Source organism: Alnus glutinosa, chromosome 11 (genome assembly GCF_958979055.1).
Source record: "Alnus glutinosa chromosome 11, dhAlnGlut1.1, whole genome shotgun sequence".
Lineage (NCBI taxonomy): Eukaryota > Viridiplantae > Streptophyta > Magnoliopsida > Fagales > Betulaceae > Alnus > Alnus glutinosa.
The window spans coordinates 24,301,189-24,411,789 of NC_084896.1; the positions used below are offsets into that span (position 1 = coordinate 24,301,189).

Below are 110,601 nucleotides of genomic sequence, written 5' to 3' on the forward strand. Positions count from 1 at the left end.
GCCAACTTTGAAAGTCTGTCTTAAATTTGATGATTGACCTCTAATTAAAACATAAACCTATTAATAAAGCAGAATGATTTAACATAATTGGGCCACCCCTAATAAAAATGAGTTCGAGTTGAGATTCCAAATGAAAATTTTCAAGAAATAAAAAAAATCAATAAGTTGTTTTAAAGCATATGATTCCCATGTGCATTTTATTATGATCAATAGAGCATGTGTTTTCACTTGCATTATTAATTATTAAAATTGTTCTAAGAACAGATGTCAAGTTAATAGATTGAGTTGAATGAATTTCTTCAAACTCAATTTAGGAAAAAACTTTACCTTAATTTGATTTTTTTTTCCCCCTTTTTAATTCCTTTTAAGGAACCATGGGGAGGTAGGTACGGAAAGAGTTTTCCTTCAAACTAGGTTGGAGAAACTACTTCCAACCTGATCTAAAATAATTTTCGTGTATTCCTTAAGCATATATATGAGAAGCACATGTTATTTTAATAGCATTAAAAAGAGTTTGAGAAAAATCTATTAAAAAAGTATGTGCTTCTTAGTGAGGATGCTCTCTTTTCCACTTAAATTTGAGAGTTTCATGGTCAGGATCTATTATTGTTACATCTAATGGTGTAAATGATGTCAAATAATTAAAATTTATTGAATAGCGTGCTAACATATTTATCATGTGGCATCATCAACATAGTCAAATACAACAACATTAAATCATGACCATAAAATGGCTAATCTATCTTATTTCTTGCTTCTCTCGTGCTATTAAAAAAATATGTGTTTCTCACATACTAAAAGATACATGACAACTTTATAGATTGACTTGGAATAACTTTATCTAACCAACTTTAAAGAACAATTGCCATGTCCCTCGGACATGTACCTACACGTACCATTGTGGCACATGTGGATTATACGCATCACCGCTCATTTGATTTCCTATAGCAGATTTCCTCCATCAAAGCACCTCTAACTCTCTTTTGTAAAAACTTTTTAGTCCATCAGAAATTCTAGATCTGGATCTAGACCTCAAAAATATCTAATATTAGTGGCTCTCTACCCATCGCCTTAGATGATGTTACTTTCACCATTATACAACTACCTCTTAGTCTCCCCAGCTCTCTCGTAAGCTGGCTAGGAGTTAACTTAAAATGGGTTTCTTTTCTTGATACTCACAACGTTCATCATGGACCAGTACAACCAACTTCACTAACAACATTTCCGATTGCCTTCTTCGCCTTCGAAAATGCCCTCTAGAGCTACGGCTACATTGATGTCAATATTGGATTTTCTTTTTGGTCTTTGTATTTTGAATTTTGAATTCAGTAATTTTCTGATATGGTAACTGTGTTGTTTGTTTGTATTTCTTCTTACTCATCTATAAAAATAAATAAATAAAAGAATGGTATCTAACTATTGTATTGACCTTGACCCGTCTTAACTGTACTACACTTACCACAGCCCAAATTGGTCAATGGCATGAAGAAAAGAAAATAGGCAGCTAAAATTGGGGTGTGAAAACGACTACCCTTGGGTTTTTGTTCAGTAGGTTGGTTTCCACATTTACTCAGCAATTTGAGACTTCCCATATCACATCTACCTTCAAAATGAATAATCAAATAGTTATATATCTTATTGTTAGATGTTACTATATATGCACGTGGCTCTGAATTTCCAGCAATTTGTACATAAATATGAGAGTTCAAACGGGTGGATAAACTGTCCGAAACTTGTTTAGATAAATGAATCTCATAAGAGATCTATTACATTTACTGTACAACAAAATTGTTAAAAAATCTCTATTTCATGCATGTATCTCTCACTTGCAGAGCCTTTCGGGTCCAGGAGCCTGGACAGGTGGAACCCAACCCCTTTGGCCCCCCAAAAAAATAAATAAATAAATAAATAAAGAAGCCCTACTTTGACCACTCGGGAACATCATCATGGGGTAGAAACTTCCCACATAGATAAAACTTTAATTAAAAAACAAATGAAATGAAAAGGTCCAAAGTGGGGTAAAGAGGAGAGACACAGTGCCTGCAGCAAAAGCAAATAAATATAAGAGGAAACAGAGCTGCTGAGCAAGAGAGGGGAGGAAAAAGAAAGCTGAGGGAATCACGTGGGGGGTGGTTTGGGAGAGTTTTACCCCCCGTGCCTAGCTGTAATCATCTAGATAACACATAAACCAGCATTAGTTTATCTGTGTGATGGCATTGGGTTCAATTGGGTCAGAGAAGGGTTCAAAAGGCAACGATTCTCAAAAGTTGCAGAGGCCCCACCAGGCACCAAGATGCCTTCTCTCTGCCCTCATCCCAACCTTGGGAAGAAAGAGATGAAGGAAAAGGTCCCAAAGAGTCAAAGACAGCAACTGAGATTGATCTTCAAGCAATGAGATGAAGGAAATATGGCGCACCACCTGAAAAACCTCAGCTTTTTCCACATATCACAATTCAGGGAGACCCCAGAAAAAGATACTTCCACAAAAAAGAACAAGATTCAATAATATCACTGGCATTCTTTTTTCAATTTTGGGGCCAGTCAATATTAAAAGCATTCACAATGGGATAAAACAGAATGATGTTCAAGCATTAAAGAAAGGGATGAAGGAAAGATGCTGATCTATATATATTCAAGAGCATTCAATATCTGATGGACACAATGTTTCTGTTTACAATTTTTCTCTAAGAAGCACTGACAAAATGCCATGATACATACAACCAGAAACCCATATCAGAAATATGTGGGGTTACAGCAGTTAAAGAAAAGAAATTACAGTTCATCTCTTTTACCAAGCCCTCCTTCCCAAACCAAGAAACAACTTCTAAATCAATCAAACAACCACACAAAGATTAGCACACCGACAAAAAGTAAAATTAACAGACTAGTCATTAAGCATCAAACTCAAGTTGGTTGGGGGCAGCTTCCTTACTACCGCCACCATGGAATTCATTGAAGTAAGAGAATTAGTAGAATTATAAAAGGTTGGCGGCTCTAATACACCAGAGCTTCACCACCTCCATGCATTGAAGGTAAATTAAAAACTTAACCTCCACTTGCTCTATCCCTAAATGGAAAGCTGAGCTCCAACTCCATAGTTGGATTCTGCATTGAGAGTATAAAGATTCAACCAGGCCTCAGAAACCTGTGAATGATTATGCTCTCTATTTACAGATTAATAGAGGCATAAACCAACTTCACCAAAAACACTGACTGAACTCCTACTCTGTGACTTCTAAAATTGTTAGTCAATTAAAACTAGCTACCCATATAAACAATTTGCCTAGTTGGATCCTACCCTTGTTAGACTTCCATCTTCCAAATCATGTTATCCGCGGAGCTTTCATGTTCTTTCTCCAGTGCTGCAACTTTGGCTCGATATGCTGCTAGTGCAATCGCCCCCTTTCCCCTTTCATCCCGAGGAAGCTCACAGGTCTCACTGATGGACCCTGATCTCAAGTCTGCTGGGGGTATGAAGCAGTCCACCGACAGACCCGCAACGTTAAACGCAACCTCCTCAATTGTCCAAGCTTCTTCCATCTTTGTTTTGGTATGGCTCATTGCCATCTCACCAAACCTGAAAAGGGTTACTACAGAACGCCCAGAGTGGGCAATCATGATCCCCTCAACAGACCTGTAATCATCCAGGAACGAATTGATTGTAGTTTCCCAGTAAACTGCATCACCACAATTGGATTGGATGCGGGTGAGATGCGAATCCTCCATGTGAACAAGAAGCCCGGTCTTTGTGCTGAAGTAGCCAAACAAGACATGCCTAATTATCTCTGCCGGGCCTTCACTCCTGGCCTTCAATGTCTCAGGGTCAGCACAAAGCTTAAGGATGAAGCAATCCTCGCCATTGATCCTCTTCTCCCCTATGCATCTAGCATCCGCAAACATACTGGCAGTGGTTCTAGGATCAAGCCCCTGAAACAAAAATAAACAGATGCCAAATATGAAAATGACCATAACACAAAAACAAACTTGTACAGAAAACCACAACTTTACCTGAAGTGCGCGACGGAGAGGCCTCACAGGCCCTTTTGCAGTGTGGGCACCGAGCCAGGGTGTGTGCCTCCAAACAAGCTTGCCATTGCAGCCAGCATGAACCTTGCTGCCCCCGGCTGCAAGCTCCACGTACCACATATCTGGATTCATCTGCCAGAGCACAAACCCGCCAGACTCAGCACACCTAGCAGCATTCCGGTTCTTCATCACCTTAGTGGCGGTTTCGAACTCGGAAGCCACCATCCGAACCTTTCCCATCGCATATGCATTTTTTATTGAGTTCTGCAGCTTCTGCCCACCAGAAGCCGCAGTGTACTGCTGCAATATATACTGAGCAGACGAAGTCTCCTGCAATAATACCGGTGGTAGATCACAAAAAATTTAGAGTGGTTTTTTTATTACTAAATTCATAGTAATTTTGATTAAATTTACAAAGAAGAGATAAACATAAAAGGTAATCAAATTAATCATATCAACCACTCCATACTTAGTGAAACGTACAGTGAATATCAATTCCAAGTCTAAAATGCAAAACTATTGTATGCTTTTTTTTCGTCACTAATGAAGTAACAGAAACAGTTAGGCCCACACGCTCCAGTTGACTAGTTTTTACTCCTTGTGTTTTCCTCTATTTTCTCATCAACCAAACGGGAGCTTAAACTGGGGAAAAAAAAAAAGGAAAGAAAAGAAAAGCAAAAATCTAAACCCCTAAAAAAAAAATCCAAAATATAGTCAACTAAATCATAGAGCAAATCTAAATCCAAACTCCCAAATACCTTAACGAACACTCCACACCCCATTTCCACAAAGAAAAAATATACAATTAAAAAACAAAAAAAAAAAAGTTATCTTTGAAAATCACTTTAGTTTTCATATTTTCGTCACGAGGACCACTACTTTTGAAAACCATTTGTTTTCTCTTTTATTCCTAAAGCCCCATCAAATAGGTTTGCGAGAGAGAGCGAGACTGACAATGGGGGTGTCCTTGATGCTAAGGTGAGGAAAAGGGTCGGTGGTGTTAACGTGCACTGGGGCGAGAGGTGCGCCCATCACCCCAAGCAACAGCCTCAGATCGGACCTCCGGCACGCCGCCGCTGCCGACGTCACCGACGGCGTCCTCGCCAGTTGTCCCTTCATCCAATGCCCCAGCCCCGACCCGGCCCGCTTCGACTCCCCGACTCCCTCCCCGTCAGGGTCCGGCCCCTCCATCAACGGCGCCAGCGCCTCCCCCACCGGCCTGAGACTCCCGGATCTCCCGATCAACGGCTCCGGATGCGCCACGTAGTTCTGGCTCCGGTCTTTCTTTCTCCGGAACAGACCCGACATGGGAGACCCGGCCCGGCCCGGACTGTTCGCCCGAGACCGCGACGGCGAGAGCCCCCGGACCACTTCCTCTTTTAGCGCCGAGAAGAACCCTTGCTTTTTCTCCATTTTGCACTTCGCCCCCAACCAGAAAAAAAGGACTAAAAACTAAAAAACCAAAAACCCTAAACTCCGAGCGATTGGTAGTGTTTGGGTTGGTTAGAGAGTGGAGAGACTGAAATGGGTTTGTGAGTGAAACTGACACCCCTTCATAGAGAGAGGGTGTTTGTTGGAGAGAGAGTGGGAAACTGGTTTTGGGGAAAAAACGGCTCGGAGAATGTGAGCACAGCTGCACAGGGTGCTAGTGTGTGAGCGCGACTTTTAGAGAGTGAGCGAGCGTGTGTACGTTTGGAGGGGTCTGAGTCTAGAGAGAGAAAAAGTTGGTATATTTACAGAGAGTGAGAGAGAGTGGGGGTTTGCTATAGCCTATATAAGGGGAAAGTAAAGAGACGGGGAGAGAGAAAGAGAAAGAAGAGAAGTGTGTTTGTATTTATTAAATGAAACTCTTTACATATATGATATATTTTTTATACTTTCATTGTATTAATTAATGTAGGGTCTTTTAAGCTTTTTTTTTTTATTATTTATTTATTATTATTTAGTGGTAGATATAAAAAAACAAGTTATTTAAAACACTGACAAATAATGTGGCACATTATCTTCCTTAGATAAGACAAATTATAGATAGAGTATTAATTGAAGAAATTGAATTTAGGATATTTTAATTTTCGAGCAATTTACTCGAGTTTTATAGCGTTAGGCTCTTGTTCATTTTTAGAGTTTTTGCTTTACCTTTTTTGATTTAGTTGAATAAAGTTCAAAGATTTATATTAAAAAAATTAAAAAAAAATTAGCATTACTCTTATTAATGGGTGTATAGTAACATTACTCTTATCATATTTTTATAATTAAAATTCAACTGTTAAATTTAAAAACTAATGATGAGGATAAATAAATTTTATTTTGAATTTTAAAATATCTTAATTTATAGTTTTAAAAAAAAAAAGACATGAATGTGTCTCTTTTAAAAAAAAAAATAATAATGCATTGTTAAAAATTTTGCTTTGGACATATATCACTCTATGGGAGGTGGATCTAGGTACACAAAACTATCATGAATATTCTATTGATAGGTGGAAATCAAACTAAAATTGTACGTTAATTTTGTCACATATCTATTAATATATACAAAGAGTAACGTTAATAATCATATTTTAATCACACTTCGTTGATTTTACATTGTCAAATAGTTTTTGGATCACCTACTATTAATTTAAAAAAAAAATCAAAAGTAAATTAACAATAACACATCAGCAAAATGAGATTAGAGAAAAAAAAAAAAAAAAAAAAAAAGGTTGTCTATAGCATTACTCATATATACACACACACGTGATGGTTGATTTACGCTATTATACAAATACATTCTTCATAGCTTGAAATTAGATTTTTGTGATATGCTTTCTTAGAGATTCTTGAGACTACATCATTGTGTATTATCTCAATAAATCAATTAGGGTATATTTGATAATATATTTTTTTGGGGTGTTTTTTGTAACACTCTAAATAAATAAAAGATAAGAGAAATTAGAAAATTTGGCAATAACGAACAAATATATTAAATTACATATCACATGTATCCCTCGGTGAAATTAGATTAAGCATGGCGAGACTCATATGTATTAGATAAAAAAGGACTAAAAATATAATTTAAAACTCAAAAAGAATTTAAAACTGTGCAATCTCGTTCGATCGATAATACATCTCGATTGACAAAGTTGGTACTACCACGAGTCAGTTGGAATTTCACACGGGAAAATGAATGTTTGAGACATGGGTAATCTCGATCAACCGAGTTCGTTCGACCGATAAGGCAGTTAGTAGGTAAAAATGGACGGCCGAGATGGTTCACACGTGTGGGGTAAGTGAGGCTTAGCATACATTTATTGCTGGTAAAGCATATCTTGGTTGATTGAGCATAAAACTTGTTCGACCAAGCTCACATTTTCACAATGTGCATGGGTCTTTATAAACGCAAAAGCTTTTCCTTCCTTTGCTTGTCCAATAAAGAAGAGAGAGCGAGAAACCGAGAGAGGTTGAGAAAATAGAGGGATAAAGAAAAAGAAAGAATAAGGGAGCTTAGAGGACACTAAATCAAGAGGTATGATCCCTACTCCCTTATAGTGTAGTTTAATTATTTTGAGGCTTTAACTTGATGGGTGGATTTGATCAAATGTTATGTAAGGTTGTTTTGAGAATATTTTGTTCGGTTGTGGATTTTTTTGGAGTTTCTTATTGAAGGATTGTTGTTGGTGTTTAGAGTTTGATAAGTTGAAGTTAGGATTGTATTTGTGTTGTGATCATTGTTGTGTGGTAGTTCGAAGTTTTTGGAATTGAAAAATGAGAGGTTTTATAGCTGTAATGTAATGGTAAGACGTTGGGTTGATGGAGTTGATGCAAGATATATGGTGTTGAAAACTAAGGTTTGGGGTGTTTTCGAACATGATAAGACGTTGTTAGGGTGCTTCGGTCAATCGAGATTGAGTCTCGATCAACCGAGCATAGCAGGTCGAACAGTGTTCGACCGAGCTTCGCACATTTTTATTTTTATTTTTTTCGGTCGAACGAAATCACCCACAGTTAAAAAATCCTGGTATTTTTCAAGGGAATTGGCTATTTAGGGTTTGAGTAGGAAGTTAGGGTTTTCAAAAGAGAGTAATTCCTAATTAATAAGTGCAATGTAATGCAAACATACACGTGATATGAATTGAACGCGTAAACAAGGCTTTAAGCAAAAGTAGTACGTAAATCTTCCCAACATCAATTATAAATGATTTCTCATGAAACGTTTTATAATGCATACGCAAGTAAATAAAAAAGACATGCATGATTTTATTTGTGATATGAGCCCTGGATTTTGATTAATTTTATATATGCCAATGTATGTTGCAACATGGTTTACATAACTGTTGAGAAAAAAAATTATTAAAAAATGAAGGAAAAAAAAAGTATAAATAGTAAAAGGTGAAATGTAAAGATCAGAATCTCAAATAACAAGTTTATGTTAGGAAAAAGAAAAAATTATGATAACAAAAGGTAGTCAAGTTCAAAAAAACAAAGGGAGAATTGAATGGTAAAGTAAAGAGAAAAGTTCAGAAACTGAGAAATTAGATAAAATGATAGTTTTTAGTATTTCATAAATATGTATATGTACAGTGATTATGGGCATGTTTTGATTTTTAATATATATTTCTCATTATTTTTTGTTGGGAAACGAGTTGAACAAGATTAGTATGTATGTTTCGATGCATTAAGCATGATTTTAAGCCTCTCTCATGTTTTGATTTTAAGTTTTTTAGAGTAGTTTAAAGTTTTTAGTATAGAGTTTAGTACTTCGGTATTATCTTTAAAGTTTTTAGTGTAGTTTAAGTATATATACTCACATCATTATTCTTTGTATTGTTTATGAGGCAACAATAGTAGTACCACACGGATTGTACCGATTCAAGAAAAAACGTTATTCACATCTGCGTTATTACTATAAAATGACTAGTTAATTTGAAGTTTCCTTAAAATTCTTTATAAAGTTCAGTTTCACCTACTAACTAGGCAATGTAGGACTTAACACCTATGAGTATCTCTATTAACCACTCATTCTACGTGAGTTGTTCATCTCTTCCTAATATGAGCCCGGAGTGCTACACGGATAATGTGGATTATTGCACTTATCCTACGGGCATTGCATCTTTTATTTATGGTTTGAAAAAGTATTTTGATGTGATATTAAGGTGCAAATATTTGTTAATGTTGTGTGTTTTGTGTTGCTTGTTAATTTTTTATTTTGATCACATTAAAAAAAAAAATTAAAAAAAATAAATCCTAATTACTTTTTTAACCAGTTTTGTTGATTCATATAGCAATGTTAACATTGTTCATGTAAAAGAAAGCGTCTCTTTATAATTAGCTTTTGGGATAAATGAAAAATTATTCTATGTGATTTGGAGTTTTAACAAATAACTCACTTGGTATTAAAAGTTGATTAAATACTCTCCAGGGTAAGCCAAAAAAAAAAAATAAATAAATAAACAAAACAAATGGGTCCCCACCATTAGAAAAGTTGGAAAAATCTGTTAATATATCATATCAACACAAATCATAATGTGACATGTGCCACTTATAATAAAAAAATATATTAATATATATATATACACACACATTTTAATATTTTATTTTTATTATAAGTAACACATGTCACATTGTTATTGGTATGTGGACATGTCATATTAACAGATTCTGTCAATTTAATTATTTAACCGAAGAGACCTATTTTTGTTCCCCCCTTATTTCAAAGAGTATTTAATCACTTTTTAAATTTCAGCGAGTCATTTATCAAAACTCTAAACTATAGGACCAGTTTTTCATCTATCCCTTTTTTTTTCTAACCCAAATATTCCATATTATGGCCTTTATATATATTAGTAATTATGTCATCCATATATAAGTCTTAATAATTAGATCATTGTGTCACGTCAGTTCATTTTTAATGATTTTTTATGAGTAATAGCAGTGTTAAAGGAAGAGAATAAATGTGCTCTTTCTCACTTTTGATTTTTTTTTTTTTTTTTTTTTTTTTAAAAGGTGATAAGAAACGGCCCATTTGGTAACGTTTGTTTTATAACTTAATGTTGCATAAAATTCGTTATTGTTTAGTTTAGATAGCTCAAATAACATATGTTTAAAACTAAATACATATAATTATAAAATTTATATAAATTAAAAAAAAAAAAAAAAAACCAAAGAGAGTAATGCGACAACACTTCGCACTCGTTTAGTCATTTTATCAAACTACTCAACACTGGTTGATGTGATCATTAAGGAATCAGTAAAAAGTTTTGTGTTTTTTAAGTTGGCTATTCAACCCATGACACGTCGGTCAGTGTAAAAGATGGGTGATAAAATAGGAGTACAGACTAGATTTATTTAATTTTAAAAAAAAAAATTGTTAAATTTACAATACTAATATAACAACCGCTCATATTAGGGTATACCCCACACACTGAGACCATTCTTATGTGAGGAGTTATTGTGCACTTGTTGTGATGGTGTAGTGCAGGAATCAAATCTAAAAAAAGAATAAATTTATTTATTTATTTTTAAAAAAGTGATCATTTTGATACGCTAGAAACAAGGTTAAAATTGGTAATCTCCTTCTGACATTAGAGTTTTTTTTTTTTTTTTTTTTTTAATACAAATCATTAAGGTAGAGAAAGTGATACATATCACATCATCATTAGAAAACATAGCTCAATAGGAAAAATCAAACCTCGAGTAAAGTTTGGGCAAAAATAAAGTTAGTCAACGCCATAAAGTAAACTTTAGAAATTGACTATTGTACGGTTAAATTTCAATGAAGTCCATGGCAAAGTCAGATTAAGATTTAGTTTAAAATTGTAATTTTGTAGATAAAAAGTGCGATTTTAAATTAAATTACAAAAAATAAATTGTTTAAGAATTACGTTTTTAAAAAATTACGATTTAAAAACGTAAAAAACTATTTTTTCAAATTACAAGGAATGTGCACTTTTTTGAAAATACAGAATTTTAAAGGATAAATTGCGATTTTGCTAAACGCTTAACTGTTTTTTTAAAAATTACATTTTCAAATCACACATTTTGAAATTGCTATTTTAAAATCGTACTTTTTGAAGAGAAATGCTAAATGTACCAAATTTTTTACCAAGAGATGAATACCAAGATGATGTGGAGCTTATTCATTGGTACCTGTAGCATTTCTTTTTATTAATGATTTTGATTATCTCCAATGAATAAGTTCCACATCATCTTGGTACCTATCTCTTGGTAAAAAAATTTGTACTCCTAGCATTTCTCATTTTTGAAATCACAAACTTAAACGGACCCTTAAAGTAGTTTATGTCTAATTATTTACCATCGATGATATTTTGGTAATACTACTATGTATATAGTATTTACTAGTGTGTGTGTGTGTATATATATATATATATATATATATATATATATATATATATATATATATATATATTGAGTACTTTTTTCTAAAGCAATATATGTATATATTAAATAACGTGATATCATGTATCTTGTTAAATGCAACAAATTATTATACAGACCGTAAAATAATTTATCTTCATTTTACTTGAAGTGAAAAAGATCTTATTTTATGTGTATAGAGTATTAAATAGTAATGTATTATTAAATAGATTACGTTATAAGAAAAAATATATGGAAGGATGATTATTTGAAAGACCATCAATGTTAGGAGAAATAGTGTTACTAGGAATACTACAAGTCTCTTACAAAATTGATGTGACAATTCATAATTAATGAAATGATTAAACAAAAAATATGATTTGTTAATTTAATTAGTTAATCGCTCACCTGTCAACCATATCGTCGTAGTTATTTTACCAATTATAAATTATCATGTCAGTTTCTAAGAAAATTTCAACATTTTCCTTAGAGAAATATTCTATAAATCTAAAACTCATCTTTTCTTGCCACTTAAACAATTCAAAGGGGAAAAAAAAAAAAAGAATAAGAGGAGGAAGAAGAGGTGATCATCCATATTAGATTCTTTTGAATTCTCATATGTTCTATCAAGTAGATTTTTTTTATTTTTTTAAAAAAAAAATTAATCATTGTGTTCAAACTAAATGATTAATATTTATGATCTCAACATTTATCATATAAGTATTTTTTTTTTTTTTTTTTTTTTTTTGTATTTTAAAAGTGGTAAATATTGATAGAATAAAATGTTATCCATTTGCTTTGAAATTTGATATTTGTTAAAGTATACAGATGGTATACCTAAGAATTTTTAAACCGTTGATCCAAGGAGTAGAGAATAAAAGTCACGCGGACATAAAGAGCGTGACAGCGATTGTGCTCCAACAGGATATGAATCATATGATGCTCTTTAGTCTTTGCAAAGGCAGTGGCCCATGGGCTACAGATACTCAGATACACAAACGTTGTCGTGGGGGGCGCACTGTGCGCTCTCTTCTACCATGTGATCTGTGTGATTGGAGGAATTTATTTCACCATGCCTTCCGCAGGTGGCAGCGCGTGGTTGTACTTTCCGGAAAGAAGATCGAATCCTATTCTAAAAGAGAAAAACAGACTGCAAAGTCGTTTATTAGCCAACAGATGCCTGTCTTATCAACAATTATAACAAGTTAAAATTAAAGAAATTCTTTCGTTTAAAATTCTCTTAAAAAAATGGCACTTTTTTTTTTTAAAAAAAAATTACTATTTTAAAAGTTGAACATCAATTCATTTTTAAGTTTTTTTATTAACTGGGTTTTTAAATCACTATTTTTAAAAAAAAAAAAATCACACATTTTAAAATCATTAAATTAAACAGACCCTTAGTCAAAGTACACTTTTTGTAAACTAATATAATACATAAAATATTTAATTGAAATGAAAGATAATTTATGAAGAAAAAATTAACACTTAAATTATTATTTATCTCAAAAAATTTAATTAATATTTTAGCACTGAACAGTATAAAAACATAACTTGACCTCGATCTACGAAAAAGAAAAAAAAATAATAATTGGTTTTTTATTTTTTTAACAAATTGATGCTTCTTTCTTTTTAGCATATACATAATTTTGAGTCTAATTACTTAGAAGAAAAAAAAAAGAAAAAAAAAAAGACGTATTTCTTATTTAATCTATGAAAAAGCTTGCACGTGCGCCACGTTGGGGCCACGGTGCCACCCTCGAATTTTCTGCACATGCACTTAACAAAAAGAAAGAGAGCGGCAACCCCCAAAGAAAAAGACACTACATAAATAGAAATGGACCTTGAATGGAAAAAGACCCTACATATTGGATACGTGGATTCTTATGGAGCACTTGCCAATTTTATGTATCATATTTTTATCACATTTTTAAAGATGATGTATTACAGATCGATCGAGAGAATAACTCGATTACCCTACTTATGAAAAGAACTGGCCACTTTGTAGAGGAAATCAAAGAAGGGTCGGATTTCTTTAGATTTTCATGTGTTGTCCATATCAGTAGGAAAGTTAATTCAGCGGCTCACATCTTAGCAAGGGAGACAACCACTCATGTAATAGATTTGTAAGATATTCTAAGTAGCATCTGCAGGGTATTGTAAGTAGGGAACGAGTTTGTCCTTAGATCGTGATATTGGATCAATTTGATCTATTCTATAAGAATGGTTTTTTGTTAAAAAAAAAATAATAATAATTTCAATCAATTATTTATTTATTTATTTATTTTTGGGTTGGTTAGGATTGTCACATGAGCACTGTAAGATAATTACGGGAGTAAAAATGTAGTTTTTAGCATTACTCAATAAATACATAATTGGAGAAACTGCACTTACCTCCCTCAAATTACCACAATATTTGTATTGTCCCTCTCAAACTATCAATTTTTTCAATTTACCTCGTTGAACTTTCAAAGCCCAAAGGAGTTGCAATATTACCATTATGCGCAAAAAAAGGACAAAACTACCCTACACATAAGATAAAATAATAATAACAAAATGAAAAATGAAAAAAAAAAAAAGGGTCAAAAAAATCAGAAAACAAAAAGGAAAAAATAGAAAGAAAAAAACGACAAAAAGGGGGGGGGAAAGAAGAAGTAAAAATCAAAAAAAAAAAAAAAAAAAAGAGTAAAAAATCAGAACAAATCGAAAAAGACAAAAAAAATAAAAAAGAGTAAAAAATCAGAACAAATCGAAAAAGACAAAAAAAAATAAAAAAGAAAAAAGTGAAAAATTCTGAAATGATCCATGGCTAGCCATGGGTCACGACGTTTTATTTTATTTTTTTCTAAATTTTTGTTTTTTTAAATTGTTTTGATTTTTTTTTTTTTTTATAAATTTTGCTTATTATTTTTTATTATTTTTAAATACTATTAAAGTTTGATCTAATGATAATTTTAACCGTCACATTAACTTTAAAGTTTATGTCCCTTGTTAATTCTAAATTTTCATTGAATCAAACCACTTGTGATGACTTATACATTTGAAAAATATGATTTGATGCCCATAATAAAAAATAAAATTACAATTGGAAGCCGATAACCATTAAGGACAAATTGCATGTTGTGACTTCTTAGCGACAAAAAGTGTCACTAAAAATAGGACACAAAGATGGTCCTTTAAGATTCATGCATGTATGTATATATATATATATATTTGAATTCTCTTTCGTTTGTTATATCTCCCATGAAAGCGATTAGACATATTAGTTAGTTTATTTATTTATTTTTTGGATGATTTCTTAAATATCAATCATGCATGCCCTTTCTGTAGCCTCGACCATGCTTCATGGGGCCATTGTTGTGGTCGATTTTCCAGCATACTACATGTTCTATCCATTTCATTATAAGCAATGTTCTTTGTTTTGTAGTCCATACGGGCTAGGTTTCTTTGCTAGGTTAGTGCTATTTTGTTCAATGTAAGGAATCTCAAAATAAATTGTTTGAATAAAAAAGGAAAAGCCCAATCATATGAACAAAGAATGACCTAATTTAGTTCATTTTCTTCTTAGTTTTTTATTTTTTGTTCTTTTGTATGGTAAGAAGGTCTCGAGAAGCTTATTAGTATGTTAATCTAATTTTTAATAATTAAAAATAAAGGTGGAGACATCACGTTTTTTTTAAGAAAATAAAGAGACAGAGGTTTGTGGTAGGTCACTAACGGTTAGAATAAAAATTAAATGATTAAATTTATCTATTTTTAATAGTTTATAATTATTATTTTTGGATAAATAATTATTTAATATGGTATTAAAGCCGAATGCCTTGAGTTTGAATTTTGACTTCACTATTTACCCAATTTCAATTAAATATTTCACGTGTTAAACATTACTTATTAAATAAGCGTTTGAGCCCACACATGAAAAGGAGTGCTAGACTATAAATTAAATTATTAAATTTAATCTCTCTTATTAACTAGAGTATAAGAGTAGTGCTATAAACTATTTTTTTTTTTTTTTTCATAATGTTGACATGGTAGTTATTGGGAAAATTATCATTCTCAAATCCAAGTGAGCCCACGACCAAGCATTGGGCCCAGTCTGTCCAATCGACCCGGCAAGATCTGCTCGGTCATCTGGGTCTCTGATATTCATTACAGAGTCTTATGAATGTCCTCGGTCAGTCGAACCAGGGATGATCTCAGAACAATAGTCTTGGGAATACAAGATGAAGACACAAAATGCCCATATCTAGTTGGTCCCGGGAATGACTTTCCAGGGATCACCACAAGGCGATAAGGATGAAACATGCTTCAATGTTTATCCTAAAATTACAGCCGGAATTCATGGGATAAGGTTTGGTCTCATAAATCCCTAGCAAGTTGCAGAAGGGCTCTATCCCGAGTTTCTCGGGATAAAGTCTTATCCCACAAAATATGGGATAAAGATACCTGATACCTAGGGCTGATCAAATACCTGCATCCCCCGCCCCAACTTGCATCCCCGCCCCACCCCGCCCCTAAAATCTTGGGTTTTAAGTATTTTTTGCGGGTGCGGGTAAAAAATTGATATACCCGTGCGGGGTGGGGCAAGTTGCGGGTTAGGGTTTTAAAAAACCCCGGGGACCTGCCCCGCCTCGCACAATTAAAAAATAAAAATAAATACCCTACTAACCTAGCAGTGCCCCCCCCCCCCCCCCCTTCCCATTTTTTCCTTTCTTTTCTTCCTAATCCTAGCGCCACCCCTTCTCCTCTTCTTCTTCTTCTTCTTCATGATTTACGTCGTGTTGCGTCTGCTTCAATGGAATTATGGAAGTCGATAGGCCTCGCCAAGTCACCGATTTTGTGGGAACGTCATGAACAGTGGGAACGTCAGGGTTGGCAAGGAGACCAGGAACGGTGGGAAGATCGTCGACGCTCGCTTCAAGAGGCCTCGCTGAGTCGCCGATCTTGAGGTCAGTGGCCTCTCATCCATTTTTTGTGATTTGTTTGAGTCTAGTTGTTGTGATTTGTTTGTGATTTTCTTGTTTGAATTTGATTTTGTTTAAATCTTATTTTCTTGTTTGGTTCCTGAGAAAATCTAGCTTTGGTTTAGTTTCTCATTTTTCTAGATCTAGGTATTAAACCCGCATATCCCCGCATAACCCGCACCCCCTGCCCCACATCACCCCGCACCGCACGGGTTCTCCCCATTTTGTGCGGTTTGCGGGTGCGATTTTCGCAACCCGCAGGGGTGCGGGGCGGTGCCAAAAAAGGGGCATCCCCCCCCGCCCAATGCTCAGCCCTATTGATACCTATATAAAATCAGCTAACAAGAAGTCCTATAGGAACTGGACTCTTAGAAAAATAAGTTTGATCCCATACGATTTAGGGATTAGACTCCTAATGGAATTGTACCACAATATTTCCATTATCTCATAACTGTGTGTCTATAAATAGGTTGTGACCCAGATTTCCAACAAATGGCCAAAACAATGTGGGCAACTTTGGCCTCTTTTATGGGCTTTTTCTTTCTTTTCTTTCTTTTTTTTGCCTCTTTTGATTTTTTTTTTCTTCACTTCTCTTTCAATTTTTTTTTTTTTTTTTTGGTCTCCCTTATGATCTTTAGGGTTTAACCACACTTTGAAACCAAGAAAAAAACAAAGAAGTGACGCGCCTCCAGAGGAGGCACTTGAAGCCAATTGGCATTTTTTTTTTCTCGTCTTTTGTCTTTTTTTTTTTTTTTTTTTTTTTGTCATCAGATTACAGCAAAATAAAATCAAATACAAAGGGAAACGATCCCCTCCACCGAAAAAACTTGATAGAAACAATCACCTGATCAATGTGGTTGAAAAAGTCGTAGAGTTGCGAATCGGCCACGTTCTATGTAAGATCTCTGAAGTACAAAGGCGTGGACACAAACTGGCCCACTCTGCAGGAAACGATGCTAGGCAGAACGACTAGACACCTTTTCTTTTCTTTTTTGACCAAAAAAAAAAAAAGAAAAAAGAAAAATCTTACTGTCTCATATGGTTTTGCCGTATGATATAATGGAATGATTAGAGACAGAGCCATGAGAAAAATAAGGAAAGAGAGGAAGAAGTGCAAGCCTTTCCTAAGAACATAAGCATAAACACATGGAGAGAGGAAAAAGAAATGCTATTCTCTGTGACTCAGAGAGACGTGGCCACGTGGGCAAGAAACTAGGAAACAGTACTAAAATGATTTCGTGATTGTGAAAACAATCCCAAAAAAGGAAATTATAGAAAAATAAAAGAAAATAAGGGTTTCGTGATTGTGAAAACAATCTGAATAAAAAAGAAATAACAGGGAAATAAAAGAACTAAAAAAATAGAAATAAATAAATTACAAAATATATATATATATATATATATATATATAAAAAAAAAGATTTGGCCCAGAATCTGACAATTGGCGTTAACCTATTAGCTCTGATACCATAGAAAAAAACATAAAGCTGAAAGAAAATAAAGCGGAATAATAAGAAATAGAGACAAGAATTTTACGTGGTTCGATCTATGACCTACATCCACAGGATAAAGCCCAAAGGGCTACATTATGCTTTTATTGAATGATTGAATACAATGAGTGCTCTCTTATTTATAGAGAGGAAAATATGAATGAACCTTCTATCTTAGCAATGCGGGACTACCAACATATTATCTTTAACAAGAAGTAACAACCAAATATACAAATGAACAAAGAACCACTGAACTTCTGCATTCAAATACTTGCACAACAAAAAGGTTTCAAAATTTCCAGTGAAACAAACAGTTTACGAAAGCAACAGAATAATATTTTTCAAGACAAACACGAGCAAGTGAAGCTGAAGCTCATAGACTGACCTGGAAACCTCTTTCCAGAGACATCGTGGCAAACTACTCCCAGTCCTGGCCGCAACCGGGACCCGGTACTATCAGGGATCATGGGCTTCCCATGAAGACCACCAGACCCTGCCAACGCCCAAATGAAGTTGTCCCGGCTCGTCGACGACCTAGACCCCAACAAGCATGCCATAGCCATCGCGGCGGAGGCCGCATTCGCGGCTATTCATGCGGCGGCCGAGGTCTGGTTAGTTGTATTCGTTATTTGTTTGTTTGTGTTTCTTTAATTCCTAGTTCCAAAATTTATTTCTGAAGATAACAAAAGCAGTCTAAGCTTCAGCTTCATTTTGAACCCTTTTGTTGTACAAGTATTTGAACGCAGAAGTTCAATGGTTCTTAGTAGAAGGAAGGGCATAACTGTCATTTGATTATCAGTGAAAGTGTGTCTATAACAAAACGGTGTTGTTTTATACTACAGCATCTATGCGGTACTTTTTAGTACCGCACAGAAGCCGAATCCCTTTCTATCAGCTTAAGCTTTTAGAAAAAAATAGTAATTTAATATGGTATCAGAGTAAAGATCTTAAGTTTGAATAGTCTCCTTCATTTCGGTTAAATATTTCACGTGTTGGGCCTTTTCTATTAAAAAGAAGTTTGAGCCAACACATGAAAGGGAGTGCTAAAGACTTACAATATTGAAATTATTTCTTTTTTATCGATTTAAACTTCTAAAAAAAAGTGATAGTTTAACATTAATTACATCACCAAGGGTGAATTGAATGGCAAGAGACAAGCTCTATGCTTTTGTACGGGTGGGCATATTATGTGTTGGCATCTTTATGTGTGATACCTCTCATATAATATAAGTTTCCGATTTGAAGGATAAAGTTTTTTTCTCAAAATTCTTTTAATACATTCTCATGAATCGATATATGTTTTCAGAACATATAATTTAGACATACATGTCAGAGTCACATGTTTTAAGGATAGATGTTAGTTTAATATACTAGATTAGAAAAAATTTCTCAAATCCAATTTAAATGAAAACTTTTTCCAGATTTTAATTGCCCTACAATTTATTTATTAATGAACAAATATTTTCTTCAAATTAGGTTGGAGGTTCCTCAAATCTAGTCTATAAAATTATCATGTGTTCTTTAAACATATAAGAATTATATACTTTTTTAAGAGCAATAAAAGAGTTAGCAAAAATTTATTAAAAAAGTATATGTTTCTCACGTGCTATTAAAAAAAAAATGTATTTTTCACATGCTAACAGACACATGACAATATTATAGTTTAAATTGAAAGAATTCCCTCAAACTTGATTTCATAATAATAATAAAGAACAATATAATGTTGTACCAAAGGGGACGGATCCTCTCCGTTGAAACCAACTGGAGAGCCAATCCTTTATAAGTGGAGGGTAAAATTGTCCAATAAAATGTGAAAAGACAATTTTGCCCTCCACATATAATCGACCGGGAGAGTCTCCAAATCCGTCCCAAAGAGTCCCATCATCCATTTAAATAATAATAATAATAATAATAATAATAAAAAAAAAGAAAAAGAAAAAGAAAAAAAGGTCTTAATAGCTAATGGTTAACATCCACCAAGGACCATTACTTTTGAGTGTTGCTATATGATCAAACCCATCTAAGGGGTGGGCCACTGGATCATAATATATTGATTTAGTGGGCCATGTTTATTGTTTACACAGAAGACAGGCGCTGTAGACAAAATTGTTGTTCCTTTCACAGAAAGGCATACTCAATTCAATTCCCTGTCAATCTTAGTCTAATTAACGTTAGTTAATTTTGAAAAGGCCAGGCTAGAAACATATATATATATATATATATATATATAATTAATTTGTTTATTTAAAGTACAATTAATCCTAATATCAGATTGGATGCTCTTACCTTTAAATCCTCCATTCACATCCAAGCAAAGTTAATTCAAGTCTCTGTTAAACCCAGTAGGCCAGCCCAAATTGCAAAATTCCAACAGTTAACTTATTTTATTTTTTCGCTTCGAATTTTAACATTACTAACCATTTTTTCAACAATCATTTTTAACAACCAAAAATTGTTGATTAAACAGTCAGAAACTGATGTTTCAACAGTAAAAAAACTGTTATTGTAATTCTATAAAAGAATGATTTCAGAAATTTGAACCTCGTAATACTTCTTTTCATCTTTTGTTGATAAACATTTTTTTATTCATAATTTACAACATGTATGCTATATTCGGGCAGTGTTGTGCCTTGAAGACAAAATTATCGTGTTCTCTTTGCAAAACTTATTATGTAAGTGAAAGACAATATTTGTCTAAGAGATGTATTAAAACTTGTCGTAGTGTCTAGATTTCAGCCATTAATTCCTATATAGTAGTGTTATGTATTAGTTTATTATAATTCTAAATATCCCACATTATATTTCCAATAGGTGCCATCCTTAAAACCTAGTATCGACATTATCAAATGTTTTATGGTGTTTGTTGTCATCATATTCTTAAATATTCAAGCAATTTTCTCACTGCCAAATTGATGACAGGATACTTGAAAAATAGAGAAAATGATCATCGAAAATCCATCGGTGTTCGAAGGATCGCAAACACTCCATTATATTACTTAAGTTAGTACATTGTTTTACAAAATAATTGAATAGAAAAAGATATTGCTCATATATATTTTAATTTGAAAGACTCTTGAATATGACATCTAGATGCTTGCAACGTGGCACGTGCATGTGCATCTGTTCGCTATGTAACATAAAACTTTGCAAAGAAATAAACGCCAAGAAAACTTTCCTAGCATTTATTGGCTGATTTACGACGTTTAAAATAGTAAACAAAGAAAAGAAAAAGAAATGCGCCTTTTTAATGCACGCGGTGGTTGATGTTGTCTAATTACTATTTAGTGGGAGCTGTTCTCCATGTAGTCGTGGGCTTATACAGTTACTTTTCACGTAGTAGGGTGCTTGAATAGGTTTGTCCACCTATAATTTATATCCCCGGCCAACACTATATATCTCTATTAAACACGTACTCAAATTGACAAAAACGGATACGTATATATTTGTTGTTGCTATGTTTTTTTAATTGCTAATTTAAAATAAATAAATAAAATTCTTACTGCTGATCACACTTTCACACTTCATGTGATTTGTAATTGCCACCATGTTCTTCAACTCCAACTTAACAAAAAAAAGAAAAAAGAAGAAGAAGGGTTTAATTTGAATTTGTTGATACGTATACTATATATGTTTCTTTTTGTGACCACAACAGGAAAATAACCAAGTTCTATAATGTGCTTCTTATTACGCTAGCATAATTATTTATAAATCAGAAGAGAGAAATAAAGCTAGCATGCACGGCCTTCCCTTTGGGTCCCAAGCCATGATGCCTTCTTTTGTCTCTCCAACACCCTTCCTCTTTACGCCCCCATCCACGTGCACCACTAATCTAAGCACAAGAGAGAGAGAGAGAGAGAGAGAGAGATGGGCAGCTTGATAGAAAAGCTTGGTCATGATCTTTGATGGTGAGCCCAGCAATTGGCCACTTTTTCTCATGCAGAAGAGAGGATCGAGTCCATTTGAAAAAGAGATCGAGTGGGAGAGAGGGAGGGTGACGACCTTTTTCTCAAGTTGGGGCTGTCAAATCGGGGGTGACAAGAGACTAAAGAAGCATGACCATGCCATTATTATTTGGTTGTTATAAAGTCATTAGACATATTAGATTGGTAGCCTTTTGATCCCTTTTCCCTACTTCAGATTACGACTCTACATGTTCATGCTTCTTTGACGTTTACTGTCTATGATTCTCCAACTTATAAGCATTCACACCCATCTAGCTTCAAGATATTTTGGCTTGTCGGGACCTAAATTTGGGTGAAAATATAGCTGTAATACTCACCAAAAGTTCAATAAAAATAAATAAAAATAAAAATAAGAACACTTTTGACTCATGTTTCTTCATAACATGACATGCACAATAACGTACATGACTTTAAAATGTAGGTGTTTTAAAAAAAATGATAATTAAATAACATGGTAAAAATAAATAGCTAAAATATATATTGAGACGTAGGTGCGCGCATGTTAGAATAGATAGTGAGACGTAGCTAAAATAGAAAGTTTTAATCTCACTCATCCGTGAGAATTTTCTGTTAAATTCTGTTAAAATTTTCAAATTACCCTTCTTGTTAGGATTTAGGTGTTGGTTATAATTTAATGAAATTTACAAAAATACTCATGCCTGAATCTTTGAAAAAATTTATAATTTTTTTTTTTTAAAAAGAAACACAGAGGTATTTTGACAATTTTGATAGAATTTAACAGAAAATTTTAACGGATGACTGAGATTGAAACTTTCTGAAAAATGAATACCTTAAAGTGAGACGTTTTAAAGTTTAGATACCTTCTTTTAAAATAAGTGAAAATTCAAGAGTTAGAAGTAAAATTTTCTCTTATTAGTACCACCGAAATTTCTCTAACAATTGTTTTGGTGAACACAAAAAAAAATATGATTTCGAGAGATAATTTTTTTTTTGACATGTTTCCCACAAAAAAGAGAAGGGGAATTCGAACTAGTGACCTTTGCCTCATGAGGCGTAGTCTTCAACCAATTAAGTTACCCTTTAGGCACAATTTCGAGAGATAATTGTTTAGAGCACTCACATTGGATCATGTAAAAGCCCCTCTAAATCTATAATAGATAACAAACTTACAAAAACACCGCTCCATTGGATTATCTATCCTAAATCTAAAATAGAGTTTTGGTAGATTTGTGAATAATAGAACTCTACATGTGGAGTTGCACTATTCACCAATCTATCCATTATTTTATTGTTTTGTACATACAAAAAGTGAAAAAATTAAAATGACAAAAAGTAGAAAATAGATAAAAAGAATAAAATAAGAGTAAAAAATGAGTATAAAGTTAAGAATAGATAATCGGATGGAGTGTGCCTTTTAAAACCCATTAGCTAAATTAGATAAAGTGAGTTTTGATTAACTATTTTAAATTGAAATATACACAATTCAATGTGAGTGCTCTAACAATAGAAAACAAAAAGATTTGAATGGTCGTGAAATCTTGAAGTAATTAATAAAAATTGGCTGGCTCGATGGAAACAAATTTGGTTATGAAAACTGCCTTCTTTTTGTTGCAAGGAAAAAGGAGGAGACAATTTTGGTGATTTAAGATTCAGAGGCGTCAGAAAAGCCCATGGGACATGAGTCATGACTTTGAACTGCAGCCAGTAGCTGCAACAATAGGCCAGTAATCTGGCCAATTATTCCTCGCCACCTGTCTCAAATTATAATAATGGGAAGCAGCCCTCCTTTTTTTTTTTTTATTTTTTTTTTTATCATTATTAGTTATTGAAAAGAAAAATATGTAGGAAGTCAAGTCTTCACTCTTCAGGTTACATCTTCAAAAAAAATATGTTATAACACTATTTAATCTAAAAATTTAAATATTTAAATTTAGACCTAACATAATCAACATTATTATCATTAATAATAAGATGACCCATTCGAATATTAGGATATTTTCCAGTTCATTTGAAAAGACAAAAATACCTCTATACTATAAGGAGCCGGATACTTTCTAGCTCAAGTAAAATGGAGATAATCCGTTTTGTGCACTTAACTTTTTTTTTTTTAAAGAAATTCACACCCTTAATTATGCCAAACTACTCACCCTTTTTTTTTTTCTTCTTCTTCTTCTTGATTCACGTTACTATGATAAAATTGGATTCAAATCCATTAACTTAAATTTTCGTCTAAAAAATTATAAAAAGACAAAAATACCCCTATACTATAAGGAACTGAATACTCTCACGTTCAAGTAACCTGGAGAGGATCCGTTTCCTACGCTTAACTTTTTTTTTTTTGAAAGAAATTCACACCCTTAATTATATGAAACTACTCACTTTTGTTTTTTGTTTTTTGTTTTTGTTTTTCTTCTTCTTTCTTAAATGATTCACGTTACTATGGTAAAACTGGATTCAAATCCATTAACTTAAATTTTTGGGTTGAATATAGTTCCAACATATTATATTCTCATTTCACTAAAAACATAGTCAAAAAATGACTTTATTTTTTTAATCATAAATTAATGGATTTTACGCGATTTCAATTTTCTCATTTGAGTTTTTAAAATTACATTTTAAGTCATTTGATTTTCATTTCACTCATTTCGTCCGAAACCACTTACATATTAACCCGTTAATACTTAATACTATATATCTGTTTGAGATTGCGATTTCAAAACGTGTATTTTAAAAATAACAATCGTAAAATATGTGATTTGAAAATTCAATTAAGCATTTAATAAAATTACAATTTAATTTTTAAAATAATACGTTTAAAAAAATATAATATTTGCCTGCGATTTGAAAACCCACATCCTCGACAAAGTCAAGCTTTAATCCGAGATGTAAATGTATTCACTCGAAATGGGCTCAGAGGTTTGAATATAGTTGATCAGTTGGGCTGAGTTTATGGGCTCAAGGTATCTAATCTCTCTAGCCCATAAGAGATAAAGAAATCCAAACCAAAAAGAAAAAGAAAAAGAAAAAAAAAAAAAAAAATTGAAACTGCCACACATTTTTTCACTTTTCTAATCCGTATAAATATGTAAATGTATGACTTTCTTTTGTTAGGTAGTAATTCAGAAGCTCCAATCGTTGAGCTCAATCACCATGGCCATCGATATCGCAACCTTGGAAGAAAGGTTCGCTCCTCTTTAATCTCGGTGTATTGTTATTATCAGTATTTTTGAATATTTCTTGAAAATTTCGATGATATTATTGCAGTACAGCAATTTCTATGATATTTTGTCTTTGTGGATTATTGACTTCGTTTCTGGAAATATGAATTTCTGGTTGTAGATAAGATTGTAAGCAGTGAATTTCACTCTTTAAGTTTTAATTCATGGGAAGGAGTTTTGTACTTCACTGTTGCCTTTTAATTTAATTTTATCTATTATGATCATTTAGGGTATAGATATGATTGTCATTAGGTGTTTGAGGGGTCCACCCAATGTGCCCGTTGTGATGGTATTGGGGTTTATTTGGCAATTGGGTTATTGCAAGTTAGTCTCAATTATAATTTCCAATTATCTGCTGATCTTTGGGTGAACAATTAAACCGTATACCTCCAAATTAGATCCACTGTTTAGCTCCTTAGGAATTATATTCAGTATTTGATTCTGAAGTTTCCAATGTCACATCAGTGCCACCATGAGCCACTGTGCCACCCTCAATCTAGAGAGTTGAGTTGTACTTGATCTTTTAACAGCAGCCATTTAGTTAAAGGCTTTTCATTTTTCTTCCCTCCCTTAAACAGGTTGCCACAGATTTTTGCCTCCGAATGATCTCTTTCATGTCCAGTCTCATGCGATACTTGAGTCTTCAGTTGTCTTCTTGCCCTCCATTATTTTGCATCAAGAGGTTTATAAAGTCCGTATCTAATTTGATTGAGGGTGAAAAAAAAAAAACAAAGAAAGAGAAAGGCAACACAATCCATTTACTATTTAAATATTATAAGCCCAAGGGTAGCTCAATCGGTTAGAAACCACATTCATGAAACGGAGGTCACTACTTCAAATCTCTTATTTCCCCTTCCCTTGAGGGCCAATTACTTATTAAAAAAAAAAAAACTACATAAATATTATGTGGAGATGACAGAGTAAAGTCACTTATGATAATTTCTTGACTTGCTAATTGAAGTTATTTTTCTTTTCATGTCACCACTTTTAATATGTACTTGATTTAATTTATTATTTAATTTTCATATTTGTTCTAGGTATATTAATTCTTGCCGGAAGCATGGTGTCCTACCTAATACTGCGATTTTGTCTGGTCTATTCAAGGTTTGGATTGATTGTATGATCTAAGTAGTTGGAATTTAGGATTTGTTAAAACAATTATATTGTTGTTGGCTCATTGCTTTTTGTTTTTGTTTGTAAATAATTGTCAGCCTCATCATCATCATAATCCTAAATTATGTATGTGGATGTTACATGGATAACATTTGGGTATGAGCACATATGAGTACTTTGAATTAAGTTGCTTTAGAGCTGGAGTGGATGCTCTGCCTGAACTTTCTGATCTAATTAAAAACAATACTTCTCAAGTTCATCATCTGAGAAGGATATATTTAACTCTGTATTCTTCTAATATCTAAAGTTGTCTTGGACTTGTACAGGGGACCTTATTAAAATTTTTAACACATTGTCTTCTTGTTATGCTTAGATTTAAACTTCTCTGCCTCTTGTTGAATGCAGCAAAGGAAGAATAGACATATCTTACATTTTTCTGGGCAAGTTCCATGCATAGAACTTTGTATCCTGGATACGAGTTTTTTATTTAGTATTTTTGTATGTTGGATACGGTTTCTACAGGAATATAGACGTCTCTTTGTATCAGGGTCTAAATATGCATTGGCTTTTATTCAAAGGAATGTGAAGTTAAACTTATTTTTTTCAATTTTTAATTATTCAGGCTGAAGTTAAAAAATCCCGCCATGAGCCATGTAGCCTGGAAATTTTCTTGGACCATCTTAAGGATATTGATTTTCATCCACTTCTCGATACATTTATGGAACTTGATGCTTCAGAGATTCAAGCGGTTGATGTACGTAATGAATCTTCATGTGTGTTTAATGGAGAATGTGCTTTGTCCTTGATGCGTGCCATCAATCAAAAGCTTCGACGAGTTGATCTCCAGGATCTGTCATTTGGAAAGGAGTTCTTGCGGTATATATTGGTGCTTAGTTATTGTTTTAGTTCCACATTTTTTTCATCATAAATATCTTTATTATTATTTCTGCCACCTATGATAGCGATAATAAGCTAGTGAAGCTCTATGATTTAGCCTAGGGAAATTTCATCCCATTGGAGTCTTGATAATTGAGAACAAGTGACCTTTTATTGTCTGAGTAGGCCAGTTTGAATGTGACGGGGAGAACCGGTGTGGGCATTTCAACAACATATGAAATGGATTATAAATCTGACTTTCACATGGTATTTGAAGTGAGTTCATCTTGTGGATCATGATGCTCGTATTGAGTCTATTTGTAATATGTCTGGCATCAATGTAGATTATTACTATTATTATTATTATTATTATTATTATTATTATTATTATTATTATTATTATTTACCAATATACCTCTGAAGATGAACTTCTGGAACTTTAAATGGGATCTTAATAATGGGAGGTAAGTGTTCGATGTGAAAAGATCTTAAGACACTGTTCTTCTCATTGGAAACACAGAATTAGTAAAGGTACATTGAATGAGAGAGGCGGAGAAGAAGAAACTTTCCCTTTAAATATCTTATGTACTACTTCTTCCCTCTATAATATTCTTGACTATTATTTAGAGCAAACTACTCCCTAAACCTATTTTAGCCAATTAGCAAGTGACTTGCCAGGCTATCGAATATCTATACCATCTTGCAGTCGTTGCTTTGGATCACTTCTGCCAATGATTACTTTTTGGTGAAATTTGAACTGGTAAGAAGGGAACTTTTTTCTTTAATTTCTTTTTTGGTTTTCAGAAAGAAGCATTTCAAATGTCTATGTATCTCTCTACTGCCTTGAATTTAAGGAATGTTCATGATAGTGGTGTTTAAAATCATGTTATTGAAATCCATGCCATAGCATCTGCCATTTTGGATATTTTTATATTTTTCTTAGGTGGCCCTTACCCTTAGTTTCTCATCTTTCCTTCATTGCTCAAGTTTCCATCTAATGAGTATATATATCCTTTTGAAGTTTCCAATTGTAGCGCCTTGTGCTTTGTATGTCCTCTTGAAGTTGCCATTCAGAGTGCCTTCTGCTTACTTAATGATGCAAGAAGAGTTGGTTCTGTTTTTCATTGCTTATAGAAACGTTGTATTGATGGACTAAGTTTTTGAAGCTATAGGTCTTGCAAAGATAAATGGCATTCCAACATCAGTTTAATTTTACTCTCAGGGATCTCTCTAAGAAAGGCTTGTCATGCCAAGTCTTAACCTTGACGTCTTCACACTTCCGGAAGCTCAACATGATGGGGAAGTTCATGCAGATACACACCCTTAACCTTGACTTCAGTACCTCACTTACTAGTTTCAGGGAGGATTGTTTCTCTTGCATGCCCAATTTAACATGCCTCTCAATGTGTGAGACAAGAATTACAAATCTTTGGACAACCATTGCGGCACTTTCTAAACTCCCTTCTTTGGTTGAACTTCGGTTTCAGAATTGGCTGTGTTGCAATGATGCAGGGCCTTCTGCTGCATCATCTGATGGGAGATCAGATAAAAAAACTGATGTCAGTCAGCAAAAGAGTGCTCCTTACATTGGAACGTCATCTATCGAAATTGACATACTCGCAGATTATAACTCAAGCATGGATGAGGCTCTCGGGAATTTGTTTTTGCTTAATGATGTGGTTATAAATGATGAAGTTCAAAGCATGATTGAGGATTCATCAGACGATGATAGTGATGTGGATTTTTCGAGTCACCAGAAAGAATATCGTTATAGTGAGCTATTATCTAATGTTTTCCCTAGGTTGAATGGACAAGTTGATCAGCAGAATGAGGTAAACCACCTGGTCCTTCTCTATTTGATAATTCTCTTGAGTGATTATAATGCAATTAAAATGAATTAATTTAGTTGCATTAGACGATCTATTTTAGGATTTCAGTAAATTGTAATTTTCCATATTTCACATTATATCTTACGTTCAAACCTAAAAGAAAAAAAGAACATTAATCTTAAGTGATTATTGCATATTTGTTTCTGTTTTTGTTTTTTCTTCAGGTCAAATCTCATGGTCTATGTTAGATTCATGCCTCTAAAATGCTCTATATTTTAAGACTTTTTTAAGGGGAAAATGCTTTAGAGGTGCATTAGGTATGACTTTTTATCAATTCACTTTCTAAGGTTTAAATTTTATCATTTTACTCCTTAAGGTTTCAATTTTTATCAAATAGATCATTTAGTCTACCTTTCGTTAAACTTTTAACGATGCTGCCATGTCACCTTTAATAAAAAATAAAAATAGAGAAAATAGAGAACACAAATTAAAATTAAAACTATATATATATATAGAGCCCCCCCCCCCCCCCCCCCCAAAAAAAAAAAAATGGGGGTAGCTGCACCGGCCACCCCCAGAGGACCACTCCACCTCTGGTGTTTTTATTTTATTTTAATAATATATGTTTTTAAATTTTTTCTTTTTAATTTTTTTTTTTTTTTATATTTATATTTATAATTATAATTTTTTTCCCTTTCTTTTCTTTTTATATTTTTTTATGAAATAGGAAACGTGTCGTATCTGATTGGGTACGACTTGGCAGCACTGTTAGAAATTTAATAGAAGGTAGACAAAAGGATTTATTTGATAACAATGGAAACCTTTGATTTGATAAAAAGTCATACCTCAGGGACCTCTGGAGCATTTTCCCCTTTTTTTAATGCCTTGGTAATGCATAAATGTCCATGAATGTTATTGTTTCCTTACAATCCAACCCTTGTCTTGATAAAGAAATTTCTATTGTAAATTGATGTTAATTTTACAAATGTAGATATAGGGGATGTACACATGTGTTTCTGTATTCTACATGCATCATATCATTATTCTCCTCTGACTTCCCATCTTTTAAGCCATTACATTGAATTCCGAACTTGTTTCGCAGGTTTCTTTTGATACATTATACAATCAAAATGGAGAAGAGTCTTTGGCAGGCGCCTTTACTAGGCAAATTGCAGATGTTGCTTTGAAGTTTATTTCTTGTCATGCTTCACCGATATGCTTTGAGAAACACTACAGAGAGTACATGATAGCTTCATTACCCCATTTGAAAGTTTTAGATAACTTGCCTATAAGAAAGATTGATAGGGAAAGGGCTACAGTTACCTTTTCACAATACTTTGAGTATCTACCCTACAAAAGGAAGCATAAAGAGAGTGTTGTTAGTATCTTACAAAAGCGTGAAATAAGAGCGAGCCACAATCATGTGCGGACTCCGAAGCAAAAGTCGTTTTGTACCTCTGGAAAGTCAAAATATTTTTACACTAGGTCTCTTTGTGCTGCCAAAGTTGGGTCTTCTGCTTGGCCTTTCTTGCATCCGCTTTCAATTTCAAGCAGTGGTTTGGGAGATGAAGGAATGAGCTTTCGTCCAAGGCAGTTTGAGTATCACCCATCTGATTCTAGCCTAATGGTCTTTGGAACTTTGGATGGTGAAGTAGTTGTAATCAACCATGAGAAAGAACAAATTGTTAATTATATCCCATCACTTGGTGCAATGAACAGTGTGTTGGGACTCTGTTGGCTCAAGAAGTATCCCTCCAAGGTATATGATACCTGCATGGAATGTGTTAGATATAGATAAATTTGTAATGCTGTATTATTCTATAAGCATATATCCTCTACAATTACAATGTCTTTCCTGGGAAAATATTGTTGCGTTGATATTTGCAGAGTGCTACACCATCTGTCTTCAGATTGTTTTTTGGTTTCCTTTAATCCTTATATGAAGCCATGCAGGTGATAATTTGGTTCTACATAAATAAATGTTGTGTTCTATGGCTAGTAACTGCAAGAATTGCTAACTGCAGGATGCATTATTTGACTCTCATGATCAGTAAGCATACTTCCAAAAGGATCGTTTAAATTAAAGAGGAAATCCAAAATTTGTGCTGGTCATGATGTTACTGCTTAAAATGGAATAGTTGACTTTCAAAGTTGATGCATTTTTAGAGTGTTCTTTTTAGTTGATTTTATTCATGATTTTAGTTCTTTCTAATTAGTTTTTTTTTTCCTCTTGGTGAATGTCAGCTCATAGCAGGTTCAGATAATGGTTCATTGAAATTGTATGATATCCAACATATGACACCAAGAACTATGGGCATATATAATAGTGCTGGTTGTGTCACCTTTGATGAGTTCGACCAATTGACGTCTGTTCATGTTAACTCTACGGATGAACTTTTTCTTGCAAGTGGATACTCAAGGAATGTTGCATTATATGACATTAGTTGTGGAAGACGCTTACAGGTGTTCTCTGATATGCATCGGGAGCATATTAATGTAGTGAAGTTTGCTAACTATTCCCCATCAGTTTTTGCTACTTCTTCCTTTGATCAAGATGTCAAGATGTGGGACTTAAGACAGAAACCAATATGGCCTTGCTATACTGCTTCAAGCTCTAGGGGCAATGTGATGGTTTGCTTTTCTCCAGATGATCACTATCTTCTAGTGTCAGCTGTTGACAATGAGGTAATGTTTGGATTAATTTACAGTATGAGTTGGGGGTGTCAATTTGCTTCTACGTTCTTGAATATTCAACTTATGCTCAGGTCTCATCCTAGGAGTTTGGTTCCTAAGTCTCAAACTTTAAATGATGATTGGTCCAGGCACAATATTGTTTGTCTTATTTAACAAGAAATATGGTTAGAGCCTATCTTGAAGCCCAACTTTTGAAATGGAAAGCTTCAGTAAACAGGATTACATCACTTTTTTTTTTCCTGTAAAATTCTTCTATGTGATTTCTTTTGCGTCCATAATTTTCAATTACTATTTTTGGTTTTTCGCTTTTATCCTTCTTTTGTTTGAAGCCCATTGATGATTGGTAGTTTTCGGTGATAAAAAATCTAGACCCTATGTCACAGGGTCATGATATGCATAGGGGTAGGATTTGGTCCTGAACCAATGCCATGAAAGCTTCTTGTGTGAATATGGCTTCCATAAAGTTTCAATTTGCTCCAATAGGCAAGTGGTAGATAAATGGGCCATAGTGCCTAGTCATCTATGTATCGTTTTCTGTTGAAAATTATTTGTGGCATGGTGGCCTGTTTGGAAGGAAAGAAATGGAGTATATTTTCTGGTGGTGGTACTAGGTATAACTGGGTTCTTATTAGGATAATACCAACTTAGTTACTTTTTGGTGTAAATCCATACCTCAGTCTATGCTTCAGAGGGATGCCATTATTGATTGATGTATTTAATGTGCATATAGGCCTTGTTGAGACATTTTCATCTTAGTTATTGGTATATATTTTGCTTGGATACTTTGTTTATGTACTTAATGAAATCTCAATAATATTATCATTATAATCTTTTAAGATTTGAAGTGCACTTGACACTAACACGTGAACATTCTCAGGTTAGACAACTTCTGGCTGTTGATGGGAGGCTCCACTTGAAGTTTGAGATAGCTTCTACAGAAAGCTCTCAGAACTACACCCGTTCCTATTACATGAATGGAAGGGACTATATTATCAGTGGTAGTTCTGATGAACATGTAGTCCGCATTTGCTGTGCTCAAACTGGAAGGCGTCTCAAGGATCTTGCTTTGGAGGTACCTCTGTCTTTATATTCACATGTTTTGGTTTATACTTAGGTATCATACTGTGTGAACCACTTATGGATATGGCTGCATATATTTAAAAGGCCTCAATGCTGAAATATGAGAAATACCTCTTGTGTGTGACTTACATTTGGCCTCCCAAACTTTATCAAGGTTGTGGAGCTTCTTTATATCCCGAGAACCACACAGGAAAGGAAAATGGCTATTCTCTTGTGTTTTTTTGTTTATCAGTGTGGCTTGCACCATTCACGTGGATAAAATGAGTGCATCAACAAAATTGTGGATATGATGAAATGCAATTATATTCAAAGGTTTGGCTTGATAAATGACTAGTGAGCTTGTTATGCTGTTTTCATCTTAAATAACAAAGATGAATGCCTTCTTAACTATGATCTGTTACTTCTTTTGATATACTTTATAATCAATCTTCTATTGTTGACACAACTTTGTAATATATATATACTATAGATGAGGCGTTCCAGGTAAACAATGCTATTTAAGTGCATTGGTAGAAAGTTAAATAAAATTAGAAACTCTAGGAAAAGGAAGAAGTTAAGAATTGTGACAAAGAAAATCCTTTAGATTTCCTGTCTTTCAAAGGAAAAAGAAATTAAGAAATGAGGGAACTGATAGGTTGTAGATGGTGCTTGAAATGATGCCGATGTTGTTTCATCCTGTTTGAAGTGAGATATGTATGACATAGTTGATGCTATTCTGTGATGCAACAGGGTTTAATGGTGGCATGATTTTTTTGGGCCTTTTTCTTCAATCTCTTTTAAATTCCAATGATGATGCATATAGGAGGTTAAAACAAATTTACTTATCAAAAAATAAAAAATAAAAACGATAATAATAAAGAAAGAACATAACTTTCAGAAACTGGTGAGCTATACTTACTATACCACAGTTGATATCAATCAAATCAATTTATGTTGTTCCATAATTGTAGTCAGCTCCAGTCAGTTCTTCTTCCTATTTTTGGTTAGAAACTCCCTCAATAAACAAGCCTTTAATACTATCTTTCTTGCTTGTTGTATCAAGAGTATTTCTTTTATTAAAATACAAGGTTTTTGACATCAGTGCAGTCTTTTATTAGAAATTTGTAAATCATTATTGCAAGACTAAATAGTAAAATTAAAATAAATATTTTTTCATCAAATGTCAAAGATAAATTTCAATATCAAGACAATTTTTTCCATAAAGAATGTATTTTAAGACCAAAGTAAGAATCTGTTAGGATGAATTTAAAAAATATTCATTTTATATTCCATTAGGACTTTTTATGCTTTCGTCCAGATGCAAATCTTTATCTCTTTTCACTTATATATGTGGAAATGTGTAATGTATAACAATTTTGGTTGCATTGCCAAATCCACTATCATCTTAGATGGCTTTCCAAAAAGAAGTTATTGTGCGAAAGGGCTCGTGTGATTCTCCAATTTCATAATAAGAATTAGACTAGAAATGAGGAAGAGAAAGAGGGTGATTCTAGTTTTTAGAAAATTTAAGGGAAAATTATGCTTTGTACCTCCAAACTACCTCTTCTTTTTCAAACACCCCAAAACTACCAATTTTGACACTTTGAATCCCAAATCAAGGTTTTAATGTTACTCTGCATCCGTGTTAATGTCAAGTGTTATTGGATGGAAACATGCAATTGACCCATTTGAAATATCAAAACTACCCCTAAAATTTAAAAAAGAAAAAGAAATAACAAACAATTTGATGTAAGTTCACATACAAGGTCAATCTGGTCATTTCAATTGGGTTGAATGCATGCACATGTCACGTTAAGAATTTTCTGTCCGAAATAATGCCTGGATCTAATGAAGGATGCGAAGTGTCATTAAAACTTTAGGTTGGGATGCAAAGTGTCCAAATTGGTAATTTTGGGGATGTTTAGAAAAGTGGTGGTGCTCTGGGGGTACAAAGCGTAGTTTTCCAAAATTTTAATAAGGTAGATCATAGAGGTATTGCTAATGCGCTCTAACTCCAATAGCACTTTCTCTCCCCAAAAAATTGGGTGGAAGGTGAGGTAGTAGGTTCAAGGCCAACTAAGTGTGTGTAACTTACCATAAAGAAAACAAATCTGATCATAAACAAAGTTAGACGAGGACAAAATTAAAATCTAAATCCAACAGTAGAAGGGTTTTACTGAAAAATTAACTGTAAGAAAATGAGCCTGCATTATTAATTGGATATAAGCTTCTCTTTCATTCATTTTCATGATTCATGACCGTGATAAAGGAATTTAGATTGCTAGATTGTTGATCACAAAAGGAAACTAATCTGAAACACCATTGAATACAAGCAAAAACAAACGGAAAAAATTGGAGATAAAATTTATATACAAGTACGAAAAGACAGCACGCCTTAAGAGCTAGTAGTCCTTTTCGAACTCTGTACCCAGAAATTCTTCTCCTTCCTATTGAACTCTAATCCCTTTGAAAAATTATTGAGAAAGATTATGTTCATTTGCTACATTTCGCTGTTCTATTACTATTCTTGGGACAACTATGAGATTTGTGCTTTTGTTTTGCAGGGAAGTGGCTCAGGGTCTATGTTTGTGCAATCTTTGAGGGGTGATCCTTTCAGAGTGAGTTCTGCATTTTACTACTCATACTCATATACTTGACCATCTATGGTAAACGTAGTGGTGTACTTATGAAATGATTTAACATTATGCTGGTGCAAAAAGTAGAGCATTGACGTTTTGGACATGTTGATGGATGATTTTTCCTTTGCTTTCTAAGATATTGATTTGCTATCTCTATAGCTTCCCTTGTTAATTTTATTTAGTGCTACATCTGAAAACATTAGAGTGATGCTTATTTTTTCTTTCTCCCAAAAACCATTCACCTCAAAAGCCACTTGTACTAGTCATCATGCTTGATAGTTGATACAACATTGACATGCCAATGCAGTTGTCATTGAGACACATTGCACTCCCTTCCAGATGATAATTTCATGATCAAATAATTTATATGCTTGATGCATCAAACGTTTGTTATATATTCATACCTCTTCCTGTTAAGCTCTTGAAAAGTGTCTTGGTTTTCTTTTAATGCACATTGCGTAAATGTTCTTATTAATAATATTTTCTTTACTTAAAATAAAAATCTCTATATTTTGTTAAAAGTAATTTGGTTCTATAACTTCTTGTTAGATTTGTTGTATTTAATAACTAACCCCCAATTAGTATATTATTATATTCATATATAATAAAAGGTCATACATGATGTCCTTTACATATTTTTATGTATCTATCATGTAAATAATGTGGATTCATTGTTGGAGTCGGGCACTATCAGGTTACAGGTGAACTTGTCCAATTTCTCTGTCATTATGACCTCTTTAATCTTTTCAAAATCTTCTAGGGTGTCAGTTGTTTCCCCTAAAATTTAAATGGCTCAATTCCTATTTGTTTGTCATCTTAAGGATAAATCTATAGCCATTAACGGGAGAATCAAGGATGGCAGTCATCTCATAAGAAATAAGATTTCATAAACTACAAGAATTGATTTTATGTCATGCATCATGGTGAGGACTGACTCTCTATATTCCAAATGCTCCTGTAGAAGATGATGAATTTGTCATTAAATTCTTTATAAGATATTGAATATAATCATCAAATTACTCTGAACGACCATAAGCCATTAAATGATTTGTTGACCTAGACATAATAAGAAGGCAATTATTGGGTCAGGTTTTTCCCATCAGGTGACTGAACCCTCCAACATTATGCAGGAATAATCAAGTAGCTATGAAAGTTCAACCCCTTTTACTAGCTGCTTCTGAATTTTTCTTTTTTAATAATTTAAGTTGCCAAATTGTTGTTCTGCTACTTATGCAACTACGGTGCTTCCACCATTGAAAAGAAGTTTTATTTTTTGGTTTTTCCCTTTCTGTTTCTCAATGTCCTTGCTCCCAGGATTTCAACATGAGTATCTTAGCAGCCTATATGCGTCCAAGCTCAAAGTCTGAGATTGTCAAGGTATAATTCCCGCCTTGTATCCTTTATGCTGTTGGATGTCTGTCTTTCTGTATTACTGTGAAAAATATCTAAAGTACAAACACGCAGGTCAATTTGCTAGCATCAAATGACTATGCCAAGGAGCATTCGTACCGCCGGCATTCCTGCCCATCCAACAGTATGGGAGGTTGATGTATATACATTCTTTTGTACGGATTTTCTTCGTTTACATTGATACGGTAATCAAGACCGTTCATCAATGATTGTTGGGCACTCGTCATTCATTGGCCACCACCTTAATGGATGGGACCAACCGCTTTGTACTCCTGAAATGTGTGCTTGGGTTGTGCCTTCCGTGTATTGTCTGGCACCTGTAATTATTGACTATACACTCTCACTAGCCTTCTCATTTTTATTTTTATTTTACTGTAGATATGTATTCAGCAGTTTGTAGCTAGAGTAAATGGTATAATCTTAAAGAAAGACAAAGACTATGGAAAAGGACGGATAGCTGTATTCTTATCCGGTTGTTGATGGATGCGTGCAATGGTCTGCACAAGGTATGTTGTAGAGTTGTTGTAATTTAAGGTGGATGAGATGTGCACGGGATAGAGATTGGGATTTCTGGCAATTTGGGCAATACATTGGGAGAGAGCTTATATGGGTTTGATTGTCCAAATAAATTTTGGACTGTTCGGCTAGTTGTATGAGCAGATGAGTTTTATATCGACGGTCTAAATTGCGGAAGATCCCAATGATACAGCATCAAGGCTTTCTTTTCTTTTGTTTTTTATCTTCCCGGACAATTTACTGACCTGTGCAGGAAACATTCTAGTCTTGACTTTTTGGAACCATTACATAGTTATAGTTTTGGAGATATTCATGGCACTGTTTGGCAAGTGACTTGTTAATGCAGTGGGTTGTTATTTTTTAGAGTTAGTGAAGTGGTAGATGTGATATAAAATAAAAAAATTTGTATAGAAAAATGAAAAAAATAAAATAAAATTATATTTTAGGGAAGTTTTTATTTGGTAGTAATAAAAAAATTACGGTCGTATGGTTTGTTTTATTTATAAATAAATAATCCTTATACGAAGATCAATAAAAAAAAAAAATGTATTTTTATCGCATGCAAAGAGACAAAAGAAGCTACCAGCAACCTTCAATGCTGCAGTCTGCAGAAAACGCGTGGGCAGAGGGCCTGAACCACAGCTCATACACTCTGCTACCGAGGTACTTTTTACCATTTTCAAAGACCATCCAAAACCTCCAGCTGTTCTCTTGTCCCATTGATTTTACTCACCCTCGTACAGTACACTCAACTTCCAGCTAGCTAGCTATAAATGTTACCTCTTACTCACACACTTGCTTCAATATACTCAAGTACAGTAAAACCTTTGCAGCTCTGATCGCACAAGCTAGCCTGCCAAAGCAAAGATGAAGCTCTTCTTTGCCACCCTTCTGCTTTGTTCTCTTCTCCTATGCTCCTCTTTCTTGGAGCCTGTCATGGCTTATTCAGGTAGCTGTTTTCTTATTATGTTCTTGCCATTGATTATCCCAAAAGTTTAAAGTAACAGGCAGAAGCTCTCTTTTCTTTTGGCTTTCATTTGTTTTTACCATAAATTCTTCGAAACCTTGAAAACAGAAGCTAATTGAAACATGTATTGAAATGAATATATTACGTTATCTTTTCTTGGGTACTAATTAATTAATGGGGTTTTCTGGATTTGGGTGTGAAGAATTTTGCACGAAGAAGTGCTCAGACAGGTGCTCAAAAGCAGGGGTGCAGGATCGGTGCATGAAGTACTGCGGGATATGCTGTGAGGAGTGCAAGTGTGTTCCCTCTGGGACTTATGGGAACAAGCATGAGTGCCCTTGCTACAGAGACAAGAAGAATGCCAAGGGCAAGCCCAAGTGCCCTTGAATGAAATTAATGGATCTCTTGGAGTAATTAAAAGATACTTAGCGTTAAATTAGTCTCTGTTCAGTACTGGGATTAGCTACTTCTGCTTAAATAAATAAATTGTAGCATGGCTGCCTTTTTCTCTAGTTCGTGAGAAGCTGGAACCATGTGTTTATTAATTCTCGATTAACGTGGAGATGTGTATGGAATGTATCATTTCTCAAATAAATGTCTTTTTCATTAGTACTTGCCCAAGACAATTTTTTTGCTGTGTCTATTAAAACTTTTAATTTTATCCCACAATATTTTGTTTTAAGCCAATCTTCATTTTAGTCATTTAAAAAATAAAGAAATAAAAGTTATTCAAAATAAATTGCATGCAGTATTTTGTGATGAAGAGTAACATTATTACTCCAATATTCACAAATAGTTTAAAATTAAAATTAAAATTTGTCACGTTATCTAAGAAATCAAGAGTACTTATATTTTGAAGACCGGTCGACCATACCGAAATAGTTAGTGTCTGACATATTTTCTCGTACTAAATGATTGGGTCGCCTCCGAAGCAATTAATGGGATGATCGAGTTACTCTCAAATTTGTTTGAAATGGTTGGATTGTTCACATAGCTAATGGGGGTGCAATTAAAGGGGTGGTTGAGCTATTCTCAAATTTGTTTGGGACGGTTGGATCATTCACATAGCTAATGGATGTAGTTAGATTATCTCTAAATAGTTGATGAGGGTGATTCAATGGCCACAAATTCGAATATGAAAATTCTTGTGCACCAAAAAAACTACGTAAGAGTCATAGGAGCTGTGATGAAAGATATTTTCTATAGGAGACCAAATGGGGTGGCGGCACGTGAAGCCAACTCACGCCACAACGATGTGTAAGGTACGCGGGTTGCGGCAAGGACCGGTGAATGGAGGAGTGGAGGCTGGTGAGGGATGAGGAAGAGCGCGTGGGTGGCGGAGGTGAAGGAATTTCCGTGGATGTAACTTTCATTCCTTGAATAACACAAACAAAAGACCTAAAAATTTAAAAAAGAACCAAAAAATTAGATAAAGGACATGATATGAGGAGGGGAGGAGCGGAGGCCGGTGAGGGATGAGGAGGAGCGCGTGGGTGGTGGAGGTGAAGGAATTACAATAGATATAACCTCGAATAACACAAACAAAAGATCTAAAAATCTATAAAAGAACAAAAAAAAATTAAAAAACAGATATGATATGAGGAGGAATACGTAAGGATTGGGGATGAAGACACAATGCTTCTTTTCTTTCTGTTTACTTCCGTTATGTTATTTGTGAACTGCCACATCAATTAATTAATCAATGTAATAAGTGTCGCACCTTAACAGCAATTTTTAGGAAAAAATGAAAAAAAAAAAAAATGAAGAATAATTTAGGTGGGCTTGCCTCAGGCCCATTAACCCGGCAAGGTGTCCAACCCCAGCTTCCAGACAAAAACAACATTCAAAATTTTTGTACACAGGAAAAGAAAAAGGCGTTTCAAAATGATTTGAAATATGAAACGACGCCGTAGTATATCTTTGCCTCAATCAGTGTCTCCTCGATCTCCCTCTTCCTCTCCCTGCCTGCGATTTTCAATTTCTCATTTCGACTGAGATCTGTCTGAATTCAACAATGGAGAACTCCAAGGTTCAAGAGGTATCTCTCTCTCTCTCTCTCTCTCTCTCTCTCTCTCTCTCTGTCAAAATATATATATGTATAAAGTCATTGAATGTCTGGTGCGCAGATTCTGGAGAAGCAGGTGCTGACAGTGGCTAAGGCGGTGGAGGAGAAGCTGGACGATGAGATATTTGCGCTAGATCGGATGGACATGGACGATATAGAGGCACTGAGGGAGAGGAGGCTGCAGCAGATGAAGAAGATGGCGGAGAAGCGGAGCCGTTGGATCTCCCTCGGACACGCAGAATACACCGAGATCCCCTCCGAGAAGGACTTCTTTGCCGCCGTCAAGGCCAGCGACCGCGTCGTCTGTCACTTCTACCGCGACAACTGGCCCTGCAAGGTCCCTCTCGTAGTTTCGCATTTGGCTTAATTTTTATTCATGTTTTATGTGCTTTTGTGTGTCTGTGTGAAAGATATTTTAGATCGAATTTATCCTAAATCATTATTTTTAAATTATATGGTTCAGATTTTATCATTTATCAATAGATTGACAAAGCTCAAAAACTTAATCCTGGATTGAACCTTATATAGAACGATGTTTACCCTTTTTGGCAAATAGTGCTTTTTACCAGGCCTCTTAACTCTTAGATACTCTGGTTCTGTGATTCATCTAATACTGCAATCACATATGAGTTGTTGTAAGGCTGTTCAAACATTTTGCTATTTGTTGTCATTTTGTATTAGAAAATAAAAATAAAAATTGGTATCTATTAGTTGGAGAACAGTCTCCATATCTCTTATCCTTAACTAAACTTCCTTCGGAATAAGGGAGTTATACAGGACCTCAAGGCTTGGCTGCTAAAGGATTGGGATCGGATTGTGAGTAGGCCTTTGATTCAAATCTTACTAATAAAAAATATTATCAAATAAATAAATATGAGAATGTGATGTAGTACATGTAATCTTGCTTTTAGATTCTGATGATGGTACCCTTTTGTTGGTGACAAATATAATTAAGATAGAAGTCTCACTAAGTTTGATCGATATCACGTGCATGCCTAGGGTATTGCATGGTACAATAGCTCTAATTTAGGCCGTTCATTTTAAATGAACAGCTCAACATGTGAGAGCGCTTAGAAAAGAGAGATGGGGTGGCCGAACCCCCCGACCTCTAGCTAAGGGGATGGTTCGATAAACCCCAAAGGTCAGCATGGGGGCGGCCACTAGGGTGGTTCGGCCCAGATTAGAGTCATTGCACCCCATCTATACTCTAGGTATTGCGCGGGATCTTAATCCCAGTAAGCTGATGCATTATATTTCCATGGTGTAGCTACCACTTTTCTGTTTCTTCATCTCAGGTCTGGACAACCTGCAACATCTAGATGTCCTTTTTGGTATCCCTCAAATACTTGACAATTTAAGTGAAGAGTTCTGTTATTCTCTCCAAGTGCGAGTCTACTGTTTTTTTTTTTTTAGTGGCATGGCACCATGAAGAGATAACTGTACTATGTGACCCCTTTCAAGCTATTAGACGTAATTAATAAATTCCCCCACCGGGTGCGTGTGACTTACCAATAAAAAAAATGGCAACGATATTCCGATATAGAATCGAGATTTAGGGGAAACAATTTATGTTTATTGTTCATTTGCAGGTGATGGACAAGCACATGAGTATATTGGCAAAGCAGCATATAGAGACACGTTTTGTGAAAATCAATGCTGAGAAAAGTCCATTCTTGGCGGAGAAGCTCAAGATCATTGTTTTGCCAACCCTTGCCCTCATAAAGAAGGCCAAAGTAGATGACTATGTGGTACGTAGAAGAAAAATATGCATACAATCGATGGAACCCACATCTATATTATCATATGATTATTCTGGTTCTGGGGTCTTTCACTCTGTTTAACATTACAATCTCCAACATAATGTGTATCAGGTAGGATTCGATCAGCTTGGTGGGACAGATGAGTTTAGCACAGAGGAACTGGAGGAAAGGTTGGCTAAAGCTCAAGTTATCTTTTTTGAGGGTGAATCATCACTGAATCCGTCAAGATCTGGTTCACAGGCCAGAAGGAGCGTCAGGCAAAGCGCAAAGTCAGATTCATCAGACTCAGAGTAAGCCAGTATTGATTAATATTGTCTTCCAATTTTAGTCAGTCTGAAGGATTAAAAGAGCTTAACCTTGGACGGCTACCATTGGGAGCAGCCTAGTCTTTGTTGTGATCAAAATTTAAGATGCAACATTACTGCATCTGATATCCATGCTATCAAATTTGAAATCATTGCAGTGGTATCGGTTCTTGTATTAATGTAATTTCTCAAGGTTTTCAGGAAGATGAATCACTACTAGTAAAGTTTTTTAGCTTCTTGTCATACAGCAAGTTTTGTGTTGCTCTCTTCACTCTTTATGTGACGTTGGGATCTCTGATATCATTTTACTTTTTATCTCCAAAGAGCTTCACCTCTCTCTCTCTCTCTCTCTCTCTCTCTCTCTCTGTGTGTGTGACCTCATTTGTTAATTAAACTAATCAAGCTCAAGCTCAAGCTCAAGCTTGAAGTTGGATCACCTATCCTATTTTTATTTTATTTTTCTCGTGAAGGTTGGGTCGACAACCAGGCCAAGGTTGATTTTTATAAACTCAAGTTAAGTTCGATATGTTCGTAAATTATGAAGATAATATTCTTCATGATCAACATATTGCAATGAAAAATTCATCCCAAAAAAAAAAAAAAAATTCATCCAAAAATGCATTTTTGTTTCAGGTTTTATTACAAATTTAGTACTGTTAAAAAACAAATGAATTAATTAGTAAATTTTCAGAATATAGTGTGATGGCTAATGTGCAGTAATAAAGATAAAAATATAGGTTTCTAACTAAAAATGATTTTAAGTAAATTCAGCTAACCAAATCAACAAATGGCTATTGTGCATCAATAAGACGAACTTGCTTAATCATTATGCTAAGGTGCCATTTACTACATTAGATAAGGTGAAAAGAGACTTCCTAGAACTAGAATTTTTGCTTGAAGAACTAACCCATTTTCCATATTTAAAATTACTTGTTCTAAGCATTTACATGAACTATTTTCAAATTCAGCTTTCAACTAATTGGGCATAAGAGCTTATACATTAGATATATGAAAGCTCACAGAAATTGGTCTGAGGCATGTAGCCCTAGTCATTGGCTCTGTAAAGGGTCAATTGGTTATTGAAAAAAAAGATCAGAAATCCTCATATGCGAAAACCTTCTTTTATCCAGTTAAAAAAACTGTTAAATGAAGCATAATATTGCAGTTAAAGATTGAATTTATAAGCCTACTAGATATGGTGAAAAAACACGTATCGCCGGAGGCCGGAGAACATAAATATATGCAAGTGTGCAACTAAGGGTTACTTCATTTGACAATGGCAAACGGATCCGGATTTTCAGCAATTTGTTGTCTGGATTACTAACAGATGTGAAAGAGTCTTTATGATATTCATCTGTCTAAACAAGTGGGTGTGTTGCCCGAGCTTTGTTTGGATAGGTGAGCCTCACAAAAGTTTTCTCACATTTACTATTCAGATTGCAAATGAGTAATGTCCCAAGCACATGGAAGAAGATAAGTGAGAGACTACTCCCCTCTCCTCCTTTATATCTTCACTATCACTATGACAAAGCAAAAAACCATGGACGCATAATATGCCTAAAATGAGTAATGCTAGAAACCACAATCTTATCCCACCACCATCCTATTCTACTAACGTAGCATTGCTAATCAGTCATTGAATCGGCTCTTGATAAAAACAAAATCTAAGAGCTGACTGGCACTGCCACGTCAGCAAGACGTGATAGTGATGGGATAAAAGTATAGTTTCTAGCCTTACTCGCCTAAAATATAGCAAAATGTCCAACAATGTCATATGCATCAAAATATACCATCATCTCTACCAAACTAAAACCTCTTAATAAAACAAATTATATGATTTACTGTATAACAACAACAGGGGAAACACCAAATATACAGTCGAAGGGGAAAATTATTTTCTTCACACCCACTCAGTGGCTTGTACAGAGCCTGGAACACTTCCAAAGAATGCCATAAGAGCAGATTGTTCTCCAGCAGGGTGACCTTCCGACAAAACCAAAAACAAAATGACAACAACAATCGAACAGAGTCATCTATTCATACCTAATAACAGCAAACAGTTCAGTTCTAATATAGAGGGAATACAACATATAGCAATGCCCAGATCGAAGATGTAAGCATTTGCTTATTAACGGCGCTTGTTGCCCCTGGCTCGAGCCAGCACCATTTTCCCACAAGGATGGCTCTCCAGAAATTTGCTGTGATGCTCAATGAGTCTAACAAGAGCTTGGTGGGTGGCCCCCTGCATTTGTGAAGAGGAAAAAGAAAGGGAAAAAGAAGAAAAAATGGTCAAAGATTCATTAAAGAACAATAGAAATAGTTCATAGTTCCATATTTAACATTAATTAATAATAAGGTCCAAGAATCAATTTCACTATTTATGATTTTTTTTTGGCTCAACTCATAGGGAGAAGATTTTCATGTAGGCTGATCAGGTGTTGGACGGATTCATCACAACACAACAATGTCGTTTTCTGGAAGAGTAATGCTATTTAGTAGACGTACTGTTCATACAATTGGAATGACATGGCAGTAAAACTCAACCTTTAGATCAACAATAGCTTGTAAAAAAGAAAAATCAATGGTTGATATTTACTGTCACGTCATTCTAGTTGTATGGCAGTCTACTAAACAGTAGTAGTCTTATCGAAATAAGCTAATTAGACAAGAAAATGGGTAATATCTGGATTATCTAACCTTAGAAATTGTCAATGCAGACTGAGCAACATAATTCCCAAATTTATCCTGAAGAAAATTCAGAAAAAGCATGGGACAAGAAATAAATTCCTTAATAATCCTAGAGGAGTGCTCTCCTCCAGACTCTCTCATACACTTCTCCACCACATGGCTTCCAAATTTGTCCATGGCCAGAGTAAGAAAGCTCCCTTCAAGCCGCGCCACTACATCTGCTAAAACATGTGGTATCCTCAGCTCTAATATGTGCTGCACAACAAAGTTCCTGAAAATAAAATAACTAATGTTAATTAGTACTCAAATTTAGAGAAAAATTTACTTACCACACCTAATCTTTCATAACTTTTGTAATTATACCTTTAAACTTCAAGAAATATCAATTTAATATATCCATCTTTTTTCTTTTCTTTTTTTCAATTTGGTCCATATGTTAGAATTGTCCGTTAAATTATGTCAAAATTCTAAAAAAAAAAAAAACCATTTTTTTTAAAAATAAAAAATAAAAAATCAAAGATTCAGGTATGTGTATTTTTGCAAATTCCGTTAAACCTTGACCAACACCTAAATCCTTGCAATTTTTTTTATCCTTGAAAAAGAGGATGTGTATTTTAAGAATTTTGATACCCCTCAAATAGGATTTAATGAAAAATTCTAACAAAAGTGTGAAATTAAAAAAAAAAAAAAAAAAAAAAAAAAAAGAAATTGAAATATTGATACGCTAAATTGATATTTTTTAAAGTTTATGAATATAATTGTAAAAATAATGAAAGACAAGGAGTATGGTGAGTGAAACTTACCCAAAATTTAATGATTGAATTGCAAATTTGAGGCACCAGGATCAAACACAGCATTTGAGATGAAAAAGGCAGTAAGAAACAACAAAAACGAAAGAATATATAATAGATGTTTTACTGACTTTCTCCAGAGAAATTATTTTCCAAAACATAGTCAAATTATCTAATTGTCAGATTATCTTGCCCAGAAGTTATCAAGATGAGACAAGTTTCATCTGGTTCCCGTCGGATTTGGCTTAGGTGCCGTTAAAAAAAATGTGTAATATTTTTTACGGTCAATATTTAAATTTACTGTTTCTCTTTGACCGTGTAGTTTTTTTTACAGCAACTAATCCAAATCCGGGTCCTTAATTACATTTGCATTGCCAGCCAATTGACTAAAAGACAGTACTTAAGGGTTAATTCTTAATATTCAAGATCCAAACTTAAAAAGAAATATATATATATATATATGAGAGGATCAAGTTGGACAAACCCATAAGGATGTTTGGAAAGGTATGGCGCATGTGCTGTTATTTCAGCCACAAGACGCTCCCTAGCTTCTCCAACAGCATAATCAACACATCTATACATCGTACAACACCCAGCTTTGTCTGTCGAAATTTCAACACAGTTCTCTACTACCTCATTCAGAATATGCTGCAAAGAAAGGAAGAGGATATTCACAATGATCATCGGATACAATGATATATAAATTACCCACTGCTAACACAAAAAGAGCATGCCCATACATAGAGCAACTAAGAGTAACACTATTTAGCAAACTGCTATATATACGACTGGCATTCAATTGAGATAACAAATTAACCAGCATTTAGAACAACAAGAGTTTACAAATCAATGGTTAATCTTCATTAATTATCACGTCATCGCAATTATATGACAGTCGTATAGTAGTCTACTAAATATTTCTACAACTGATGAAACATAATTAAGTTGCCCCAATGGACAAGCTGCTTCTTGTGTGGGAAGTGCCATTAGAGATTCTATGTTCTACCACATGCATTAAATATTAGTTTTCAGTCCAAATCAAGCATAATTAGCTCTAATTCACGATGCCAAGGAGTTGGCGTTATAGTGATTTCTTGTTGCAGTCTCTAAAGCATTAATATTCACAATGTACTCTTTAAAATTTTTTCTCCAAATTTAATTAATTAACTTTAAAAATTTACTTTTATTGATTTAGTTAGTCACTTTTTAAAACGGTAAAACAACAAACTCTCTAAATGTTTCTCTATTTTAAATAAATAATATTTTTTATTGATAAAGTTAATTGTCAAAATCATTCAATACATTAAATTCAATTCAAGCCAAACGTTTTGAAGCATTCAATGCAAAAATTAATATTAAAAAATTATAACATTCTCTTTTTTGGCTCTTTGAATGTAAAGAGGATCGTTGACAACTGTTAAACTTAACATTTGATAAAATAAAAAAAAAAAAAAAAAAAAAAAAAAGCTTGTTAAATGGTAGTGTTTTTGTGGATTTTGTTAAAATTTTAGAAAAACACAAATATAAAGAGCCATTGTGAGTGCTCTTACTTTGGGAGAGAGAGAAAAAAAAATTATTGAAATAAATCTACACTTATTGTGAAGGTGATTACGTACCCTAGAAGACCATATATACAATCAAAAGGATGGGAGTAATAACATCAAGCAAATATTGCAGCAAAACAATTTTATTGACTGCCTGAAATAGAAATATTGATTTATTTTTTGGACTTTGTTTTCCTTTGGCTGGTCTGAATTATGCATTTCCTTAGGGCACAATATGGATTAACTTATTATCTGAAAGATAAAAGATTCTATACAGTCTACATACCCTTTTTTTTTTTTGCTGGGGATATAATTAATAGCTAGAACTTTCTTATATAGGTAAAACTCCAAACACTAAGAGCTCGTTTGGTTTGCGAAATAGACCCCAGTAATGGAATGACTATTGCTATTATGTTTGGTATGAGTCTATTCCTTAGAATACATATTCCCATTGGAATACCCATTCCCTTACGAAGAGGAATACATATTCCTCTAAAAAAATGAGAGGAATAGCTATTCCAATGGGAATAGACTAGATTTTCCAAAAAAACACAATTATTTTTTATTATCTTTCAGTTTCTTTTTTTTTTTTTTTTAAAAAGGTGAAAAATCGAAACTCAACCCCCCCCCTTAACAATGGCTCCGGGGGTGGTGCGACTACCCCGGGGCGATTTGGGGGTGGCCGCGTCACTTGGGGGTGGCCGACCACCAATTGTGGTGGTCGGCCACTAGGGTTGGCAATTCGGGTTGGCGGGTCGGGTTCGTGTCGACCCGGTTGACCCGATTACATATTCGGGTTCAACACGAACCCGACCCCGATTATTAATCGGGTTGAATATCCAAACCCGAACACGACCCTATTGTTAAACGAGTTACCCGAACACGACCCGGGTAACCCGTTGTGCCTTGTGACTTCGTCTTCTTCCTCGTCTCAACGCTGCTGCTCCTCCTCCTCTGTCTCTGTCCTGTACACGTGCCTCTCTCACACCCCATCTCAAAGATCCACAAAGAAGATCATCAAAGAAGATCCACAACAACAAAACAAATCAGAGGAAGGAGATGCAGAAGGCGACCGTTCGGATTGGACTTGGATTTCGAGCAACTTCTAACATCTTCAACCATCTCAGTGAGGCCATCAGGAGGGCGTTCCGGTTCAACCAGCGCTCGATCGACGACGACGACGAGTGGGTCGACGATAGCTTAGGGAGTCAGGGTCTGGGGATCGGAGCTTCGGAGGAGGAGGAGGCATGATTTCGGAGGAGTCAGTGAAAGTTGAAACGACTGATTCAGACCGTAGGAGAGGAGAGGAGGCGTGAAACTAATTAGGGAAAGAAAGTGAAAAGGAAAACCGAAAAGAAAAGATGCGGCCTACGGCTGCTAGGTTTGTTCTTTGTTTCAGTTTTTTTTTTTTTTTTTTACAAACGGGTTGTAGTCGTGTCTGGCGGGTTGACCCGCCAGACACGAATATAATCGTGTCATAATCGGGTTGACCCGATTATGACCCGAACCCGATTACTATAAACCCAAACCCGAAATTTTCGTGTCGTGTTCGTGTCGGATTCGCAGGTCGTGTCAAAAATTGCCAACCCTATCGGCCACCCTATAGTTTTCAATTTTTTTATTTTTTTATTTTTTTATTTTTTTATTTAAGTTTTTAATTTTTTAATTTATTATTTTTAAAATTTATATAATATGGGGATTTTTTAGTAATTTTGATTGTACTCCAATTAATGTATATTAGTTGTTACCAAACTAAAGATTAAGAATAACCATTCCATTCCATCAGCTTCTATTCCTAGGAATAACTATTCCTTTTCCTAATGGAATAGTCATTCCGCAAGCCAAACGAGGCCTAAGAATGTATTTGGTATTGCGATTTCGTAGATAAAAAATACAATTTTAAATCAAAACGTAGAAAATTAATCGTTTGGGATGGCATTTTCAAAAAATTGCGATCAAATCACATGTGCCTTTTTTGAAAATATACAATTCTAAAAGCTAATTTGCAATCTTAAAACTTATAAACTGCGTTTTTTAAAAATCTCTCATATTTTAAAATTGTTATTTTCAAAACACAGTACTTTTTGAAATCGATCGATCACAAATCCAAACGGATCCTAACCAAATAAAAATGAAAGACGCAAGTTTTAAGGCAAAACATGCGTTACCTTATTATCTTCTCCGGAAAAAAGTGTAAAGCACCGAGTAAGTAGAAACTGACCAGTCGAGCACTTAGTCAAGGGAAGTGTCAAATTCCTTAGAGCCGATAGAAGTAATGATATTTGTTCTGGGGTTTTGAGATACTCCAATAATTTCTGCATGGACCGACTTCTACAATAATAACAAAAGGAAAAATATTTTAGAAATTAAGGAAAATATAACAGTTAATTGTATCGCAATATCCCCAAACAATAAACCAAAAGCAGTTTATACCCAAGGTTGTCGGTGCATATACGCCTGAGATTTTGTTCATCACTGATCAAAGAAATAAGAATTTCAGTAATTTGTTCTTCATCGCATTCTTCGAAAATCTTCTTAACTTTACTCTGGCCAGCATCTTCAACCATTAACTTTTGCAAACTGTCCATCTCAGTTTTCCCCTCAAACTTCTTTTGCAAGAAACGAGACCTACCCAGATCTTTCGCCGTTGAATTAGAAGGTCTGATTGGATAATCATAACTCATTGCCTCACGAGGAGATTGCCTATGGCAATGCCGGTTGAACTCATTGCTAATACCTGGAAGGATATAAATTTAATTTAATCATGCTTTGAGATAAGTAGTGATTTCAAATCGTATTTTTTTTAGCAATATTTCAGTTGCGGGCAAGTTAATATCTTATTATAAACTTAAACTTTCGAGATATATAAATGATGATTTCACGATACCCGAACTAGAAGAGGCAGACCCATTCATGGCTGTCCTCAAACCTTGTCTCAAATACGGATAATTCCTGAACTGATCAGAATTGGCGCTTGAATTTGGTGGAACAAGACCATAATGATTGCTCAATGAAGTTGCTCCATGGGAACTCATACTATAATCGCCCATTTGGCCTCTCACGGCAGACTGAATTCTCATCATCTGTAAATTATGTTGTTGATTTCTCACCATCAGCAAATTCTGGTCATAAGTTGAAGGAGAAAACCCGCTACCCGCGCCCATCATAGGAATATTATTATACATATTCCCCGGCATTTCTCCACCGGCATTTCCCAGAGCAGCCGGCGGAGCCAGAAACTGAGACTGATGATGAGGAGGAGTTTGTGATAGATTGAGCCGACGCAGCGAAGCTACAAGGCCTTGTTCATGCATATCCGTAGAATATTGACCAAAATAGTCGCCGGAAAGAAAAGGCCGGTCATCGTACACCAAACCCTCCAACGTCGTGGGGTTTTGAAAATAAGCGTTCTCAGTAGTGGGGTTTTGACAGAAGTATTTTTGAAAAATAGGGTTTCGGTTCTGGGAGCTGGTTCGTTGGTTTAGAACTCTAGGGTTTTGGTAAAGGCGGTTTCCAAGCAAGGGGTTTCCATGGATGTGGTTTTCCGGGGAAGTAGCCACGTGACGGTGGTTGTTTTCCGGTGAAGTAGAAGAAGGATCAATTTGGTTTTGAAGCATCAACCAGAAGCGTTTTTCCTCTTCTTCCTCTCTCCAGTACTCCTCCATGGTGTTACACGGAAAGACAATTGAGAGAGAAAGAAAGAAAAAAATGTGTTTTTTAGAGGATCGGCTTCGTAGAGTTTTAAAGTGAGGATTTAAAGACGTGTTTGGAATCAAATTATCAACGAAAAAGACAGAGGGGTTTCAAGGCTGCTCAGGGGGGAACACGTAGGGTTTTAGGGTTAGTTTGCGATCGCTATCTGTCTCCCTTCATAGAGATATTATAGGCCAAACAATTCCTAAAAAGATTTGTGAGAGAACATCGAGCATAGAGATAGAGTTTGCATCAAATAAGGAAAGGTTTTGGAGTGTCTATTGCTAACTTTTCGATCGTTTATCTTCTTCGTGCATGTAGATTAGTCTAAATAGAAACTCTAGGGTTTTTTTTTTTTTTTTTTTTTTTTTTTTTTTTTTTTTTTTTGTAATTTCTATTCTAGACAGTTGAGTCTGAGTGAAATTTTACACTTCATCCCAGCTTGGGGTCAAAGGAAAATTATTCATTTGCTTTGAGTGTTCACATATATAAAAACCCTAATTTTATTGTTGGTCGATCTCTAAAGGTAACAATTAATTAAACACCTATATTTGTCGTCTATGATTTTGCATTTCCATTTGTTTAGCATTGCAAACATAAATTTGAGAAATATATAGTAAAGATATGTTTGTAGTAATGCTATAAGACGGACCTATATCATTTTTGAGTCCTCCTAAATTTGATGTGGCTCTAAAATTAAAGAGAATCAATGTCCTCCCTATAACCTTACTCTTTGTTAAGTAGAGAAATTTATTGCAAAACATTCAATTCGGTGTTTATGAGACATTGAATCGTTAGAAAACAAAAACTAGCTAGAGAGATAAGAAAGAGAATCAACTTCCAATTGGTAACATAAAGAAATTTATACTTTTATATTTAGTACATCATAACTATCATTTATTGTAATTTATTTAATTTTTGATGGGTTAGTTTTGTGGTTTTGTTGACCACTGTGAGGAAAATAACTTAAATTTTTGACGGATAAAGTTTTACTTCAAACTGGGTATGAGAAAACTAATCTATTAAATTAATAAAGGTCCTTAAAGTTTGTGATGTATTTTACAGTACTCTATTAAAAATTCACATAAGAATCACATGCATGCTTTAAAGATTAGGATTGTTCGGTAGAGGTTGGTTTTTTGTTTTGTTTGAAGGGGATGCCAATGCAGTAGTAAAGAAAATTAATTCGGCTCCCCCTTTTTTATCTAAAATCGGCCAATTCATTGAAACTATCCATGATTTTGATTTTTTATTTTTTTTGGTTTGATTTTGTGTTTGTTTGATCAATATTGTTGATGTATGATCTGTAATGTAAGGGGATTTATTGGCAGTTATATATTCAAAAATATTTGCCCACCCACAGGCAGAATACGCCCATATATACTAGATGGGTGTGCAGTTGTTCAAAACCACCCTCTGCTGGGCACAGTTCCAGTGATGGTTTATAGTTCAGTCTATTAAAGACATAATTTAATAAGATGTAGTATTTATCTTTTCATTCTCTCACTTTTCAAAATTACCATTGAATCTGTAAGGCATATATGAGAGATATACATGGGCCCTACAGATCCAATGTCGATTTTGAAAAGTGTAAGGATTGAAGAAAGACTACCTTAGGAGGAAAGAAATCATTTCTCTCTAATTTAATAGACTGAATTAATACTTGAGATGTACTATACATCCTCCTCGTGTCACTCTAGAGGAAAACTTTTATCTTTTTGTGGGATCTCACTTCCTATTATCATATCCTATAAGAGCTGCTAGTAGCAGATTCTTCAAATTTTATTCTCTTCTCTAGATGTAAGAAAAACTTTTAAAAAAACTCATTGAATCAGATTCCTTTATTGTTTCTTAAACTTCTTATTTTTCTTCTCCCATTCTCAATTATAACAATAACCCACTTCTACTCTCAACTGCACACTTTTTGACGTACTTAAGAGACTGAGAGTTGAAAGTGTGTATAATATTTTTCAAACTTATTTATATACGCAGACCAAGGCTATGTGCCGATCTGAGCAGTAGCACACCGAATGAACCCACATCGCTAATAAAAGCACACATAAAATATATCTTTTTTTTGGGGGGGGAGGGGGGGGGGGGCTTCTTTACAATCACATATGGGCAATCCTGATCAAGTGGATGGGTCATGTTGTGACTTTATGCCCACAAAGCAGATCTTGAAACGGCCGGGCAGAAGTAGTACTGCAGGTAGAAATGATTACTTCGAATAAATAAGAATGATTTCTAAAAAAAAAAAATTGATAAGTAACTTTTTCTTTATTTATAAGTAAGAATGATTTCTAAAAATATTAGTTAAACAGTTCAATCATCCAGAGGCCAGAGTAGTTGATTGCAATATGCTTAGCTCCATTTTATGGTTCATATTTTATTTTGTTATATCTAACGGTGTTGAAATGATGTTGCAACATATTCATCAGGTGACAATATATATTCTATTAAACCAATAAAGTTTATTATTTGATCTGAGTTTACTGTAGTCCCACAGCACCTAAAAAAAAAAAAATCTTTTGGGTAACATATAGCAAATATGTAATTTACAAAAATAAAAATAAAAAAAATAAAATAAAATCCGGGAGTACATTGTTAGGTACAAAAGAATGATAAATATTAATCATGGCAAAAGTAAGAGACCACATGTTGAAGGGGTAGCTTTAAAGCAAAAGAATGCACTCACCTATGGCGCCAAAGGGTACCCATCACCTCACGAAGAACTTCCAGCTCTCCAATTCTGGTGAAAAAGGTAGAAATCCAAACCACTTCGAATGCAATACCCAAGTAACACCAGCACCTCCAGTGAGAGAACTGGCAAACTCCCTTATGGACTTGCTACCTTCATTTGCTTCACCATTCCATCCAGTGTATAATATATGCTCTTAATTTGAGGATGTGATTGGGAGCCTACAAGGAATTCATGCACAACACCATTGATGCTGATCCAACTACGTCCCGGATGCTTCTTGACCCCCTTTTCCCTCATAAGCCATCTCAGAGCTGAGACATCACCCCAGCGGCGATCAACTGCAAATGCATTAGCCAACATCACATAGCCCCCAGAATTATCAGGGTCCACTTCAACAAGCTTTCTGGAAACATATCGTGCCAACTCAACTCTAGAGTGGAGAAGGCAACCCCCGAGCAAAGCACCCCACACAAACTTATTAGGCTCAAAAGGCATTGAAAAAACAACCTCCAGAGCTTCTTTGACAAGCCCTACTCGTGCAAGGAGATCAATATAGCAAGCATAGTGTTCTAATTCAGGGGAAACAGAAAAGCTTGAGGTCATGTCCACGAATATTTGGCGCCCTTTCTCTGCTAAACCTGAGTGACAGCATGCACATAATACACCAAGGAAAGTTCGAGCATTGGGTTTTAAACCAAAGTCTTGCATTTTGGAGAAAAGACTCAATGCCTCCTCTCCCTCACCATTTGCTGCAAGACCCATAATCATAGCATTGAAAGAGACAGCATCTTTGGAGACCATCTGGTCAAAAACTTCTTTTGCTGTCTCCAAGCTCCCACATTTAGAATACATGTCAATAAATGCCGTGGCTAGTATTTTGTTTGATTCAATAATACCTTTAGATCCTTCAGATTTCATATATTCATGCACCCACCTACCAAGATCTAAATCACCAATTTGAGCACAAGCTGAAAGCACACTAACCATTGTTACATGGTTAGGTTTCCTATTCAGATCCGCCACCATCAGGCGGAAAATACTCAAAGCCTCCATAGGGCAGCCATTTTGTACATATGCACCAATCATGGCATTCCAAGGAAGCACACTTCTCTTAGCGTTATCAACAATTTCATCAAATCTTTCCCTACTCTTCTCAATCTTTCCCCATTTCCCATACAAATAGATAAGAACAGTATTTACTCCGTCACGACCAGACTTCTTAGAATCAATATTTTCGTCAATTTCTGTTAGAATTGTTACCCATTTCTCAATTCTTTCAATCTCAAGGTTTGAACATGCGGATAAAACACTGACCAAGGTATCACTTTCTGGACGCAAGTTCAGCTGAGCCATCATAAGAAAAAGCCTTAAAACCTCCTCAGTCTCACCTGACTGAGCGTAACCAGCCAATAACGAAGTCCAGCAACTCACCACTCCCTTGTCCGGCATTTCATCGAACACTTTACGTGCTGACGCCAAATCCTTAAGACCCTTTGAATAAACTCCAAGAAGGGCATTGCATACAAATGAATCACCAAGAAACCCCATCTTCACAATATGGGTATGAATTTGTTTGGCATAATGGGCATTCTTCGACCGAAAGCACGCCTTGAGGAGGAAACAGAAGCTGAAGTCATTAGGCGAAAGGGAGCGCTGTTTCAAGGTTTTGAAGATGGAAAAGGCATGGGAAAAGAGACCCTCTTCAGCCAAGACTCTGATAATGGCATTGAAGGGGAAGATATTCGAACTTCGGAGTTGATGAAAGACTCGAAGCGCGATATGTGATGGGTAGTGGCCAATAAGACGAGTGGCAAACAGATTGTCTTGATGGGCACCGACTAGAAAGATCTGGGCATGAATTTGAAGGAGACGAGAGTGCGAAATGTGGCCCTGCAGGAGCGCAGAGAGATTAGTGAAGTTAGGGGAGGCTGGAGTGGACGAAAGAAAGCGTAGAAGGTGAAGGGAAAACTGAGCAGAGTGGCAGATTTTGAACCTTGGAGGGGCCGTAAGCATGGTTGCCAGTGAGTTTTGTTCATACTCGCGCTTCCCTCCTAAAAATAGGTGAAGTACGCTTCAAAAATTCAGTGGAATATCCATGTATAAATTTACTTATAAAAAAAAGGTAACATAACACAGAATGATGATATGTCTCCGAGGGTTATTTTAGAGACCCAGATTTTAATTTTGGAGACCTTCATAATCAAGAGGGAATCTCATAACTTAGTATGTATATTCTGTTGCCATTTTTTAGATTGAGATAGGGTGTAATTAGTTGTCTGTACTACATATAATGGGGATGAGTAATGATAGGCAGGGGCCAACTTGCCGGACCCTGCCCTCCCCTTTTCATTAAAAACCCATTTCTTTTATTAAAAAAAACCTGCTGGGGGCCGGCAAGTTGGCCCCCAATTATCATTTCCCAATGGGGGTAGATGAGATGAGCGTTACATCTCAAATTGCTTTTAACACCTATTTAGACAAGTGCAAGCTCACATGTCTTCTCACATTAAATGGAAATTCATAACAATTAGTTGTCCAAATTGTTAGTTATTGGGAGGGAGATCGTGTGAGGCTTAACTACTCAAATAAATTTTAGGTCATCTGGCCATTTACCTAAACAATTAGATTCCACATAGACCGTCTCATAATAACAATTGAGAAATGTTAGAGATACCAAATTTTTTATCAAGAGATTGATACTAAGATGAAGTAAAGAATATTCATTAGAAATAATCAAAACAATTAATAAAAAGAAATATTACGAGCACCAATGAACAAGCTCCACTCCGGCACGTAGTTCTGTACTAGGGATGTCACTGAATAATTTGCATTATTTTTTGTGTTTCTTTCTTGGGTGCTGCGAAATACATATAAAAACTGAACTGTTTCACACTATTGATCCCAATGAGCCTTGTGCCCCAACACAAACATGATAATACTTCATAAAAATCCCAAGTTACCAAAGGTTCTGCTTCAATTCCTTAAGGAAGGGGTAAGGGAAGCAAAAGATGCTGCTTGGTTTGCATCATGCCTCTATATGATTTATTTACTTATAGATTCCATAGATTCAATGCGGACACAAGAAACAACATTGTCTTTACGTTGTGTGTTTGCGACAAGAAAGACAAAAACAACAAAATCTGCAAGATACTTACAAGAAACATACAAAGATGTATCATTTTATACATAAATGAACTCAACTCTCCATTTGCGAGAGCCTAATTGGCCTCAGCTCATATCTCACTTCTGGCCTCTTCATGTTGGAAAACGAATTCAGCCTTGGAAAACGAATTCAGCCTCTTCATGTTGAAAAACGAATTCTGTATACACCGGTGAACACGTCTATACAAAGATGGAAGCAGTTCAAAAGAGAAACTTTCAAGCAACTTGCTCACTACCAGAGGCATCATTCTCAGCATTACTTGTCAAAGATAGGAGTTCCATCAGCTCCAATCGATACTCCAGGCCTCTTAGGTAATGACCCAACAGCATGCACCTAATGGAGGAAAAAACAAAAGATATATAAGAATGATAAACAAACAATTCAAAATAGCAGACTGAATTTGAACAGGTTGCCCGAATAAATTGACAATACATAAGGACAAAAGCGGGTAACCAGAAAGAATAACTGATTTTCCAAAATCCAGTCGTTGAGTTCGCTTTCAAAGAGCTCAATAGCTCATACCGAAAATGTGAAAGGGAATACACAAATGAAATGACCACGACTCAAAACAAGCTCAGTACATGCTGGGTCCAATTTTCAATCCCAAACAACCAAGTGGAGGAAGCAAGAGCTGGACTAACCAGAAGAGGAGGCGTGCCAAATAATCCCGAGTTAGTGAAATGTGAGGCTGGAATTGAAGTGAGGTATTCTCAACAAGCTCAGCACAATCTTCACTCCCTACATTTACTGTTCCAGCAGGAGAATTTTCTGACATTGGAGCCTTAGAATGCATCTTGGGAGATAAGGTAGCAAGGAGACCATGTACGACAGAGTGGATTATTCCCTTCAATTCAGGAGATGTAGGTTCTGATAACTCAGCTACCTGTACGTAGAACCATTTGTATCAGCCACAAGATGGACTCATAGGAAACAATAAATCTAAAAAATTAAATAAATGAGAGAATCTAAGTTGAAAGTTAGCTGCATGAAGGGATGGGTGTAAATTCAATAACTGGAGTTCATTGCTCAAAAAGGGTTGCATGCAAGATGAGAGTATCAAAAGGGTAAACTGGTGTGCAAATAAATACATCCAGACCCCAAAGATTATATCCAGAAATTTTTCTTTTGTAATAAGTACTTAAAAATTACTATCTTATAAGAGCAGGTAGAAATTATTAAAAAAGATAAGTGTAGAAGCATGATGCTATAACCTGATATCTTGCACTAAGTGGTCCAACAGTTAACCAAAAGTCATACCTGATCCCAATACATATGTCCATGGGCATAAATTAGACTGAAACTTAGCAGTATGAGCATGGGAACAACTAAGTAGTGAACACGCTAACTTAAACATCAAACAAACTGGATGGAACTACTTCCATACTAGCACTTTCAATTTTATTAGTGGAGAAAAGAACAGAACATGGATTATGATATCATAAAAGAAGCAGCTTTCTTGCAAGTAATCAGAGACAAGATTTTCATTTTCATTCAGAAAGTAGTATTCATAGAAATAAAATGAAGCCTTACGCTCAGTTGTTTACTGTAGCAGAAAGAAATGAAAAAGGGTTTGAACCTATTGTCATAAAAATCCGTTCATACTATAACATCATCACTCTCAGATGAGTTATATATGACATCATCACTATCAGATGTTGAGTCCAAAACTTCCCAAACAAACACTAATGGATGGCACTAGTGTGACAATACTCTCATAAACCAAGGCCTGCAACAACAACCTCTGATGCTAACATATGATGAAACTAAAAAAATTCAGCAATTGGACAGAACTGAAAAAACTTATAATCCAAAGTACCAGACTAGCTTTTAAAGAGAGTTACCTTTTCCGGTTGTAGAGATCTCAAGTAGTCCAGCAAATCATTCTTTTCCTCCCCAACAAACTGCTGCATTTGAAGTGCAGCACTCTTTCTCTTGACCTCACAAAGTTCCTTTGATAAAATAGAAATGAACTGAGTATATATTCCAACCAGAGTGGTGGGTGTAATGCAAACAAGAAATAGAGGAAATTGCAAAAACCCAATAGAATGTCTAGACATGGAAGAGGATTTTTTTTTATTTTTTTTAAGGAACTTGACACTTGGTAGCTTAAAATCTCATGTTATTGGCCAAAATGATATGAAAATTCAATCAAAAGACTAGACATCTAAAATCAAAGGCACTCTAAGGCATACGAGTAAATGATTTCTATTTCATTAACACAATAGAGTTGTTCCATAGACAGGAGCATGGTATTGCCGAAAAGAATCTATCTGATGTAAATCAACCAATGTGCCTTATAAGCACACAACAACATAACATTCATGTAGTCAAGGAAAACTGTGGGAAGATTTCACACCATATTTTCTAATAAAATATTAAGAAAATAAAAATTAGTACAAATATTTTAACAGATGCATCAGCAAGGTTAATATTGTAAGAACCCTATATCCACTTTCCCAAAATTTCTGCAAATGAAATTTATCCAAAAAACTCTTACATAGCACTTCCAAGTCGGGATAGGATATATTAAGATGCTGTAAATTAACATCCACCTTTTAGTGTTCATACACTCTTTCCAAACAGCCTATGGCTCAAAATAATCCATGAACCATGCAAAACTTGGGACTAAAACAAATGAGAAGACAGTGGCATCTGATTGGCATTAGCCCAATAAGTGATATCCCCCTATAAACTTCCACTAAACAAAGCTCTGAATCCCAAATCCCCCCATTTTTTTTTTGGTTGGGGGGGGGGGGGGGAGGGGAAGAGAGAGAGAGAGAGCTAAAAACTCATTTCTTCAATGAAGCCTATCAAGAACCGACTCCTTTGTTAATCATAGCTAATGCATTCTAATCAGACCTTGCAGTTCATCCACTGCCAACCAGACTATTTCCAAAATCAACAGGGGATAAACCATCAATTGAGATATTGTGATAAAATATCAACAATGTCCAACTTGGGATATCATTATCTAATCATTCATAAACACGAACACTGATCTCTTAATCCACTGAAAGAGATTCCTTAGTGCTAGAACATACCTTTTTCACTGAAGATATATGAGACTGCAAATGAAGAATATATTGTTGAGCTTCAGGGGACATTTCACCAAGGCCTTGAATATCAATGTTCTCTGACGAGTCTTCAGTGAATTTTTCAAATTTGGATGGCGATTCATGTTCTCCAGATAAATTAATTATACTTGCACTGTCAAGTAACAACCCTTGTAAATCAAGTTTAGAATTTTCTGGTGTTTGTTTTTCATGATTTTCATAATACATATCGAGGTTTTTTTCGAGGCAAAGCCTATATTCGGCATTCCGCAATGTATATCTGCAATAGAAGAAGAAATACCAGTTACAAATGCCTAACATTTCGATAGACATCAGTTGGTAGAGAGTGAAAATAGGGAGAAACTACATATAAGATTCAAGAGAACATAATCTGAAGAAAAGAAAACAAGGATTCCTACAACCACCAAAACTGTCTAAATAACTGTAAGAGTTCAGTCGCTCTTTCTTGTCTCCATCTCCTTGGAGATTAATTGGAGAACAAAAATACGGATTAAGTAAAGTACATTATATTGGAAATGAACATACCCAGTCATCATTGAAGAAACCAATAACTTAGAGAGGGGTTCCCACAAAGCCTCAATAAGAACTTGAAATTGGTCAGATGGAAGTAAGCCCAACATGCCAGATATAGTCCGTTTCATAGCATCCACCGTCGTTGGTGGAACATCTTTCTGAATGAGGCTCACATCTAATGGCTCTATCTCTTGTATCAAATTTGAGAGAACCGATTTCTGCAAAATTAAATACTCTTAAATTCAGACACAATAGCATTAATACATAATACACCTATTGATTAACAATAAGTATAAATCAAATAGAAAGAAATATTACAAACCTCACTAAGAAATCCAGGAAAAAAGTTCCATCAAAGTTATCTACAAACTCGACCGCTACTTGTTTTTTTCCCATGTAATTACCAAGAAACACCAAAGATGAATATTCACTAGTTTCCTAATGAAGCAGCACAAAGCTCACTTCTTTAAACTCTCCATTATAAATAGTGGTAAACAATGCATAGTATCCATTCGGATCTACGAAAAAAGCGTTTGCTCTTAACGTATAATTTTTTTTTTTTTATAAGTCCTACCATATTAGGAGAATCACTCATAGCCAACGTAAAATAGTTTCCAAGTCTAACTGTTATTGCCATATTAGGAGAATTATAAACAGAGGTACCATAGTCACATATTACCAAGTCTACACCCAACATCTTCAATAGAAAAAAGATTCATTTCCAATGGTACCAGAAAGTTTATCTCTAACATCTATTAACCACAGCAAAAACAACATGTGTTCTAACTTCTAAAATGAAAGAGTATTATTAAACTAGCCTCAAACTAAACCACACAAGTTCATGCTATTAAGCTAAATTCGTTCTCACGGTTCCCAGACAATTAAAAACCCGATTCCAGTTTCCTATAATTCTCCTATACAGGGGCGGAACTACACTTTGTATTGGGGGGTCCATGGCAACCCCTAATTTTTTTGTGATTGCATAAAACTACTATAAAATGGTAGATTGTATTGACTGTTGTATGAAGTGGACACCCCCCCCCCCCCCCCCCCCCCCCCCCGAGTTTTTCCCATTTGTGAAGATGGGAATGAACTAGATTACTACTCTACTAGAACCTTTTTATCTTCTACATAGACTCATAAAGAAACTAGAAACTAACGAACCAAAAAAGGGCCATCTTCTAGTCAACTTGAGAAAAAAACAAAACAAACTATATAGAAAGTTGGTCTATATAATCATAGATGATAGAACTCTCTACAAACTAGTATGTAACACTAAGACTTAAAAAAACTAGTATATATATATATACATAAAATAAATAAATAAATAAATAATAAAAAAAAAACACACACACACACACACACACTAGTATATATATACTAATACTGAAATTGATTAGTGTGATGAAATTAAAAGGTAAGTTTGAAATTTATTAGTGTAGTAGTGCCGAAATTTATTTGGCAAATGAAAACTAGGCGTACCTTTTTCAACCAAATTACTAATTAAAATGCAACACCTTGATTTCTTCTTTAAAAAAAAAAAAAATAGATAACTTTTTTTTATTGTGTTCTATCCTTTTCTTCTCCTATTTCATTTTTTTTTGTTTTTATTATTTGTAGCATTCGATAACACCTGATTCTGTTTGGTTTATTTTCAAGAAATCTCTCAAGATAACGTTAATTCCCTAAAATTTACCAATTTTTCTTGGACCCTATTAATTGTGCTTAATTTATTTAGCCATTAGTTAATATTATTATGTATTTGTGATGACATTATATTAAGATTTTGAATATTTACTTTGATTTTTGGATTTTTTTTTTTTTTTTTTTGGCTAATTTGATTTTGCATAAATGCGCACCCACACACATAAGTGAAATATATACACATAAATCCGGACCCCCCCAGGCCCCAAGTAAAATTTCCGCCCCTGCTCCTATATTTTCACAACTAGTGAGAAAAACAATCTAACTACACCAAAAAATCAATTTAACAAACATAGAGTACGAAAAAAAAAATAGAGACCTAAATCAAAGAAAAACAACTCTAATTGATGGAATTGATTAGAGCAAAGCAAACGAAAGAGCAATAGAAGCTGACCTTGGAGGAATTAGAGGGGCGCGAGGGGCGTTTGAAGCTGAGATCATCGAAAGACGAAGAAGCGAGGACTAGGGTCTGGGGTTTTCTAGGGTTTGCGGAGGAGGAGCGGAGAGGAAAGAAGAGGGATAGAGGCCGAAGGAAAGGGCGTGGGGGCGAGCGGAGCAGAGGACGAGGGAGAGAATAGGAGAGGAAGGACGAGGTAGAGGTTGCCATTTCCAACAACCACCACCACAAACACCGCTTCTCTCTCGCTCGTTCTCGCCCGCTCGCCGCTGCGTCTAACTGGAAAGTACAGCCACAATTAAGAGAGAACAGACCGGGAAGAAAAGGTCGTTTAGATAACGTATAATTTGTTTTTCTTTTTTTTTTTCTTTTTTTTTTTCTTTTTTTTTTCTTTTTTTTTAATAATTAAAACACTCACACAACACAATAATGATACAACACCAAAGCACAATGGAGTGGAGTTCATGTGTAGACTCCACTCCATTGTGCCTTGGTGTTGTATCATTGTTGTGTAGTATGAGTGTAACGATCACTCCTCTCTTTTTTTTTTCTTTTTTTTTTCTTTAATTTTTATGTCTTTAAGAACATAAAGTCAAAGTCAACTAATCACATGGGATGCCTGTAAATAAATAAATCCCATGGTGTGGGGCATTTATAGATCTCACCTAATTCCCTTCACCTTCCTCTTTTTTTTTTTTTTTTTTAAGAAATTAGTTGTAGTGAAAACCTATTTTTCTTGAGGCCCAATGAATTAGTAAAGTGCTTTGAATTAAAATTTAGTGTAAAAGTCTAATAAATTTTTGAGTCGAAGCGACATTTGAATTCGATCGTTTAATTTTTAAAATCATTATTCAGTGTTTAACTTTTTCGCGAATTTGAAACAGGTCATTCAGGAAATTTCCCGTTCATTTTCGCAACCTCCGTTAGTACCACGTCAGTATTTTCGCCACATCATCTTAAAATATAATTTTTTTAATTATAAATTTAAAAAATTAAAATTTTTTTCTAACAAAAAAAATAAGGGGTTTGGGGGGTGGCCCGAAAGCCACCCTCGGCCCTAAGGGGTGGCCACAAGCCACCTCCGGCCCTATGGGGTGGCCGCGAGCCACCTCCTCCCCAAGGGGGTGGCTGCCTTATTTTCTTTCTTTCTTTCTTTTTAAAAACACAATAAAATAAAATTTTAAGTTTTTAAATTTATAATTAAATAAAAAATAATATTTGAAGATGATGTGGCAAAAATGCTAACGTGTTACTAACAGAAGTTGTAAAAATGGACGGAAAAAATATAGATGGACCTGTTTCAAATTCGTGAAAAAAGTTAAGCATCGAATACTAATTTTCAAAAACTAAGAGATCAAATTTAAATGGCGCTTCGACTAAATGATTTATTAGACATTTGCCCTAAAATTTAAATAATTTGTATTTGGATTTGAAAATGAGGTTGAAAGTGTTTGAAAATTATGTCACGACCTCTTGCTTTTACGCTTTTTAATGGGAAAAAAATAATAAAAAAATCGATTCGATAAAATTAAAACTCGTGTTTTGAATATTTGTAGATAAAGAGATTCGCTAGTATTTTATATCAAATAGATAACGAATTTTCAAAATTCAATAAATAAATAAATCATGGCTGAGCGATAGTGGGTTTTGCTTTCCACGTAAAATTTTAGTTTTATTAGCCGGGTTGCGCTCGTTAATGTTTGGTGGGGATGTTGTTTGGGTTGCGTTACTTCTAAAATTACTATTCGATTAAAATTTAATAGTAATTTATTTTAAATTTAATAATAATTTTAAAAGTTATATTAATTTAAAAAAATAAAAAAATGATCCATAATATTACTACATATTTTTTTTAAAAAAAAATTACTTCTTAATAAATAAATGAGACATAAAATAATGAATTTAAAGACCAATTATCAATATAAATTGAAAAATACTTGTTTGTAAACTCTCATCTCATTCTTATTTCACCATTGTTTACGCGAACCAATAATGTAAGAAATAATAGAGAGAGTATAGTGAGAACCTAATTTTTTTAACAACATTATTGGTTCACGTAGACAATGATGGAATAAAAATATGATGAGAGTGTACAACCAAACATTTCTCATATAAATTATTTGATTTAAATTTTAATAATGCATATATAATAGATTTAAAATTTAAGGATGTTACTCCAACAAAGACACTAATTTTGACAAAACATTATGCGCCTAAAAATCCACATACAAGACTCAACTCTATACATAAATTTCATAAAAAATAATATATACTTATCCTATTTTAATCAAATCTTTCAAACTAAAAATTGAATCAAAATCTTTATGTTCGAATACTTTCAATTCATCTAATAAAATTTAGAGTTGCGATCGGTACACAACACAATTGCACAATTCAATACATATGGGGTGAGACCTGTGTGGTGAGTCCCACCCATATGCCTTTTTTTTTTTTTTTAGAACAAAGTTGAAACTTCTTCATTGATAAGACCTATCCTCAAAAAAATGATCTAGGGACAAGAACGTCCCTTAGTAGAGCATGCAAAATACAACGAGGTATATCCTCAAGCCAAACTGAATCTACAACCATACTAAATGCCTCATTTGCTAAGCAATGGGCAACATTATTAGCCTCTCTACCCATATAAACCATATATGCATACATGAGCCCTTGCATTTCTGAAATGATCCCCTCAATAAAATGGCCAGCAGTTGACAGATTTAGGAAACTATTATTAACTTCATTTACCACTTGCTTGGCATCCCCTTCAAGGAGAACAGTGAAGAAACTAGCGTTCTTACAAAATAAAATCGCTTCTAGGGCAGTCATAACTTCAGCCACTTTTGGTGTAATCACAACTTTTTTCGTGATAGCCATATGTCTTGTATTGTGCAAAAATATTTTCTTAAAATTTATGTGTTTGATATTATAAAGAATTAAATTCAAAATCAATTCCCCTTTTTGGAATTTAAAATGAATTGAATTTGAATTCAATTAATATATTATGAATTTCAGTTGCCTATATGAATTGAATTGAAATGTAATTCGTGTGAATTGGCTAACAAATAATCGGATAGCATTACAATTGGTCTGAATTTCAACTTCGTTCCAATTACCACAAATATCACCATTTATCTTTTTTCCATTCCTCTACATATTCTATATTTTGAGAAACTATCGACACAAGTATTGACTTTTTTAAAAAATAAAAATAAAATACACAAAATCATACGCAGACCCATTTATATGGTTAAGTGATTTTTTGTTTAACAATAATAAATAAAAAAAAATTAATGGTTATGTCATGGGGTGACAACATCTCAAATCTCGTGATTTTTACAATTTTTTTTTAGCAAATTAAACATGTAGTATGTGAAAACTGTATTCAATGCAATTACAAATAAAAATAAAATAAAATTGAGGGGAAACTTCACAAAAGGGTACCCAACTATAGCGCTTTTTCACTTAAGGGTACTAATGTAGCAAAACATTCAATCGAGTGTATGACTTTATCAAAACCGTTCAATGTAGGGTATTCCGTCACCCTCCGTTCTAAATCGATGACGGAACCCAGAACACGTGCGTTTCACGTGATATTTTAGCATCGAACTACCACTTTTGCCCCTCATCTAAACGTTCGGATTTTTTAAACTTAAGAGCAATCGGCCGAAAAAAAAACACAACTCAAAGCATCTACTCCCTCGAACACAACTCGCCCAATTCCTTCTTGCGACTCAGAACCCTAATCTGGTGCATTCCGTTCTAAATCGATTCGGCTTGCGGCTGTATACAGAAGTGTAACACACAAATGGTTGAGAAAGGTAATGTACCGAACTTATGTTTTATTTTATTTATGTAACCCTAATCTGTCAAAGTTTACTATTTTGTTAATGGGTTAGTGGAATCTGGTTCAGTTATGTGATTTTTGTATGTTAATAACATCATGTTTGTAGTTGTTTGGGTTTTCACATACTTTTTCGATTATGTGGTTGACTTTGTTTGGGTACCATGTTTAGCGCCACTGTCAACAACTGGTTGTGTTTTTATGTTAGTGAAAAAGTTATATTTTTTACGTTTTGTGGTCCCTCATGTTGCTGGTTTGTTGTGAGTATCTTGTTTGGGGTGTGTTGTGATTGGTGCTGCAAGCACATGGGTGGGGAAGACTGTGCAATGTGCTGGTCTGAATTTTGTATACTCTTGTGGTCCCGTGGGTCTTTTTGATGACTGTGCAATGTGCTAGTTTGTTTTTGTCTGTGATGAAGTGGTCCTAATGACTTTAAATTCGTTTATTTTTGTCTGCTCATTGAATTTTTATTTTTATTTTCATTTTTGTTTTGGTCAATTTGTAGGACACATAATGTTTAATGAATGTCTTATGTTTGAGGTGCACTACGGAGGTCGGTTTAATAGGGAAAATGGGGTTGGTGGGGATGTAACAAATTACCCAGACCTGTATGACAAAGATGAGCTGTCATTTTTTGAGGTGGAGACTGTAGTTAAGTGCTATGGGTATAGTCCCGGTGACATAATTTATTACAGAATACCTAACAAGAGTCTAGATGAAGGGCTACGGCTTCTGTCTTCTGACCATGATGTCATTGAAATGGTGGGGCACCATAATGGTCATGGAGTAGTAGAGTTATATGTGGTTGGGTTTATTTTGTATGATGTAGCTGTAGATTTACCTGGAGGAGAGGAAAGTGTTGATGAGGAATATGAAGAAGAATATGAGAGAAATACTGTATATAGGAGAGATCCATTTTGGAATGAGGTTCTAAGTAATGACTCTGACGCCTTAGAAGTAAATGCTGATACGGGGTATGGAGAGACAGGAGCTTCTGTTGAAGGAGAAGATGTAGGAGTAGATCTAGGGGTGTGCAGATTAACCGATTACCGCATACCGACCGCCTACCGAACCGAAATTGACCTCCTACCGACTTAACCGACAAAATTCGGTTCGGTAGTCGGAAGAGAATCTTTTTACCGAAAACTGGTCGGTTCGGTAGGCGGTCGGTTAGTCGGTTAACCGACTTTCTGAACCGACCCGGCCCGATTTTTGACCGAACTGTAACCGACTGGTTAGCCGGTCGGTTAACCGACCGCCTAAGCAGAAACGACGTCGTACTCGTTTCAATTCATTTAAAAAAAAATATTCAAAACGGCGTCGTTTGGTTACTCTCTGCTCTCTTTCAGAATTTTTATCAAACACCTCACCTTCACCTTCTGTTCTTCACCCACACAGAACCCGTAATATAATCCTCTGCCCAACCTTTTACACCCAACACCACATAGACTGATTTCTCCCCAAATAACCAAGGAGCAAGGCTTCCCAGAACCAGAACCCCAACGTCTAGACCTTCCCATCTCTTTTTCCCAATACAACTAAGCACAAATTGTATGTGTCTTTGCCAGCCCAGCATGACCTCAAAAGCTAACTCTACCAACAAATCTTCTCAGAAATTACTCTCCCAAAAAAAAAAAAAAAAACCCATTTCCCATCCACTGAAGAAATGGCCACTCTCTGCCTTCACTGAACTGGTTGCAGTAGCAGTGAGTCGGCTTCTGCAGCAAAATGACGCCCATAACGCACTGCTCCAGCTGTCCCCAGTTTTCCTCAGCCGAACCTTCAGATGCACCCTTTCCAATTTTATGCTCTCTTTGAGGCATTTCTTCAAACACCCAGCTACCAACCCAGTGCTTCTCCTACAGAACCAGAGACTACTCCTTTGAAAGCCAGAGCTTCTTCCGGCACATGTCGCCGCCGGTTCGTCTTCGTCGTCGCTGCCGCGAGAGCATGACGCCCTTCCCAGCGTCGTTCTCGTCGCCATATGGATCTCTCTCTCACTCCTCTTTCCGCTTCAGCTCGAAACAGTGCTGTTCGGTTTTCCCATTTTTTACTTGCAGGCTTGCAGCTCTAATACAGCCACAGGGAATGCTAAGACCAATGCTAAGACCATTCTTAATCATTTATGCACATATGACATATATCATTTTCTGTCAAATAATTTAGAAATGATCCACAAAACGCAACATACCAATATTTCAATTTGGAAACAAATCAACAAGACAACAAATCTGAAATTTGAATGATTGAATTCAGAATCAATTTGGAAACAAATCAAGCTTCAAGCATAATTGCATAAAGATTAAAGGCTTAAGGCTTTAAAGTTATTTTGATTTTTTTTTTAGTCTTTTTGAATTTTGGCCCATAAAAAAAATGAGGCCCAAAAAAAATAAGGCCCAAAATAAAAAATGAGGCCCAAAACCGATTAACCGACCGCCTTAACCGACAGTTAACCGAAACCTTAACCGACCGCATACCGACCGCCAACCGACCGCCCTAACCGCCTAAACCGCCTTAACCGAAAATTTTGAAATTTTTCTTGTCGGTTAAATGTCGGGTAATTAACCGACTTAACCGACTTGGTCGGTTAACCGACCCGACTTGACCGATTAACCGACTTCCGAACCGCTGCACAGCCCTAAGTAGATCAAGAGTTTGTAGGAGAACCATCACATGCAGTAGAAGAAGAGTTGGAAGCAGAAGTAACAGTAGCTTTAGCTGCAGCTGAAGAATCTGAAGCTGCGCAAGGTGTGGGTAAGGGTAAGGGTAAGGGTAAGGGTGTGAGTAAAGGAAAGGGTGTGGTTGAGGGTGAGGATGAGCCTGTTTCTGATGTGTCTAGAAGTGAAATACTGATCACTCCTAATAATACTAGTGGAGATGATGAGCCGGATTCTTCAAAAAGGCCGTGTGTCACCAAGAGGGTGCCATTTTCAAAATCTGATTTTGAGAAGCCGACTCTGCAGAAAGGTAATACTTTTGATAGTGTGTATGATTTCAGAAAAGCCATTAAACATGCCAATATATTGAAGGGGAAGGACTTGGTTTACCAAAAGAATTCTAAATCGAAAGTAATTGCAGTGTATGGAGAGAAGAATTGTAAATATAGGGTTTATGGAAGACAGTTGAAGGGTGAGGCCACATTCATGCTGATTTCGCTTAGGCCCAAACATACATGTGCTCGGAAATACAAAAATCATTTGATTATTTCCAAGTGGATTGCTGAGTGGTGCTTGGACAATTTTAGAGATCAACCGAACATGCCTGTAGAAGTCCTGAAGAAGAAGGAGAAGAAGAAATGGAATGTTGAAATCCACCCTGGTACCCTGTATAGGGCTAGGAAGAGGGCACAAGAGGTGATTTATGGGAAGTTGGGTGAGCGGTACCATCGTCTATGGGACTATTGCGTGACAATCAGAAGCACAAATGTGGGGAGTTGTGTTCTTTTGATGGTTGAGAGACCTATGCCCGAAATGCCATGTAGATTCCAAAGGATGTACATATCCTTGGCAGCAATGAAAAATGGCTTCAAGGATGGTTGTAGGCCTGTGATAGGCCTTGATGCGTGTTTCTTGAAGGGGGTTTACAAAGGGGCAGTTGATGGCAGCTATTGGAAGGGATGCCAATAATAACATGTATCCAATATCCATGGCAGTTGTAGAGGCAGAGACTAAGGATAGCTGGTCATGCTTTCTTGAGGCACTATTGGCTTATCTTGGCCCCAGTGGTGTACCTAAATGGACTTTTATTTCAGATAGACAAAAGGTATCTTTCCACTTATGCTTTTTATGCTAGACATTTCATTCCAGATTATGTGGTATTTTTCTATGTGTTTGATTTGCTTTTCATGTGTGTAGGGTCTTGTACCAAGTCTTATGGAGGTGTGCCATAATGCTGAGCATCGGATATGTGTGCGGCACTTATACGCCAATTTCCGAAATGACGGTCACCGGGGGGTGTTACTAAAGGACTTGTTGTGGAGAGCTGCTGCATCTTACACACAGAATGAGTTCTATGCTGTAATGGAAGAGCTTAAGGGCCTTAATCTGCCAGCGTATGAGTACCTTTTGAAGGTTGACCCTGCAACTTGGTGTAGGGGATGGTTCAACACATATGCAAAGTGTGACCTCTTACACAACAATTTGGCCGAGTGCTTCAATTCTTTGATCACCAAGGTCAGAGATAAGACCATTCTGGCAATGTTGGAAGGCATTAGGACAAGTTTGATGAGAAGGTACCAGCGGAAAAGATAAATTATAGCTGCGATGGAAGGCAATCTTGGGCCAAAAATTAAGGAGAGGTTGGAGATAGAGAAAGATGAGGCCGGACATTGTACGCCAACATTTGCTGGTGATGGTTTATTTGAGGTCGAGTGCAGGGGTAGAAAGTATGCTGTGAATTTACCTGCCAAGACATGTGGGTGCAGAAAGTAGGATGTTTCTGGTATTCCATGTGCTCATGCCATCTCATCAATATGGCATGGTGGAGGCAACCCTGAGGATTATCTGAGCCCATACTTTGGCAATGAGATGTACCTAAAGGCATACACACCCATCATCTACCCTGTACCCAGTGAGGAGCAGTGGGCTAGGACAAATCAACCCATCATTGAACCACCAAGGCAAGGGCATCTTCTGGAAGACCTAAAAAACTGAGGAACAGAGGGGCTGATGAGACCTTAAATCCCTACACAGTTAGAAAGGGTGGTACGAATAACCAATGTAGGATGTGCAAAAAATATGGTCACAATACTAGAACATGCACTGCGAGGATGCGACATGATGAAAGACAAGAACGTAAGCGAAATTCCTATAGAAAGCATGCAACAGATCTTGACTGCAATCTTGATAGGGTAAGTGTTTCATATGTTATATTTATGATTGCAAACTTGTATGTTATTCAATGTTGTTTACTAACTAGTTTATTTGCTTTTGTTTGTAGTTGGATGGTTCATCCAGTGCCCCATCCGTGGTCCAATCTACTGCATCAATGCCAAGTGCCCCATCCAGTGCCACATCCAATGCCCCATGTGTTGGTAATCCTACTCACCCAACAAGAAGTAGGGGTCAAAAGAGGAGTAGAGAAGAGGGTTCAAGCAGTGCATCTGAACAAGGTCAAGAAAGGGATGCAAGCAGTACATCTACCCAAAGTTGAGGTAAAGGGAGCACAAGAGGAAGGGGTGCAAGCAGTACAACTACTGCACAAGGTAGGGGTCAAAAGAGCAATCTCGGGCTAGCCACCAGGACAAGAATATCTGGCAGGTTGAGAACTTCTGTTTTACAAACAGGAATGCACAAGAGCAAAGGAAAACTCCTTGTTGATCTCACTGGAAACCTTGCTGGACCACCGAAAGTTCCAGGGGGTGGACCAGCATGCTCATGGGGTCCTCCCAGAAGTGCAACTGGTATCACTTTTCGAGTTGCTCCCCCTGATTTCGACATGCACAATTTGGTTGCTGCATCCACTATCATTCCTGAACCAGAAGTACAAGGAGTTGCAAAGAAGAATGACAAAGGGAATAAAAAGATGTGGAGAGTCTGAACAATATTTATTTTGTTATGTTAAATTGATATGAACATGGTTTATTATTATGTTAACATATGTTAAAGTGTGATGAGCAAGTTTGCTAGTTATGTTATGTTATGTTATGTTATGTTAAAGTGTGATGAACATGATTTATTATCAATAATGAAGTTAAAGTGTTATGATTTATGTTAAAGTAGTTGGTTATGCAGATTATGGTATGGAAGTATTTAGTTGTGCAGGATTGTGGTCAAATTTGGAACAAAATTTGGTACCAAGTATTTACTGCATAACTTGGTACCAAATTTGGTTATGCTGCCCACTTGCAATCATTGTTATAAATTGATTAGGCAGGTTATGGTATCAAGTGGATTTGTGCAGGTTATGGTATCATTGTGGTGGATTTGTAAATTTGGTACCAAATTTGCAACAAAATTTGATACCAATTTTGGAAGAGCCTATTTACTGCCCATTTGCAGATTTGGTATGCCAAGTGTGCAAAACAAAATTTGATACCAATTTTGGAAGAGCCTATTTATTGCCCCTTTGTGGTATGCCAAGGAAAAGAGAAATGCATAATGTTAATGCTCAAGCATATGAAGATTGTGGTCAAATTTGGTACCAAAGTTGTGGCCAAAGATGCTACAAAATTTGGTACCATATTTGCTTATGCCCATTTGCTGCACACTTGCAACCATTGCTCATAATTGAATTGTGCATAATGAATTACTATACCAAGCACATACAATGTCAACAACATCAATATTAACAATAACATTACAGAATCTTGCACTACAAAATGTTCAGAGCATTACAAAATACTACAACATTAGCATTTGATCAACAACAAAATTGATCAATTGATCATCCTACAATTGATTAATTGTTTCACTGCAACATCATTCTTGATGGAAGAAACTCTCTGCTGTACGAAGGATATACCAGCAACCACATCAACATTACCCATGAACAGACCAATGCAATTTGGTACTTCCTCTCTACTGACCGAAACTTATCTTTTTGTCTCTGTAGTTTGAACTTGTATTTATCAGCTTCAGCCCTGCATTTCTCAACTTCATTCTTGTACTTTCCAACTTCATCCAACCTATTTATTCGACTTAGTCCATGTTCAGCCTTCAGTGCCTTCAGATTCTCGTGCCAATCTCTCAATCTCGACACAACTCTCTAACTGTAGACGCAGATTTCAGGATCACTCCATTTAAAATAATCACATCTCACCTCTGGTTTCTGAATAATCAAAAATAAAATAAAATCAACAAATTTCACGGTAAGTCAGAGATAGAACCCTAAAGGAAAAAATTTGGGGGAAATCAAAAGAAAAAACTTTGGAGAAAATCTCTTACCTTGTAATCTACACATGAGAAAAACCTCGTACCAAAATTACTTAGGGTGAACGACGTCCAAGATGATGATATCTTTCCACATTTGCATACTGGACCGTTTGATCTGGACTCTGTCGACTCACTGTCGGACATAGGCTCCATTTCACCCCGGCCCCGTAACTGCACAAATGGGTCTCCTCCAAGAACGAAAATAGGAGTGAAGTTTAGGAGGATAATGGCCAAGAATAAAAACCCACATTTTCACAATGTTGTTCAGTTGTTGGACGTAAGTGTTTGAGCCCGATCTCTCTAGTTCAGCTGCTGTGTTGCGTTGGGAGGGAAGAAGAGTGTGTTTTGAGTTCGAGTATAACGGGTCTTTTGATCGTTTAGATGAGGGGCAAAAGTGGTAGTTCGATGCTAAAATATCACGTGAAACACACGTGTTCTGGGTTCCGTCATCGATTTAGAACGGAGGGTGACAGAATACCCTACATTGAACGGTTTTGATAAATTCATACACTCGATTGAACGTTTTGCTACATTAGTACCCTTAAGTGAAAAAGCGCTATAGTTGGGTACCCTTTTGTGAAGTTTCCCCTAAAATTGAAAATCTATTTCAAATTGTGTTTGTTCCAAACAAATAACCTTGGTTGTCATTTCATATATGAATTCTAAATCATTTCAACTTATGCTCCGTTTGTTTCGGCGTAAAATGTTTTATGAAAAATATTTTTGACATTTCCTGTGTTTAGTGAGGGCGAAAATAATGGTCAACGGAAATCATTTTCAGTTTGACCATAAAAACCTTTTTAATTTTTGGAAAACAACGTAAATATTTTTCTGGATTTAAACTCTTCATTCTTGCATGCACATTTGTAAGAATTTGATACCGCCGAGCACTGAAGTTTGTTGGTAACCTGACTCTACCATTGAAGATCCCTGAATTTTGGTATCTGATTGCCGGAATCCAGCGGCACTGATCGGAATCTGACTAGTATGGCCGAATTCCGGCAGACCAAATTCAAGCCAAACTGGTCGAAATCTTACCAGTACAGCCAGATTTGTCGAAATTTGGAAATTTTTGTAAGAATCTGGCAACTTTGTTGGATTATGGCAGATAAGATTCCGGCCAAACTTACCAGTACGATTGAAATCTGGCCAGTACAGCCAAATTCCAGTCATTTTGTTTAGATTCCAGCGACGGTTGTCGGATTCCGTTTTATGCCGTTAATGATTTTTTCGTACAAGCCAAACGCCAGAAAATCATTTTTCTGAAAAAATATTTTTGCCGAAAATATTTAACGATGAAAATCATTTTATGTCGAAACAAACGGAGCATTAATTAATTGAATGAAAAACCATTAATAAATCAATTTTTAAACGGAATGTAAGGTTGATACTTGTCTTAAAGTTTGATTTCAAAACTTTCTTGTATGAATGCAATGCTTCTTTTGCTTTTGGGACTGAGGCTCTAAGTAGGTACTACAATTTTTATTACAAGTATTTTACAAATTGATGTTCCGAGTAGGTATTACAATTTTTATTACAAATATATTACAAACTGATGTGACAGTCTGCATAACATTTATCGTATCCGTCACGAAATAATTAAATTTATCTATCAATTTTTAATTGTTTAATTTTTTCTACAAATGTTGTGACATGTGACACTCATGTACCCTATAAAATTTTCCTAAGGCTCCACTTATTTTGCAGAAAATACCTTTCATTTTTTTTTTCTTTTTTAAAGTTCTCCATTTTGATTTTTACAAAAAGGTGATCAATACATGCAGCACTTCTCTGACTAATTGAAATTAACCCCCTTTTATTATTACAAAATAATAATAATAATAAAATAAAATTAACCCCCTTTTATTAGTACAAAAAAAAATTTAATTAATTAATTAACCCCATTTCACGTAAAGTTGATTCTATTTCCATCAAGACACTCCATCCTTCCAAATTCATTAACCGATTGTCATCAATGATCTCTCGCAAGTCAAGAGCAACCTTTGCTTGTAATAGTCATGGATCATGACTTTTTTGCTAATTAGAAGTCTACAAGGAAAGGATAAAAAGAGAGGAGAAAGAATTCATATATAATTGGAAGGTATATTCTTAAACAAAATATATATAAATGTGAACTCGATTTTTGTTTAAATGTTGATTTGCATCATTTGTTAATTCTTTATGATTTAATGGCAACTATTTTGGCTGGAATTTGTTAAGACAAGCCAAATCGATTCAATAAAAAATTTAAAAAGTCACGTCACTTTTGAGAGATAATTGGGGATAGGCCGTAGGAGTCTTGTCACTAAAAAAGATGGGTCGTTTATGACTTATTCAAAAAAAAAAAATGTAAGTAATTAAGTAGTTTATTTCACAATAATAATTTAAATAATGGTTTTATATTATTAATTGGCTTGTATAAATTATTTAATAGAAGTTTATATTATTTGTGTAGAAAGAAAAGAATAAAAATTATCACAAGCAAATTTTCACTCACGTTTTAGGCACAAGCAGGGGCGGAGCTAGGATTCAAGATTTTGGGGGGTTAAATTGAAAAAAAAAAATTGAGGGAGCCAAAACTATATAAATAACAAAATTTAGGGGTAAAATTAATTAAATTTTTTTTTTTTGGGGGGAGACCCCTGGGCACAAGGTCAGGAGTCAGAGCACTAGGGTTTAGGGTTTAGAGTTAAGCACTAGCCAACTTCCTTTAGATTTCTTTTAAATGTAAAGAACCAAATTACTTTTTTACTTTTCTATTTGAATAAATTTCACAATAGCTTTTAATCATTTTCTTATACCATTTAAATATTATTTAAATTAAATTATAAGAAAAAAAAAAACCTACTTAAATATTGTTTCAAATAATTGCTAGAAGAAAGAAAATGCTTTATATTAAAATAATATAAAGGGAAACACTTTTATATTTAGAGAAGTGAATGAGTTTTAAGGAAGCAGTTGTTAGTGCTCACACTCTCCCATTTTGGGTCATTTGTTCATATTAGCGACTATTATAATAATCTAATATTACACTATTATTACCGCCTTACCGGTTCATTCCGACAACGAAGAAATTAATGATTTCAAGTCAAATGTGTGATTGACTTTCAACTTCGACCTATTGGCTTTATACCAATTCGACTTGTCATAACAAATTTCAGCCAAAATAGTAACTATTAACGTTAAACTACCACTTGTCTCAAAATTTTAAACAAATCGAAAGAGATAAATTTAATCATTTAATCAATACTTTAATACTTTCTTTCACGTGTGAGCTTAAATTCTCTTTTTAATTAGTGAGACTCAACACATAAAATATTTAATTAAAACGCGTTGGAGATAAATGAAGTTAATTATCTGATACCATACAAAAATAAAAAAATAAAAATGAAGAGAGAAAAGAAAAGAAGAAGAAGAAGAAGAAGAAGAAGATGATGATGATGATGATGATGATGATGATGATGAATAAGTTTGTAAAAAAAACTCTCTTTTCTTGATGACGTTATTGACGATATACATAGCTCTATATATACAACAACAGTAGCCGTTATTCTATAAGACAATTCCACAGATTTGTCATTAATTTGTGGATCTGCCAATGACAGTGTTTGCTTTAATTAACTTTTATTTAATCAAAAGATACTTACCAACCCTTCAAGGGGCATATATATATATATATGAAGCCCCCACCAGTCTACACGTTTTTCGATCATCTGGGTTTCTCCCATTTCCTCCGGCCAGGCCAAAGTCCTAGCTTTTTAAGAGCACTAGCAGCAGATTCCCAACTATTTTCCTTATGTTTAGGGAACAAAGCTACTTTTTGTTTTCCTATAAAAAAATACCCCACAGATTCCCTTACCTTTTCCTATATCAATTAAATATTATTTTTTTACTCTTATTTTATTCTTTTTATTTCTTTCCTACTTTTTCTCTCTTCCCTATATCAATTAATTATACTTCTTTTATATTAAAATAATACATAGAGAATGAATAGTAGACATGTATACATTGAGAATCACTATTCATTCCCAACTCCCTCATCTAAATATAGGGCATCTGCTGTGGGAGGTTTTTTGATGTTTTTTATAAAATTTTCTCTAAATATAGGGAAGGGAACCAATATAAGGTAACTGATACTAGTATTCTAAGCAACTTGTGAAAACTTGGGTTAAGTGATCAAAACTCAAAAGAATCTTAGAACAATATTTCGGGAATTAATTAATTAAGGAATAAAAAAAGGGAATTGGCGGCCATTTCAAGGGTTTCAAAAGTTGGGCCATTTGTACGTTGTTCAAGTTGGCAGGCTGTCGTCTATTTAGCGTGTACGTAATCTTACTGTAAGTCGTGCCCGACACTCATGAATTTGTTCTTGACATTGATCTGTTTGGCTTGTTATTTGTACTACAAAGATTGTAAGTTGGTTCTTGGCATATCATGGAGACAATAATCTAATTCTTTGGTTGTTCTGTAAATATGTAACTGTCATTGACTTAACGAACTAATACGAGCAGGGCGGGACAGTTTTTGTTGAACACGTAAGGGAATGAATTTTTAGGTCTCTCTTGCACGACAGTATTGTGGAATAATTATAAGATATAAATATGATATATAACATTATTTTTTGTTAAAAAAAAGTTAAATAAATAAAAGAGACAAATAGATCAAGTTTACAAGCATAATCAGTCCCTAATGAAGACCAACTGTCTGCTACAAACAAGGAACCTACTTTAGATAGAATGTAAACAGTGAATGGAAAACAAGCAAGAAATTACTTCCATCTCAACTTTGTCTTAAGTTCTTTGTGTTTGGACAGAAGAATAATGATTTACTGCCACTTAAAGATACAATTTTTTACCACCTTGTCTATGCGGCAAGGTGGTCCCCCATTACTTTTTGAATTTTTTTATTTTTTAAAAATAAATTAAGGTGAGAGATCACCTTGCCACATAGACAAAATGATAAAAAAAATTACATATTTAAATGATAGCGAATCATTATTTTTTCCAAAATGAGTGAGAAGCGAAAATACATAAAAAAGGAAGCAAAGAAAACAAGCAGCCACACAAGGACACATCAATCCCAATAAAAATCCATTTAAACCATAAAGCTCCTAACGTCGAATCAGATTAGGTGCAAACAGGATCGGACACAAACCAAGCTCCATGTAGCCTAATACTTTAGTACCTTATTTCTGTCTGTTTCAGATTATGCACCTCTAACCTCTTAGATATAAGAATAATAGTTACAAATAATTCTTTCTTTAACAAACAAAAAATGATAATATTTAGGGATAACTTCACGTAAGGATATTAAATTGTACGTCGTTTTGAGATAAGAGTACTGAAGTAGCAAATGTCTCAAACTGATGTATCAAAATATCCAAACGTCTCACTTAAAAGTATTCCGTTAGAATTTGTTGGGATTTAGCAAATCTTAACGGAGTACCCAAAATACCCATAATTTTATTAGGGAAAAAAAATGCTAAGATTTAGGTGTTGGTCAGAATTTAACGGAATTTGCAAAAATACCCATGCTTAAATCTTTGAAAATTTTATAATTTTTTTAAAAAAAAAAAAAAAATAAACTTATGAATATTTTGAAAATTTTTGCAAGATTTAATAGCAAATCCTAATGGAGTACCCTTAAGTGAGACGTTTGGAAACTTGAATACTCCAGTTTGAGACATTTGCTAGTTGAGTAACCTTATCTCGATCAAAACAGCGTATAATTTGATACCCTTTTGTAAAGTTATTCCTAATATTTAATTCATATTGGTAAGATATATATATATATATATATATATATATATATATATATATTAATTAGTTGAATAAAATATTTTATAAAATCACACAAATATTGCAAACCCTCCCGTAACCATTGGAACACTATTAATTTGTGTAACAACAAATGAACACCAAAACTGCCGAACAAGAACAAACCCCTACAAAAATGCTTTATTAGCATACTAACACAGCACTGATATTAACACCCAACCAACACAAATCATATTGGAAATATATGTTAAATCATTATTTAACATGGTATTAAAGCTAGCGGTATAGAGTTCGAATATTCCTGACTTTACAAGTCACCTTTCATTTTAATTAAATATTTCAAGTGTTAGATTTCACTCAGTAAAAATAAAGTTTGAGCCTATATGTGAGGAAAAATGTTAAAATATTAATTAAGTGAATAAATTTACCATTTTTTATAGGTTTAAATTTTTGAGAGGATTAATAGCTTAAATTTTTTTTACTTAAGTGTTTTATTATATGAGCACATTGCAAGAGAAAAGGATAAGTGGATCACTCCTAAGTGGATAGTACCTCCCGCATGTGATTCTAAGGTAAATTGGTATAGTGGTGTAAGATCATGAAAGATATGTGCATGTGGCTAGTTAGGAGTATGGCAAGAATGGGCCACTTTGAACCGGTAGTCGCAAAAGCTTTAACAATATTTCAAGCAACTGTTTTCTACAAAGAATTAGGTTTACATCATATTCTTTTGGAAGGTAATGCGGTTAAAGCTGTAACTTTCAAATATCTTAATTTGAGTAGATTTGGACAACTAGTGAAAGACACTCGCATGGTTTTAAACTCGTTTTTTAGCTGGCAGATTCACCACATATTTAGTAGAATAGCTGATAATGCGGCACATGAGTTAGCTAAGGTTGCCGTTAAACGTATCATAGATCAGGTTTTGATGGAACAAGTTCATGACTGTATCTATAAAGTTGTTTTGTTAGAGCAATCTGCTATATATATTTCTCTGATAAAGTAATAAAAATATTATAACCTTTTTTTAAAAAAAATATTATAACTTTATTTTTATTTTTTTTAAAAAAAAAGAAGGATAAGGTTTCAGTCAATTTACGCAAGTTTATCTTTAAACGGGCACAAAGGGGAAACAAGATGGGATCGATACTGGCCCGATTCATCAAAAAGTAAAAAGGTTGCTGATAAAAGGAGGACCTGCCAAAGTAACAACTAACAAATATTAAAAGCATTTTATTCTATAAAATAAAAACAATAAAAGCATTTTATTTGTATTTGTTGTTGGATAGAAGTTTCCCCATCACCCATTTTTCCAAGGGTAATTGTTAAAATAAAGAAAAATATTAAATCCTATAATTCAATCTAACATTTATATAAGAAGGTTGACAACTTGACATGGTACTCGCAATTAATTTTTGGATTCTTTGTTAAATTAAAAAAAATTGTTAATTTGAATTTTAAAGTGTCATACCAATATTATTGAATAATTATAAGATAAAAAAAATATAATATCTACTATTACTTTATTGTTAAAGGTGATAAGGACCAATAGAATATATGTAGACTGTTTTTTTTTTTTTGTGTGTGTTTTAAATAACCAATTATTTTAGATGTTTAATTGACTTAATAAATAGGGCCCAACACATAAAATATTTAACTAAAATGTATACTAAACTGTGAAATCAGGGTTCGACCCCATGATATCAGATATCTGTTTTGATGTCATATTAAAATCATCAGTTATTTTAAAAGTTTAAACAGATAAAAACTGATAAACTTAATTATTTAAATTAATATTCTACCATATTGTAACAAAGCTTCCAATTTTCCTCTCTTGCCATGACTGCTTGTATGCCACATCAAGTGAACATTTGGAAGCTCAGGGAAAAAAAAATGAACATCTGGAAGGTTTTAATGAGCTCAGATTATTTATAAATTAAGCAATTATATCACTCTTTATACTTTTTAATTAATGTCCAATTATCCTAAACTTTTGAGGAAAAAACAAAATAGCGTGGCCCCTAAGGTCCACTAATATTTATTTTATTTTATTTTATTTTATTTTAATTTGTTATAGATAAGGTCCACTAATACTTGCTAATTTGCTTAATCATTCACTCATTTTAACATCAAAATCATTCCCTAATAAACCGGCCACAGTAGCCCCATCAAGGTGTCAGTTAAAGTCTTATGACTCATCTTTATGCTGTCTTTAATGCAATATATATATATATATACTACAGTCTACACTCTTATTAATTAAAAATAGGGATAATTTTGCTTAAGAGTATCGAACTTTCACTATTTTTAAAAGAAGATACTTGAACTTCAAACGGTCTTAATTTAAAGTATTCACTTTTTAAAAAGTTTTAATCAGGGGTCCTCCGTTAGGATTTTTCACTAAATCTTGTCAAAATTTTCAAAATACCAATATGTTTTTTTTTTTTTTTTTTTTTTTAAAAAAAAAAATTATAAAAAATTTCAAAGATTCAGGCATGGGTATTAAATTTTAACCAACACTTAAATCCTATCATTTTTTTTTCTTAAAAAATGATGGGCATTTTCAAAATTTTGATAGAATTTAACGAAAAATCCTAATGGATGACCCCTAATTGAAACTTTCCGAAAAATAAACACCTTAAATTGTGATAATCAGAAGTTCAAGTATTTTCTTTCAAAAATAATAAAAATCTAATACCTTAAGTGAAGTTCTTCTTTAAAAATAATATGACTAATGAATATTGTCACGTCAACGAGTAAAATAGGAATAAAATGAGGGTGTAATATTTGTGCTCGGCGGCTATCTTTGGCAAATATCTTTTGCATTTTTATTTTTTTTTAAAAGTCAACTTCCTTTCAACAACACACAACACACAATATTCATTATTTTTCTCTTACAAAAAAAAATTTAAAACTCCATTATGCTTTATATGACGTCAATTAGTTCCTCCTCCTTTTTCCTCAATCAAAACCATTTGCCAAACACACCATGTAAATTAAGTTGCCCTATCAAATTACCTCAACTTTCAAGAAAAAGAGAGGACTTGACTTCAATATTTGATATTAATTAGTTATACTTGGACTAATCAAAGAATTTTTTTTTTTTTTAAAATCAATGATCAAGTAATCTCCATTGTTTCTCACAAGTGTTAAGGTTAATAGATTTTAACTTCATCATTTGAAAGTCATAACATTCTCTTGCCTTTCCTCAATAACCCAACTTATGATGTTCTTGGATTCGAATTATCAACAATTTTGTTATTTGAATTGTTCAATTCAAACAACAAAAATGAATGAATTTATATAGGGCCACCCGTCCAAGCATATTATTTGAATTACTGATAATTTGAACGACCCAATTGCTTTAGCAATCTTCTTCCTTTGCTATTTTTCCTTGTGGATAGATGGATGTTTCCAAAAGACATGAAAGAAACAGCTGACAGCACAGAGCACTTTGAAATGTTTGACATCCTTTCCACGGGTTAATTGAACCAAAATACAAAACCTGACCCTGACACGTCCTAATCCAACGACGTACACTTTAACTTTCCACAAAACCTACTGAGTCACAAAGAAAGAAAAAAAGAACTAAGAAATACAAAGAGAATAATTTCTGTATGACCAAGACCATTGACTTTTCCAATCTGGGTCGGGTCAACGGCCCAAAGAGAAATCACCGTCTCCGTTCTGGGGTCCAACGTGGCAAACCTGGACTAAAATGCGCCGAGACCACCCTGGAGTCCAAGAGCTCCATAATCGGAGTAAAATTCACACACCGCGGCACCTTATACTGGTTGATGGACGCGCCTCTTGAGATCGCGTAGTCCATCAGCTCCTCAAACGTACCGTTTTTTACCACGCGAATCTCCAACGGCCCGATCGAGTTGTCCGCGACTCGGCCTTGCCGGTACACCGAGTTGAGCGATTCCTCCATCGCCAGACAGCACCGGTTCAGCACCTCCTGACTCGGCGAGTTGGCCGGGTCTTTCACCAGGAGCTCCCAGTATATGACGTAGTGACCCGGAATCGTCTTCGTATCGGCGTAGCTCGTGTACTCTACCACGCTGGTGTTGAAGTTTCGGAGGATTTCGGAGGCGTTCTCCATGGCCTTCTGCAATTCGGCCTCGTCGGTCTTGTCCGAATCGATGCTGAGCAACACGTTCTTCCTCCGGACGAAGTGGAACTGCGGGGCCGAGTTGTGGAACCCGGTGACTCGGAGAATGTCTCCGACTCGGTACCGGTACAGCCCCGCATAGGTGGTGATCACCAGCTCGTACTCTTTTCCGACCTCCACGTCGACGAGCTCGACGAGTTTTGGGGCCGAGCCGCGGGTCGACCAGGCCGAGTTCGGCTCGTGGGGTAGGAACTCAAAATAGGCCATGTTTGGCATTATGGTGTACGAGACCTCGGAGGGCTTGCACATCGGGTTGAGATTGAGTCCGAAATAGCACTCCGACGACGCGTACATTGTACAGGCGAGTGGCAATCCGCCGCTATAGTGATCTAGCGTCGGAATATACTGAGCCATAGCACCCGTCACAATAACGTCCAAATACTTCGTGTTGGGCCAAATTCGGGTTATAATCCCCTCCCAGTTGTCCTTTGAGCATTCTTTCGCAACAAAATCGGCCAATTCGGGTTGGGGTTTGAGGATACGGGTCACGCAGTCTTTGATTCCAGGGTCGGTAATTTTCTGGTTGAGAGTTCCGGTTCGGATGTCGTGGGCAAGCTGGGTCCAGTTGAGCTGGAGGAACCGGATGGCCCGGAGGAGGCCGGATGCAAACACGGCGCCGAGGCGGAGGACTTGGTGGCGCTCGATGAGGCCGCAGAGCATCTGGGAGTACATGCTCTGAAAAGAGTCGGCGCAGAGGATAGCCTCGTTGGGGCTCGTCTGGACGTTGTACGGGTCGTAGGGTCGGGTCTTGAAGTGGTCGCTCTTGTAGTAGCTGGTGAGCACGGGGCGGGCCAAGAGGCCACCCGGTGTCTTCGACTCGGCCTTCACAAACAGGAAGTACAGCCCCTTGCCCTTATCCAAACCCGGCACATAACTGTAGCATTAAAAAAGACCCGTTTAGTTAAGCAACACGCGGCAGTCATTAATTAGATTAAGCGCGTCGCTTTATATTTTAAGGTTTTTTTTCACTTACAGGTTCATCACCGGCATGAGAAGGCTGTAAAGTAGCTGGCGACGATCCAGCTCTTCCTGAATCGTGGGCATGAGTTTTCTTTCCCCAGCTGAAGTTCCAGAGCTGTAAATTTTCAAAGTAAATAAATTTAGATAATGTTCTAATTCAGAATGACGTTCTGATACTATATAAGTTTGTTTAGATATGATTGACGGGTAAAAATATATATATGTACCTGGTGAGGAACTCAGAGATCGGGTGGGCGGAGAGGATGGGGGAGCGGTCCCCATTTGCGATACGCTGGATTTCGGGCTGAAGATCCTCGTACGTAATCATGGGAATTAGCGATTTGAAGGTGTCGCGTTCGGTGGCGCCGTGGAGTTTGAAGCGCTTGAGATACTCGGTCTCGGCGTTGCGGCTCAGGATCTCGGCCAAGACCCTCTCTTGCACGGCGTCTGCGTTTCTCGTCGTTTCCTCAATGAACTGGAGCGCCTTCGCGTCCTTCTCGCAGGCCGGAGGGCCAAGCGGTGACGGCATAGCAGAGTCAACAGCCATTTTGGATATAAAAAAGAGTGGCTAGCTTTAGAGTTTTAGAGCTCTGAGAGAGAGAGAGAGAGAGAGAGAGAGAGAAGGCTTTGAGAATGTTGATGAGGTGGGAGTGGTGGTGGTGTGGTGCAGTGAGATTAAGGGATGGGTGGGCTTTTATAATGGGAAGGACACGGTCACAGACTCGCAGGGGGGGGTGGGAAGATGACTGCCACGTCACGTGCCATGTCAGTGTGGGGCCCAGGTGGTAGCAGAGACAAAAGGAGAGCTTGGGAGGAAACTGACGGACCTATATACGGAGGAGCCGTGGAAAGTAAAACGAATTTTGTCTCTGAGGGAGTGTAGGGAAAGAAGGGGACAGAGTGGGGGCCCGCAACACGTCGACATGGCCCGAAACGAGGCGGGCATGTGGGGTTAGGTGACCGCCATGTCAGCGGAGCACAGGGGTATTGAGAATTTTTTCATTCACGGGGTGTGGGTTGCATTTGTGAGTGAGAGAAATAAGGGGGTGTGATTTGTTTTATTGGGTGGTCATACGCATGATCCAACCGCGGGGCTGCTTTCGAGTAAAAATGTTGGTCATCGACAGTGACCGGGCAGCCGGCGGAGGAGGCAAGTATCTTCTTCACAGACCCTGCGAGTGAGACAGATGCCTGAAACCACTGTCCTGTTCCAAGAGTCTTTTGGAAACACATGTATATAATATTGTCTTCTACATCATCCGCATGTGTTAAACCTTGAGTATATATGCCGGAAAAAGACGACTCCTGCCCAGCCAGTGATATTTAACGGCCGGACGGTGCATCAAGTTTTGGGATAATTCATATATATCTTCAGCCCAAAAAAGAAAAAAGAAAAAGAAAAAAAGACTTCCTCATCTCACGCCACTTGCGTGAGCTTCCTGCTTTGTAACTCTACTAGAAAGGAGCTTAATTACTTGTTCATAATCATTTGCGTGCTTCTACAGAGTTAATTTATTCGAGTTTGATTAATTATAATACATGTTTAGAATATTCACATATGAGTAGTGTGGTTAGGTAAGTGATTAAATCTCATGGCGACAAGTACAGACAGGAATAAATTATTAATATTATAATATTGTTGGGTCTAAATTCTAAAATATATCAGTTTAATCAAGTTTTTAGATTAAGGAGGCAATTTAATATATATATATATATATATATATATATATATATATATATATATATATATATAAACCTTTATAAAAGGACTCTAAACTTTTACAGATCGATCCAAAATCCCAACACGTACGGCATAAATCCAAGTTTTATGAGTGCTGTTTTTATATCCCTAAGACGTATATATATATATATAGGGGTATAGAGATATATATTTTATGTATAATGCAAAGATCAAGTTCAAAATGAGCTTGACCTGATTTCAAATTCATATAGTTTTGCCATCCAATCTAGGTTAAAAGAAGTTTGTTAGATGATCGGTGTAATTTTTATATGCATTTTTTTAAAAAGCATGTATGATAATTTTGGCATCTCCGCTATATATTCGTTCATCTAACTCCATGCTATATATTCATCTTCTTTCTGACTGCTATTGCTGTTTGTTAGTTGTGTGTTTGCTTTAAATAAGAGTTTTTTTTTTCTTTTCTTTTTAGATCTACCTTCATGAGCGATCTATGAGATGAAGATTAGTCAGATGTGAGAAGTTATCTCTCACAGCCTTGATAATTCGGTGTGAGAGGTTATCTCCCACGACTGGTTTAAATAAATTTTTAGGATATTTGATTACCTTTGTCTTAGATCTAGTCTGCTCAGAACAGATCTGCTCTTTAACTATTTTTATATATAGGTTAGCAGAAGATAAAAGTCATAGATAACACTTTATTGTAAAAATTTTGTGAATACTTTATAATGTAAGAGCTTCTTGTTCGTGATATTAATACAATACTTACTCAGATCTTTATTAATTAAATAATAAAAAAATGCCCACGAGTTTTGAATATAGTTTTGGTGGTGTACGTGTTCCACAAAGGCGTTCTTGACTAAATTAATTATTTTGTACATAAAATAATAAAGAAAAGTATTAATTAGTCTTAAAAAGCCCGACGACTATGCATAAACTCAGACAGGAAAACTGTTAGTAACCGTCACCATCGAACATATATATATATATATATAATAGTAAAATAAGCAGAAGCTAAGATATAATTAATTAATTAATTAATTAATTATAACCTAGCTAACCGACATTACATGCATTATATATCCTTGCTATACCCCTTTTTATAAAAGTTGATGCTCTTGCTGAGGTCACCGTACATCATTTTCATTGTCTTTTCGTCTCCCTGTGATGCTTATCATGCCATTCATACAATAATATATTCAAACATTTTTTTTTTAAAAAAAATAAAATAAAATTGGGATGACTTATTGATGAAGAACTCTGGGTGAATTGAACAACGGCTCACGAAATTGTGGAAATATGCTTAAAAAATAGGAGCACGAAAACTCGTTGCTGGGATAACTCCAAAAAAAATTTGGTCACGTACACCCTACGACTAATTTTTGTGGACTTTACCTCAGTTTGGCATAAATAATTCATAATTATAAAATTGATGGCGTGTACCAACAGCCACGCCATGCATGATTCCTAGCTTGCCGAGTTCAAAGAGCCTGTTGACCTGTTTGGTTCATGTCAAAATTTGGAGTCCAGCTTTTCAAATTTGTTTACGGAATATATTATTTCTACGTCTTATTACTTTACACCAATCCTACACCAGGATAGGGTTGGCAATTCGGGTCAGCGGGTCGGGTTCGTGTCGACCCGACTGACCTGATTACATAATCGGGTTCGACACGAACCCGACCCGATTATTAATCGGGTTGAACCCTTAAACCCGAACACGACCCGATTTCCAACAGGGTAACACGAACACGACCCGGGTAACCCGTCTCCTTCCTTCGATTCTCTGATTCTTTAAACTCTAAAGAGTTGAAGAAGTTTCCTGTTTCCAAGTGTAGCTGAGAGAGGGGGGAGATCAGAATTCAGGAGAGAAAGAAAGTGAGAAACACTGAGATCGTGTGAGAGAGTGAGTCCGATCGGAGGGCTAGGTTGTTGGCCAATGGAGCCAGAAACGACGCCGTGGTTGAGGACCCGAATTCTGATGGAACGACGCCTTCAGAGCCAGAGATCGCCGGTGAAGAAAGACCAAACCCGTATGACCTGAAGAGCCGAGTAGACCCGAGAGGCAAGGAGACCAAACAAGAGCCGATCATCAGTGGATTCGACGGAAGGTCCGGGCAAACATAGATCCGCTTCCTGATTTTGGGGATATTAGATTATTAGGTATATCCCCAAAACCAAAACGCGTTAAAATCTTTAAAAAGGTAGGGTAATTTTTGAACAAAGGAAGCTTTTTGAATAGAACGACGGTGATGTATTGAACAGTGAACACAGCAACTGAGCAAAGAGGGGAGTTTTTTGTCAAAGGAAAATAGAGAAAGGGAGAGTATCGATGATTGCTATAATACGCCCAAACGATTAAGGACAAAATCACCAGATTTCTGTGGGGATGATGGCTTCCTGATTTCGGTGCTTGTTCAGTTGTTCTGTGCTTAAGCTTCCATCAGTTCCATGGAAGATTGTGGCCGTCGATGCAATTGAACGTTTGGGGCAAATTGAAACTCTGAAAGTGATGAAAAGGGCAAAACTCAAAAGGCATGCGGGTCATAGTCGTGTTCATGGTTTAAACGAGTTTGGTCTCTCTTCAGTGTTCACTTTCATTTTTTTTTTTTTTTTTTTAAGAAATCGGGTCATAATCGTGTTCGCGGGTCAACCCGCGGGTTGACCCGCCAAACACGATTATAATCGGGGTTGACCCGATTATGTAAAACCCGAACCCTATATTATCGTGTCGTGTTCGTGCCGGGTTCGCGGGTCGTGTCAAAAATTGCCAACCCTACACCAGGATATATTGGGTGTGTGACCCATATATACGAGACCCACATGCCTGAATTTCATACCTTACGTGTCTTGATGTAGAATCGATATAAGATAATGTAACGTAGAAAAATCATTTTTCTTTGCCATCGCCTCGGTTTTCAACGTTGAGATAGAGATAGATAGTTGAAGTGTTTGGAGCGGAAGGGTAAGAGCAGTACTCTTTTTTCCCTCCCCTTTATTAATTATTGTTTTCATTGTTAGGTTTTCATGGAAAAAGTAGCTTTGGAGACTTTGACTTCTCATCCATTATCCCTAGCTATAAGCAAGATCAAGGGACATGAAAAGAGCTTTTCAGGCCTTTTTGGTCTTGGCAAACATATATGGGCATGGGGCCACTCACCCTAGCTAATTAAATTAATGTATAGGTAATCCAATTGGGTTAAGCTTACATCACCACCACTACTACTGATAGAAGATAACTTTGACCAATTCCTTGTTCTGAATTGATGAAACATGATAACAAATTAAAGCAGCCTCAGCTCCCTTTCAGTTTCACCAAATTTACATATTAGAAAAAAGCCTTGTTTTAATTATTTGAAGTTAATTACACTTACAGCATTCACATTCGCGCAGCTCAGTAAAAAGAAACACTTTTTTTTTTTTTTTTTTTAAAAAAAAAAGTTTAAGTACGTACCCACTTTTTCAAAGCACGGACATTTAACTCTTTATTTTAGTTATTTACTTTTACTATTTAATTTAAATATTATTTTTAAAGAAATTCTTTATTCTTTCTAAAAGAAAGAAGTTAGAGATTTTTTAATATATATTATTTTACCACATTTTTGTGAGTACCCCATTACTTACATGCATGTGATCTTCATTTTTGCCCTGCAGAAAAAAACAAAAAGAAAAAGAAAAAGAGGATGCATGCACTGAAGTTGAAGGTGATCATCCTGATTCATCCATATATATTCTCCTGGCTCCACCCTTTGGTTGTACTGAGACTACACAAGATTACATTGGTGCTAAAAAAAAGATGCTGGAGAACGAATTCCTGTTTCAGGAGTTATATTTTAATGGCAGTTGAAAATTGAACAGTAGTCAAGACCCTTAAAAGAACAAATACAAAAAGTTAATTAATAATTAAACACACATTTTTGCTTTAATTTGCCTCACTAATTAGCTGCAAGGACTTGAACAGGTCCACACTTTCAAGCAAAAGTCCTTGAGATGCTAAGAAGATTGCAAACGCAAGCAATCTTTATGTTGTTAGCAACAAATCCCATGCATTTTGGCAGATTGAATTCTTTACTAAAATAGTAATTAAGCAAAGGGGAAGTGGATAAGAAAACTTAATTATCTTGTGATCATGATATAAAACCAATGAGAACAATTTCAATTTGTTGACACGTAGCAGCATATGAATGGAGTTACGTACGCCAGCCACTAAAATAAAATAACACCCGGACATGCACATGTCAACATGCAGGTTATAAAATATGTTTAGCATTTTACAAAAAGAATTACGAAAACAGTTTATATATTTTTTATAATATTCCATAGAAAAATAGTATCGGTTGCTACAGGAAATTCGATCATTTTTTACATTTATTTTGAGTCGAGACATAAATATTAAAAGTCAAGAAACCCCGGCCCTCCTAGCGTTAAATTCCTGACATTAGACTTAATTCGCAGCACCCTTAGTCCAAAAAATGCATGAAGCGACTTTATCTGCGCTAGCTATTTCATACTTTAGAGAAGATCTTTTTTTTTTTTGGGTCAATAATTCAAATGCATATCTATATATATAAGTCTTCACAACTAACGTTTGTAATTAAATTGCAGGAAAAAAAAAAAAAAAATAGAGCACATAGCGTGTGTCACACTCTGGTGTGAAAAAATTAGGCCAAGAATATTGATTATTCATGTTTACGTGTACTTCTGTAAAATTATAATTTAAAAAATACAAAAGATTGAAGCATGTTTCACATTGATAATATTGTTACAATTAGAGGGGGAAAATAATATATAAATTGTATATACTTAATTAGCTTCAGCTGACTCGATTATATTATCTTATCAAACAAAATGCACCTGTCTTTTTGGGTAGTACGTATGTGTTAAATTATCATTTATTCTAAAAGTTTAAACCGGTAAAAATTATTAAATTTAAATGCCCATGAGTTCAACAATTCTCTACTTTAGAAAACAGATTACGCTCATTTTGTTAAAATTTTTGTTTTTTTTTTTTTTCAAACAAAAATATTAATAAACACAAATACAACTAAAAATTGGCTTTTGACTTTTTTTTTTTCTCCCTGTATTTTATTGTATTATCTACGAAAAGAACCATGCCCCGATGCTTCCCCTAATTGTGTCTCTAGCTGGCCGTATTAATTTCCGTATTACACAAGTTGCAAATCATTCGATCTCATTCTCATGCAAAATAAAACTAATTAACCGACCATTGAAAAAATAATTTTTTTTTTTTTTTAATTTGGTTTCAAAGAATATTTATGACTTATTTTATTCTATTTATGCTTTTGATAATTAAGATTAATTATATAGTGGATCCCAAGAGAATAATAATTAATACTCTATTTAGTGAGAAGGAAAAAAGAAAAAGAAAAAGAAAAAGAGAACTTTTATAGTCTCAAAGTGGAGGAAACGTGAAGGCAAGGAAGGGCGGTGGAAAGTGAAAACCGGCATGTTTAGGAAAGTCAAAAGTTCATGCAATAGAAAAATGAGACACGTGAAGGGTATTTTGAGCTCCACCGGCCGGTACAAGGATGCTTCCTTGTTTTTTCAAAATCCACGTGTTATATAATAAGTGGGGTAGTTCTGGTAGTTTTCTTTCCAGTCAACTCTGGATATCTTCTTAATGTTTGGTCCAAACCCAACGACAGGCCGTAGCTAGGGAAGTTTACCGGCCACTCAAGATTTTTTTATTTTTTTTTATTTTTGGGTGTTGCTGTGAAGAAATTTCCCAGTCAAATACCATCCTTGACTTGGACTAGGTTTTGGTCCAAAAAGAAAACAGTCTCGTTTCTCATGTTTTCAATAACCAAGGCCTCGTTTGGCAACCATTCTCTTCTTCTCTTATTTTAGTTTTACTTTTTTTAAAAAAATATTAACTTTAAAACATTCCAATTTTTTTTATTTTTTATATCACATCAATCACTTCTTACTACTATTTGTTTAAAAAAAAATAAAAAAATCACGTCAAATATGATGGAAAGGAGTTGCCAAATGGAGCCCAAGACCTTGTGAGCCGGTGGAGCATGCTCCCTAATGCAAATTCTCGTTGACCAACTTTAAGGGAGAGACTTTTGGAGTTTGTTAAATTTACTTTTTTTTTTTTTTTTTTTTTTTAAGCTTAAGTTTTAGAATAAGTGGTGATTTTACTTTACATGGTATTAGAGTAGAAGTCATGAGTTCCAATTATAATTTTGTAATTCACATTCGTATTTCATTTCAATTAAATATTTTATGTATTAAGACTTTTTATACGTATTAAGACCTTTTATTACAGGGGTGTTTGGATGCTCGTTTGGTTGCACTTAAGTGTAGGGAATCAAGATACTCATGTGGCCCTGGCAATGTGGAACAAGATCCTCTCAATTTCAAGTAAAATTGATATAAATCATTTTATGGTCCATATATATATATTAGATATCATAATATCTAACAGTGTATATATTACCTACATTGCTACGCCATTTAAAATTTTTAAATGATATGGCACCATGTACAACATTAGATGCTGTAAATTAAATCTAATATGGACAATGAAATGGTTCTTCTCCATTTCAACAGCTGACATGTGGCCAAATATTCGGCCACCACTCTTCTTCTTCTTTTTTTCTCTTTTCTTTTTATTTCAATTATTTATTTATTAAAAAATTTATTAATTTATTATTTTTAAAGATTTTAATTTTTAATTTTTTTTATATAATGCCACTTGTCAACCTCAGCGCTTGACACGTGGCAGACTGTTAATATTTGGACGAAAAATGTAACAGAAGTACCAAAGTGGTTTTTACCCCTAAACTCAGGTACCCCCTATGAAACAAATGAAAAATCATGTACTAAATTTAAAAAAGTTGAAAACTTAAGTACCAATAAAGTATTTAACCTTTTTTTTAATGCAACTTTTTGAGTTTTATTGCGACCATTTGCAAAATTTATATACAAAAGTGAAGAAGTATTTTATTCCAAAAAAAAAAAGAAGGAAAATGAATAGGTTTTATTTGGTTATATATGAAAAATAATTTTTTTTTAATTTATTTTTCATATATAGCCAAATGGTATAGACAGTTTATATATTAGGAAATTGAAAAAAAAAAAAAAAAAACCACGTATGGTTTGTATATAGTTTTTCTTCCCTATCATTTTTTATTTAATTTTTAGAAGTAATTATATAGTTTTTCTTCCCTATCATTTTTTATTTAATTTTTAGAAGTAACTCTATATCAAACAACCTTATGTACTTAAAGACAGAAATATAAGGATATTTTGAGAAAAAAAATAAGTGACTCTTACGAGATGCTTAAGAGTAAACCAAGATAAGTGATTCCCTCACAACCTCTCTCATATTGTGTAAGTCCTATGTAACCCCTCACACAATGTGAGAGGGGGGGTAATATGAAAATCCTATCTGATTCCTAATAATTTCCAAACATAAAAATAGTTTTCGAAAACCAAAAGTCACATTAACTTTTTGAAATAAGTGGTAATTTAACATTAAATAGATGAATTATAGACTTCATTAGAACACCCAAAAAAAGAAGAAGAAAAAAAAAGACGGAGTCATCTTGAATAAAAAATGATTATCAGTTAATGGCATTAAAGGAAATTAAATAAACGGAGGGCTAAAACTTGGATGAAACAATTGAATAATTTGTATAGGCAAATGATATTTGTACACACTTTTTTGTACACACATTCATATTTAGTGTGTGATTCATGCATGTGGGACTCATTCCATATGTATGGATTCCATACCAAATATAAATGTGTATACAAAATATATACAAAAAAAGTGTGTACAAATAATACATCTCCATAGTATATAGTTTGGGATTCATCCAAGATTTGGAAAAAAAATTCAAAGATTTGGTCTGAAAATTTTAGCAATATATATATATATATATTTCAATTTCAAAGATTTGTGCTTAACAAGTTGAATGAAACTCCATACAATTCAAAGTTGGTAGAAGGTTGGCAAACTAGATAAAGGTCATATTCGTGGGTGTGATCATAGAACACAGACTCTTTTATTGAATTACTGATTCCCTCGATCAACTCAGCAGTAGCGTTTTGTATTTATAATAGTTACAACATTATCAAGATATATATTTATCATATACAAGATGAGTAATGCTACCGAACAACTTTATTTCAATGTATCTGGAAATGCTGGCAACTTAACCACGGAATGAAAGAGAACAAGTACAACTTAAATTACCACGACACTTAGAGTGGCAATTCGTGTTTGCGTGTCGGGTTTGTGTCGTGTCACGCGTAAGTATATATAAGATTATATAGGTCAAACCCCTCAACTCTAACTCTTTAATTTTGTATTGGATTCGTGTCGGGTTTGCGGGTCATGTAAAAAATTGCATGCCATTATGTCATTTGTCGGGTTTGGGTCGTGTCAATGTATAGGTATAATAGTATATATATAAGTCAACCATAACTCGATCCATTTAATTAAACAGGTCAAACTCTTCAACCCTAACTCATTAAAGGCATTTAATCTTGGGTCAGGTTTGTAGGTCTATGTATTTCCAGATACATTATACTCTATAAAAGATACAGATTAGTTACAAAAGGATGATTAATTACATCTTGGGTATATCTGCCTGTTTCTGTTTCTGCTTCTTTTGTGTCTTGAGTTTATCTAAGAGGTTGTTGAGATGTCAGATGTTTCCTTCCTATCTGTCTTTGTTCCAATAGTGGGAAAAATGAAAATCAAGGTGTTTTAGTGTCGATGAACTTAAAATATCTCTAGCTCTCACTTGCCGACACAAAAGAATCTCTCTCTCTCTCTCTCTCTCTCTCTCTCTCTCTCTCTCTTTTTCCCCTTTTGAGTGGAGGCCGGGGGTGGTGGTCCTGGGGGTGGATGCAAACAATCCACCTTTGACATTTATTCTGCTGTTCTCAATTAAGTTAAGCCCCAAAAGAAATTGAGAAAAATATAAATATATATGAACCCTATATATCCTATCCCTTCCATTGATGTGTTTTCGACCAAATACATAGGAAAAGCTTTACTGACAGCTTAATTCTTATTGCTTTTATAATTATATCTATAACTTATAAAAAGTGTCAATTTAGTATATTCATCTTTTAATTTTTATCACTTTCACTCCTCCGTAATAATTTTTCGTTAAATCCTAACGGATGTGGTGTCAAAATTTCTAAAATACCCCTCCATTTTTAGGAAAAAAAAAATTACAAAGACTTAATTAGGCGCTGGTTAGGATTTAACGAAATTTAAAGGTCTAACGAATTGGTGAAATTGAAATATTGATACACTAAATTAACACTTTTTAAAGTTTAAGAGTAATAATTGTAAAAGTGAAAAACGATCCCGTGTTAAGCGAACGTTTCCATCAAATATATATATATAAGCAGTAATTAGCACACATATTTTATCTTTCTTTTGCATAAATCATGAATATTGCAACCCCAAAAGAGTAACATCAAGAAAAGAGAATGGAATGATGATTTGAAATTAGTCTCGTGGAGAATGGAAAAGATGATGAACCCTAGTTTGATAAACCTTATCCGTGAATGTTTTCAGGTACGTACGATCCCCTGGCCTTTGTCCATAAGAAAGTGAAAAAGGGGCTGATGTGTGTTCTGGGAAAAGGGGGAGGGACCTTCTTAATTAGTCTTATATGGGACAATCACTTTTAGCAAGCATTAATGTTGCTCATTAGCTTTTACTTTTTCACTTTTTCCTAAATCAAAAGTGCTTTGTTACTTGGATGTCGCCGACAAGAAAGTTAATAATTGACTAATTGATCATTTGAGTTTGTATAATTTGTATGGCGGCAAAACATATTTTGAGTTTTTACATGCAATAGTTTGCTTTAACCAATTGAGTTTGATATATCAATATATATCTATATGGGTAGACCAAGTTGAGAATGTAGGCCCTTATGTCCAAACCACGAGCCTCGATCGGTCCCTAGGATCGATCTAAGGTGCCGTTATAATAGTTGTTTAGGTGATTTTGGGTGCGTGGCGCAACGGGTAACTGTATGCTATTAAACATGCAATCAAATAGAACATCTAATAACGACTGCAGTCTGTTAAAACTTAAGGAATTCTATGCAATGCCTCACAAAGGACATTGATTCAATGCCACACCTCATCTGTGTATGACACCTAACCAAGACCGTATCATGTTAGTAGAAACTTGACATAAGGAAGGCCGAGCAAGCACTTTCAATTATCTTCACATAACTATAAAAGTTTATGATTACCTTAACTCTCTCTTAGAGCAATTTTACCTTTTACCTTTTTTTTTACTAACTTAAGAATTGGAAATTTTTTCTACCAACACCTTCGACAAGCCTTCAATTATCCTTACTCGTCATTTCAAGCGCTCGCCGTCAAAGTTTGATCGTACAATTAATTGCATATTCAAATTAAGTTCTTATTAATTATTTGGTTAGTTAAACGGACTTCTTCATACACGTATCAATGGAGCTACATGTGCTCGGATGAGCTAAAGTGTTTCATATAATAAAGTTGATTTAAAAAAAAAAAAAAAAAAAAAAACCTAATGACAGTACTAGTACCAAAAAAGAAAAAGGAAATGAAAGAAAACAAATTGTTAGAAAGAAATCTTCACTCGGATTAAAATCTTAAATATTTTTAAGGTTATTTAAGGATAGATTTGTTAAGGTTATTAAAACGTTAATAATTATTCTTTATACTGTCGTGGTCAATAGGAAGACTTAACCGAAGTCGACCACATTAATTTTAATGGACTTCTATATAATTATGACAACCAATTCTTTTTATGATGCTCATTGCTCAATATGACTATTTTTTTATTTTTTTATTTTTTGGAAATGCTCAATATGACTATTGATTGACCATAATGTTTGTTTGATTAAAATTAATTGCTTTAAAACAAAAATAAAATAAAATAAAAATAAAAAGTTTCATGCCTGCCACCATGTGTGACTAGGTGGGTGTCAATTTCTTCCTCGCCTTTTTCATATTCAAGAAAAGTTCCTAAAAAAAAAAGTTGATGATCATTTTTGTTTGGAAATTGAATCAAGGGAAAATTAGTATATAGGAGAATTCCCAAGCAGCCTCACGAGGCAATTTGGTGAAAGCGCACAAAATCACTCTCAGCAGCCTCACTATTATAACCAGGGGTGGAGCTAATATTTGAAATTGGGAGGGGCCAAATTGGAGGAAGAAAAAAAACTATTTGGAGGGCAAAACTAGAAAGATTAAAAAAAAAAATAGTGGTAAAATTTTAATTTTATTTATTTTTTAAGATTTTTTTTTTTTTTTGGAAGCTCTGCCCCTAATTATAATTAAAAAAAATTTGGTGAGTGAACAGTACTAAACAATAATAATGAGTTCTGTTCGCTCACCAAATCATTAAAAAACTATAAAAACTTGGTCATTTCTCTCTCTTCGCTTTTTTTTCTTCTTCACGTACAACTCTATTCCATTCTGCAATATTTTAGGCTAAAAGTGTTTTTTTTTTTCTCTCTTAAACTCCAATATTTGATTATATTTCCACACTTTAGACATCCAGTACTGTGCAAATTTATTATTTACATATTCCAATAGCTATTGTGGAATTGAAGGAGCATGTTTGGATAGCATTTTATTTTGATTTTTTTTTAAAAAAAAACATGTTTGGGTAGGTTTTTTAAATTCAAATTCTATTTAAGTTTTATCAAACTTTTTTCAATTTTATAACGGGTTCTCTAAACCACCCAAACATAATTTTAAAAAACAAATTTTATCGGTAATCCCAATTTTAAATATAGTAAATAATATAATATAATATAATACAAATTTTTAAAATTATGAACATTAGAATAAGACAAATATTAAAAAATATAACGGTTAGGAAATGACACACATTCAAAAAAGATTAAATAGAGAAAGACTAAAGAAATTTGAAAAAAAAAATTATTTAAATGGAATAGAGATAGAGAATAGTTAAAATTGTGAGGCTACTAAGAATGCTCTAAAAAGATAGATTTGTTGAATAAATGATGCACTATTGAAAGGGACATTGAGAACATAAACTTCATCAAAACGATTACGTTTTCTACATCTCAAAAAACATTGTATCAAATATGATACATCTATAAAACCATTCGATTGTTGAGGACATGTCTCCCATCATATCAGTGCACGCCTCCCACCTTCTCCATCTTTCCAACTTTTCACGTTCCCATTTCTCTCACACACTTCTTTGATTCATTTCCTCAATTTTAGCTCTTCAACCCAGCTTCGCCTACCACCTTCTCCATCTTTTCAGCTTCCCACGTTTTCATTTCCCTCGCACACTTCTCTGATACATTTCCCCATTTCAACTCTTCAACCCTGCTCTGACTCTCACCTTCTCCATCTTTTCAGTTTCTCACGATCCCATTTCTCTCGCACACTTCTTTGACACGTTTCTCTCATTTCAGCTCTTCAACCTAACTTGGTGGGATCTCCAACCAAGACTCCTATAACATCAATTCTCATATTTTACAATTCACAGACCTAACCCTTCTCTCTTACTTAAAATTTTAAAAAACCAATATTCAAAACAACTACGTTTTCTACATCTCAAATAATGTTGTATCAAATATGATACACCTATAAAACTATTCGATTGTTAAGGACACGCCTCCCATCATATCAGTGCACGCCTACCACATTCTCCATCTTTTTAGCTTCTCACGTTCCCATTTCTCTCGCACACATATCTGATATGTTTTCCCCATTTCAGCTCTTCAACCCAGCTTTGCTTCCCACCTTCTCCATCTTTTCAGCTTCTTACGTTCTCATTTCTCTCGCACACTTCACTGATACATTTCCCCATTTCAGCTCTTCAACCCAGCTTTGCCTCCCGCCTTCTCCATCTTTTCAACTTCTCACGTTCCCATTTCTCTCGCACGCTTCTCTGATAAGTTTCACCCATTTCAGCTCTTCAACCAAGCTTGGTCGGATCTCTGACAAAGACGCCCATAACATCAATTCTCACATTTTATAATTCACAGACCTGGTCCTTCTCTCTTACTTAAATTTTCTTTTAAAAAAAAAAAAAAACCAGTATTCAAAACGACTACATTTCTACATCTCAAACAATGTCATATCAAATATGCTATACCTATAAAACCATTCGATTATTAAAGACACGCCTCCCACCTTCTTCCTTTTCAGCTTCTCGCGTTTCCATTTCTCTCGAACACTTCTTTGATACGTTTCCCCCATTTTAGCTCTTCAACCCAGATTTGCCTCCCACCTTCTTCATCATTTCAACTTCTGACGTTCCCATTTCTCTCGCACATTTTTCTCTCATACATTTTTCCAATTTCAGCTCTTAAACCCAGCTTGGTCGGATCTCCAACAAAGATGCCCATAACGACAATTCTCACATTTACAATTCACAGACCTGATCCTTCTCTCTTACGTAAAATTTTAGAAAAACCAATATTCGAAACAACTACATTTTCTGCATCTCAAACAACATCGTATCAAATATGATACACCTATAAAACCATTCGACTGTTAAGGACACACCTCCCATCATATCAGTGCACGCCTCCCACCTTCTCCATCTTTTCAGCTTCTCATGTTCCCAATTTTCTCACACACTTCTCCGATACGTTTCTTCAACCCAGCTTTGCCACCAACCTTCTCCATCTTTTCAGCTTTCTATATTCCCATTTCTCTCGCACACTTCTCTGATACATTTCCCCATTTCAGCTCTTCAACCAAGCTTTGCCTCCCACCTTCTCCATCTTTTCAGCTTCTCACGTTCTCATTTCTCTCGCACACTTCTCTGATACGTTTCCTCCATTTCAGCTCTTCAACCGAGCTTGGTCTGATCTCCGACCAAGACGCCATAACATCAACTCTCACATTTTACAATTCACAGACCTGATCCTTCTCTCTTACTTAAATTTTAAAAAAACCAATATTCAAAACGACTATGTTTTCTACATTTCAAACAATGTCGTATCAAATATGATACACCTATAAAACCATTCGATTGTTAAGGACACGCCTCCCATCATATCAGTGCTCGCTTCCCACCTTCTCTATCTTTTAAGCTTCTCACGTTCCAATTTCTCTTGCATACTTTTCTAATACAATTCTCCCATTTCAGCTCTTCAACCTAGCTTTGCCTCCCATCTTCTCCATCTTTTCAGTTTCTCGCATTCTCATTTCTCTGATACATTTCCCCAATTTCAGCTCTTCAACCCAATTTGGTCGGATCTCTGACCAAGACGCTGAAAACATCAATTCTCATATTTTACAATTCACAGACCTAATCCTTCACTCTTACTTAAATTTTAAAAAAACCAATATTCATAACGACTATGTTTTCTATATCTCAAACAACGTCGTATCAAATATTATACAACTATAAACCATTAGATTGTTAATGACACGCCTTCTATCTTATCAGTACACGCCTCCCACCTTCTCCATCATTTCAACTTCTCAAGTCCCCATTTCTCTCGCACACTTCTCTAATACATTTCGCTCATTTCAGCTCTTCAACCCAGCTTGGTTGAATCTTTAACCAAGACACCCATATCATCAATTCTCACATTTTAAAATTCACAAACTTAATCATTATCTTTTACTTAAATTTTTAAAAAAACTAGTATTCATAACGACTACGTCTTCAACATCTCGAACAACATCGTATCAAATGTGATACACCTATAAAACCATTCAATTGTTAAGGACACACCTCCCATCATATCAGTTTACGCTTCCCACCTTCTCCATCTTTTCAGCTTCTGAAGTTCCCATTTCTCTCGTACACTTCTCTAGTGAGTTTCCTACATTTCAGCTCTTCAACCCAGCTTGGTCGGATCTTCGACCAAAACGCCCATAACATTGATTCTCACATTTTACAATTCACAGACCTGATCCTTCTCTTTTACTTAAATTTTTTTTAAAAAAAAAACAAGTATTCAAAACGACTACGTTTTCTACATCTTAAACAATATCGTATCAAATATGATACACCTATAAAACCTTAAGGACACGCCTCCCATCATATCAAGGCACGCCTCCCACCTTTTCCATATTTCTAGCTTGTCACGTTTCCATTTCTCCCGCACACTTTCCTAATACGTTTTCTCCATTCCAACTCTTCAACCCAGCTTTGCCTCCTACCTTCTCTATCTTTTCTGCTTCTCACATTCCTATTTCTCTCGCACACTTCTATGATAAGTTTCCCCATTTCAGCTATTCAACCTAGCTTTGCCTCCCACCTTCTCCATCTTTTTAGCTTCTTACGTTCCCATTTATCTCTCACACTTCTCTAATACGTTTCCCCCATTTCAGCTTTTCAACCCAGCTTGGTCAGATCTTCGACTAAGACGCCCATAACATCAATTCTCACATTTTACAATTCACAGACCTGATCCTTCAATCTTACTTCAATTTTAAAAAAATCCAGTATTCAAAACGACTACGTTTTCTACATCTCAAACAACATCGTATCAAATATGATACACCTATAAAACCATTCTATTGTCAATGATACACCTCCCATCATATCAGTGCACGCCTCCCACTTTCTCCATCTTTTAACCTTCTTACGCTTCCATTTCTCTTGCACACTTCTCTGATACATTTCTCCCATTTAGCTCTTCAACCCAACTTTACCTTCCACCTTCTCCATCTTTTCAGATTCTAATGTTCTCATTTCTCTCGCACACTTCTCTGATACGTTTCCCCCATTTCAGCTCTTCAACCCAGCTTTGCCTCCCACCTTCTCCATCTTTCTCACGTTCCCATTTCTCTCGCACACTTCTCTGATGAGTTTCCCCCATTTCAACTCTTCAACCTAGCTTAGTCGAATCTCCGACCAAGAGGCCATAACTTCAATTCTCACATTTTACAATTCACAAACCTGATCCGTCTATCTTACTTAATTTTTTTTTTTTTAAAAGAACCAGTGTTAAAAACAACTAAGGTTTCTACAGCTCAAGCAACTTCGTATCAAATATGATACACCTGTAATACCATGCGATTGTTAAGGACACGCCTCCCATCCTATCAGTGCATGCCTCCCACCTTCTCCATCTTTTAAGCTTCTCACATTCTCATTTCTCTTGCACACTTCTTTGATACATTTTTCCTATTTCAGCTCTTCAACCTGGCTTGATGGGATCTCCGACCAAGACGCCTATAACATCAATTCTCATATTTTATAATTCATAGACTTGATCCTTCTCTCTTACTTAAATAATAATAAAAAAAGGGATAATTACCTTTTCCCCCCATCAACTACCAACTATTGTCAACATGTCCCCATGAACTGACACATCGACCAAAAGAGAGCATCCAACTACCAACTTTACACACTTTGCCTCCTTCCGTCAAGGAATTCCGTTAACTTGGACGGAATATTCCATTTTTGGGCGTTAATTTTGGTTTAAAGACCAAAATGCCCTCCAACAGTAATTAATAAAAAAAATATTAAAATTAATATGTTTAAAAAAGTTGATGGCATTTATGTCTTTTTACGAATTAAACTGACGGAAGTGGGCAAAGTGTGTAAAGTTGGTAGTTGGATGCTCTCTTTTGGTCGATGTGTCAGTTCATGGGGGCATGTTGACAATGGCTGGTAGTTGATGAGGGAAAAAGGTAATTACCCCTAAAAAAAACTAGTATCTAAAACGAATACGTTTTCTACATCTCAATTGAGGTCGTATCAAATATGATACATCTATAAAACCATTTGATTGTTATGGAGACTCATCCCATCATATCAGTGCACGCCTCCCACTTTCTCCATCTTTCCAGCTTCTCACGTTTCCATTTTTCTTGCACACTTCTATGATACATTTCCCGCATTTCATCTCTTCAACCCAGCTTTGCCTCCCACCTTCTCCTTCTTTTCAGCTCCTTACGTTCCCATTTCACTCGCACACTTTTCAGATACGTTTCCCTATTTCAGCTCTTTAACCCAGCTTTGCCTCCCACCTTCTCCATCTTTTTAGCTTCTCACGTTCCCATTTCTCTCTCACACTTCTCTGATACGTTTTTCCCATTTCAGCTCTTCAACCCAGCTTGGTTGGATCTCCGACCAAGACGCTCATAACATCAATTCTCACATTTTACAATTCACAGACTTGATCCTTCTCTCTTACTTAAATTTTTTAAAAAAACTAGTATTCAAAACGATTACGTTTTCTACATCTTAAACAACGTCGTATCAAATATGATACACCTATAAAATCATTCGATTGTTAAGAACACGCCTCCCATTATATCAGTGCACGCCTCCCACAATCTCTATCTTTTCAGCTTCTCACTTTCCCAGTTCTTTCGGACACTTCTCTGATACGTTTTCCTCATTTCAGCTCTTCAACTCAGCTTGGTCGGATCTCCGACCAAGACACCCATAACATCAATTTTCACATTTTACAATTCATTGACCTGATCCTTCTCTCTTACTTGAATTAAAAAAATAAAAAATAAATAAATTCAAAAGGACTACGTTTTCTACATCTCAAACAGCGTCGTATCAAATATGATATACCTATAAAACCATTCGATTGTTAAGGACATGTCTCCCATCATATCAGTGTACGCCTCCAACTTTTTCCATATTTTCAGCTTCTCACGTTCCCATTTCTCTTGCACACTTCTATGATACGTTTCCGGCATTTCAGCTCATCAACCCTGCTTTGCCTCCCACCTTCTCCATCTTTTCGGCTTTTCACATTCCCATTTCTCTCGCACACTTCTCTGATACGTTTCCCCATTTCAGCTCTTTAACCCAGCTTTTCCTCCCACCTTCTCCATCTGTTCAGCTTCTCACGTTCCCATTTCTCTCAGACACTTCCCAAATACGTTTCCCCCATTTTAGCTCTTCATCCTAGCTTGGTCGGATCTCCTACCGAGACGCCCATAACATCAATTCTCACAGTTTTTAATTCACAGACCAGATCCTTCTTTCTTACTTAAATTTTTAAAAATGACTACGTTTTCTATATCTGAACAATCTTGTATCAAATATGATGCACCTATAAAATCATTTGATTGTTAAGGACACGCCTCCCATCATATCAGTGCACACCTCGCACCTTCTCCATCTTTTCATTTTTTCACATTCCCATTTCTCTCGCACACTTCTTTGATACGTTTCACCATTTCAGCTTTTCAATCCAGTTTTGCCTCTCACCTTCTCCATTTTTTCAGCTTCTCACGTTCCTATTTCTCTCGCACACTTCTCTGATACGTTTCCCTATTTCAACTCTTTAGCCCAGCTTTGCCTCATACCTTCTCACTCTTTTCAGCTTCTCACATTTCCATTTATATCGCACACTTCATTGATATGTTTACCCCATTTCAGCTCTTCAACCCAGCTTGGTGGGATCTCCGACCAAGACGCCCATAACATCAATTCTCACATTTTACAACTCACAGACCTGATCCTTCTATCTTACTTAAATTTTAAAAAGCCCAGTATTCAAAACGACTACGTTTTCTACATCTCAAACAACGTCGTATCAAATATGATACACCTATAAAACTATTCGATTGTTAAGAACACACCTTCCATCATATCAGTGCACGCCTCCCACCTTCTCCATCTTTTTAGCTTCTCACGTTTCCATTTATCTCGCACACTTCTGTGATACGTTTCCCCCATTTCAGCTCTTCAACCCAGCTCTGCCTCCCGCCTTCTCCATCTTTTCAGCTTCTCACGTTCCCATTTCTCTCACACACTTTTCTGATATGTTTCTCCCCTCTCAGCTCTTCAACCTAGCTTAGTCGTATCTCTGACCAAGACGCCCATAAATCAATTCTCACATTTTACAATTCACAGACATTATCCTTTTTTTTTACTTAAATTTTTTAAAAAACCAGTATTCAAAATGATTACGTTTTCTATATCTTAAACAACGTCATATCAAATATGATACACCTATAAAACCATTCGATTGTTAAGGACACACCTCCCATTATATCAGTGCACGTCTCCCACTTTCTCCATCTTTTGAGCTTCTCACGTTCCCATTTCTCTTGCACACTTCTTTGATACGTTTCCCTCATTTCAGCTCTTCAACCCAGCTTTGCCTCCCACCTTTTCCATCTTTTCAGGTTCTCTCGCACATTTCTCTGATACTTTTCCCCATTTCAGCTCTTCCACCCAGCTTTGCGTCTAACCTTCTCCATCTTTTTAGCTTCTCACGTTCCTATTTCTCTCGCACATTTCTCTGATACGTTTCCCCATTTCAGCTCTTCAACCCAGCTTTGCCTCTAACCTTCTCCATCTTTTCAGCTTCTCACGTTCCCATTTCTCTCACATACTTCTATGATACGTTTCTCCTATTTTAGCTCTTCAACCCAACTTGGTTGGATCTCTGACCAAGACGCCCATAACATCAATTCTCACATTTTACAATTCACATACCTGATCCTTCTTTCTTACTTAATTTTTATAAATTTGTTATATAGAATAAATTTAAAAATACCGTGTGGACTAATCAAGAGGTGCCTTGCTACGGCTTTCTTTTTGACTTACAGTAGTTGCACGAGCATTTCTTTCATCAACTCCCCTCCCTTCGGGGAAGAGTCTCAGTTGCTATTGCAGCATTAAGGTATTTGTTGACAGAAGCGCTGGCTATTGCAGCCAGACCTTCCACTTGCGGCGGCAGCTTGGAATGCATGCATTAAATTTATATACATGAATTTATATGTATGTATATAAATTTATTATGCACATATATATCCATACATACTTACAAACACATTGATGCATGTACACAAATCTTCAAAACTAAACTCACAACAACTATAATTCAAGTTATATTTATTATATTAGGAAGAGAATTCCCTTTTAATTAAGTTGTTCTTATTACTAAATTAAAATAATAATTTTTTTAAAAAAATGAATAGTAAGAGAGAATGTACATTTTTTTTTGTCATTTTCTTTCATTTTTTTTTTAATTTTTTTTTTCCTCTCTTGCTCCCCAGGCTGAATGGCCATTTTTATAAAGCGTCCAGGGCCTTAGGCTATGATTACATGGACTAGGTTATTATTAAATTAGTTGCATGAAATAGGCCTTTTGGTGGGGTGCCATATGATCATCCATGTGTCATGTCCTCTCCTTATTTCCGGAAAATATCAAACAATTTTTTTTCTTGTAACTAAGGCCCAAAACCAAGCACATGTCAATTTTCTTAGCCCATTTTTCTTTTCTTTTGACCCAAACCCGAACAAAAATTTCAATGGACCTAAATTCCAAAATTTCAAAAGTTTAAGCCAATTTGTTTTTTTTTTTCTTTTTTGAATTTAATTCTCAAAATGGGCCAAAATCCTTCATTTTAGCAAAATAATTATTTTTATTGGGCCAAAGTCCAATTTTCATAAATTATTTCCAACTTATCTCTCCTAAAAGCCATTAAAGTTTCTAAGACTCATTTTGACTAATTCTTGGAAAAGAAATGCTATATGAACTCCCACTCTCACATTTTCAAGTGCACTCATTGACGTGACAGTGAAAATTACCATTAGATCTAATCTAATGGTAATTTTCCTTCAACATTTTTGAGTGAGAATGTGTGTACATTTCTCTTTTTAAAAATCTTTTATTATTTGTTTATTATTTATTTTAAAAAAAAAAACCAAAATGTATGTGTAATCCCCAAAGGGTTTCTTATACTTATGTGGTTATGGGCTTTAGTCCAAAGGTAGGTCCAAACTCCTTTTTACTATGGGAAAGAGTTTTGGGGCACAAGAGTAATGCTATATTAGTGATGTAAGCGAGCAGAGCTACTCGTGAAGATACTCAAGATCGGCTCGGCTTGGGATCGATTCATTTATTAAATAAACATATCTTGAACAAAAAATTAATGCTCGTATAAATTTAGGCTCAACTCATATAAGCTCGGCTTCGTATAAGCTCGTACAACTTCATTTTTTATAATATTATTTTTAATTTTGTAATGAGAACATGTTAAGTACTTACAAAAAAAAACAAAAAATGTTCTTCATAATGTAAAAGATATAAGTTAAATTATTGTAATTGTAAGTCTAGATATAGATATCTTTGTGTGTATATGAGTGAGCTTGTGTATGTAAATATATATGTGTGTGTGTATGAATGTATATATATACTATTATAAACATATAAAATTGAGATTATATTATTTAATGACTGAGTTAATTTTTCTAAATATTCAAATAATAAATATTAACCATAATTAAATAACTAATAATTAGTATTAATTTTTAAAAAATATTAAACAATCATGACATTTATCTTATATATGAAATGACTAAATTAATTGAATAGCTCGTGAACAAGTTCAAGTTCAACTTCGTTCGAAAAACAAATGAACAGAACTTTAACAAATCATCTAGTTTGGTAATAAGCTCGAACTCAGCTCGTTTTCGAAAAAATTTAAACGAACCGAACTTGAACATTCAATATTCAGTTCGATTACAGCCCTAAATTGTTAAAAAAAATAAAAAATTTAGAATTGATTAAAATTGTCACGCTAACATTCAACTTGTCACGCAAGTATTATAGAATAAAAATGTGATATATAAAATTATTTTTGTAAAAAGTAAACTTAAAGTTGGGGCCGTTGGGCAAATGTAGGCCCAGACCTCCATGGGCCTAGCCCGAGCAGCTCAGCGAGCCACGACATATACACGCCGCAACAGCAACCACACGGCACGGCCACATCCCTACATGCTTAAGTGCGCTAAGAGCGGTGGCCCAGATTTGGAGGACCTTGCGAGAAACAACCGCTCTCTCTCTCTCTGTTCGCTAAGAACTTTCGCGAACAGACTCAACCGTAAAAACAAGATCGAATCCTCTCTCTATGTTTCGAGCTATGTTCATCGCGAAGAACAGGCAAGGCAAGTCTGCCTTTGAAATAATTCTCTTTTTGTGCTTTTCTGGTTTATTTTCTAAAGTATATATGCTTGCTTCCGGAGAAACTGTGGAGAAAGAGGATGAATCTCTTGCTTTTATGTTGTTATGTGTTCGGAAATCTCTAAACTAAAGCTTCTGAGTTTTACCTTTTTGCTTTTGGTTCTATTAAATTTTTGCTTGTATGGTTCCGTAGAAAAAACGAAGTTGTAGAGAAACGAGGTCAGCTCAATTCGGAAAATATAGTTTGCAGCTGTTTCTGTGTCTTTGATTTGCCTGCATTTTCTCTGCAACCAAAAAGGAGGTTAAACGCTTGAATATTGTGGATTGTGTATATATATATATTTTATTTTGTATGTTCTTAGCTAGATTTTAGTTCTATATACTTGAGAATAATGTTACCAATGGACTTTGTGGAGTTCGAGCTGTAATGGTTGCAGTTGCATTATTATGTGTGGAAACAAATAAAGTGGGGTTAAGAAATTTAGGATATGCAATGCCGCAGTCTAAGGTAGCATATAGTATATGTCTCCTGCTAGCCAGAGTCGAAACGTTATACTTCTGGACTACACAATTCTCTCCCTTTTGCAAATTTCTTCGAAGTTTTGCAAGAAGCTCAACTCAACTCAGCGAAACTTCGATCCCAATTAAATTGGCTTGGCTGCATGCATTCTGCGTGGGATTCCGTGCTTGTATCTGTAAACGATTCAATCATATAAAGTCATTGAGTCTTGCGATGACCATTTTACTGGAACCTCCTGTTTTCTCCGGGCTTGGGACTTGCAGCACTTGCTGTGTACGAAACTTTTGGACACTAAAAACTAACTTGTCCCAAATAATTGCTGTGCTCGAAGGGGGTGGATCCTCTGCCTGTCAAGGAATCCTCGGTGGCTGCAGTGCAGCCATTGCTGGATTCTGGTGGAGTGATAGCTTCCTTGAAGGTTGTTAAGCAATCTGTTCCGGTGAGGGGTAACCTTCGGAGGGGGTTCCTCAATCCGAGTTTGTCTGTGCAACCCCGTCTCTTGCCTGAAGTGTCGAACTCGTCGTCATCTTCTCTTGTTGCTAAGGAAGTTGGGGTGGAAGGGATTCCAACCATTTTGGGTGGTTGTAGCACTCCAAATGATGAAAAGGGCAAGGATTCCAAGATTAATGGCCTGATATAGTCTCAGAAGTGGCCGGTAGGCGCTGGCCCGGATGGTGAGATCGTAGTGTGGGACCATGGTGACGAGATTTGGAATGGAGATGATGGAGAATCCCCTTTCCCTTTGGGTATTTACATCCTGATAGGCCCTTGGATTGGGCGATGGATGGTGTTCATAGCGAGGATTCATCCTTGGCAATCCTGGATGCCATTGAAGAGGAGTTTCATTGGGAAAAAAATGATAGCGCACAAAAAGACTAAAGGCAAGAGGGAGCTGTTGAACTTGAAAAGCTCCATTAACTACGGCGATGCAAGCGCACCATCTAGGCGATGGAAAGGCAAGACTCACATGACGTAGTGTAGTGTGCCTTTTGTGGGTCTTGAGGTTTTAGGGTTTAGCGGATTTGTGGGTTTTTTTTTTTTTTTTTTTGGGCTGGTTTGGTGATTCCTGTGTACTTAGGGGTGCTTTACGCTTTGTTTTAATTAAAGTTTTAGTACTTATAAAAAAAAAATTGTTGTAAGAATCCTACTCTATTAATTTGTTCCATTGGGTTCCATGTAGTATGGTGAGCTATATTTCCTTAAGGAAGAGTTGTAAAAGTTGTTTCAAGCATTTAACTGAAGTGCGTGCTTTTGATGGATTATCTTTTTTTTTTTCTTTTTTTTTTTTGATAAGTAATAAAAGTTTTATTGAAAAAGCGTAAGGTGTCCCTAAGTACACATGAAGTATATATAGGAGCAGTCGAAGTAGCCCGCAAAAAAAAAGAAACCCAATAAACCCTCAAAAACCAAAAGCCCTCAAACCCGAACCCTTGAGAAGCACACCCTTCAAAAACCCAAAAGACCTAAGACCCACGCACTCAACACTACATGTGAGCCTTGCTTTTCCGATGACGGGAGGTGGCATAATTATTGCCATAACTGATGGATTATCTTTACTCATAAAAGTGCTTGGCTTTCTTGACTATATGTTAGCTATTTAAGAATCATTTTGCATTCTATAGTTTGAATGAATTGCTAATTTCATGAAGACTTCTATGGTACTCTTTCATGTTGTGATATGAGGAAGTAAAACAATCATTAGAGATTTAAAATTGCCCCAATAATGTGTATTTTAAGTATTGCCTGATAGGTTAATCCAAGAACTTCCTTTCATAAAGGAGCATGGGGTAACGGAATGAACCTTAATCAGCTTGAGGAGATAAATAAGCTCTTTTTTAGTCCAAGTCATTTATATTGGCTTCAACTGACATGGCTAAAGTAGGAAAATCACTTGTACATAAAGGTGAGAGAGGGCCTGAAAAGCAGAAATGCTTTGCTGAAAGATATCTAGAGAGGTTTATTTCTTCATTGTGGATCTCCCTTGATACGATGGTGGAATTAAAGTTGACCTGTATCCTACTTAGGAAGTAGTTGGGTCATGAACATAATTCTACCATCATAATTCAAGATGTTAATGTTGACTACTTCATTTGATGGCAATTAGTTTGAGCCTTAAGGTGGAGCAAGAATGCGTCAGGTTTTGTTAGAGACATTGGTTAATTGAAATTACTAAATGATGTGTTTATGATTGGTTATTGAGGAAGGGTTGGGGGTTAGGAACTTGCTGAGGTTCAATCATGCTCTCTTTAGTAAATAGCTTTGGCTGGACTTGAGAGAGAGGCTTGGTGGAGAGTGGTGGTGGATTCAAAATATGGAAGTTCATGGAGAGTGTGGGGTTCTAATGAGCATTTCGGGGCGTATGGGGAAAGTTAATGGAAGAATTTTAGGAGGGGTTG

The 110,601-nt window shown here is 35.2% G+C and overlaps 8 protein-coding genes across 9 annotated transcripts; 4 read left to right on the plus strand and 4 right to left on the minus strand.

Moving 5' to 3' along the window:
* Window positions 1-2,604: 2,604 nt before the first annotated feature.
* Window positions 2,605-5,802, minus strand: LOC133882191 (uncharacterized). The gene is made up of 3 exons (XM_062321305.1): window positions 4,981-5,802; window positions 4,009-4,356; window positions 2,605-3,927 (listed from the first exon to the last, which is right to left on the minus strand). The coding sequence occupies exons 1-3, from the start codon at window positions 5,437-5,439 to the stop codon at window positions 3,304-3,306; spliced, it is 1,431 nt and encodes a 476-aa protein (XP_062177289.1). The 5' UTR covers window positions 5,440-5,802; the 3' UTR covers window positions 2,605-3,303.
* An 18,987-nt stretch (window positions 5,803-24,789) lies between these two features.
* Window positions 24,790-37,217, plus strand: LOC133881915 (protein DWD HYPERSENSITIVE TO UV-B 1). 2 transcript variants are annotated; one of them, XM_062320985.1, is made up of 10 exons: window positions 24,804-24,932; window positions 26,006-26,072; window positions 26,704-26,957; window positions 28,180-28,789; window positions 29,889-30,545; window positions 31,031-31,471; window positions 32,358-32,552; window positions 35,104-35,157; window positions 36,493-36,555; window positions 36,643-37,217. In XM_062320985.1, exons 1-10 carry the CDS (start codon window positions 24,901-24,903, stop codon window positions 36,724-36,726), a joined length of 2,457 nt encoding a protein of 818 aa, XP_062176969.1. In that variant the 5' UTR covers window positions 24,804-24,900; the 3' UTR covers window positions 36,727-37,217. The 2 variants fall into 2 exon arrangements, with proteins under 2 accessions (XP_062176970.1, XP_062176969.1); XM_062320986.1 differs by lacking the exon at window positions 26,006-26,072 and having other exon boundaries at window positions 24,790-24,932.
* A 541-nt stretch (window positions 37,218-37,758) lies between these two features.
* On the plus strand, window positions 37,759-38,680 carry LOC133882499 (peamaclein). Its single transcript, XM_062321684.1, has 2 exons — window positions 37,759-38,053; window positions 38,274-38,680. Exons 1-2 carry the CDS (start codon window positions 37,972-37,974, stop codon window positions 38,456-38,458), a joined length of 267 nt encoding a protein of 88 aa, XP_062177668.1. The 5' UTR covers window positions 37,759-37,971; the 3' UTR covers window positions 38,459-38,680.
* Window positions 38,681-39,949: 1,269 nt separating this feature from the next.
* LOC133881871 (thioredoxin domain-containing protein 9 homolog) lies at window positions 39,950-42,538 on the plus strand. Its single transcript, XM_062320925.1, has 4 exons — window positions 39,950-40,109; window positions 40,198-40,473; window positions 41,726-41,884; window positions 42,008-42,538. Exons 1-4 carry the CDS (start codon window positions 40,086-40,088, stop codon window positions 42,188-42,190), a joined length of 642 nt encoding a protein of 213 aa, XP_062176909.1. The 5' UTR covers window positions 39,950-40,085; the 3' UTR covers window positions 42,191-42,538.
* A 10,341-nt stretch (window positions 42,539-52,879) lies between these two features.
* Window positions 52,880-55,752, minus strand: LOC133882506 (pentatricopeptide repeat-containing protein At1g08070, chloroplastic-like). The gene is made up of 2 exons (XM_062321693.1): window positions 53,613-55,752; window positions 52,880-53,119 (listed from the first exon to the last, which is right to left on the minus strand). The coding sequence occupies exon 1, from the start codon at window positions 55,629-55,631 to the stop codon at window positions 53,754-53,756; it is 1,878 nt and encodes a 625-aa protein (XP_062177677.1). The 5' UTR covers window positions 55,632-55,752; the 3' UTR covers window positions 52,880-53,119; window positions 53,613-53,753.
* A 904-nt stretch (window positions 55,753-56,656) lies between these two features.
* LOC133881884 (uncharacterized) lies at window positions 56,657-62,782 on the minus strand. Its single transcript, XM_062320948.1, has 6 exons — window positions 62,467-62,782; window positions 60,381-60,586; window positions 59,823-60,114; window positions 58,623-58,730; window positions 57,423-57,664; window positions 56,657-57,114 (listed from the first exon to the last, which is right to left on the minus strand). The coding sequence occupies exons 1-6, from the start codon at window positions 62,677-62,679 to the stop codon at window positions 56,997-56,999; spliced, it is 1,179 nt and encodes a 392-aa protein (XP_062176932.1). The 5' UTR covers window positions 62,680-62,782; the 3' UTR covers window positions 56,657-56,996.
* Window positions 62,783-68,863: 6,081 nt separating this feature from the next.
* LOC133881254 (uncharacterized) lies at window positions 68,864-69,939 on the plus strand. Its single transcript, XM_062320183.1, has 2 exons — window positions 68,864-68,870; window positions 68,993-69,939. Exons 1-2 carry the CDS (start codon window positions 68,864-68,866, stop codon window positions 69,937-69,939), a joined length of 954 nt encoding a protein of 317 aa, XP_062176167.1.
* A 12,476-nt stretch (window positions 69,940-82,415) lies between these two features.
* LOC133881483 (probable indole-3-acetic acid-amido synthetase GH3.1) lies at window positions 82,416-84,764 on the minus strand. Its single transcript, XM_062320423.1, has 3 exons — window positions 84,324-84,764; window positions 84,110-84,211; window positions 82,416-84,010 (listed from the first exon to the last, which is right to left on the minus strand). The coding sequence occupies exons 1-3, from the start codon at window positions 84,641-84,643 to the stop codon at window positions 82,636-82,638; spliced, it is 1,797 nt and encodes a 598-aa protein (XP_062176407.1). The 5' UTR covers window positions 84,644-84,764; the 3' UTR covers window positions 82,416-82,635.
* Between the last annotated feature and the right edge of the window lie 25,837 nt (window positions 84,765-110,601).

Excerpts from the sequence above, each read along its gene's own strand:
- LOC133882191 (XM_062321305.1), bottom strand. The coding sequence starts at position 5,439 with ATGGAGAAAAAGCAAGGGTTCTTCTCGGCGCTAAAAGAGGAAGTGGTC. Across the intron at positions 4,357-4,980 it reads GCATCAAGGACACCCCCATT|GAGACTTCGTCTGCTCAGTA; the intron begins GTCAGTCTCGCT and ends GTATTATTGCAG. Across the intron at positions 3,928-4,008 it reads CTCTCCGTCGCGCACTTCAG|GGGCTTGATCCTAGAACCAC; the intron begins GTAAAGTTGTGG and ends TTTTTGTTTCAG.
- LOC133881884 (XM_062320948.1), bottom strand. The coding sequence starts at position 62,679 with ATGGCAACCTCTACCTCGTCCTTCCTCTCCTATTCTCTCCCTCGTCCT. Across the intron at positions 58,731-59,822 it reads ATATATCTTCAGTGAAAAAG|GAACTTTGTGAGGTCAAGAG; the intron begins GTATGTTCTAGC and ends ATTTTATCAAAG. Across the intron at positions 57,665-58,622 it reads GATCTCTACAACCGGAAAAG|GTAGCTGAGTTATCAGAACC; the intron begins GTAACTCTCTTT and ends TTCTACGTACAG.
- LOC133882506 (XM_062321693.1), bottom strand. The coding sequence starts at position 55,631 with ATGCTTACGGCCCCTCCAAGGTTCAAAATCTGCCACTCTGCTCAGTTT.
- LOC133881871 (XM_062320925.1), top strand. The coding sequence starts at position 40,086 with ATGGAGAACTCCAAGGTTCAAGAG. Across the intron at positions 40,110-40,197 it reads AGAACTCCAAGGTTCAAGAG|ATTCTGGAGAAGCAGGTGCT; the intron begins GTATCTCTCTCT and ends TCTGGTGCGCAG. Across the intron at positions 40,474-41,725 it reads GCGACAACTGGCCCTGCAAG|GTGATGGACAAGCACATGAG; the intron begins GTCCCTCTCGTA and ends GTTCATTTGCAG.
- LOC133882499 (XM_062321684.1), top strand. The coding sequence starts at position 37,972 with ATGAAGCTCTTCTTTGCCACCCTTCTGCTTTGTTCTCTTCTCCTATGC. Across the intron at positions 38,054-38,273 it reads GCCTGTCATGGCTTATTCAG|AATTTTGCACGAAGAAGTGC; the intron begins GTAGCTGTTTTC and ends TTGGGTGTGAAG.
- LOC133881483 (XM_062320423.1), bottom strand. The coding sequence starts at position 84,643 with ATGGCTGTTGACTCTGCTATGCCGTCACCGCTTGGCCCTCCGGCCTGC. Across the intron at positions 84,212-84,323 it reads ATCTCTGAGTTCCTCACCAG|CTCTGGAACTTCAGCTGGGG; the intron begins GTACATATATAT and ends GAAAATTTACAG. Across the intron at positions 84,011-84,109 it reads CTCATGCCGGTGATGAACCT|TTATGTGCCGGGTTTGGATA; the intron begins GTAAGTGAAAAA and ends TTAATGCTACAG.
- LOC133881915 (XM_062320985.1), top strand. The coding sequence starts at position 24,901 with ATGGCCATCGATATCGCAACCTTGGAAGAAAG. Across the intron at positions 26,958-28,179 it reads TTTGGAAAGGAGTTCTTGCG|GGATCTCTCTAAGAAAGGCT; the intron begins GTATATATTGGT and ends TTTTACTCTCAG. Across the intron at positions 36,556-36,642 it reads CAAAGTCTGAGATTGTCAAG|GTCAATTTGCTAGCATCAAA; the intron begins GTATAATTCCCG and ends ACAAACACGCAG.